The 144,179-nt window shown below is 39.6% G+C and overlaps 1 protein-coding gene and 2 pseudogenes across 6 annotated transcripts; 1 reads left to right on the forward strand and 2 right to left on the reverse strand.

The window, feature by feature from the left end:
- Window positions 1-2,167: 2,167 nt before the first annotated feature.
- Window positions 2,168-4,085, reverse strand: LOC113934304 (annotated as a pseudogene).
- A 19,361-nt stretch (window positions 4,086-23,446) lies between these two features.
- ZNF169 (zinc finger protein 169) lies at window positions 23,447-92,028 on the reverse strand. 6 transcript variants are annotated; one of them, XM_027615014.2, is made up of 6 exons: window positions 91,912-91,960; window positions 79,830-79,916; window positions 66,744-69,438; window positions 63,294-63,420; window positions 62,741-62,836; window positions 23,447-27,309 (listed from the first exon to the last, which is right to left on the reverse strand). In XM_027615014.2, the coding sequence occupies exons 3-6, from the start codon at window positions 66,768-66,770 to the stop codon at window positions 25,814-25,816; spliced, it is 1,746 nt and encodes a 581-aa protein (XP_027470815.1). In that variant the 5' UTR covers window positions 66,771-69,438; window positions 79,830-79,916; window positions 91,912-91,960; the 3' UTR covers window positions 23,447-25,813. The 6 variants fall into 6 exon arrangements, with proteins under 6 accessions (XP_027470815.1, XP_027470813.1, XP_027470812.1 ...); XM_027615012.2 differs by lacking the exon at window positions 66,744-69,438 and having other exon boundaries at window positions 23,447-27,306; window positions 91,912-92,028; XM_027615011.2 differs by lacking the exon at window positions 66,744-69,438 and having other exon boundaries at window positions 91,912-92,028.
- Window positions 92,029-98,821: 6,793 nt separating this feature from the next.
- On the forward strand, window positions 98,822-99,916 carry LOC118356185 (annotated as a pseudogene).
- The last annotated feature ends 44,263 nt before the right edge of the window (window positions 99,917-144,179 follow it).

Genomic DNA, 144,179 nt, shown 5'->3' on the forward strand with positions numbered 1-144,179 from the left:
TCAAATTTGTTCCTTTGGTGGTATCATATTTCCTTGATTTTTTTTTTTTTTTATGTTTCCTTGTGTTGATGTCTACACATTTGAAGGACCAGTCACTCTTCCAGGCTTCGTGGACTGGCTTTGGTTGGGAAAGACTTTCACATGTGGGTGGGTATGAGCGCTCTGGCTGAGTTGGGTGTGGCAGCTTCAGCTTTAGGGTGGCACAGCAATGACCCTGGCTCTAAGGGGACACAGTGGTATTGAATATGGGCAGCTTTGTTAGCTCAGTCAGCATCATCAAAGACTGACGATTTCCATGGGAGTAGCGAGGGCTGCTGGGGTTCTGCTCTCCCTTTCCTCTACATAAGGATGTCGCAGTTTAAGGGATCTCTCTTGGCACCAGGATCCAAGGCATGGACAACATTAGATAGTAACACCGGGGTCTGGGGCATGAGAATGCATGGTAGTTGTACAGCCATGGGGGAGGGGGTTCACAGCATTGGCTTCTGCTCCAGAGGAGCACAGTGGCATGGACCCTGGGCAGCTCTGTCGGTTAGGGTCAGCATCAGTGAAGTCTGCACTAGACCCTGGTGGTGAATGGCAAGGGCTGCTGATGTCCTCAGTGATGAAGGCTGTTGGGGTCCTCCTGCTGTCCTTTGGCCTGTAGAGGGGGGTTGCAGATCACACTGGGCACCAAACCGCTGGGCTAGGGGATGGAGTGACACAGGTAGAATGCTTCCTTCACTTTCCTTTGTGTACATCCATGGATTTTGTGCTCCACTAGGTTGCTGCAGCTGCTTAATTTTATTCTGGCACTTTCCCAGATCTGTTTTTATTTGTGGGTAGTTATTGTTTTGTGTAAGAATGGGGTACTGCCTGCCTAGTCTGCCATCTGCTGTCCCTCCTTGTTTAGTTCCTGTTATGGTTGAAAGACATATGATTGGATAAATACTCAACATTTTGCTTATCCATTCAGCTACTGGTGGTTTATAGTTTACAGTGTACAAGTCTGGCATCTCCTTGGTTAAATTTATTCCTAAGTATTTTATTCTTTTGTTTTTTTATTATGTTCAGTTAGCCAACATATAGTACATTAGTTTTTGATACAGTGTTCAGTGATTCATTAGTTGTGTATAACACCCAGTGCTCATCACATGCCCTTCTTAATACCCGTCACGCGGGTTACCCCATCCCTTCACCCCTCTCCCTTCTGTAACCCTCAGTTTATTTACCCGAGTCCAGAGTCTCTCATGGTTTGTCTCCCTCTCTGATTTCTTCCCATTCACTTTTCCCTCCCTTCCCCTGTGGTCCTCTGCACTATTCCTTTTGTTCCACATCTGAGTAAAACCATATGATAATTGTCTTTCTCTGCTTGACTTATTTCACTTAAGCATAATCCCCTCCAGTTCCATCCATGTTGATGCAAATGGTAGGTATTCATCTTTTCTGATGGTTCAGTAATATTCCATTATATTCTTTTAGATGCTGTTGTAAGTAGATGATTTTTCTAAATTTTATTTTCTGATTGGTCACTGCTAGGTTATAGGAAACAACTGATTTTTGCGCTGATCTAATATCTTGCAACTTTGCTGAATTTGTTAATTAGCTCAGATAGTGTTTTGTGAGTTCTTTAGGCTTTTCTATATATAGGATCATGTCACCTGCAAACAGAGAACTGTACTTCTTCATTTCCAATTTGGATGTGTTTTATGTCTTTTTCTTGCCTACTCTGGCTAGAACTCCCAGTACAATGCTGAATAGGAGAGGCAAAAGCAAGCATCCATCCATCCTTTCACCACTGAATATAATGTTAGCTGTGGGTTTTTTGTACTCTTTTTATTTTTTTAAAGATTTTATTTATTTATTTGACAGAAAGAGACACAGTGAGAGAGAGCACAAGCAGGGGGAGTGGGAGAGAGAGAAGCAGGCTTCCCGCTGAGCAGGGAGCCCGATGCAGGGCTCAATCCCAGGACCCTGGGATCATGACCTGAGCTGAAGGCAGACGCTTAACGACTGAGCCACCGAGGCACCTCTTTTGTACTCTTTATCTTATTTAGGACATGACCTTCAGTTCCTACTTAGATTATCTTTTTCCTATATGTGTGTCTGTGTTTTACATATATGTATGTGTATATTTTATATATATAAAAGAATGATAGATTTCATAAATTTTTTTGTATCAACTGAGACAATCATGTCTTTATTTTTCATTTTTAACAGTTTTTATTTAAAGTCATATATATGATTACTTTATTTCTGCATCCTCTCAATTATTTCTTCCTTATATTTGCCCTTTTCCTTTTCTACATGGCAAGATTTGGCTTTACCTTCAAGGATCTTTTTGTGGTCTTTGTCTAGTTTTAATCTAGTGGTAACCACCTTGTGAGGGTGAATGCCCACATGGATGGTTGTGCCATTGGCCTTCTCTCACTGTACTTGTTCAACGTAGCTGATGTATTTCTTCCTGTAAACTTGGACTACTTTGCCAATTTGCTGACCTTTGTAGTGTCCTCGCGCAATCTGTACTTTATCATCCTTTCAGATGGGCATGGATCAAATGTCGTACTTTGTCTCAGCTCTTTGGAAGAGGGGAAGACATAGTCTTGCATTGAGATGCCTGTTACGGTGCTTGCTCTGGTCAGAAGTCAGAAAAGGATTGGAATTCATTTTGGCTGTGCCAGCTGGCACTTCAGCAATTAGCCACAAAAGACATGGAAAAGCCATGTTTATTTTTTCCTTCATTCTATTAATGTCATATGTTATACTGATTAATTTTCATATCTTGAAACATCTTTCCATTCCTGTGATAAATCTCAATTCATCATGATGGATAATCCTCTTAATATGCTGCTAGATTTGGTTAGCAAGTATCTTTTTGAGGATATTTGCATCTGTGTGTGAGAAATAGGGAAATAATATCTATGTTTCCTGTGATATCTTTATGTGGCTTTGATGCCAGTGTAATATTGACATCATGGAATGTTCCCTCTTCTTTGATTTTTTGGAAGAGTTTGAGGATTGGTGATAATTCCATAAATGTTTGGTAGAATTCATTAGTAAAGCCCTTTAGTTCTGAGCCTTTCTTTGTTGGGGGTTTTTGATTACAGATTGCATCCCTTCACTTGATATAGGTCTGTTTAGATTTTCTATTTCTTTGGGTCAGTTTTGGTATTCTTTTTCTAGGAAGTTGTTGATGTCATCTAAGTTATACAATTTGTTGGCATAAAATGGTTCATAGGATTCTCCTAAAATCCTTTTTCTTTCTGGAAGGTAAGTGACAATGTCTCCATATTCATTTCTGAACTTATTAATTTGAGCCTTGTCTCTTTTTCTTGGTCCATCTAGCTAAAGGATTGCCACTTCTCTTTATCTTCTATAACATTTCTTGTTGAGCAGACCTACTAGTGATGAACTTCTTTAGTTTTTCTTTATGTGAATATGTCTCAGTTTCCCTTAAAAAATTCTGGTAAAATACACATTAAATATATAATTTTAACCATTTTTAAAAGCACAAGTCAGTGGCATTAAGTATATTTACATTGCTGTGCTACTGTTACCACTATCATCCACATAACTTTTTTCTTGCAAAACTGAAAATCTGTAATTATTGAACAATAATTCCACATTTCCCCCACCCCCAAAGCCCCAGCACACACCATTCTATTTTTTGTATCTATGAATTTAATTACTCAATGTACTTTATATTGAGTGGAATCATATTTGTATATGTCCTTTTGCAACTGACTTACTTTACTTAGCATAATGCCTTGAGGTTAATCCATGTTGTAGCATGTGCCAGAATTCCCTTTTTTAAAAAGAAGAATATTAACTCGCATGTATATACCATATTTTATTTATCAATTCATCCATCAGTGGACACTTGGGTTTCTTTCACCTTTTGGCTATAGCAAATAATTCTGCTATGAACATGAGTGAAAAAATGATTCTTCATGTCTCTAATTTCAATTATTTTGGGTATATAATGGGAAGTAGAATTAAGGGATAATATGGAAATTCTATTTTTAATTTTTTGAGGAACCACCACACTATTTTTCATAGTGTGTGCCCCATTTTACATTCCCACCAACAGTGCACAGGTTTTTCAGTTTCTCTGTCTTTGCCAATACTTGGTATTTGCTTGTTATTTTTTTCTTTTTTATGGTAGCCATCTAGTGGGTATGAGGTGGTATTTTGTAGCTTTGATTTGCATTCCTCCAGTAATTACTGATGTTGAGCATCTTCTCAGGTGCTTATTGATCATATATATATCTTTTTTGGAGAAAGTTTGTTGAAATCGTTAGCTCAAATTTTAAAGGTTTTTTTCATGTTGTTGAGACGGAGCCGTTCTTTATATATACTGTTATTAAGTCTTTATCAGATATTTGACTTGCAAACATTTTCTCCCATTCAGCAGGTTTCCTTTTCACTGTGCTTATTGTATTCTTTGATGAAGTTTTTAATTCTGATTGATCCAGTTTATCTATTTCTTTTATTGTTTCCACTTTCGTGTTATATCCAAGAAGTGATTGATAAGTCCCACATCATGAAGTTTTTTCCCCAACATTTTCTTCTAAGAGTTTTATAGTTACAGTTCTCACATTTAAGTTCTTTGATCCATTTTGAGTTAATTTTTATGTGGTATAAGGTAACCGTCCAACTTCATTCTTTTGACTCTGATATTCATACAATTCCTGATTGTATGGTCTTGGCACTCTTGTTAAAAGTCATTTGGTTAGTATAATACTCTCTAGCTCCATCCATGTCACAGCAAATGGCAAGATTTCCTTATTTTTTATGTCTAATATTCCTGTGTGTGTGTGTGTGTGTGTGTGTGTATAAATATATACCAACATCTTCTATATCCATTCATCAGTCGAGGGACATTTGGGCTTTTTCCATAATTTGGCTGTTGTTCAGAATGCTGCGGTAAACATCAGGGGGCATGATCCCTTTGAATTTGTATTTTTGTAGTCTTTGGTTAAGTAGTAGTAGTTGCATGTAAGTGTCCAACTGCTAAATTCTACACCTGAAACTAATATTACACTGAAGTAACTGGAATTTAAATTAAAACTTTAAAAAAATTTGGTGGTATATGTAAGGATTTATTTCTGGGTTTCTATTCTATTTCATTGTCTATATGCCTGTGTTTATGCCAGTACTATGATATTTTAACCACTACAGTTTTGTAGTAAGTTTGAAATAAAAAAGTTTGAAACCTCAAACTTTGTTTCTTTTCAAGGTCATTTGGTTTTGACAGTTTAAGTCTATTAAATTCCATATGAATTTTTGGGTGGATTTTTCTCTTTCTGAAAAAATTGGAATGTTGAAAGAGATTGCATTTAATCTGTACAGTGTTGAAAGAGATTGCATTTAGTAGGCAATACTGACATATTACGAATATTACATCAATCTGTGAACACAGGATGCCTTTATGTTTATCGTTTTTTCAAACCCAGCTAGTATATTCATAATTGTTATTCTGAACTGTAGTTCCAACATCTTATATCCATACTGGTTATGTCCCTGGCAGTCAGTACTGCCTCTTTATTCTCTTTTTTGAGGTGAGTTTTTCTGTCTTGTCATTCTGTCCAAAGACTCAGTGAAGGAGAGAACAAAATACTAAAATGGCAACAATGACCCCAGAGAAATATACAAGAAACAAATCAGAAGAGACCCGAAACCCCTCCCCCCCCCAAAATATATATATATATAAAATCAGACAGGTGAACAGAATAGAGCAATACACTGGATCCTCTGTGTATTTTGGTCCATTTGTTAGAAAACTAGATCCCAAAATTGTAAAGGAAAACATATATGTACAAAAATTTAAATACAATAAAAGAATAGAATGTAACTGCAAAAATGAAAATTAAAAGAGAAAAAAGAAGGAATATAAACAGGTGAACAGACCAGGGCAATACATTATGTCCTGAGTGTATTTTGGTCAGTTTATTAGAAGATACTGTATCTCAAAATTGTAAAGAAAGAAAAACTTACATATATGTATATATATATGTGTATATATATATATATATATATATACACATATATACATATATACATATATACAAAAATAAATACATTGAAAGGATAGATTGTAACTGTAAAGATGAAAATTAACAAAGACTTTAACAAAACAAAAAGGAAAAGATAAAAGAATATGATCAGACAGGTGAAGAGAACAGAGCCATACACTAGAAACACATATATATACACATACAATATAAATCACATACAATGAAAGAATAGAATGTAACTGTAACAATGAAAATTAAAGATTTTTTAAAAAGTTGATAAAATAAGTTGGTTGAAAAAGGAAAGAAAAAATTAAAATTGAAAGATTAAAGAACTATTGGGGCGTCTTGGTGATAAGTTGATTATGTGTCTGTCTTTGGCTCAGGTCATGATCCCTGGAGTCCTGGGATCGAGCCCTGCATCTTGCTCCCTGTTCAGTGGGGAGCCTGCTTCTCCCTCTCTCTCTGCCTGACACTCCTCTTATTTGTGCTCTGTGTCTCTGTCAAATGAATAAAATCTTGGGGAAAAAAAAAGAATCATGGGGAAAAACCATGAGTTCTATATGCTATATTCCTCTAGTGCTGAAGTTTTGCAGTTCTCAGTGATCGGTAAACTTGGTTTTAGCTGGATGTTCTTGCTGATCTGGGGGAGGGGCCTGTTGCGTTGATTTTCTTGTGTTTTTCCTGGGCAGAATTGCACTGCCCTTGCCAGGGGGCCAGGCTAAGTAATCTGTTCCAGATTGCTCTATATGGCTTTTGTTCTCTGAAGGCTTTCCACTCCGCTTTAGAGGATGAGAATGAAAATGGCGACCTCCCAATCTCCAGCCCTGGAACCAAAAACTCGGGGCCCCACTCCTCAGTGCACCCTCAGGAAAAAGATCACTCCTGTCTCCCTGGTCTCTGTCTGCACTCTGTGCTAACTCAGCCTGTGACTGAGTATATCTCAGGTACGCGACCCCATTTCAAGTCTCCAAACCCTGCAGACTCCTGCGGTGCATACCTGCACCACTCCTCCCAGGGAAGGAAGGGGGTTCTCGCTGGTTCTGCTGCTTGTTGGGCCCCTGCTCAGAGAGCAGTTGCCTGACCGTGCCTTGGTTCGCAGTTTATGGCAACCCCAAGCTGAGAGCCCACTTCTGGGCTCGCTGATTGCAGCCGGCTTTCCCCACTCTGATGCCTGAGAACTCTGCCACATCCAGGCTCCCCCGGTCTTCCTATGACCCTGAGGATCCTGACACCACACTCTCCCACTTAGGATTCCGCCCTGCTTCACCACCTGAGTGCCTTTCAGGCAGGGATGTCCCTCACCGGAACTGACTTCTAAAAGTTCTGATTTTGTTTTCTGCTGCTATATCATTTTCTGATAGCTGGCTGACAGGGGCTCCCTCCCCCCATGGTTTATCTTCCGACATCTCACCTCGGATTCACTTCTCCGCACCTCTTACCTTGCAGAAAGCGGTCACTTTTCTATTTGTAGAGTTGCAGCTATTCTCTTCTTGGATATCTGCTTGAGTTTGCAGGTGTTCAGAATGATTTGATAGCTATTTAGCTGAATTCCTGGGACCAGACGAAACTAAGGTCTCCTACTCCTCTGCCATCTTGGACTCTCTCTCCCGTAGGTTGACTTTTAGTTTTGTTGACTGTTTCCTTTGCTGTGCAAAAGTTTCTTATCCTGATGAAGTCCCAATAGTTCATTTTTGCCTTTGTTTCCCTTGCCTTTGGAGACATGTCTAGCAAGAAGTTGCTGTGGCCGAGGTCACAGAGATTGCTGCCTGTGTTCTCGTCTAGGATTTTGATGGATTTCTGTCTTAGAGTTAGGTCTTTCATCCATTTTGAGTTTTATTTTTGTGTATGGTAAGAAAATGGTAGTTTCATTCTTTGGCATGGTGTAAGAAAATGGTATAGTTGCATTCTTCTGGATGTCCAATTTTCCAAACATCATTTGTTGAAGAGACTTTTTTTCCGTTGGATATTCTTTCCTGCTTTGTTGAAGATTAGTTGACTATAGAGTTGAGGGTCCAATTCTGAGTTCTTTGTTCTGTTCCATTGATTTATGTGTTGTTTTTGTGCCAGTACCATACTGTCTTGATGATTACAGCCTTGTAGTACAGCTCAAAGTCTGGAATTGTGATGCCTCCAGCTTTGGTTTTCCTTTTCAACATTACTTAGGCTATTTAGGGTGTTTCTGGTTCCATACAAATTTTAGAATTGTTCATTCCAGATTTGTGAAAAATGCTGGGACTTTTTGATACGGATTGCATTGAATGTGTAGATTGTGTTGGGTAGCACAGACATTTTAACAATACTTGTTCTTCCAATCCATGAGCGTGGATTTCTGTGTGTCTTCCTCAATTTCTTTCATAAGTGTTCTGTAGTGTTCAGAGTACACATTCTTTCCCTCTTTGGTTAGGTTTATTCCTAGGTCTCTTATGGTTTTTGGTGCAGTTGTTAATGGGATCGATTCCTTGATTTCCTTTTCTGTGGCTTTGTCGTTGGTGTATAGAAATGAAGCTCACTTTTGTCCATTGATTTTTATATCCTGCCACTTTGCTGAATTCCTGTATTAGTTCTAGCAATTTTTTTGTGGAGTCATTCGGGTTTTCTACGTAGAGTATCTTGTCATCTGTGAAGAGTGAAAGTTTGACTTCTTTGCTGATTTGGATGCCTTTTATTTCTTTTTTGTTGTCTGACTGCTGAGGCTGGTATATCCAGTACTATGTTGAACAACAGTGGTGGGAGTGGACATCCCTGTCATGTTCCTGACCTTAGGGGAAAAGCTCTTCAGTTTTTCCTGTTGAAGATGATAGGCACTATGGGTCTTCATATATAGCTTTTTTGATATTGAGGTATGTTCCTTCTATCCCTACACTGTGGAGAATTTTTATCAAGAAAGGATGCTATATTTTGTCAAATGATTTTTTTCTGCATCTATTGAGAGGATCATATGGTTCTTGTCCTTTCTTTTATTAATGTGGTGTATCAGATTGATTTGTGAATGTTGAACCACCCTTGCAGCCCAGGGATAAATCCCACTTGGTTGTGGTGAATAATCCTTTTAGTGTACTGTTGGATCCTATTGAGTAGTATCTTGGTGGGTATTTTGACATCCATGTTCAGCAGGGATATTGGTTTGTAATTCTTTTTGTTGGAGTCTTTTGTCTGGTTTTGGGACCAAGGTAATGAGTTTGAAAGTTTTCCTTCCACTTCTGTTTTTTGGGAACAATTTCAGAAGAATAGGTACTAACTCTTCTTTAGATGTTTAGTAGAATTCCTCTAGGAAGCCATCTGGCCCTAGACTCTATTTGGGAGGTTTTTGATTACTGCTTCAATAGCCTTGCTGGTTATGGGTCTGTTCAGATTTTCTATTTCTTCCTGTCTCAGTTTTGGTAGTTTATATGTCTCTAGGAATGCATCCATTTCTTCCAGATTGCCTAGTTTGTTGGCATATAGTTGCTCATAATATGTTCTTACAATTGCTTATATATCTTTGGGTTGTGATCTCTTTCAAGTGATTTTATTTATTTGGGTCCTCTTTTCTTTTTGGTAAGTCTGGCTAGGGTTTATCGATCTTAATTCTTTCAGAAAACCAGCTCCTAGTTTATTGATCTGTTTTTTTTTTTTTATTTCTATCATTGATTTCTGCTCTAATCTTTGTTGTTTCTCTTTTCTCTTGCTTGATTTAGGTTAATTTGCTGTGTTTTCTCCAGCTTTTTTAGGTATAAGGTTAACTTGTATATTTGAGATGTTTCTTGTTTCTCGAGGAAGGCCTGTATTGCCATATACTTCCCTCTTAGGACCGCCTTTGCTACATCCCAAAGGTTTTGAACTGTCATGTTTTCATTTTCATTTGCTTCCATGTATTTTTTTTAAATTATTCTTTAATTTCCTGATTGACACATTCATTTAGTAAGATGCTCTTTAACCTCCATGTGGTTGTGGTCCTTCCAAATTTTTTCTTGTGGTTGACTTCAAAATTTAACAAACCGTGGTTTAAAGATATGCATATTATAATCTCAGTCTTTTTGTGCTGGCTGAGACCTGATTTGTGACGCAGTATGTGATCTGTTCTGGACAAGATTCCATGTGTACTCGAGAAGAATGCGTATTCTGGTGCTTTAGGATGAAATGCTCTGTATATATCTGTGAAGTCCATCTGGTCCAGTGGGTCATTCAAAGCCCTCATTTCCTTGTTGATTTTCTGCTTAGATGATCTGTCCATTGCTGTGAGTGGGGTGTTAAAGTCCCCTACTGTTATTGTATTATTATCACTGAGTTTCTTTAATTTTGTTACTAGTGGTTTATATATTTGGCTGCTCCCAAGTTAGGGGCATAAATATTTACAATTGTTAGGTCTTTTTTTTTTTTTTTTTTAAACACTGAAAAATGTTTATTGCTTTGACTGAGTTGGCTGAAACAAAGTGGGAGAGATATAAAATGTGAAAATGTTCTTAGTAACACAAACATACACATACTGTCTTAGTGTGTAATATTAAGTGTCAAATATGTTACATACATTTTGAAGCAAAATTAAAACTATCAGTATAATTATAAAAATAAATCCACCTTTGGAAATGGAAGGAATTAAACTATTTCCTGTGCTCCTTCTAAGTACAGGCAGCACTTTTTTCATTTTAAAATATTTCTTTACCTGGTATGGTTATATTATTCCAGTTTTATTAATGGGCTAAGTGTACTGCTTTTCAAAATTCTTTGAATGTTTTCCTTATTATATATAGTTTATACAGAACCTAAATGTATTCTGATAGAACTCTATGAGCATCTGCAGGTGAACAATTCTCTAAAGCCTGCAGCTCTAACAGTCAGAAGTAGCTAGAGAAACAGTTCAGTTAGAGTGAACCAGTCCAGTCCTGAAATTGTCAATCATTTAGTTATGGATTATATTGCCTGTATATTTTCCTTTTCCTAAGTAAAGAGGCTAGTTTTCTTGCTGTGGGCCTCCTGGATTTCCTTAAACAACTATCTTTTGGCATGAAGATAATTTCGTAAATTTTTTCAGCAGACCTGCTCCCCCGACCAGTTTTTCGAGCACCAGAGGCCATGTTGTGAACGTTGGGAGAAGGTCAGGATAGGACCACAAGGCGTATACTGTTGGATATAGATTTTTCTCCAGTTCAAATAGGATGGGGTTACCACCACATACGTACACAGTCACTGCATCCCCTCTGTGAGCATACAACTTCACAATGTTGAGCTCTTCCTTTCCAGGTACTAAGGCAGAGACCTGATCTGTTCCAAGAGTGGGGAAAGCAGTGGTCACATCAGCCCGCAGCTTTCTCCTGTCCGACCCCTTGATGGCCGTGTTGGACTTGACCCGAAAGGCCTTGGCGAACATGTCTGCTCGGGTGGCCTGGGGAGGGGAAGGGAGAGCACAGAAGCCAGGGCTGTCAGGGAAACGAGAACGTGGAGGCTTCCCGACCTGCAGCCCTGGGGGCAGCCATGCTGGGGCTCAGCTGGAAAAAGGCTACAATTGTTAGGTCTTCTTACTGGATAGATCCTTTTATTATGATATAGTGTCCTTTTTCACCTCTTATTACAGTTTTTGGTTTAAAATCTAGTTTGTCTGATATAAGGATGGGTACTCCAGCTTTCTTTTGATATCCATTGGCATGATTAATTGTTCTCTACCCCCTCACTTTCAATCCGGAGGTGTCTTAGGGTCTAAATGAGTCTCTCATAGGCAAATTATCTATGGGTCTTTTTTTTTTTTTAATTCATTCTGGTACCCTGTGTCTTTTGATTGGATCAGTTAGTCCATTTACATTCAGAGTGAATACTGAAAGATATGAATTGAATGCCATTGTATTACATGTAGTACCTGTAAAGTCGCTGTTCCTGTATATTGTCTCTGTTCCTTTCTAGTCTTTGTTACTTTTCGTCTCTCTCTCTGCTCAAAGGGTCCCCTTTAATATTCTTGCCGGGCTGGTTTAGTGTTCACAAATTCCTTTAGTTTTTGTTTGTCCTGGAAATTCTTTTTCTATTCTGAATGACAGCTTTATAGATAAAGTATCGTTGGCTGTATATTTTTCCCATTTAGCACAGTGAACATATCATGCCAGTCCTTTCTGGCTTGCCAGGTCTCTGTGGACAGGTCTCCTGCCAGCCTTTTGTGCCTACTCTTGTAGGTTAAGGATTTTTTCTCCTGAGCTGCTTTCAGGATTCTTTCTTTATCTTTGCATTTTGTAAGTTTCATTACAGTATGTCTTGGTGTTGACCTGTTTTTGTTGATTTTGAGGGGAGTTCTCTATGCCTCTTCGACTTGAATGCCTATTTCCTTCCCTAGATTAGGGAAATTCTCAGCTATAATTTGTTCAAACAAACCTTCTGCCCCCTTTTCCCACTCCTCTTCTTCTGGGACTCCTGTGATACAGATATCATTTTGGTTTATGGAACTGCTGAGTTCCCTAAGTCTGCCTTCATGATCTAATCGTTTTCTTTCTCTCTTCTTTTCAGCTTCATTATTTTCCATAATTTTTTTCTTCTGTCATCATCTGCTCTGCTTCTCCAATCCTTGCAGTGATTATATCCAGTCTGTTTTGCATCTGAGTTATAGCATTTTTTACATCAGCCTGACTAGTTTTTACATCATTTATCCCTGCAGCAAGTGTTTCTCTGCTGTCTTCTGTGTTTTTTTCAAGTCCAGCTAGTACTCTTGTAACTATTGATCTGCGTTTTGTTCAGATATATTGCTTATATCTGCTTTGAGCAAGTCCGTGGCTGTGATATCTTCCTGACTTTTGTTTTGGGGAGAATTCCTCCTTCCTGTCATTTTGGCTAAGTTTCTATATTTTGAGTGTTATGAAAGCTTGTTATGTTTCCTGCACCTCAAAGTAATGCTATATTAAAAAGAGGTCATACACTGTCCAGGGCTTGGCACTTCAGAAAGTGTTTCTGGTGTATGCTGTGTGCACTCTGCTGTTGAGTTTTGGCTGCTCTTTCCCAGTGGTCCATCCTCTACAGAGTTCCTCCTTGCCTGGGGAGTGTTTGGACCATTAACTAGGTTTGCTTTAATTTATTTGTTAAGATAAGCTTGGAAAAGAAAAAAAAAAAAAAAAACCTGATCCAAGACCAGAGAAAAGGAAAAGGAACAAAAAAGTGAAGAAACAAAAAACTATAGGCCTGATTCTAAAGAATAAGAAAGAAGGTGAAAGAGTAAGGAGAGAAGAAAAATCAAAAGCCTGATCCAAATAATAAGAGAAGGAAACAAACCAAGAAGTGAATAGGAAATTATAAGCCTGATACCAAAAAAGTAAAAAAGAAAAATGTACATATATATAATAAAAGGTTAAAAAGTAAATTTAAAAAAAGTGAGGGGCGCCTGGGTGGCTCAGTCGTTAAGCGTCTGCCTTCAGCTCAGGTCATGATCCCAGGGTCCTGGGATCGAGCCCCACATCGGGCTCCCCGCTCAGCGGAAGCCTGCTTCTCCCTCTCCCAATCCCCCTGCTTGTGTTCCCTCTCTCGCTGTGTCTCTCTCTGTCAAATAAATAAATAAAATATTAAAATAAAATAAAATAAAATAAAAAAAGTGAAAAACTTTAAAAAATGAAAAAGAAAACGAAAGCAAGCCTGGTCCTATTTCCACCAAAACTGAAGCTCACACACTTTGTAGCACTCTTTAATCAGTAGACTTGGTACATGGCAGGGGCCTGTGTTGGTCTTATGAGGGACACTTCTTCTGGGCTGGCTCATAAATAGTGTTGCCCTTGTAAAGATGACCCTGCCAGGTGCAGGGGGGCAGGGTTTGGTGTAAGCGAGTCCAGCCTCCACTGGAGGTGCTATGCTTCCCTTTGAAGTCTAATTGTGCTGGTGGGCAGGCAGAGGGAGAGGTGATGAAGGAGGAAGATGGCGTCACCCCACCCTCTTGTCCCCAGGGAGGGCAATTTGTGGCTGCCATTCTTCAGGAGGTCCTCATGGAAAAGTGAATAGTCTCCTGTGTCCCGGGCTTTTGTCAGATCTCTGCCCTTAACCTGTCTGTGCCTGGGTTGTCAGCATGTCCGGCACCACAGATCTGCTGTATATTATCTCTGGCCAATGGCTAGGATTCAAAACTCTAAATTTTATAGTGCCTGACAATGTATGGATCCATTTCCCTCCTCTGAAGGAGAGCCTTGTAGCACACCTGGCACCATCCTGTCCCAGAAAAGCAGTTGCAGAGTGCGCACATGGTGGCTAGAGTCTATTGTGATGAACAGCAAAAAGCTGTGACCGAGTTATCTGCTGTCTGCGCATGCCTCAGTCCCCTACTCTGTTCTGTTCTGGAAGAGCAGTCGCACAGCAGCTTGAGTCTATTGTGGCACACAGTGAAACTCTGTAACCAGGTTATCTGCAGTCTGCATGTGTCACTGCTCTCTGTCAGTTCTGTCCCAGAAAAGCAGCCACTCGGTGTGCACATGGTGGCTTAAATCTATTGTGGCTCCTAGTGAAAAGCTGCTACTAGGTTATCTGATCTCTCTGCACACCTCTTTTCCTGCTTTTAAACTCCACTCAATGGCTCCCGGCTGGCTTTTTGTCTTTGGAGAGGCAAATTACACTCTTCCAAATGTGCTCCAGGAAGGGGAGCTTCTCTCCTAGTGTGACCCAGGGGATCCCCTCACTGTGGCTTATTGTGCAAACCCTATGTGCTGCACTCTCTTCTGCTCTCTCCTTGACTTTGCTCCACAAAAAGGGTTCCCTCCCCTTTGCTGCCTTGTGACTTTTCTCTTCCCCAATTCACCACTCTGAACCTCACATCTGCCATGTTCTTTCCCTCCAGTTGTGTAGATTGTTTTCTTAATCCTCAGATTGTATTCCTAGTTCAAAATAGTTTCCTGTTGATCTAGCTGTGTTTGAGGGATAAGGCAAGCTCAGAGTCTCCCTACTCTGCCATCTTAACTCCTCCCTCTAGGTTTAGTTTTGATAGAAAGTTGTATACAAAAGCTTTATACGTTTACTTCTTTTCCTATACACGGTAAGTTATTGATGTCAAAATTTGCATCTTTTTATATTGTGAATCTCAACATATTTATATATTTTTATTTTTGTCTATTCTATATTAGATTGATTTTTCTCACCACTACTACAGTATTTCAGTTGTCTCTATTTTTCTGCATATTTACCTTGACCAGTGAGTATAATACCTTTATTTGCTCTACTGTTGCTGTTTAGCATGCTTTCCTTTCAACTTGAAGAATTCCCTTTAGCGTTTCTTGTAAGAAAGGTCTAGGGGTGAATGAACAACTTCAGCTTTTGTTTATCTGGAAAATCCTTGTCTCTCCCTTGCTTTTGAAGGATAGTTTTGCCACATACAGTGTTCTTGGTTGGCAGTTTTTTTCTTTGAGTGCTTTGAGTGTATTGTCCCACTACCTTCTGGCCTGCAAGGTTTCCACTGAAAAACCTGCTCAGAATCTTATGGGGGACCCTATTCATGAAGTCGCTTTTTTCTTGTTTTTAAAATCCTTTGTCTTTTGACAATTTGATTATAATGCTTCTTGGTGTGCAGGTCTTTGGATTCCTCTAACTTGATTCTGTTAAGCTTCCTCGATTTGGATGTCCATTTCCTTCACTAGATTTGGGAAGATTTTGGCTATAATTTCTTTGAATAAAATTCAGCATTATGTGCCTTGATATTTGAAGCCATCAGGACTTCAGATGACATACTGGCAAGTTCTCTCCACTCTTCTTTGTCTAACAACCCTCCTTATCAGAGACTAGGTACAGTGCCTTATTCATGAGAAGTAGGTTTCAGTTCCTTGATAGCCCGTAGAGTTACTCAAACAAAACAGTAACATAATCCTTTGGAAACCAGAGGACTGCAAAGCCTGTCTCCCATCATGGAAGGATTGGTGCTTTGTTTCTACGAGAATAGACACTTAGTCTATTAGATACGGTTTTGTCTTCGGTGCGTGCATTGCTTTTGCCAAAACTACCATATGTGGATTCACAGAATGTCTTATCCACCCTCATGGTATTCCATACGGCATTGCTTCTGGTCAAAGAACTCACTTCACAGCAGATAAAGAGTGTGAATGGGCTAACGCATGGAATTCACTGGTCCTACCATTTCCCCACAATCCTGAAGTAGTTGCCTGAAGTGAACTGGCCTTTTGAAAATTCATTTACAGTGCCAGCCTAGGTGGCGGTACTTTGCAGGGTGGGTGCAGTGTACTCTTAGCAGGTGTATATGCTCTAAATCTGCCTTCAGTATATAGTGTTGTTTTTCCCACAGTCAGGATTCACTGGTCCAGGAATCAAGGGGTGGGAATGGGAGTAGCTCTACTCACTGTTTGCCATAGAGATCCTCTAGCAAAAATTTTGCTTCTACCAGGAGACAACAATAATTCTATTGACCTGAAAATGGAGATTCCGTCTCCCCCAGCCACTTTCAGATCCTCATGCCTCTCAATAGACAAAAAAGAGATCACTGTAGTGGTGGGGGTGATTGGTCCTGAATATTAAGGAGAAATTGGGCTGCTACTACACAGTGGAGTTAAGGAAGGAGAGTGTCCAGAACATAGGAGATACCCTAGAACATCTCTCATGTCCTGTGATTAAAGTCAATGGAAAATTATAAATCAGGCAGAACTAATGGCCCACTGAGAAATGAAAGTTTGGGACACCTCATCTGGCAAAGAACCATGAGCTGAGGGGCTTACTGAGGGCAAAGAGAATACAGAATGGGTAGTAGAATAAGCTAGATATAAATACCAGCTACAACTACATGACCAATGAACTCTGTACAACCAAAAATGAACTAGCATTTCCCTACAAAGTTGTATCACATTAGGCAGAAGTATGACTTTGTCATCTTTATTTTGAGAATAAGTATGGTTTAAAGAGATGTATGTAGGTGTCAAGTTGACAAAGGGTGGGCTGTGATGGATAATTCTATGTGTTAACTTGGCTAGACTATAGTACCTACTTATATAATCAAACACACATCTAGGTATTTCTGTGAAGGCATTTTGTAGTTGTAGTTAAAACATCTACCATCAGTTGACTTTAAGTAGAAATTACTCTTAGAAGTGTGGGTAAGCCTCATCCAGTGAGTTCAAGGCCATAACACCAAAATCTGAGGTTTCCTAGATAAGAAACTATGCCCTAAGTATGCTTACTTGCCTTTTTTTTTTTTTTTTTTTTGCCTATTTTCCCCTCTGGGAATCATGAGTTTGTTCTTTATATCTGAATTTATCTCTGTATTTTGTTTATTTGTGCTTCCAAGCATACTTTTCACTGGGGGTTTTCAGCCTGCTGGCTTGTCCTGCAGATTCAGATCTGTCAGCCCCTTAATCATATGAGCCAATTCCTTAATAAACACACACACACCCCTATTGGTTCTGTTTTTCTGGAGAACTCTAATACACAAGTTCCTTTGCTTTCTGTTTCATTTAGTTTGTGCCATTAAATACTTTTGTTTTTTATGTTCTTTTTCCTTGAGCATTTACTTGTTATTTTTCCAACTTTTTGAGTGAAATGCTCATTTACTTCCAATATTAGTGTCAAATAGTGGTATCTTGGCTATTGATTTTAACATTTTAGTTCTCTATTTATGATATATATTGGGTACATTGTTATAAAGTTATAAATGTTATTAGGCTTCCACTATGATTTCATTCCTTGATACATGAATTAATAGAATTTTGTTTAGTTTTCTAAGTGTAAGAGGCTTTTTCTTATTTGTAACTTTATTGTATTTTGGTCTAGGAAATGTTAACATCAGCCCCCAGATGTTCATTTTGTACTTTTGTTCATCTTTTGATTATTTTCATTTTTCAAGATAAGCCATATACATTAAAATTTTATGATTTTCTAGAATTCCTGTGCTGGGGAGTGGGCATATATGTTAGTACAATGTGTCCTGTTTCAGGGATCCTGATTACTTTAGAAGTTGTGATAGAAGAGCTGAAGTTGGAAATGGGAGTTTCTAATATTTTCCTCTGTACCCTGAACATTCTACATGTTGTGTCACTTATTTCTTTAAAAACAAACCAACCAACCCCCACAAAACCCTAAATGGTAGAAATTATTACCAATTTCAAGGATGACAAATATCTGTCCCACGGATAGAATAAATATGAGTCATGTGCTTGGCTTGCAGGCATGTACACAGAAAACATGGCCTCCGATATCCTGAGTCATGTGTCCATTTGTGCTGCCTCTTCTCTTCCTGGACCAATTCTTCTGAGAGTTATTAGCACATTTCAGTCTGGTTCCTTCTGGAATGGAGCCAGGAGACCAGAGAGGGGATGGTGCTGATTGCAAAACCCTATCCCTTCCAGGAGACCCAAGAGTGAGTAAGTAGTGGTTTGCTGAGGAAACCAGAATCTTCTTACACAGACTGAAAAGATAGACCCTTCATTCTATGCTCCGCTGGGCCAACCATAGGCCAGGCCTTCAGAGCCTCCAAAAGATTGTGTGGATTTAATAGAAAAAAAAATCGTGTCCCATCTTTCTACCATTTTTAAAAAAGAAGGTGATTGGAGTTTTTTGTTCCCACATGGAACAGAAGCAGCACCATAGTTGCTTGGAATAAGAAAGGCCCATTTTCTGTTCTGATCCCCCAAAACACACCACCACACAAACTTCCCTTGTGGCTTTCAGCTCTAGCCCTAGGAGATATAGCTAAGGCCACTGCACTTTATTGGAAATGTGGTGCTTATGAGGCCTAAGCATTTTTTTTCCCCTTTTTTTGGTAAAGTTTTGAGTTTATGTACAATTATTGAAGTACTACTTACTGATCTGAAAAGTTATTCAGCACAAGAGCAGTAGTAGATCTTAAAAGTTCCTGAAAAAGAAATCTCCAGGCCCAGATGGTTTCACTGGAATATTTTACTGAACATTTGAAGAAGGATTATTAATAACAGTGTTAATATAGTCTCTTCCAGAAGAGAGGAGGGAACATTTCCTAACTTATTTTATGAGGCCAGTACTACCCTAATAGCAAAAGCAGACAAAGAAAATGTAAGAGTATAAAACTACAGACCGGTATCTCTCATGAAGATGCATGCAAAAATCCTCAAAATTAGCAAATAGAACCCAACCATGTGTAAAAAGAATTATGAATTCAGTTTTCTTAGTGGTTATGTAAGGGCTCTAGTTGATCTAGAGTTTTGGGGTGTGGTTTTTGAGGAATTGGTCGACTTCTTCAAAGATAGAGAATTCTGAAGTAAAACTGTTCACAGCACTCCCTTACCACCCTTTTGATGGCTCCCAGATCTGTAGTGATAGCCCATTTCATTCCTGATTTTGATAATTTGTGTTTTTGCTATAATTTTTGTCATTCTTACAAGAAGTTAGTCAAGTTTATTTTACTTTTTAGAGAACCAGCATTTTATTCCCTTGATTTATCTATTTTTCTGTATGAACTACATTGATCTTTGCTCTTTATTATCTCTATCCATTTGCTTCCTTTGGGTTCTACTTCTCAAGTTTCTTCAGGTATAAATTTCAGTTACTGGTTTGAAACATTTTGGTATGTATGATGTATTTAGTGCTGTTTCCTTCTCATGGTGTTAGCTGCATCCCACAGACTGAGATGTTGTATTTCATTTTCATTCAATGGAATACATTTTTTAATTATTTCCTTTGCGACAACTTCCTGTTTGACCCATGGTTTAGTACTATGTTGTTAAATTTCAGAGTCTTTGTAAATTTTTCTGTTGTCTGTTATTTACGTCTAGTTTGATTCAATTGTAGTTAAAGAATATACTCTTTTAATTCTTTGAAATTTGTTGAGGTGTGTTTTTTGGTCCAGAATATGGACTGTCTTGGTGAATATTCCACTGGTGTTTGAAAAGCAAACATATTCTGTCGTTTTTGGGTGGAGTGATACATATGTCAGATCCTGGTGCTTGATTATAGTATTCAGGTCTACTACATCCTTGCTGATTTTTGTTCTGTAGTTCTCAGTTGCTGAGAACTCAACAATAATGATGAACTTTCTCAAAACCTGTTTCAGCTCTATCAGTTTTTGCTTCATGCATATTTGTTATTTGGTTCATTCACAGTTAGGATTGTTATACCATCCTGGTGCATTGATTCCTATATTATTATATAACACCCTCTTTGTCTCTGGTCAGTTTCTTTGCTGTGAAGTCTATTGTATTTGATATTAATATGGGAACTTACGCTTTTTAAAATTAATGATTGCATGGTGTATATTTTCCCACCCTTTTTACTTTCAATCTACCTATGTCACTGAATTTAATAAAGTGTACAGTTGGGGAGTTGTTTTTTTTTTAAATCCACCCTCACAATCTTTGTCTTCTGATCGGTGTAATTAGAACCAGGCTTAAGGTAATTAATTACTGATGTGTTAGGGCTTAAGTTGGCCATTTTATTACTGAATTTAAATTTGTTTCCTCTAGGTCTCATTTTTCTGTTTCTCTTTTCTGTGGGTTATTTGATAAGATTCCATTTGGATTCATTCTTCATGTATTTTAGTGTATCTCTTTGTATAGTTTTCTTAGTGGTTGCTCTGGGTATTACAATACACATAAGTCTTTATCACAGTCTATCAGTATATTACCATTTGGAGTGAAGTGTGAAAATGTTATTTTTGTTTAGGGCCCTTTTCCCACTTTTAAACATCGTTGTCTTGAGTATGAGGTGATATTATAACTTTTGCTTCAATCATCACGTGTAATTTTAAAAATGTGGTAGAAGGAGGGCCTGTTTTATGTAGTCATATTTGTGCTATTTTCATGGTGTTTTTTTCTTGCTGATGCTCCAGTATTTATTATTTTTTCTGTTTGAAGAACTTCCTTTTAGCCATTTTTTAAGGTCAGGTCTGCTAACAACAAATTCTTACAGTCTTCTTTCATCTGGGAATGTGTTAAATTGCCTTCATTTTTGAAGGATGGTTTTGGCAGATATTCAGTCTGCAGTTAACAGTCTTCTTTCAGCACTTGGAAGAAAAATGCTGTGCTATGTCCTTGTGACCGCCATAATTTCATGAGAAATCTGTCATTTGAATTGGTGTCCCCCTATGGGTAATGAGACATTTCTCTGGGGTTGCTTTCAAGGTTTTTTTGTTTTGTTTTTAGATTTCAGAATTTTAATTATGTCTTAGTATGGATGTTTTCGGATTTATGTGTTCACCTGGCTTCTTGAATCTGCATATTTATGTTTCTTGCCAAATAATGGGCTGTTTCTGGTCATTTCTTCAAAATATTTCTTCAAGTATTTTCTCAGTCCTACTTCCTTTCTCATTTTCTGGGACTCGACACAAATGTTAGCTTTTTTCGTCTTGTCGCAAAGATTTTTTTTTTTCAGTCTTCTCCATTGTTCAGATTTGCTAAATTCTTTTAATCTGTCTTCAAATTCTACAATTACATTTTCTGTCATATCAACTCACCATTAAGCCCATCCAATGAGCTTTTAAATTTCTCTATTTTTTAGTTCTGTAATTTCCATTTGAACTTTGGTGTAACTTGTTTTTTGTTGTTATTGTTTTTGTTTTCTTGAGATCTTGTACTTTTTTCATTTGTTTCAAGAGAACTTGTGATTGCTCGAAGCATTTTTATGATGGCTGCTTTAATATCCCTGTCAAATAGTTCTAGCATCAAACTTATCTCAGTGTTGGTGTGAGTTGATTGTCTTTTCTCATTTAAGTTGTGATTTCCTGGTTTTTGGTGTGATGAGTAACTTTCTATTGCATTCTGCACATTGAGCTGTTAAGAGACTCTGGGTCATATTTAAACCTTTGATTTTAGCATGCAGTCACCCTGTTTTTAGGTTAGCTCCCAGATCGCAGCCTATTTTTGTGGGTTCTGTTTGATCCAGTGACAGTATAGCTTTCAGAGCTCTTGCAATGCTTTTTAGGTCTACTTGGCTTATTTGATACCACTTTCCTTTCACTTTTTCCTGCTGGTGTTGGGAGTGTAGGAGTTCTCCAAAAACAGGCTGCTTGGTGTCTGTAGATAGGGGAAGGGATGCTCTGGCCCAAAAGGGAAGCAAAAGCTTCACATGTTGAGCTGTTAATGTGTCAGGATCCCCATTTCCAGTGCCTCCTGACAACCTTTTGTCTGCCAGTAAGGGAGATGGCTCTCTTCTTGGGCTGGGCAGTTTAGCAGGGATGTCCTTGCTGGTGCCACCCAGCTATGTGTCTTGCATCTAGATGGGGAATCTCAGGTCTCTAGAGATAAAGAGTACTTCCTGGAACAGGTGTTTCTGTGGCAGGACCGACCCTCCCTGGGTATGTTGGGTCTAGGTTGGGGAGGGGAATCTCAACCCTGTGAGAAAAGAAAGCATTTCCCTTAATCATTCCCTGCTGCTGGGCTCACCTGGTGTTGTCAGCAGGACTTCTGTTCCATCCAGGGAGGAATGGACCTACCTGGGCTGTCTTTTGCTAGTTTGGGAGCCATAAAACACTGCCACTCTGTTCTGTGGGGTGGGGGATGTAAGCAGCACTATTACAAGGTGCGTTCTCCAGGAGAGAGAGCATAATTCCCTTCTCTTGGAGTATGAACTGGACTTAGATTACTTCCAACGAATGGGGTATGGAAAGAGAAATGGTAAGTTTACAGTGGAGAGTCCTGGCGGCCACCACTTTTACAAAGTGACCAAGGTTACATCACCATGAATAAGTCTTGTTGGTATCATGTAGCCTTTGATATGATATAGTAAGGATATTTCACTTCTGTGGTATTCTAGGAAATCTATAATGCAAATCCAGTCATGAGAAAATATCAGATAATCCCAAACTCTGAGGTTCTATAAAATATTTGACCAGCTCTCTTTTAAGTGTCCAGGTCATGGATGACAGAGGAACCGTCAGATTGGAGGAGACTAAAGAGACATGAGAATAAATGCAATATGGGATCCTAGACTGGATCCTAGATCACAAAAAGGACAATAATGGAAAAATCTGAATAGTTCCTAATAGTGCTGTCCTAAAGTTAATTTCATAGCTTTGATAAAAACACTATGATAATAAGATATTAGGAGAAAAAAAAATGTAGTTACCAGTTGGCCCTTGGCATTCTCCAGTAAGCAGCAGACTGCACTTATTTGTATACTTACTCCTGATCATGTCTCTTGCCCACTTTCTGTGGCATTTCTGGTCTTTTGATTTTTGAAAATTCTTATAAAATGGGGATATTAACCCTTTATTTGTGAAATATGTTGTTAGATTTTCCTTCCAGAAGGAATGAAATTTGTCTTTTGGTATTACTTTTGATATTTTTTGACATGTAAAATTTTGGGTTTTTTAAATTCTTTGTGTATTAATCTTTTATTGCCTCTGGATTTTAAGCCAGGAAAAACCTCTGGGCCTGGGGAAAAGGACTTGGTGGGGACCATTATTGTGCCCAAGGCAAAAGGACAAGGCCTATCCTGGGCTGGACACTTGTCAGGCTCTGGGGATCTGAGAGCGAGAGACAGTACTTTGGACTGCATATAAAGACAGGTGCTGTAGCTCCTCTGACTGGAGGACTAGGGAGGGTCATGGAAGAAAAGCCCCAAGTCCTCCGGCTGGATTACTGGTACGTGGGTGTGGCTAACAGGATGCAGGGCTGGGGGTGCAGGAAGATGCCCCCACTGGCATTGTTGGAGGACCTAAGAAAGGGTGATGATGAAAGCCCTCCCCCCACACAGGGCCACAGTTCAGAACAAATAGACAGTGACCCTCCATGTCTCCTGAGGTTCAGGACCATGGGGTTCTTGACAGCTGAAGGAATGAGGTACATGATCAGGTTCAGCTTTGTAAGGAAGCAGTTTATTAAACAGACCTGGGTGTGGAGGAGGGCTTACAAAGCAGGTGTGTCCAACAACCCCCCCAACACACACACCCCTGGCCACTAAGAGGGGACCAGCATGCTTCCTGCATTCCACTTCAGGAAAGCGCAGCACTGCCCAGTGCTTCCTGCTGGCTTTGCACTCCTGAGAAAGAAGAGATCAGGACCCTTTATGGCAGGAGTTGAGAGCCAGGTAGGAATCTGGGGGGTCCAGAGGGCAGTGTTATGAACTAAATCTTCCCCCAAAAAAGTCCATGGTGAAGCCCTTTCTAATGTGACAGTATTTGGTCCAGGACCTAAGGAAGTATTGAAAGTTACATTATGTTGTAAGGGTGGAGCCCTGATCCTACAAGAGTAAGGGACACCAGCGCTTACTTGCTGTCTGGCATGTGTGTAGGGGAATGGCCATGTGAGAAGGTGCCACCTGCCAGCCAGCAGGCAGAGTTCAGTAGGTCAGGGTGATCTTGGACTTCCAGTCTCTGCTTTTGTTATGGCAGCCCTGGTAAAAGAATACAGTTTTGGTACTGAGTGGTGTGTTACTATAAATATGAAAAACTATGGAGGTGGTTTTGGAACTGGGTGGTGGGTAGAGGGTGGACGAGTTTAGAGGTGCTTGCTGGAGAAAGCCAGGGTTGCCTCAAGGAGACTATGGTAGGAAGAGGAATTAGAAGTGATTCTGCTGTGGCCTCAGAAATGTGGAACGTTATTGGAAACTAAAGGAAAGTCAATCCTGATTATAAAGCAGCAAAGAATGTGGCTGGGTTGTGTTCCATTGTTTAGTGGAGGATCAAAATCTTAGTCGACAGAATCAAAATCTTAGTCGACAGAAGTGACGAATTCTTAGCTGAGGAGGTTTCTAAGCAAGGTGTTGAAAGGTATACCTGTTTCTTGTTGCTCCTCCTAGAAATATGTGATGAGGGAGATAAATTGAAGGAACTGTTTAGCAAAAAGGAGCCAGAACTTGAAGATTTAGAGAATTCTTAGCCTATCCATATTGTGAAAATGAGAAAGCCTGTTCTGGAGAGAATACCAGTGGTGGTGTTGGACAGTCATTTGATAAAGAGATTAGTTTGGAACCAGTTGATGCTCAGTGGTAACTACAAGGCTGTACTAAGGATGGTACAGACGGGACACAGCAAAGGCCGGCTGTCAGACTTCTGTGATGCTACTCACCAAGAGGAGGAAACAGTGACCCTGACAGTGAAACAGATCAGTTGGTCTGACATTCCCGTGGTGGGCCTGGAGGGTAATGCCTCCATGGTCTCAAGGGGTTGCATACTGCTGTCAGCCTGCTGCTGCCACCCCAGCAGGACCAGAGGGCAAAGCATCCTACCAGACATTCTCAAGCCTTTAAAACCTAATAGAATTTGCTTGCTAGGTCACAGATATGTTTGGGACCCATCAATCTTTTCTTGTTTCCCCTTGTGGAAAGGGAACGCAAATTCTACATCTGTGGTAACTTGTCTGGTTCACAGATGGAGAGGAACTTTGCCTCAGGGTGAAACATACCCCTAGCCTCACCCATATTTTGATTTACTTGAGATTTTGGACAGTCAATGCTGGAATGGGTCAACACTTTGGGAGCTGTTAAGAACATGCTGTGGATGTGAGAACATGAATTTTGGGGGTCCAGGAGGCTGTTATGGTCACAGCCATATGTGTTCCAAATTCCTATGTTGTTCCAAATTCCTATGTTGAAGCCAGAACCCACAGTGTGACCTTGTTCGGTGACAAGAGTGGGGCCCTGACCCAGTAAGGCTGTTGTCCTTAGAAGATGTGCACAAAGGCCATGTGAGGACACAGTAAGGATGTAGGCATCTGCCAATGGAGGAGAAAGGCTTCAGTAGAAACCAAAGTGCACACACTGATCTTGGATTTCTGGTCCCAAGAACTGTGAGAAAATTGTTCTTTGGCCATCAAGTTTGTGGTGTTTTGTTATGGCAGCCCTAGCAAATTAAAACACATTGCTAGCACATAAAATAAACCATAAATCAACTATCTTCCAATCACTGAAAGAACACATTTTTTCCTCCACTGCGTTTGAGGAAAGTAGAACATCTCCTAGTGCTTTCTGCCTCAAGAGGAAAGGAAAGGTCAGGAGAGCAGCTCTTGAGGTGGGAGGCGATGGCCAGACTTGGTCCTCCTGTGTCTGTGAAGGTGAGACTTCTGGCTAAAGGCTCGGCCGCATTCCCTGCACACATACGGCTTCTCTCCTGAGTGGGTGCGCTGGTGTCTGATAAGGGCTGACCTGAAGCCGAAGCCTCGCCCACATTCACTGCACACACATGGCTTCCCCACCAAGTGTGACCTCTGGTCAGAGGTGAAGTGAGACTTCTGGCCAAGTCCTTGCTCACATACTCCATACACATCAGCCGCCTCCTCTAAGTGTGTCCTCTGGTGTCTGGTGAGGAGTGACTTGAAGCCAAAGGTGCGTCCACACTCCGGGCACAGATAAGGCTTCTCCCCTGTGTGCGTCCTCTGGTGTCTGATGAGGGTGACCTTTTGACCAAAGCCACGCCCACACTCCGGGCACAGGTAAGGCTTCTCCCCTGTGTGTGTCCTCTGGTGTCCCATGAGGGAGACCTTCTGGCTAAAGCCACGCCCACACTCTGGGCACAGGTAAGGCTTCTCTCCTGTGTGCGTCCTCTGGTGTCTGACAAGGGTGACCTTCTGGCGAAAGCCATGCCCACACTCAGCACAGACATAAGGCTTTTCCCCTGAGTGCGTGACTTGATGACTGAGGAGTAGTGCCTGCTGCCTGAAGCCACGCCCACACTCGAGGCACAAGAAGGGCCTTTCACCCGAATGTGAGCTGCGATGTTGGAGGAGCGATGCCTTCTGGCAGAAGCCTCTCCCACATTCAGGACACACAAAGGGCTTCTCCTCCAAGTGTGTCCTCTGATGCAGGATGAGGGCAATCTTTTGGCGAAAACCTCGCCCACATTCCTGACATTCAAAGGGCCTCTCCCCAGAGTGTATCCTCTTGTGGTTGGTAAGTGAGGACGTGTACCTAAAGTGGCGCCCACACTCCCGGCACACATAAGGCTTCTCCCCCGAGTGTTTCCTCTGGTGGATGGTGAGGGAGGACTTGCGGCCAAAGCCTCGCCCACACTCCCTACAGCTGTAAGGCTTCTCCCCTGAGTGTGTCCTCTGGTGCTTGGTGAGGTCTGACTTCTGACAGAAGCTTCTGCCACATTCAGGGCATACATGATGCTTCTGGAGGCTCAAGAAGCTAGATTTGGTACCAAGTCCCAGTCTGTATTTTCCATACATGGCTGCCTCAGATGCTGTGAGGCCTGCCTCCTCAGGATGCCCAGCTCTGTTGCCTTCCACCCAGTCTACTGGCCGGCCCTGAGAGGGTCTGAAGAGCACCCTGGAAACCCCACTCAGCTGGAGTCTCCCCTCTGTGTCTCCGTCTGCTTGTTCACTTGAGCAGTTTGGAGCTTCCACTGGGATGGGGCTTCCTGCGTATGAGCTTGGGAAGATCTGAGGAAGGTGACCACACAGCACATACTGTCCGAAGAACTGGGTACTGGAAAAGGTCACTGGGCAGGAATGGCCACATGGCCGGAATTCTGTCCCTGGCTCTGCTGGAGAGAAAATGGTGGTCAGAATCACCACAGGTACCTTGTGAAGGGTTGGTTCCACCTGCCCAACAGTCATTCCTCAGCTGTTCCCGCAACCAAGATATCCTTTACGTACCTACCTTCCATCCCTCGCTGACACATTAATGCATATCTTATTGCAACACAGAAGACACGCCTGATGAGCCAGCTCCAACTACCAGCCCACCGGCCCAGCAAGAAAGCATCATAGGCAGCCTGACCCTATAAACTGCTGCCATTAGAGTTACACATTTTCCCCCCAATACAGTTTTCTGCAAGCCAGTCAAAGCTAATGCAAACATTATCCACAAATATATGCTTCCACTGAGAAACTAGGTGACTCATGGGGAGGCAGTGCAAGACGGTAGAATGAGAGGACCCTAAGCTCACCCAGTCCCATGTTTACAACTAGATTATCACTCATATCCAAGTCCGTAAACTGGAGAGTGATCTGAAGACTTGGCAAAACAAACTCCACGACTCACATTTGAGAGGTTATGAAGGGCAGAAACAGTGGTTGGAAGCATGGAACCGTGGTCATGGAAAGGAGAAAGCACCATAGAGCCCCCACAGAGCAAGCAAATCCCCATAATGTCTGGCCTTGAAAACCAGAGGGGCTGAATCCCGTGAGTTTGTATAACCAGTGGGATTTGGAGCTTTGAAAGTCAGCCACCTCAGTGCTAGGCACGCGATGGCCAGAGCCTGCCCCTAAAGTGACAGCAGCCCAAGGAGAGGCAACACAGAAGCGACAACTTGCACAACGGGAGGGATATCTGTTTATACAGATTTCGGAGCATGTTGGGGGACTTCTCTGGGAACAAAGGAGCTGGCAGGTGCCATTTTCCTCCCCCACCTCCCAGCACAGGGGGCCACCTGTGGGACGCGGGGCTACACAGACACTGGCTACCTAACCTGCTAGCAGTGTACCACACCCCTGTATTCTCCTGAGGACTTGCCCATGCCAAGCTGGCTGGCCTCAGGCCTGGGCTTAGCAAAAATTCCGTGAATGCGCTGTGCCTCTGTGGCCGCTGCATTTCTTTGGGGGACTGGATGAGGACTAGCAGCTCCTGCGTGCCCTGCTCCGTCGCTGCACACCTGAAGCCGCTGCTGTTCCTGTACACTTTATCCCTGGCTGCCACCTTGCTTTGGGGGGTTGGCCGAGGACTAGTGGCCCAGTGCAAATTTTGCTGACATTGTCCATGCCATGCCCAGCCACCATAGGCTCCCAGCTGCCATGTGTCCCTCGATGGCCACCTCAGCTGCTTGAGTTACCCCAGGCCACTGCTGCTAACGTACACCATGCCCCTGGCGATTACCACACTGAGTCACTAGTCCTAGGCCAGATTCCCCAGTGCAAATTTTGTTACCACCACCATCCTACCCCTGAGCCCTCCTATGGTCACTCCCCTTCAGAGCCAGCCTATCTGGGTCTCACCACAGATAGCAGTAGGCAGAGTCAGTGCAGAGTCTGCACTGAAAGGAAAAGCTACTCCAACACAATAGCAAGATGCAGGCAACACACACAGGAGACACCTCTAAAGCACCAGGTCCTGGTGAACAGGGAACACTGCAGGGTCACTACAGGACTTCTTCATAGGACCACTACTTTCAAGAGGAGATGTAGCTGAGTTTCCTAACACACACACACACACACAAAATGAGGTGGCAGGGGGAGTATGTCCCAAAGGAAAGACCATGACAAAAACACAGCAGGAGACCTAAACAAAACAGAAGTAGTTAGCCTGATGTAGAGAATTTAAAGTAATCATCATAAAGATACTCACTGGACTTAAGAATGAAGGACATCAGCGAGACCCTTGAGAACTCAATAAATGAAACTAAAAATACAAGGGATAGAATAAATAGTAGGCTACAGGAAGGAGAGGAATGTATTAGTGACCTGGAGGATAGAGTAATGTAAAGCAGTCAAGCTAAGCAGATGACAAATACTGCATGGAGAACAGACTTAGGGACCTCAGTGACTCTGTCAAGCATAGTAACATTTGCATCTACTGGGATCCCAGAAGAAGATAAAGGGGGGAAAAGAAATTATAGCTGAAAATTTCCTAAATCTGGGGAGGGAAAAAGAAATTGTTTCAGGAGGCACAGAGATCCCTCAACAAAATCAACCCAAGGATGTCCACACCAAGACATACAGTAATTAAAATGTCAAGAAATACTGGTCAAGATTTTTAAGGTTGCAAAAGAAAAGAAGACCTGTATACACAGGGAAAGCCCATAAGGCTATTAGAGTTTTGCAGGCCAGAAGGAAGTGGCATGATATATTCAAAGTGCTGAAAGGGAAACTTCTGCAGCCAAAAATACTTTCTCTCTCCTATTCTGAATGATGGCTTTGCTGGATATAAAGTTTTATCTTTTATCTCTCCTATCTAAATAGGAGAGAGAGTTTTTCCAGAGGACAACTACAGTAGTCTGTGACCACTAAGCCAGCTGTAGAAGAAATATTAAAGGGAACACTTCAGTGGAAAGGAAAGATGATAAGTTAGGGTGTGAAAAAACACAAAAGCAGTAAAAGTATTTCTGTAAATGTCAGTCAAGGGATCAGTAAAATAAAAGGACATAAACTAGGAGGGGCATATACCTAAAACATGGAGGGGAGGGGAGTAAAGAACGAATGCAATATTGAATGACCATCAGCATAAAATACTGCTGTATGCAGAAGATGTTATATATAAATCAAATGGTAAACACAAGTCAACAGTAATAGATAAGCAAAACATGAAGAATCCTGCTTATCACTAAAGAAAACCAACAAACCATGAAAGAAAGAGGAATCAGGGAAAAACTACAAATACAACCACAAAACAGGTAACAAAATGGCAATACAGATCAATTACTTTCAGTGTAAATGTACTAAATGCTCCACTCAAAAGACATAGTGTGACAGAGTAATTAAAAAAAATCTGTAAGCTGCCTACCAGAGACTCATTTCAGACCTAAAGACACATGAAGATTGAAAGTCTTGAGGGGAAGGAGATCATGCAAATGGATGTCAAAAGAAAGGTGGGTACCAGTACTTACATCAGACAAAATAGACTAAGAGACAAAGAAGGATACTATGTAATAGTAAAGGAGACAATCCAACAAGAAGATATAACAATTGTAAATGCTTATGTACCCAACATGGCAGCACCCAAATATGTAAAAGAGTTAAGAATAAACATAAAGGAACTACTTGATAGTAATACAATAATAGTAGGGGCCTTTAACACCCCACTTACATCAATGGACAGATCATCCAAACAAAAGCAACAAGGAAACAGTGGCTTTGATTGGCAAATGGGAACAGATGGATTTAACATATATTCAGAACATTCCATTCTAAAACAGAATACACATTCTTTTCAAGTGCACATGGAACATCCTCCAGAACAGATCATATATTAGGCCACAAAACAAGCCTCAACAAATTCAAAGACTGAAGTAATCCCGTGCATCTTTTCTGACCATAACACTATGAAACTAGAAATCAACCATAAGAAAAAATCTGGAAAGACCACAGATACATGAGGTTAAATAACATGCTACTAAACAATGAATAGGTCCACTGAGAAATCAAAGAATAAATCAAAAAGTATATGAAAACAATGGTCCAAAACCTTTGGGCATGCAGCAAAAGCTGTTCTAAGAGGAAAGTATATGCAATACAGGCCTACCTGAAGAAGCAAGAAAAATCTCAAACAACCTAACCTTACCAGAGCTAGAAAAAGAACAAAACACCACCCAAAACCAGCAAAGGGAAGGAAATAATAAAGGTTAGAGCAGAAATAAATGAGCTGGTTCTTCGAAAACATCAAGAAAATTGACAAACCCCTAGTCAGACTCATCAAAAAGCAAAACAAACTCAAAATTAGAAATGAAAGAGGAGAAATAACAACCATCACAGAAATAGTTATTAAAGAGTATTATGAAAAACTATATGCCAACAAATTAGACAACCTAGAAGAAATGGATAAATTCCTAGGAACATAAAACCTACCAAAACTGAAGCAGGAAGAAATAGAAAATTTGAAGAAACCAGTTAGCAGTAAGGAGATTGAATTAGTAACCAAAAAACTTCAACAAACAAAAGTCCATGACCAGATAGCTTTGCTGTTGAATTCTACCAAAGATTTTTTTTTAGAGATTATTTGAGAGAGAGCACGGAGGGCGAAGGAAAAGCAGACTCCCCACTGAGCAGAGAGCCCAAGACAGGGTTTGATCCCAGGACCCCGAGATCAAGATTTAACCAACTCAGCCACCAAGGTTCCCCTCTACCAAAGATCTGAAGAATAGTTAACCTTGGGGCAGCTGGGTGGCTCAGTTGGTTAAGCATCTGCCTTCGGCTTGGGTCATGATCCCAGGGTCCTGGAATGGAGACCCACGTTGGGCTCCATACTCAGCGGGGAGCCTGCTTCTCCCTCTCCCTCTGCCTGCTGCTCTGTCAAATAAATAAAATCTATTAAAAACAATACTTTAACCTATTCTTCTCAAATTCATTCATGAGGCCAGCCTGATACCAAAACCAGATAAAGAAACCATCACAAAAGGGAACTATAGGTCAGTATCTCTGATTAACATAGATATAAAAATCCTTCACAAAATACTAGCAAAGAGAATCCAACAGTACATTTAAAAAGTCATTCACGACGGGGAAGAAAAGATGGCGGAGGAGTAGGGGGACCCTATTTAAACTGGTCCCCATATTTGAGCTGAGACCACTCTGAGAACTCACGAAATCAGCCTGAGATGTAAGAAGATCTGGATCTCTACAAACAATATCGCAAGTGGTTGGTTTCGAGGTACCAAGCGGGGAGCCGTGATTCCACGGGCAGATATCGGAGGATAAATGGCAGCGGGAGGGAGCCTGGCCGTGGGGATCCTACACTGCTGGTAAGTGACAGCCTCCATCACTGGGGACGGGGCACAGACTCGCAGACTGGTAGCAGCACGGAAAGGACTTTAGGGCAGCCCCCGGAACGGAAACCCAGAGCGGCGGGGTCGCGTGTGCGAACTGGGAGCGGCTGGCGGTTTTAGAAGCACAAAGCACAGAGATGTGCCCCGAACTGGAGGCAGGACTGGGAGCGCTGAGGGGCGCACAACCCAGGACTGCAGTTTATAGCAGCAGGGACAGAAACGGAGACAGTGTGGCCTGGAGAGCTCACTGAAGAACAGACTGCAATCTCTCTGCTCTGGGGCAGAGGGTTAGAAATGGTCTCTTCTGCTCTGACTCACGGAGGAGACGCGGAGAGCCACTAGGGAAAGCCACCCAGAGAACAAAAGCCCCAAAAAACTGATTCCCACTGAGTCCATACCACACCACAGGGGGGCAGGGCAACTCCGCCCAAACAGGGGTGGCTGAGTAACAGGGCGGCAGGTACCTCCCCCAGAAGACAGGCTGGGAAAACAAGAAGCTAGCAACCCTTAGGTCCCTATAAAACAGGTGCATCTTGCTTGGGTTCTGGTCAATAATTTGGACTCTATACCTTCCCTCAACCACCAATCGACAGAATGACTAGGAGGAGAAACCTCCGAAACAGAAAAGACTCAGAGATCATGACTTATGCTGCAGATTTACAAATGGATGCAGATATAACCAAGATGTCAGAGATGGAATTCAGGGTAGCAATTGTGAAGACAATAGCAAGAATGGAGAAATCAATTAATGGCAACATAGAGTCTCTAAGGGCAGAAATGAAAGCTGAACTGACAGAACTTAAAAATACTATCATTGAGATCCAATCCAATCTAGATAATCTAACAGCTAGGGTAAGTGAGGCAGAAGAACGAATAAGCGACCATATGGTTCAACATTCACAAGACAATATAATAGATAAAAAGGGAAGAGAGCAGGCCAGGGAAAAACAACTCAGAATCCATGAAAATAGAATCAGAGAAATAAGTGACACCATGAAGCGTTCCAATATCAGAATAATTGGAATCCCGGAGGGAGTGGAGAGAGAGAGAGGACTAGAAGATGTATTTGAGCCAATCAAGCTGAGAACTTCCCTAATCTGGGAATGAAACAAACATTTGCATCCTAGAGGCAGAGAGGACCACTCCCAAGATCAAGGAAAACAGGCCTACACACCGGCATGAGGGAGGAACATCAGAATAACGTCAGACCTATCCACAGAGACCAGGCAGGCCAAAAGGGCCTGGCAAGACATATTTAGGGTACTAAACAAGAAGAACATGCAGCCAAGAATACTTTATCTGGCAAGGCTGTCATTTAGAATGGATGGAGAGATGCAGAGCTTCCAAGACCGGCAGAAACTGAAAGAATATGTGACCACTAAGCCGGCCCTGCAAGAAATATTAAGGGGGGGGCTTCTATAAAAGGAGAAAGACCCCAAGAGTGATAGAGAACAGAAGTTTACAGAGACAATCTATAGAAACAAGGACTTCACAGGCAACATGATGACAATAAATTCATGTCTTTCAATGATCACTTTCAACGTGAATGGTTTAAATGCTCCCATAAAGCGGCACAGGGTTGCAGACTGGATAAAAAGACAGGACCCATCCATATTGTCTTCAAGAGACTCATTTTGAACCTAAAGATACATCCAGACTGAAAGTGAAGGGATGGAGGTCCATTTTCCATGCCAATGGACCCCAAAAGAAAGCTGGGGTAGCAATTCTTATATCAGACAAATTAGATTTTAAACTAAAGTCTGTAGTTAGAGACACAGAAGAACACTATATCGTTCTTAAAGGGTCTATCCAACAAGAAGATCTAACAATAATTGTAAATATCTATGCCCCCAACATGGGTGCAGCCATCTACATAAGCCAACTGTTAACCAAAATAAAGAGTCATATTGATAACAACATGTTAATTATAGGAGACCTCAATACTCTCAGCAATAGATCATCTAAGCAGAATATCAAAGAAACAAGAGTTTTGAATGACACACTGGACCCGATGGACCTCATAGATATTTACAGAACATTCCACCCTAAAACAACAGAATACTCATTCTTCTTGAGCGCACATGGAACTTTCTCCAGAATAGACCCCATACTGGGTCACAAATCAGGCAGGTCTCAACCGATACAATGTGATTATTTCCTGCATATTCTCAGACAACAATGCTTTAAAACTGGAACTCAATCACAAGAAAAAATTTGGCAGAAATTCAAACACTTGTCTGCTCAAGAATGTTTGGGTCAACCAGGAAATCAAAGAAGAACTTAAACAATTCACAGAAATCAATGAGAATGAAAACACATAGGTCCAAAACCTATGGCATACTGCAAAGGCAGTCCTAAGGGGGAATACATAGCCATCCAAGCCTCACTCAAAAAAATAGAAAAATCCCAAATTCACCAACTAACTCTACACCTTAAAGAACTAGAGAAAAAGCAACAAACGATGCCTAAGCCATGCATTAGAAGAGAAATAATTAAGATTAGAGCAGAGATCAATGAATTAGAAACCAGAAACACAGTCGATCAGATCAACGTAACTAGATGTTGGTCCTTTGAAAGAATAAGATCGAAAAGCCACTTGTCAGACTTATCCAAAAGAAAAGAGAAAGGACCCAAATTAATACAATTACGAATGAAAGGGGAGAGATCACGATTAACATCAAGGAAATAGAAAAAATTATTAGAAATTCTTAACAACTCTATGCCCAAACTGAGCAATCTGGATGAAATGGAGGCCTTCCTGGAAACCTATAAGCTGCCAAGACTGAAACAGGAAGAAACTGACAACCTGAATAGGCCAATAACCAGTAACGAGATTGAAGCAGTGATCAAAAACCTCCCAAAAAACAAGAGTCCAGGGCCGGAGGGATTCCCTGGAAAAAAATTTTTTTTATTTTAATTTATTTGGCAGAGAGAACAAGTAGGCAGAGAGGCAGGCAGAGGGAGAGGGAGAAGCAGGCTCCCCACCGAGCAGGGAGCCCGATGCGGAGCTTGATCCCAGGACCCTGGGATTATGACCTGAGCCAGAGGCAGCCACTTAACCGAGCGAGCCACCCAGCCACCCCTTCCCTGGAAAATTCTACCAAACATTCAAAGGAGAAATAATACCTATTCTCCTGAAGCTGTTTCAAAAAATAGAAACAGAAGGAAACCTTCCAGAATCATTCTGTGAGGCCAGCATTACCTTCATCCCCAAACCAGGCAAAGACCCCATCAAAAAGGAGAATTTCAGACGGATACCCCTGATGAATATGGATTCAAATATCCTCAACAAAATCCTAGTTAATAGGATTCAACAATACATTAAAAGGATCATCCACCAGAACCAAGTGGGATTTATCCCCAAGGTGCAAGGGTGGTTCAACATTTGCAAATCAATCAATGTGATAGAACACATTAATAAGAGGAGGGAGAAGAACCATATGGTCCTCTCAATTGATGCAGAAAAAGCATTTGACAAAATACAACATCCTTTCCTGATTAAAACGCTTCAGAGTATAGGGATAGAGGGAACATTTCTCAAGTTCATAAAATCCATCTATGAAGAACCCACAACGATTATCATCCTCAATGGGGAAAAGATGAGAGCCTTTCCCTTAAGATCAGGAACACGTCAAGAATGCCCACTCTCTCCACTATTGTTCAACATAGTACTAGAAGTCCTAGCAACAGCAATCAGACAAGAAAAAGAAATAAAAGGTATTCAGATTGGCAAAGAAGTCAAACTCTCTCTCTTCGCAGATAACATGATACTTGATGTTGAAAACCCAAAAGACTCCACCCCCAAATTACTAGAACTCATACAGCAATTCAGTACTGTGGCAGGATACAAAATCAATGCATAGAAATCAGTTGCTTTTTTTTTTTAAAGATTTTATTTATTTGAGAGAGAATAAGAGATAGAAAGCATGAGAGGGAAGAGGGTCAGAGGGAGAAGCAGACTCCCCGCTAAGCAAGGAGCCCAATGCGGGACTCGATCCCGGGACTCCAGGATCATGACCTTAGCCAAAGGCAGTCACTTAACCAACTGAGCCACCCAGGTGCCCCCAGTTGCTTTCTTATCCACTAACAACACAACTGTAGAAAGAGAAATTAGAGAAACAATTCCATTTACAATAGTACCAAAAACTGTAAGATATCTCAGAATAAACCTAACCAAAGAGGTAAAGGATCTATACTCTAGGAACTACAGAACACTCATGAAAGAAACTGAAGAAGACACAAAAAGATGGAAAAACATTCCATGCTCATGGATCGGAAGAATAAACATTGTTAAAATGTCTATGCTACTCAGAGCCATCTATACCTTCAGTGCCATCCCGATCAAAATTCCAATGACATTTTTCAAAGTGCTGGAACAAACAATCCTAAAATTTTATGGAATCAGAAAAGACCCCGAATCGCCAAGGAAATGTTGAAAAAGAAAAACAAAGCTGGGGGCATCACGTTGCCCGATTTCAAGCTATATTACAAAGCTGTCATCACCAAGACAGCATGGTACTGGCACAAAAACAGACATATAGACCAATGGAACAGAATAGAGAACCCAGATATGGCTCCTCAACTCAATGGTCAAATAATTTTTGACAAAGCAGGAAAAAAACATGCAATGGAAAAAAGACAGTCTCTTCAATAAATGGTGCTGGGAAAATTGGACAGCCACATGCAGAAGAATGAAACTCGACCATTCTCTAACACCATACACAAAGATAAACTCAAAATGGATGAAAGACCTCAATGTGAGACAGGAATCCAACAAAATCCTAGAGGAGAACATAGGCAGTAACCTCTTTGACATCGCCCACAGCAACTTCTTTTAAGATTCATCTCCAAAGATTAGTGAAACAAAAGCAAAAATGAACTTCTGGGACTTCATCAAGATAAAAAGCTTCTGCACAGCAAAGGAAACCATCAACGAAACAAAGAGGCAACCCACAGAATGGGAGAAGATATTTGCAAATGACACTATAGACAAAGGGCTGGTATCCAAGATCTATAAAGCATTTCTCAAACTCAACACCCAAAAAACAAATAATCAAGTCAAAAAATGGGCAGAAGACATGAACAGTCACTTCTCTGAAGAAGACATACAAATGGCTAACAGACATGAAAAAATGTTCATTATTAGCCATCAGGGAAATTCAAATCCAAACCACATTGAGATACCACCTTACACCAGTTAGAATGGCAAAAATGGACAGCGAAAGAAACAAATGTTGGAGAGGTTGTGGAGAAAGGGGAACCCTCTTACACTGTTGGTGGGAATGCAAGTTGGTACAGCCACTTTGGAAAACAGTGTGGAGATGCCTCAAAAATATAAAACTAGAGCTACCCTATGACCCAGGAATTGCACTCCTGGTTATTTACCCCAAAGACACAGGTGTAGTGAAAAGAAGGGCCATATGCACCCCAATGTTCATAGCAGCAGTGTCCACAATAGCCAAACTGTGGAAAGAGCCGAGATGCCCTTCAACAGGTGAATGGATAAAGAAGATGTGGTCCATATATACAATGGAATATTACTCAGCCATCAGAAAGGATGAATACCCAACTTTTACATCAACATGGATGGGACTGGAGGAGATTATGCTAAATGAAATAAGTCAAGCAGAGAAAGTCAGTTATCATACGGTTTCACTTATTTGTGGAACATAAGGAACAGCATGGAGGACATTAGGAGAAGGAAGGGAAAAATGAAGGGGGGGAATCGGAGGGAGAGATGAACCATGAGAGACTATGGACTCTGAGAAACAAACAGGGTTTTACAGGGGAGGGGGGAGGGGGATTGGCTAGCCTGGTGATGGGTTTTAAGGAGGACACGTACTGCATGGAGCACTGCGTGTTATACGAAAACAATGTATTGTGGATCACCACATCAAAAACTAATGAGGTATTGAGGCGCCTGGGTGGCTCAGTGGTTAAGCGTCTGCCTTCAGCTCAGGTCCTGTGATCGAGCCCCGCATCGGGCTCCCTGCTCAGCGGGAAGCCTGCTTCTCCCTCTCCCGCTCCCCCTGCTTGTCCTCCCTCTCTCACTGTGTCTCTCTCTGTCAAATAAATGAATAAAGTCTAAAAAAAAAAAGCTAATGATGTATGGTGACTAACATAAAATAAAATTAAAAAAAAAATCATTCACCACGATCAAGTGGGATTTATTCCTGAGATGCAAGGGTGATTCAATATTTGCAAATCAATCAATGTGTGATACATCACATCAATGAGAAAGTATAAAAACTGTATGATCATTTCTGTAGACTCAGAAAAAGCATTTGTATAGCATTCATAAGAAAAACCCTCAACAAAGGGTTAGAGGGAACATACTTCAACATAATGAAGGCCATATAAGAAAAACATATATGAGCTAACATCATGCTCAATGGGGAAAAAACTTGACTGCTTTCCCCCTAAGGTCAGGAACAAGACAAGGATGTCCACTCTCCCCACTTTTATACATACTGGATGTACTAGCTACAGCAAGTGACAGTATAGAGATAAAAAGAATCTAAATTGGTAAGGAAGAAGTAAAAATTTCACTACTTGCAGATGACATGAGACTGTACATAGAAAACCCTAAGGACTCCACCAAAATTCAGTAAAGTTGCAGGATACGATATCAATGTGGAGAAATCTGTTGCATTTCTATACACCGATAATAAAGCAACAGAAAGAGAAATTAAAAAATCCCATTTACAATTGCTCCCCAAATAGTAAGATACCTAGGAACATACCTAACGAAATAGGTGAAACCCATAAACACCAATGAAAGATAAGACAACGCAAGGAAATGGAAAGATTCTATACTCCTAGATTGGAAGAACATTATTAAAAATGTCTATACATTTAATGCAATCCCTATCAAATACCAATAGCATTTTTCACAAACAATCCTGAAATTTATATGGCACCACAAAAGACCCCAAATTGACAAAGCAGTTTGGAAAAGAAAAACAAAGTTGGAGGTATCATACTTCCAGATTTGAAGTTATATTACAAAAGTTGCAGTAATCAAAATAGTATGGTACTGGCAGAGAAACAGACATATAGATCAATGAAAGAGAATACAGAACCCAGAAACAAACCCACAATTATGGTCAGTTAATCTGTGATAATGCAGGAAAGAATATACAATGGAATATTCTCTTCAACAAATGGTGTTGGGAAAACTGGTCAGCTACATGCAAAAGAATGAAACTAGACCACTTTCTTATACCATACACGAAAATAAACTCAAAATGGATTAAAGACCTAAAGGTGAGACCTGAAACCATAAAAAATCCTAGAAGACAGCACAGGCAGTAATGTCTCTGACATTAGCTGTAGCAGCATTTTCCTAGAAATGTCTCCTGAGGCAAGGGAAATAAAAGCAAAACTAAATTATTGGGACACCATCAAAATAAAAAGCTGCACAGCAAAGGAAACAATAATAATAAAAAAAAAAAACCTAAAAGGCAACCTACTGAATGGGGATATATATTGGCAAGTGACCTATGCAGTAAAGGGTTAGTATCCAAAATATATAAGGAGCTTACAAAACTCAACACCCAAAAAACAATCCAATTAAAAATGGGCAGAAGACATGAACAGACATTTCTCCAAAGAAGACATCCAGATGACCAAAAGATGAAAAGATGCTCACCATCACTGATCATCAGGGAAATGCGAATCAAAACCATGATGAGATATCACTCATACCTGTCAGAATGGCTAAAATCAAAACCCAAGAAACAACAGGTGTTGGCAAGGATGTGGAGAAAAAGGAACCAACCTTCTAGCACTGTTTGGTGGGAATACAAATTGGTGCAGCCACTGTGGAAAACAGTATGGAAGTTCCTCAAAATTGAAAAACAGAATTACCATATGATCCAGCAATTGCACCACTAGGTATTTACCCAAAGAATACAAAAATACTGATTCAGAGGGATACATGTACCTCAATGTTTACAGCAGCAGCATTTACAACAGCCAAATTATGGAAACAGCCAAGGTGCTCACTGATAGATGAATGAATAAAGAAGATGTTAAATGTATGTGTATGTGTATATATGTGTTTATGTATATATACGTTGTTATATGATGTTATATGTATATAGACATACACACAATGGGATATTATTCGTCCACCAAGAATGATATCTTGTCATTTGCAATGACATGGATGGAGCTAGAGAGTATAATGCTAAGTGAAATAAGTCATAGTCAGAAAAAAACAAATACCAATGTGATTTCACTCATATGTGGACTTTAATAAAACAAATGAGCAAAGGAAAAAAAGAGACAAACCAAGAAACAGACTCTTAACTATAGAGAACAAACTGATGGTCCCAGAGGGGAGGTGAGTGGGGGGATGGGGTTAAATGGGTGTTGGAGATTAAGGAGGGCACTTGTGATAAGCACAGGATGATATATGGAATTACTGAATCACTTGATTGTACACCTGAAACTAATATAACACTGTGATAACTAAATGGAATTTAAATAAATTTAAATAAAAATAACTATGTAACTTATTACAGATTTCTTTAGTGATTTTTTTTACTACAAGAAGGGGATGGCATAACTTACCAGAGTGTTCCATCTGCCTTCTCCTTGGCTTGCTTATATCCCCACTGGGTGATAAAGCTTTCAGTATGGAGGAAGCACTTCTGTGTGTCTTCCCTATTAAATATGGTGGCTGATTTAAATACAGTTAGCATCACTTATTCATTCATCATAATTTTTTTCTTTTATCATAATTTTCATGCCTATCTAGTAATGTGGCAAATTTTAACTAAAAGCTATTTAGAATTACAATGTCCACTTTGGGAATCTGAAATTTAACATGATTTCAAACACGCAGAAGTTCTAGAATAAAAGAAATAAAAATAAAATTTTACAGGGGTGCCTGGGTGGCTCAGTTGGTTAAGCGTCCAACTCAGGTCATGATCTCAGAGTTTTGAGATCAAGCGCCTCATCAGGCTCCGTGCTGGGCGTGGAGCCTCCTTGAGGTTCTCACTCTCCCTCTGCTCCTCCCCCATCCTCTCTTTTTGTCTCTTCCTCTTTAAAAAATAAAAAAAATTTTATCAACAGAATGGTTAATCATAACATTTTTTAGGATGTAAAAGAAAATTAAGCAGTTCATAAACTCTGTTAAAATCTCCAACTGCTCTTGTGCTGACTTTTTAGACCACTAAATACTTCAGTAATTGTACATGAACTCAAAACTTTACAAAAGAAAGAGAAAAAACAATCAATGCCTAATGGTTCCTTAAAGAAAATTTTCCTTCTGAAGCTGCTGTTGAGGAATGAAAAGTATAGCTGTGGGTTAAGTGAATGGTCTTAGACACTGGCCCTTGAGAGAAGGCATGCTGGGCATTTCACTGCTTTCAAACAAGTTTCAGAATTCTGAGACATTGGTGCACAAGTAAAAGGGAGATGTTTTCAACATTAATTACAATCCCTGGAGATGGGACAACTTTCACAATATGCCATCTACGTGACTTCTTAAGGTAAAAAGCTTAAGTCACTGGTCATAGACCTTTCTTCTAATATAAGCACTTCAGGCTATAAATGTCCCTATTAGCACACACATTTTATTTTGCTGAAAAGAATTTTAAAAGATCTAGAGAGTGGGTTATAAGACTTGATAAGATATAAATTATCTATAGGTACAGTAAAATTTCAATAGTAAACACTACCCAGGTGTTCTTTCTCCCTCCGTTTTTCCTTCATCCCTCCCTTGCTGCCTCCTTTCCCTTCTTTTTCCTTTCCCTTTCTTTCCCTTCTTTTTTTAAGAGAAGCTGATCCTAAAATTTAAGTGGAAATACAAGAGGACCTACATTACCCAAAGCAATCTTTAAAAAGCAAAACTTACAGTACCTGACTTAAAGACTTCTGATGGTCCTACAGTAATAGTGTGGTTAAGGATAGGCCTATTAATGGAAGAAATAAAACTGAAAGTGTAAAACAGATCCACCCTTAGCCAGTCACTGGATTGTCAACAAAGCAATTTAAGGAGGGGAAGGCAAGTCTTTTCAGCAAATGATGCTAGAGCCACTGGGTATCTATATGAATGAGAAAAACCTTGATCCCTGCCTCGCACTGTACACAAAAGTTACTTCAAGATGGATCACAGACTTAAATGTAAAAGCTAAAACTATACAGCATTTAGAAAATATAGATTATCTTCATGACAATAAAAATTTAAAAGAAAAATTAGACTTCCTCAAAATTAAACATCTGCTCATCAAAATTAACTTAAAAAAATGAACAGAAGAGCTTCAGACTAAGAAAATTTTTGCAAAATGTACATATGACAAAGGACTGGTGTCCAGAATTAATAAAGAACTCCCAGAGCTCAACAATTTTAAAAATGTGACAAATTGGAAACTGGAAGATTTGAATGGCTATTTCACAAAGTAAGGTATATGATATATATATGAATGATCAAAAAGCAAAAGTGCTCAACACTTAACCATCAGGGAAATTGAAATTAAAGCCCCCATGAGATAGCACTACATATCCATCACAGATCTGATGAAAACTGTCAGGATGTGAGACAACAGGAACTCTCTTCTCATATGTTCATGTAAGTAAAAAACGGTACAACCACTTTGGGAAATGGTCACTTCTCATAAAACTACATATACTGTAGCCTTGTGACCCAATGTATCAGGTTGAATGGTATCCCAACAAAATTCAGGTCTACGTGGAACATGTGAATATGCACTTATTTTGAAATCAGGTGTTTGCAGATTGATCAAGTTAGGATGAGGTCATACTAACTTAGGGTGAGTCTTACTTCAACAACTGGCATCCTTACAAGGAGAGAGAGAGACTTGGATACAGAGATACGTAGAAGGAAGAATGACACAGACTAGAGTGACACAGCAACAAGCCAAGGAATGCTGAGGATTGCCAGCAAACACCAGAAGCCAGGAAAGAGGTGAGGGACAGATCTCCCTCAGAACCTCTGGAAGGAACCAACCCTGCCAACAGGTTGATTTTGAACTCCCGTCTTCTGAACTGTGAGACAATAGATTTCTTTTGTTTAAGCCTCTCAGTTTGTGGTAATTTGTTACAGCAACACTAGGAAGCTATACACCCAAACTTACTCTAGGTATTCATCTAAAGGAAATGAAAACATAGGTTTATCAAAACAAAAAACCTAGCATAAGAATACCAATAACAACTTTTTCACAATAACTAAGGACTAGAAGCCATTGAGGTGTCTACCAAAGAGAATGGATAAACAGTTGTATATTTACGTGATGGGATGCCACTCAGCATTAAAAAGGAAAAAACTGGGGCACCTGGGTGGCTCAGTTGTTCAGCATCTGCCTTCAGCTCTGGTCATGATCCCAGGGTCCTGGGATTGAGCCCTGCATCGGGCTCCCTGCTCAGCGGGAAGCCTGCTTCTCCCTCTCCCACTCCCCCTGCTTGTGTTCCTGCTCTCGCTAGCTCTGTCAAATAAATAAATAACATCTTTAAAAAATAAATGAAAAGGAAAAGACAACTGATGTATGCAACAGCATGGATGAAGCTCAGAAACTTTATACTGAAAGAAGCCTACACAAAAGAGTATGTATAATTCCATTCATGCAAAATTGTACAATGGGAAAAGTTAATCTATGATAAAATAAAACCAGTGACACCTCTGAGGGATAGGGTGGGGGGTTTACTGGGATGGGTCAGAAGGGAGCTATCTGGGATTGTAGTAATCTGTTGTTTGATAAAGTTTGGGTTGTAGAGATGTACACATTGTACTCATGCACTAGCAAACTTAAGATTTCGCATTTCCCATAAATAAATTCCACCTAAACAGAAGAAATACAGTACTCTTGGTAATGATGATACACATCTACCCACCGCTCCCGGGGTCAACCACTTTTCATGGCTCTGATTAGCTGAGATGAAATGCTAGGGATTGCCCTCTTAAAATGTGGTATCTGAAGATGCTTAGGTGGACACCCTAGACCTGAGTCCATGGGTCCCTGCCTGCCAGCCACCGACATGAGCCAATCCAGAAGGAGACTTGTCTCGTCCCTTCCCTCTCACTTGTTAGACTGTCTTTGCCAGGTCCATTCAGTGGTCAGACCAGATCTTAAGACACACTAACACCTATCAACCACTCTTGAGGGATAGAGGGTGTCTAAAGAGAATGAACAGAGATGCAAGGACATGTCATGAAGACCTAACAAAATGACAGCAATAGCCACCCATGACCAGGGCCTTATAAGGTCTTTACCTACCCATATGGAGAATACCAGTCTCTTTTCCAAGAAGAGCAAAGCCTTGATACAGAGCTCTTACTCAGATATGCTCAGCTATCCAGCTCTCCCTGAGAGGAACTGCTTACACTAAACTCATCACTCTTACTAACCAAGGAGATATTGCTAGAGATCTGCTGGAATGGCCAAAATAAAAAGTAGTGCTGATACCAGATGCGGGCAAGAAGGTGGAGAAACGATCACTCAGACATTGCTAGTGGGAACTTAAATGGTATGCCCATGGGTATTGCACTTTTTTACAAAACTAAACATTTATTTACCATGTGACTCAGCAACTGCACTCTTGAGCATTTATCCCAGAAAGAAGACATTATATTCACACAAAAACCTGTATGGAAATGTTCAAAGCACCTTCATCTATAATAGCCAAAAACTAAACAATCCAAATGTCCTTCAGTGGGTGAATGGTTTAACAAACTGAGGTACTTTCATACTATGGAATACTACTCATCAATAAAAGGAATGAAGTATTGGTGCATACTAAGTTTGGGTGGATCTCAAGAGAACTACACTGAAAAGGCAATCCCCAAATTTAACATCCTATATGACTTCTTTTATGTAACATTGTTGAAGTAACAAAAATCGCAGAGACACAGAACAGATTAGTGGTTGGCAGAGGAAGACGGGGGAGGAGGCCGGGGGGGAGCTGGGATGACTGTACAAGAGCAGCACAGGGCATGCCTGTGAGGTAACAGTTCTGTGTCTTTGAATATAGTGGCAGTTACAGGAATGTATATGGCATAACGTTTCACAGAACTAAATATATGCTCCACACACACAAAAGAGTGAAGGTAAAACTGGTGAAATCTGAATAAGGTCAGTGCATTGTGTTAACAAAAATAAAAGGCTGTTTTAACAACAACAAAAAAATGTCATTTACCTCATATATGGAATTTAAGAATCAAAACAGATGGACACAGGGGAGGAAGGAAAAAAGGGGAAGCAAACCATAAGAGACTCTTCACAGTAGAGAACAAACAGGGCTGCTGGAGGGGAGGTGGGTAGGAAATGGGCGAAATGGGTGATAGGTGTTAAGGAAGGCACTTGTGATAAACACTGGGTGTTATATGTAGGTGATGAAACCAGTCTTACACTATATGTTAACCAGCTAGAATTTAAATAAAACTTGAAACATTAAAAAAAAAAGTTGCACTTGCTGAGATGAGTACAGGGTGAAGTATGGAATTGCTGAATCACTACATTGTACACCTGAAACTAATATAACACTGTATGTTAACTAAAATTAAAATAAAAAACTTTAAAGAAATGAAAGACTAAAAAGACCCCACATATGATCACCTCAAAAGATGCCCAAAAAACATTTGACAAAATCCTACATTCATTCCCAATAAAAATTCTCAACAAACAAGGAATAAAAATTTGTTGTGCTCATAAAGGGCAGCTATAAAACTTACACTTAGGAGAAAGCACTCCCCAAAACATCAGGAACAGGGAAAGGATGTCCACTCTCACCATTTAAATTCATCATTGCACTGGATGGTCTCGCCTGTGCAATGAGGCAAGAAAAAGAAATTAAAGATATACTGAATGTAAAGAAGTAAAACTTATTCACAAATAACATGATCATCTATATAGAAAATGCTATAGGATTTTCCAAAAAAGCTACTAGGGCTAAAAAGTAAGTTTTGCAAGTTTACCAGATATGAGATCATTATCCACAAGTTAATTTTATTTCTCTGTACTTTCAACAGTTAAAAACTGACTTTTAAAATAGATTAAATAAAGGCGGAGCAAGATGGCGAAGGAGTAGGAGACCTGGATTTCGTCTGGTCTCAGGCATTCAGCTGGATAGGGACCAAACCATTCTGAACACCTACGAACTCAACAGGAGATCGAAGAGGAGAGTAGCGACAACTCTCTGAACAGAGAAGCGACCACTTTCTGGAAGGTAGGACGTGCGGAGAAGTGAATCTGAGGCGATATTTGGGAGGATAGATGGCGGGGGAGGGGGCCTCCGTGAGCCGCTTTTGGCAAGTGATGGAGCAGGGAGCACAAAATCGGAACTTTTAGAAGTCGGCTCCGCTGAGGGACATCACTCCAGTGGCTAAGCGGGGGGGTGGAACCCTCGCGGAGTGGCACAGGAGTGCACCGCAGGGATCTGCTGGGTTTGGAGACTCCACATGGAGTGCGGTGTCAGAGACAGAAATGCTCGGTTACAGGCTGGGGGAGCACGGAGTGCAGCCAGAGATCAGGGAGACGGGAGTGATTGACTGCTTTTCTTTGGGGGCATACTGAGGAGCGGGGCCCAAGTTCTTGGCTCCTCCGGGACAAAGACTGGGAGGCCGCCATTTTCACTCTTGTCCTCCCAAAACTCTGTAGGGAAAAGTTTGCAGGGAACAAAAGCTCCTGAGAGCAAACTGGAGCAGATTACTTAGCCTGGACCGGCAAGGGCGGGGCAATTCCGCCTCCAGCAAAGACCTTTGGGAACCACGGCAACAGGGCCCTCCCCCAGAAGATCAGCAAGAACCACCAGCCAAGACCAAGTTTACTGATCAATGAGAACGGTAGAACTCCAGCGCTAGGGGAATACTGCACATTTTTTACCGTGATTCTTTAGTCTTTCAAAGTTAGTTTTTTTTAACTGTTTTTTTTTTTTTTTGGAATTTTTCTTTTTCCCTTTTTCAACCATCTTATCAATCCCTTTTTAAAAAAACTTTTATTTTTCATTTTTACAGTCATATTTTATCCCTTCATAGTAGTTACCCTTATTTTTGGCATATATATATAAGTTGTTCTCTCTTTCAAATTTTGAGATACAGTTTCTTCTAACAGATCAAAATATACCCTAAATCTCTAGTGTGTATGGCTTTGTTCTAGTCTCCTGCCTGATCACATTCTCTCCCTTTTTAAATCCTCTTCTTTTTTTTCAAACTTCTTACCAATTCTTATAAAATTTGTTATAATTTTCATCTTTACAGTCACATTCCATCCCTTCATCGTATCAACCCTTATTTTTGTACATATATAAGTTTTTCTTTCTTTAAAATTTTGGGAAGCACTTTCTTCTAACAGACCAAAATACACCCAAAATCTAGTGTGTGGCACTGATCTATGTACCAGCCTGATCATATTTGATCATATTCTGTTTGTTTTGTTCTGTTTTTGTTTCTTTTTCTTTTTTCTTTCTTTCCCTTTACCCCTGGTTTCAGGTCTTTTCTGATTTCTTTAGAGTATATTTTCTGGGGACATTGTTACTCTGTTAGCATTTTGTTCTCTCATTCATCTATTCTTCTCTGGACAAAATGACAAGACGGAAAAAATCACCTCAACAAAAAAAACAAGAGGTAGTACCGTCTGCCAGGGACCTACTCAATACGGACATTAGGCCGATGTCCGACCTAGAGTTCAGAATCATTTTAAAATACTAGCTGGGCTTGAAAAAAGCATGGAAGTTATTAGAGAAACCCTTTCTGGAGAAACAAAAGAACTAAAATCTAACCAAGTCGAAATCAAAAAGGCTATTAATGAGGTGCAATAAAAAATGGGGGCACTAGCTGCTAGGATAAATGAGGCAGAAGAGAGAATCAGCAATATAGAAGGCCAAATGATGGAAAATAAAGAAGCTGAGAAAAAGAGAGATAAACAACTACTGGATCACGAGGGCAGAATTCGAGAGATAAGCAATACCATAAGATGAAACAACATTAGAATAATTGGGATCCCAGGAGAAGAAGAAAGAGAGAGAGGGGCAGAAGGTATATTGGAGAAAATTATAGCAGAGGGAATAGATGCCTGTTTCCTTCCCCTAATTAAGGGAAGGAAACAGGCATCTAAATCCAGGAGGCACAGAGAACCCCTCTCGAAATCAATAAAAATAGGTCAACACCACTACATCTAATAGTAAAACTTACGAGTCTCAGAGACAAAGAAAATCCTGAAAGCAGCTCAGGAGAAGAGATATGAACCCTACAATGGTAGAAACATTAGACTGGCAACAGACCTATCCACAGAGACCTGGCAGGCCAGAAAGGGCAAGCATGATATATTCAGAGCACTAAACGAGAAAAATATGCAGCCAAGAATACTATATCCAGCTAGGCTGTCATTGAAAATAGAAGGAGAGATAAAAAGCTTCCAGGACAAACAAAAACTAAAGGAATTTGCAAACACGAAACCAGCCCTCCAAGAAATATTGAGAGGGGTCCTCTAAGCAAAGAGAGAGCCTAAAAGCAGCAAAGATCAGAAAGGAACACAGACAACATACAGTAACAGTCACCTTACAGGCAATACAATGGCACTAAATTCATACTTTTCAATAGTTACCCTGAATGTAAATGGGCTCAATGCCCCAGTCAAAAGACACAGGCTATCAGATTGGATTAAAAAACAAGACCCATCGATACGCTGTCTGCAAGAGACTCATTTTAGACCCAAAGACAACCCCACATTGAAAGTGAGGGGGTGGAAAACCATTTACCATGCTAATGGACACCAAAAGAAAGCCAGGGTGGCAATCCTTATATCAGACAAATTAGATTTTAAAACAAAGACTGTAATACGAGATGAGGAAGGACACTATATCCTACTTAAAGGGTCTATCCAACAAGAAGATCTAACAATTGTAAATATCTATGCCCCTAACGTGGGAGCAGCCAATTATACAAGGCAATTAATAACAAAAGCAAAGAAACACATTGACAACAATACAATAATAGTGGGGGACTTTAACACCCCCCTGACTGAAATGGACAGATCATCTAAGCAAAAGATCAACAAGGAAATAAAGACTTTAAGTGACACACTGGACCAAATGGACTTCACAGACATATTCAGAACATTCCATCCCAAAGCAACGGAATACACATTCTTCTCTAGTACCCATGGAACATTCTCTAGAATAGATCACATCCTAGGTTGCAAATCAGGTCTCAAACCAGTACGAAAAGATTGGGATCATTCCCTGCATATTTTCAGACCACAATGCTTTGAAACTAGAACTCAATCACAAGAGGAAAGTCGGAAAGAACTCAAACACATGGAGGCTAAAGAGCATCCTACGGGTGCCTGGGTGGCTCACTTGGTTGAGCGACTGCCTTCGGCTCAGGCCATGATCCTGGAGTCCTGGGATTGAGTCCCATGTTGGGCTCCCCACTCAGCGGGGACTCTGCTTCTCCCTCTGACCCTCTCCCCTCTCATGCTCTCTCTCACTCTCTCTCTCTCAAATAAATAAATAGAATCTTTAAAAATTTTTAAAAAATAAACAGCATCCTACTAAAGAAGGAATGGGTCAACCAGGAAATTAAAGAAGAATTTAAAAAATTCATGGAAACCAATGAAAATGAAACCAAAACTGTTCAAAATCTTTGAGATGCAGCAAAGGCAGTCCTAAGAGGAAAGTATATAGCAATACAAGCCATTCTCAAGAAATAAGAAAGGTCTCAAATACACAACCTAACCCTACACCTAAAGGAGCTAGAGAAATAACAGCAAATAAAGCCTAAACCCAGCAGAAGAGAAATAATAAAGATCAGAGCAGAAATCAATGAAATAGAAACCAAAAGAACAGTAGAACAGATCAACGAAACTAGGAGCTGGTTCTTTGAAAGAATTAACAAGATTGATAAACCCCTGGCCAGACTGATCAAAAAGAAAAGAGAAATAACCCAAATCAACAAAATCATGAATGAAAGAGGAGAGATCACAACCAACACCAAAGAAATAGAAACAATTAGAAGAATATATTATGAGCAACTCTATGCCAGCAAATTAGATAACCTGGAAGAAATGGATGCATTCCTAGAGATTTATCAACTACCAAAACTGAACCAGGAAGAAATAGAAATCCTGAACAGACCTATAACCACTAAGGAAATTGAAGCAGTCATCAAAAATCTCCCAACAAACAAAAGCCCAGGGCCAGATGGCTTCCCAGGGGAATTCTACCAAACATTTAAAGAAGAATTAATTCCTATTATTCTGAAACTATTCCAAAAAATAGAAATGGAAGGAAAACTTCCAAACTCGTTTTATGAGGCCACCATTACCTTGATCCCAAAACCAGCAGACCAATATCCTTGATGAACATGGATGCAAAAATTCTCACCAAAATACTAGCCAGTAGGATCCAACAGTACATTAAAAGGATTATCCACCATGATCAAGTGGGATTTATCCCTGGGCTGCAAGACTGGTTCAACATCCGCAAATCAATCAACGTGATACAATACATTAACGAAAGAACAAGAATCATATGATCCTCCCAATAGATGCAGAAAAAGCATTTGACAAAGTACAGCATCCTTTCTTGATCAAAACTCTTCAAAGTATAGGGACAGACGGTACATACCTCAATATCATAAAAGCCATCTATGAACAACCTACAGCGAATATCATTCTCAATGGGGAAAAACTGAGAGCTTTCCCCCTAAGGTCAGGAATGTGGCAGGATGTCCACTTTCACCACTGCTATTCAACATATTATTAGAAGTCCTAGCCACAGCAATCAGACAACAAAAAGAAATCCAAGGCATCCAAATCAGCAAAGAGGAAGTCAAACTCTCATTCTTTGCAGATGATATGATACTGTATGTGGAAAACCCAAAAGACTCCACCCCAAAACTGCTAGAACTCATACAGCAATTCAGTAAAGTGGCAGGATATAAAATCAATGCACAGAAATCAGTGGCATTCCTATACACCACCACCAAGACAGAAGAGAGAGAAATTAAGGAGTCGATCCCATTTACAGTTGTACCCAAAACCGTAAGATACCAAGGAATCAATCTAACCAAAGAGGCAAAGGATCTGTACTCAGAAAACTATAAAATACTCATGAAAGAAATTGAGGAAGACACAAAAAAATGGAAAAACATTCCATGCTCATGGATTGGAAGAACAAACATTGTGAAGATGTCAATGCTACCTAGAGCAATCTACACATTCAATGCAATCCCCATCAAAATACCATCCACTTTTTTCAAAGAAATGGAACAAATAATCCTAAAATTTGTATGGAACCAGAAAAGACCCCGAATAACTAGAGGAATGTTGAAAAAGAAAAGCAAAGCTGGCAGCATCACAATTCTGGATTTCCAGCTCTATTACAAAGCTGTCATCATCAAGACAGTATGGTGCACAAAAACAGACACATAGATCAATGGAAGAGAATAGAGAGCCCAGAAATGGACCCTCAACTCTATGGTCAACTAATCTTTAACAAAACAGGAAAGAATGTCCAATGGAAAAAAGACAGTCTCTTCAACAAATGGTGTTAGGAAAATTGGACAGCCACATGCAGAAGAATGAAACTGGACCATTTCCTTACACCACACACAAAAATAGACTCCAAATGGTTGAAAGACCTAAATGTTAGACAGGAGTCCATCAAAATCCTAAAGGAGAACACAGGCAGCAACCTCTTCGACCTCAGCCGCAGCAACTTCTTCCTAGAAACATTGCCAAAGGCAGGGGAAGCAAGGGCAAAAATGAACTATTGGGATTTCATCAAAATAAAAAGCTTTTGCACAGCAAAAGAAACAGTCCACAAAACCAAGACAACCGACAGAATGGGAGAAAATATTTTCAAATGACATCAGATAAAGGGCTAGTATCCAAAATCTATAAAGAACTTATCAAACTCAACACCCAAAGAACAAATGATCCAATCAAGAAATGGGCAGAAGACATGAACAGACTTTTTTCCAAAGAAGAAATCCAAAATGCCAACAGAAACATGGAAAAGTGCTCAACATTGCTCAGCATCAGGGAAATCCAAATCAAAACCTCAATGAGATACCTCACACCAGTCAGAACGGCTAAAATTAACAAGTCAGGAAACGACAGATGTTGGTGGGGATGTGGAGAAATGGGAACCCTCCTACACTGTTGGTGGGAATGCAAGCTGGTGCAGCCACTCTGGAAAACAGTATGGAGGTTCTTCAAAAAGTTGAAAATAGAGGTACCATACGACCCAGCAATTGCACTACTGGGTATTTATCCCAAAGATACAAAGGTAGGGATCCGAAGGGGTATGTGCACCCTGATGTTTATAGCAGCAATGTCCACAATAGCCAAACTGTGGAAAGAGCCAAGATGTCCATTGACAGATGAATGGATAAAGGAGAGGTGGTATATATACACAATGGAATATTATGCAGCCATCAAAAGGAATGAGATCTTGCCATTTGCAGCGATGTGGATGGAACTGGAGGGTGTTATGCTGAGTGAAATAAGTCAGAGAAAGACATGGATCATATGACCTCACTGATATGAGGAATTCTTAATCTCAGGAAACAAACTGAGGGTTGCTGGAGTGGGGGTGGGGGGTGGGAGGGATGGGGTGGCTGGGTGATTGACATTGGGGAGGGTATGTGCTATGGTGAGTGCTGTGAATTGTGCAAGACTGCTGAATCACAGATCTGTACCTCTGAAACAAATAATGCAATATATGTTAAGAAAAAAAAAAAAGATAGCAGGAGGGGAAGAATGAAGGTGGGGAAACTGGAGGGGGAGACAAACCATGAGAGACGATGGACTCTGAAAAACAAACTGGGGGTTCTAGAGGGGAGGGGGTGGGGGGATGGGTTAGCCTGGTGATGGGTATTAAAGAGGGCATGTTCTGCGTGGAGTACTGGGTGTTATGCACAAACAATGAATCATGGAACACTACATCAAGAACTAATGATGTAATGTATGGTGATTAACATAACAATAAAAAATTTAAAGAGAGTAAAATAGATTAAATAGTATCAAAAATATGAAACAGAGAGGGATAAATCTGACAAGACATGTGTAAGACCTGTGTACTAAAAATTATAAAACAAGGCTGACAAAAAGAAGTCCCATAAAAATGGAGACATATACTGTATTCACATATTGAGTAATAAGTATTAATTACATGTAAATTATCACAAGATGAGGTAGATTTAACTCAATGCAAATCAAAATCCCAGTAGGCTTTCTTTTTTGTGAAAATTGCTGACTCTAAAATCCATATGGAAATGCAAAGAATCTAGAATAATAAAAACAAATTGAAAAGGGAAAAAATGTTGATTTATACTGAGCTCCGGACTTATAAGGCTACATTAATTCAAGACTATGTAGTAGTGGCATCAAGACAGACAGAGAAAGGAGTGGGGGGAAAAAGTCCAGGGATGCCTGGGTAGCTTAGTCATTTAAGTGTCCCATTCTTTTTTTGTTTTTGTTTTTTTAAGACTTTATTTATTTATTTGACAGAGAGACACAGTGAGAGAGGGAATACAAACAGTGGCAGTGGGAGAGGGAGAAGCAGGCTCCCTGCTGAACAGGGAGCCTGATGCGGGGCTTGATCCCAGGACCCTGGGATCATGACCTGAGCCGAAGGCAGATGCTTAAGACTGAGCCACCGAGGCACCCCTAAGTGTCCAATTCTTGATCTCAGCTCAGGTCTTGATTTCAGGGTTGTGAATTCAAGCCCCATATTGCGTTCCACAATGGGCATGGAGCCAATTTAAAAAAGAGAGAGTCCAAATATAGACCCCATATACATCTGGTCAACTAATTTACCACAGGGTAAACAGGCAATTCAGTAAAGAATAGGCTGCCTTTTCAATAAACGGTGCTGGAAAATTTGAGCATCTGTATGCAAAAACAAACAAATATACTTAAATCCAGAGCCGGTACTAAGTATAAAAATTTACTCAAAATAGATTATAGAGGTAAATATAAAACAAAAATTATAACACTTCTAAAAGAAAAAAATATATGAAAGTCTGTTTCAACTTAGGTCAAAGATTTCTTAAATACACTACCAAAAGTACAATTCATTAGATAAAAAACTGAATATTAGCTTTCATCAAAATTAAGAATTCCTCTTTGAAAGACACTATTAAAAGAATGGGGGGGAGGAAACAATGGCGGAGGAGTAGGGGACCCTATTCCAACTGGTCTCCAAAATTGAGCTGGATATCTACCAGACCACTCTGAACACCTACGAAATCAGCCTGAGATGTAAGAAGATATATCTGGATCTCTATAAACAGAATATCGCAGGGGGGTGTTTTTGAGGCATGAAGTGGGAAGTCATGATTCTGCGGGCACATATCAGATGATAAACGGCAGGAGGAGGGAGCTGTGGGGACCCCACACCACCGGGAGGTGATAGCCTCCCGTGCTGGGGACAGGGCAGACTCGCAGATTGGCAGTGGCAGGGAAAGGACTTTGGGCAGACCCCCGGATTGAAACCCAGAGCAGCGGGGCCACACAGGCAAACTGGGGGCAGCTGGCGGTTTTAAAAGCACAAAGGGCAGAGACGTGCCCCAACCTGGAGGCGAGGACTGGGAGCGCTGCTGAGGGGCGCACAATCCAGGACGCTACAGTTTAGAGCAGCACAAACAGAAAAGGAGATAGTGTGGCCTGGAGAGCTCACTGAGGAACAGACTGTCATCTCTCTGCTCTGAGGCAGAGGGTTGGAAACGATCTCTTCTGCTCTCTCAGAAGAGATGTGGAAAGCCACCACGGAAAGCCTCCAAAGAACAAAAGTCCCAAAAAACTGGTTTTCACTGAGCCCATCACCTGCCACAGCAGGCAGGGCAACTCTGCCCAAAAAGGGTTGCCTGAGTAACAGCATGGCAGGCCCCTCCCCCAGAAGACAGGCTGAGAGAACAAGAGGCTGACAACCCTAAGGTCCCTATAAAACAGGTGCATCTTGCTTGGGTTGTGGTCAATAATTTGGACTCTGTACATTCCCTCAACCACCCCTCAAAAGAATGACTAGGAGGAGGAATCCCCAAAATAGAAAGGACTCAGAGACTCAGACCTCTGCCACAGATTTACAAAAGGATACAGATAGAATCAAGATGTCAGAGATGGAATTCAGGATAGCAATTCTGCAGACAATAGCAAGAATGCAGAAATCGATTAATGGCAACATAGAGTCTCTAAGGGCAGAAATGAAAGCTGAATTGGCAGAACCTAAACATGCTATCAATGAGATCCAATCTAAACTAGATAATCTAACAGCTAGGGTAAGCGAGGTAGAAGAAAGAATTAGTGATCTAGAAGACCAATTAAAAGAGAAGAAAGGAAGAGAGGCCAGGAGAAACAACTCAAAATCCATGAAAATAGAATCAGAGAAGTAAGTGACACCATGGAACATTCCAATGTCAGAATTATTGGAATCCCTGACGGGGTGGAGAGAGAGAGAGAGAGGACTAGAAGATATATCTGAGCAAATCGTAGCTGAGAACTTCCCTAATCTGGGGAATGAAACATTCATGTCCTAGAGGCAGAGAGGACCCTTCCAAAGATCAAGGAAAACACGCCTACACCCTGGCATGTAATAGTAAAACCTGCAAATCTTAGAACCAAGGAAACCATCTTAAGGGCAGTTAGAAGGAAGAGATTCCTTACGTAGAGAGGGAGGAACATCAGAATAACGTCAGACCTATTCACAGAGACCTGGCAAGCCAGAAAGGCCTGGCAAGACATATTCAGGGTACTAAACGAGAAGAACATGCAGCCAAGAATACTTTATCTGGCAAGGCTGTCATTTAAAATGGATGGAGAGAGGCAGAGCTTCCAAGACCTGCAGAAACTGAAAGAATATGTGACCACGAAGCCGGCCCTGCAAGAAATATTAAGGGGGGGTTCTATAAAAGGAGAAAGATCCGAAAAGTGATATACAACAAAAATATACAGGGACAATCTATAAAAACAAGGTCTTCACAGGCAACATGATGACAAATTCATATCTTTCAATAATCACTCTCAACGTGAACTGCCTAAATGCTCCCATAAAAGGGCACAGGGTTGCAGACTGGATAAAAAGACAGGACCCATCCATATGCTGTCTACAAGAGACTCATTTTGAACCTAAAGATACATCCAGACTGAAAGTGAAGGGATGGAGATCCATCTTCCATGCCAACGGACCTCAAGAGAAAGCTGGGGTAACAATTCTTATATCAGACAAATTAGATTTTAAGCTAAAGAGTGTAGTTAGAGACACAGAAGGACACTATATTGTTCTTAAAGGGTCTATCCATCAAGAAGATCTAACAACTGTAAATATCTATGCCCCCAACATGGGAGCAGCCATCTACATAAGCCAACTGTTAACCAAAATAAAGAGTCATATTGATAACAATACGTTAATTGTAGGAGACCTCAATACTCCACTCTCAGCAACAGACAGATCATCTAAGCAGAAAATCAACAAAGAAACGAGTTTTGAATGACACACTGGACCCAATGGACCTCATAGATATATACAGAACATTCCACTCTAAAACAACAGAATACTCATTCTTCTCGAGTGCGTATGGAACTTTCTCCAGAACAGACCACATACTGGGTCACAAATCTCAACCAATACCAAAAGACTGAGATTATTCCCTGCATTTTCTCAGGCCACAATGCTTTAAAACTGGAACTCAACCACAAGAAAAAATCTGGAAGAAATTCAAACACTTGGAAGCTAAAGACCACCCTGCTCAAGAATGTCTGGGTCAACCAGGAAATCAAAGAAGAACTTAAATAATTCATGCAAACCAACGAGAACGAAAATACATCGGTCCAAAACCTATGGGATACTGCAAAGGCGGTCCTAAGGGGGAAATACATAGCCATCCAAGCCTCACTCAAAAAAATAGAAAAATCCCGAATTCACCAACTAACTCTCCACCTTAAAGAACTAGAGAAAAAGCAACGATGCCTAAGCCATGCATTAGAAGAGAAATAATTAAAATTAGAGCAGAGATCAATGAATTAGAAACAAAGATCAGATCAATGAAACTAGAAGTTGGTTCTTTGAAAGAATTAGTAAGATCGATAAACCACTGGCCAGACTCATCCAAGAGAAAAAAGGACCCAAATTAATAAAATTACGAATGAAAGGGGAGAGATCACGACTAACACCAAGGAAATAGAAACAATTATTAGAAATTCTTATCAACAACTATATGCCAATAAACTGAGCAATCTGGATGAAATGGAGGCCTTCCTGGAAACCTATAAGCTGCCAAGACTGAAACAGGAAGAAACTGACAACCTGAATAGGCCAATAACCAGTAACAAGATTGAAGCAGTGATCAAAAACCTCCCAAAAAACAAGAGTCCAGGGCCTGAGAGATTCCCTGGGGAACTCTACCAAACATTCAAAGAAGAAATAATACCTATTCTCCTGAAGCTGTTTTAAAAAACAGTAACAGAAGGAAACCTTCCAGACTCATTCGGTGAGGCCAGCATTACTTAATCCCCAAACCAGGCAAAGACCCCATCAAAAAGGAGAATTTCAGACCGATATCCCTGATGAATATGGATTCCAAAATCCTCAACAAAATCCTAGCTAATAGGGTCCAACAATACATTAAAAGGATCATCCACCATGACCAAGTGGGATTTATCCCCGGGATGCAAGGGTGGTTCAACATTCGCAAATCAGTCAATGTGATAGAACACATTAATGAGGACAGAGAAGAACCATATGGTCCTCTCAATAGATGCAGAAAATCATTTGACAAAATACAGCATCCTTTCCTGACTAAAACTCTTCAGAGTATAGGGATAGAGGGAACATTTCTCAAGTTCATAAAACCCAGCTATGAAGAACCCACAGCGAATATCATCCTCAATGGGGAAAAGATGAGAGCCTTTCCCTTAAGATCAGGAACACATCAAGGATGCCCACTCTCACCACTGTTGTTCAACATAGTACTAGAAGTCCTAGCAACAGCAATCAGACAACAAAAAGAAATAAAAGGTATTCAGATTGGCCTTTGCCAAACTCTCTCTCTTCACAGACGACATGATACTTGAGGTGGAAAACCCAAAAGACTCCACCCCCAAATTACTAGAACTCATACAGCAATTCAGTAATGTGGCAGGATACAAAATCAATGCACAGAAGTCAGTCGCTTTTTTATACAGTAACAATGCAACTGTAGAAAGAGAAATTAGAGAAACGATTCCATTTACAATAGCACCAAAAACCATGAGATAACCTGGGAATAAACCTTACCAAAGAGGTTAGGATCTATACTCTAGGAAATACAGAGCACTCATGAAAGAAACTGAAGAAGACACAAAAAGATGGAAAAATATTCCATGCTCATGGATCAGAAGAATAAACATTGTTAAAATGTCTATGCTACCCAGAGCAATCTATACCTTTAATACCATCCCGATCAAAATTACAGTGACATTTTTCAAAGTGCTGAAACAAACAATCCTAAAATTTGTATGGAATCAGAAAAGACCCCGAATTGCCAAGGAAATCCTGAAAAAGTAAAAGCTGGAGGCATGACCTTGCCCGATTTCAAGCTATATTACAAAACAGTGATCACCAAGACAGCATGGTACTGGCACAAAAACAGACATATACACAATGGAACATAATAGAGAGCCTAGATATGGACCCTCAATTCCATGGTCAGATAATCTTCGACAAAGCAGGAAAAAATATGCAATGGAAAAAAGTCTCTTCAATAAACAGTGCTGGGAAAATTGGACAGCTATATATAGAAGAATAAAGCTCGACCATTCTCTAACACCATACACAAAGATAAGCTCAAAATGGACGAAAGACCTCAATGTGAGACAGGAATCCATCAAAATCCTAGAGGAGAACATAGGCAGTAACCTCTTTGACATCGCCCACAGCAACTTCTTTCAAAATTCATCTCCAAGGATTAGTGAAACAAAAGCAAAAATGAACTTTTGGAACTTCATCAAGATAAAAAGCTTCTGCACAGCAAAGGAAACCATCAACAAAACAAATTGGCAATGCACAGAATGGAAGAAGATATTTGCAAATGACACCTCAGATAAAGGGCTGGTATCCAAGATCTATAAAAAATTTCTCAAACTCAACACCCAAAAAACAAAAAGTCAAGTCAAAAAATGGGCAGAAGACATGAACAGACACTTCTCCGAAGAAGACATACAAATGGCTAACAGACACATGAAAAAAATGTTCATCATCATTAGTCATCAGGGAAATTCAAATCCAAACCACACTGAGATACCACCTTACACCAGTTAGAGTGGCAAAAACTGACAAGGCAAGAAACAACAGAAGTTGGTGAGGTTGTGGAGAAAGGGGAACCCTCTTACACTGCTGGTGGGAATGCAAGTTGGTACAGCCACTTTGGAAAACAGGGTGGAGGTGCCTCAAAAAATTAAATATAGAGCTACCCTATGACCCAGAAATTGCAGTACTAGGTATTTACCCCATAGACACAGATGTAGTGAAAAGAAGGGCCATATGCACCCCAATGTTCATAGCAGGAATGTCCACAGTGGCCAAACTGTGGAAAGAGTCAAGATGCCTTTCTACAGATGAACGGATAAAGAAGATGTGGTCCATGTATACAATGGAATATTACTCAGTCATCAGAAAGGATGAATACCCAACTTTTGCATCAACATGGATGGGACTGGAGGAGATGATGCTACGTGAAATAAGTCAAGCAGAGAAAGTCAATTATCATATGGTTTCACTTATCTGTGAAACATAAGGAACAGCATGGAGGACATTAGGAGAAGGAAGGGAAAAATGAAGGGGGGGAAATCGGAGGGAGAGATGAACCATGAGAGACTATGGACTCTGAGAAACAAACAGGGTTTTAGAGGCGACAGGGGTGGAGGAATGGGTTAGCCTGGTGATGGGTATTAAGGAGGGTACGTACTGCATGGAGCACTGGGTGTTATACGAAAACAATGAATCGTGGATCAGTACATCAAAAACTAATGATGTATTGTATGGTGACTAACATAACGTCATAAAAAAAAAAAAAAAACCAAATTGTTACATAGGCAAATGATTCAAGAATACATTTCTCCAAAGATATATACAGATGCTAAAAAGCCCATGAAAAGATTCTCAACATCATCAATCACTAGGTAAATGTCAAGGAAAACACAGATGCCACTACACAGCTATGTGAATGCCCAAAATTAAAGTAACAATACCAAGTTTTGAAAAAGATGTGGAGCATCTGGAACCCTCATACCCTGCTGGTGGGAATGTGAATGGTATAGCCAGTTTGGAAAACAGTTTTTGAGTTCTGTAAAAAGCTAAATGTACACTATCCTACAACCCAGCCTTTCCAGTCCTAAGTATTTATCCAAAAGTAATGAAAGACTTGTCATGAGTGTTCACACTTATTTTACTTGTATTTGTCAAAACTGGAGACTACTCAAATGTCTTTCAATAGGTGAATTGTTAAATTGCGGTATCTATATAATGGAATACTATTCAGCAATAAAAAGAAATGAACTATGATATACACCACATTATGGATGAAATTCAAAATAACTACGTTGAGTGAAAGAATCTGGTATATATTCTGTATTGTTCAATTTATATTAATTCTAGAAAATGTGAACAAATCTATAATGATAGAAAGCAGATCAGTGGTTACCTGGGTATAGGGAGGAGGAGGAGAGGCGCGTAAGACAGGGACGGACAGGAGACAGGGATTATAATAAGGCACAAGGAAACTTTGGGGTTACAGGTATGCTTGGTATTTGGATTGTGGCAATGGTTTCATAGTGGTGTACATATATCAAAACTTTATACATTTTATGCTTTAAATATGTGTAGTCTAGGGGTGCCTGGGTGGCTTAGTTAAGCGTCTGCCTTTGGCTCAGGTCATGATCCCAAGGTCCTGGGACAAGCCCCACATCAGGCTCCCTGCTCAGCGGGGAGTCTGCTGCTCTCTCTGCCCCCCTTCACCCCTGTTCATGTTCACTCTCTCTCGTTCTCTCTTTCTCTCAAATAAATAAATATGTGTAGTCTATTATGTTTTGATAATATATCTCATAATTATCCCTTAACTATTACACTGTAATACCTTATACCATATTTTTATGTTACACCATAATTATAGCTCATATAATAGTTCCCCTTAAAGACAAAAGCACTGAGTTAGGTATAAAGCACAAGTCCAGATACATGGTTGTATTTAGAAACAAAATAAAATGCCAGGAATGTTAAAAATAAAAGAATAAAAAAGATAAAGCAGGAAAAAAAATTTTGTATTCTTACCTCTAGACATTCACATAAAATTAATTCCCATTGCATTAAAGATGTGAATGTTCCCTGAATTTATATGGAATTTCTACAATCAGTAACAGAAACAACCCAAATGAAAAGCAGGGCAACTCTTTGAACAGGCAAATCACCAAAGAGTTAATACCAATGGCCAAACAACATAGGAAAAGATACTCCTGCTCCCTGAAAAGCAAAGCCCCTCTGAGGTTTCACTGCAAAGGGAAGAGATGAGTGGAAAACGAGGTACGACAATACCTAGTATTGGTGAGGATGTGGAACAAGAACCTCTAGGCTACCCGTGCCTAACGACCAGCTACTGTGCTCCTAGGTATGCATCCTGGAGAAACTTGCCCTTGTTTCCACGGAAGTAACAAGAATATATAGTGGCATCATTTAATAACCAAAAATTGGAAATAAATGTCCAAAAGAAGGGAACTGATAATTCAACTGCATTGAAATAGAAATATTCATATAATGGAATCAGTATAAGTTTTTAAAAGTATAAACTAAATCTACACATTTTAACATGATTCTCACATAAAGTCGGTAAAAAAGCATTTTCCAGAAGGATGTGTACATTACAATACTATATACAAGGAAATTTATAAACATGCAAAACAACACTATATGGTTGAAGGAACCATCGGATGGGAAAAAAGGATCGAGGCACAATGAGAATAAGCTAATGCAGAAGCTGGATTCTCGGGTACGGTGGGGAAGCAGGACACACCAGGGAAGGGGCAGGGACTGTTTTCTGGTCTTAGGTCTGTTTCTTAGACCACAGGGAAGGTACACAACAGGCACTCATCATACAGTTCTACACATCCTGTTGTAATCTTAAATAATTCATCATAAAAGAAACAAGGTTATGGGGATTTATGGGGTAGAACCGCTGCACTAAGAAGTTACCAGGTTAAGAACAGAAACTGGACAGTGTCTCTCAAGGGCAGCAGACTTAGTCTCCGAGGGCAAATGCTATGCAGAATATGAGGCCAACCAACAAAAGCCCAAGAACAGGGAGATCAGAGAACTAGAAAAGGTGCTGGAAAAGAGATACCAGTGGAGAGTGGAATGAGGCTGCCAGGGAAGCCCTCTCTGGGTGAGCGGGATGGCATGGAAGGAAGGCCTGGAGAAAAGCCCTCCCAGAAGTTCATGGGCTCTCCTTCCTCATCTGCTGAGCGCCTCACTGCCCAGTCTCCTCGTCTGCCCACTGCTTCCCACTCACCTGGACAAAGGTCCGGAAGACATTCACTCTCCTCTCTCCAGGGCTCATCCCCTTGCTCCAGCTGTGTGATGAGTTTGGGTTTGGAAAAGGCAATTCCTACTCACAGGGAAAGAAACCAAGGGGACCCTGGGTTAGTGGTTTAAGAGGCTGTGGCAGAACTCAGTCAACAGGCGAATGCAATAACCCACAAGGGGGCAGGGAAGCAGGGGGATGCGCAAAGGCTGAGTGCTGAGAAATGATGACTAAAGCAAGGGGGGATCCCGGATCTAAAGGCAGTACACTAATTCTCCTCTGTGGTTAAGTGCATACTAGTATTCCCACATTTGAGGTAAAACCACTTTGGAGGAGGGACCCAGCCTCAGAAAAGGCCTGGCAATTCAGTGTCAGACCCTCCCAAATACACCTTCACTCTTTCAGCTCTACAGAATCCACACATTCTCTGGGGATATAGAGAAAATACTATTTTTCTTTCTGAGCCAAAAGCATGGTGGCTGTTACATAAAATCTTAAGGTGCCCACAGGCAGTCTGACACCTGAGACAAGCCGTCCTTACCCAGTGACACCAAGTGGCTGTAGTTCTCCAGCATTACATCCCGATACAGGGTCCTCTGAGCAGGACTCAGTAACTTCCACTCCTTCTGAGTGAAGGCCACAGCCACATCCCTGAAGGCCATTAATGCCTGAAACACAAACACATTCCGGTTCACCCAGAAGCCAGCCACATGCACTAGTCAACCTAACCTAAGCCACTAACCAGGGCCAAATCAGGAAGAATGCTGGTGTGGGGCACTCTGGTGAGATTCACGGATCCTGCTTTTAACCCAAACTCTAGTGCCATGTGTTCAAGACTATTAATCCCCTTTTCACATTGCTCATGGGTCTAATTGGCGGACCTCTCCTTTCTTCTCTTGATCTTATGTCTATGATGCTGTCAAAAACACAGTTTTGATTACCTATAGAGTAAGTCTTGAAATCAGCTAGACCGATTCCTCCCACATTATTCTTCATTTTAAAGGTTATTTTAGCTATTCTAAGACATGTCCTTTCCATATAAATTTTAGAATCTTTATATCTAACAAAAAAACCTTGTTGGAATTTTGATAAGATTTGCATTAAACCTTTATATCAATTTGAGGAGACCTAACATCTTTACTATGTTGACTCTTCAAATCCACGAACATGGTATGTCTCTCCATTTACTGAGATGTTCTCTAATTTCTTTCATCAGCATTTTGTGGTTTTCAGCATACAAATCCATGTATGTTTGGGCACCTGGGTGGCTCAGTAGTTTAAGCGACTGCCTTCAGCTCAGGTCATGATCCTGAAGTCCTGGGATCGAGTCCCGCATCGGGCTCCCTGCTCAGCGGGGAATCTGCTTCTCCCTCTGACCCTCTCCCCTCTCGTGCTCTATCTCATTCTCTCAAATAAATAAAATCTTTAAAAAAAAAAATCCATATTTTTTTTTTAGATTGACACCTAAGAACTTCTTTAAGTACTTCTAATGGTATTATATTTTTAATTTCAGCGACACTGTGTTCATTGCTAGGACATAGAGATACAACTGTCTCTATGTTTACCTTAATCCTGCAGCCTGGCTGAACTCACTTAGTTCTATGATTTTTTTCCCTCCTAGATTCCTTGAGATTTTCTACATAGACAAGCATGGCATCTGCATATAGGAACAGATTTATTTCTTCCCTTATATAAATCTGTATGCTTTCTCTTTCCTCTTCTTGCTTTATTACATTACTTCTAGCATACTAAAGAATGAGTGGTGAAAGCAGACATCCTTGCTTTATTCTTCACATAGGAGGAAAGTGTTATGTCTCACAGCATTAAGAATACTATTCCACAATGAGATGCCGTGCCATACCCACTGGGATAGGTATTACCAAAGGAAAGGGAAAGAACAAGTTCTGGCAGGGTGTGGGGAGACACTGGAACCTTTGTGCATTTTTGGTGGGAAATGTAAAATGGTGTTGTTTCTGTGGAAGAGTCCAGCAGCTCCTCAAACATTAAACGTACAGCTGACCCTATGACCCAGCAATTCCACTCCCAGCTATATCTACCACTTTATACTTGTACACCAAAGTCCTTAATGGCATTATTCACAATAGCTCAAATGTCCCTCAACAGATAAAAGAAAATGTGCTATATGCATACAGTAGCATATATTCAGCCATAAAAAGCAAGGAAATTCTGATATATTCTACATCGAGAATTAGCCTTGAAAATATTATCTAATTGAAATATGCCAGTCACAGGACAAAGAGTGTTTGATTTCACTTATAGCTGGTACACAGACCTTAGAGACAAAGTAAAACAGAGGTTACCAAGAGTTGGGAGGAGTGGGGAATGAGTCAGTTTTTAATGGACAGAGTTCCAGTTTGCAAAGATGAAACAGTGCTGGAGATGGAAGATGGGGACGGTTTCACAACAGTGTGATTATTACCACTGAAGTGTACATTTAAAATTGGTTAAAACAGTAAATTTTATGTTATGTATACATCAACAGTAAAAAAAAAATGTTAGATAAGTGGCCAAGAAAGGCCTTACTGAGGAAAAAAAATGTTAGATATAGATTTTTTTTGGTAGATGTCCCTACTCAAATAGAGTTCCCCTGAATTCCTTTTGTTCTAAGACTTTTTTTTTTCCACCATGGTTATTGAATTCTCTGAAATAAATGCTTTTATTACATCAAATGATACAATCATGTGGTTTTTCTTTTTAATCTGTTAATATGGTGGATTACACTAAGTTTCAAATATGGAACTAGTCTTGCATTCCTAAAGTAAATTGTACTTGGTAATAGCACATAATTATTTTGATATCAACCTAATACCTTCTCCATAGAACGAATTGGGAAGTGTTTACTCTTCTATTTTCTGGAGGAAATCATGTAGCACTGGTGTTAAGTCTTCTTTAAAGATTTGGCAGAATTCCACAGTAAAAACACCTGGGCCCATAGAGTTCTTCTGTAGGAATTTTTAGATTGCAAAGTAGACTTCCTTGATAGTTACAGAGCTGTTCAAATTATTCCAAATTGGGTGGGTTTTGGTAGTTTGTGTTTTTCAAGGAAGCAGTTCATTTTGTCTAAGTTGTGAGATTTACAGGTGAATATTCTTTTGGTGGTTTCAGAGTATGTAGTGATAGCCTTTGTTTCATTCTTTTTTAAGATTTTATTTATTTGAGAGAAAGAGAGAGCATGAGATGGGGGAGAAGCAGACTCCCTGCTGAGCAGGGAGCCCAACACGGGACTCGATCCTAGGACTCCGGGATCATGACCTGAGCCAAAGGCAGACGCTTAATCAGCTGAGCCACCCAGGTGTCCCTTTGTTTCATTCTTGATATGGTGATTTGTGTCTACTTTTTTTTCTTAGTATTGTTAGGGGTTGTTTCAATGTTATTGTTTTCAGAAGAGTAGCTCTTTAACTGATTTTCTCTATTCTATTTATTTTCAGTTTCACTGATTTCTGCTTTTATCACTATTATTTCCTTCTATTTGCTTCCTCTGGGTTTATTTTGCTCTTATTTTTCTAGGTTCCTGAGGTGGAAGCTTACTGACTTGAGACTCTTCTTTTCTAACACACATGTTCAGTGCCACAGGTTTTCCTCTCAGGACTGCTTTTGCTGTATTCCACATACTTTGATATATTGTATTTTCCTCTCCATTCTCTTTCATGTATGTTTTTATTTCCCTTGAAACTTCATTTTTGATGCATGTATTATTTAAAAGCGTGTAGTTAATTTGTAAGTGTTACAGACTTTTCTGTCAACTTTCTCTTACTGATTTCAATTTTGATTTCACTGTGGTCAGAGAACACACCTGTATCAGTTCTTTACATTTGTTAAGGTAAATAAATTCTTATGTTTTATGGCTCAGGATATGTCTATCTTGGTGTATGTTTTTGTGAGCATCTGAAAAGAATATGTATTCTGCTATTGTTGGGTAAAGTGTTCTGTAAAGATTAGATTCTGTGGTTCATAGTAATGACAAACTTACTGATTTGGGGTCTAGTATTTCCATCATTGTGAGATGGGTGTTGAAGTCTCCCAGTTGATTTGTCTATTTCTTCTTTGAGTTTTCTCTTCACATTGGTGAAACTGTTATGTGATGCATATATATGAAGGATCACTGTCTTCCTGGAATTGACCCTTTTATCATTCTGTGTCTGGTAACTTTCCTTGCTCTCAAATCTACCTTACTTGATTTAATAAAGCCACTCCACCTTTCCTTTGATTAATGTTTGCATGTTTCTTTTTATCCTTTTAACTTGCCTATGTGATAATATCTTAAGTTTCATTTAGACAGAATATAGGGTTTTTTTTTTTTTCTTTTTTTTCTTAGTCTACTATGCCAGTCTGTCTCTTTTGGTTGGTGTCTTTAGATCATTTTCTTCTTGCTTCGTTTTCTTTTACTGACTTCTTTTGGGTTACTTGGACTTTTTTTTTAGAATTCTATTTTGATTTATCCAGTGCTTTCTGTGTATTTCTTTGTATAGCATTTGTGTGTGTGTGTGTGTGTGTGTGTGTGTGTGTGTGTGTGTGTGTGTAAAGCGATAGAAGTTTATTAAATGAAGATATAGAAAAAGCTCTCAAGAGTGAGAGGGGTCCTGACAGGGTTCCCAACAAGGGCCTTTAGGCTTAATCTTTTATGGAAAGCTAACCAGGGAACTTAAATCCTTTGAACATTTCTACTGATACCACCATTGAGCAAGGACTAGTGATAACACCTTCAATAGCTTACTTTTTTTTTAGGGTCTGGTTATTCTTTGTTGGTCATAGGTGATTATCATAAAAAAGACACCCACCCCCCACGCCTAGGGCAGCGAGGTCCTAGGGCAGGGTGGTCCAGTTTATTCCTTTATCTCTGGTTTTCCCACACCTCCACATTTTGGGTTTTTCTGGGTGTGTACAGCATTTTTAGTGGTTACTCTAGGAGCTACATTATAACTAATCAGTCTACTGGTATCTTCATTTTCCAGCTTAATGAAGTATAGAAACTTCACCTCCCATTACATCTTCTTGCCCTTCTGGTAATTTTAAGTAGTTCCTTTCTCCATATTTAGAATCACATCAGACTGTGTAATAATTTTTGTTTCAACCATCAAAATTAGTTTGGAAAATTCATGTGTAAGAGGAGTGCCTCCTATATTTACCCCTATTTTTCCTATGTTTTCTTTCTTCTTGATTGTGTCAGGGGTCCCCAAGACCACCCCCAGGTTTGATATTCACTAGGACTTGTAAGACTCATCATATAGTTGTACACATGGGTACAAAGGGATACAAAGCAAAAGAGAAATGGTACAAGAGACAAAGTCCAAAGGAAACCAGGTACAAGCTTCCAAGAATCCTCTCCCACGAGAGTAACACATGACCCACTTAACTCCTCCACCAAGAACTTGTGATAACGTGTGTTAAATGTTGTCTAACAAGGAAGCTCATTAGAGGCTCAGTGCCAAACTTTTTTAGTGGGGACTGGTCACACAGGCACTTTCAGCACAAACCCTACGGTTTGCATACTTTTAGGCACAGTGAACCATTCTTATCAGTTCTGAGAATGGTGCTAACCCTCCAGAAATGCAAGATCCCAATGTCAGCCCAAGCAGGATTTCCTAAGAATAGCAGTCTCAAGCCTGTTATGTTAACTCTTTACTGCACACAAATGCTCCAAGGTTCCCTCTTTTATTGTTTCCTTGCTTATAAAATTGCCTCTATCCACGCTCCTGGAGACAAATTGTTTTCCTCCATCTGAGAATGTCCAGATTTTCCCTTCATTCCTGAAAGATATTTTCATTTGGTACAGGACTTGGGATTGACAGTTCCTTTCTTCCAGCACCTAAAGAACATCACACCACTTCCATCTAACTTCTGTGGTTTTTGATGAGACATCTACTACCATTCCAATAGCTTTTTCCTTATAAGAAATGCATTTTCTTTGGCTGCTTTCAAGATGTTTCCTTCATTTTGGGTTTGTCATGTTTGGCCGATGTTCAAGCTTTTTGAATCTGTAGGTTTACATCTGTTGCCAAATTTGGGAAGTTTTCAGCCATTAATTCTTCTAATATTTTTTCAGCCTCTGCCTACCTTCACTTCTTTTTCCAGAACTACAGTGACACAAATGTTAGATATTTTGTTATATTCCCACAGTTTTTGAGGCTCTGTTCATTATTTTTTCCCAGTATATTTTCTCCCTGTTGTGCAGATTGGCTAATTTCTATTGTTCTATTTTCTAGTTCACTGATTTTTCTGTTACCTCTAATCTGCTAGCAAGCCCACCTACTGAGTTTTATCTTTCAGGTATGTATTTTTCAGTTCTGAAATTTCCATATACTTATTCACTGTATCTCTTATTTCTTCAGACTTCCTAATTTTTAATTTATTTCACACGTTCTTTTAGTGTGGGTGTCCAGTTGTCCAAGCACCATTGTATGGACTATCCTTTTCCAGTTGAATGGTCTTGGCACCCCTGTCAAAAATCAACTGACCATATATGTGAGGCTTTCTTCTCAGGCTCTCAGTTCTATTCCATTGATCTATATATTTATCCTTATGTCAGTGAGAACCTATTTTGCCACTGTTTGTAGCTTGGTACTAAGTATTGAAATCAAGCAGTGTGATTCCTCCAAACTTGTTGTTTTGTAAGACTCAAGATCCTGTGATATTCCGAATGAATTTTAGGATAGTCTCTTCTATTTCTGTAAAAAAAGAAAAAAAAAAGGTATGAAAGGTATTTTGATGGGGATTGATTTGAATCTATAGATCACTTTGGGTAGTACTGTCATCTTAGCAATACTGTCTTCCAGTCCATAAGCATGCAAAGTCTTTCCATATACTTAGGTCTTCTTTAATTTCCGGAGTATTTTATAGTTGTCAGTGAACAAGTCTTTTGCCTCCTTGGTTAATTCATTGCTGAGTGTTTTATTCTTTTAGATGCTATTATAAATTGGAATTTTTATTGGAATTTATCCTTTGGATTTTATTTTATTAGAACTTAAAAATATATATATTTCCTGTTTGGATAGTTTTTGAAAATATACTGAAATAAAACTGACTTTTTCTAGGTTGATTTTGTATCCTTCAACTTTGCTAAATTTATTTCTTAGCTCTGACTTTTTTTATGTGTGTGGATTTTAAGGTTTTATGGATATGAGAGAATGTCTTCAGTGAAGAGATCATTTTACTTCTTTTCCAATAGGATGTCTTTTCTTTTTCTGCCTAATTATCTTAGGTAGAACTACCAGTACTGTGTTGAACAGAAGTGGCAAAAGCTGACATCCTTATCTCAGATTTCATGTTCTTCAGAAAAAAAGCATCCATTCTTTCACCACTAACCCTCACGTTAGTCTGAATTTTTCATATATGACCTTAATCATGTTGGGAAGTTCCCTTCTATTCCTAGTTTGCTGAGTGTTTTTTCATGAAAGGGGGTTCAGTTTTGTCACATGCTTTTTCTGCATTGGTTGAGATAATCATATGGTTTCATCCTGCATTCTCCTAATGTGGTATGTTACAGAATTGATTTTAATATGTTGAAACATTCTTGCATTCTGGGAGTAAACCTCACTTGCTTAAGAAGTACAACCCTTTTAATACGCTGAATTAGCTTTGGACATATTTTGGTGAAGCTTTTTGCATCTGTGCTCATAAGGGATATTAGCCTATAGTTTTCTTTTCTTGCAGTGTTTTTGTCTGGGACCTCTGGTATCAAAGTAATGCTGTCCTCATAGAATGAGTTAGGAAGTGTCTTCTTTAATATTTCGGAATAGAGAAAGATTTTGTTAACTCTTCTTTATATGTTTGGTAGAATTAACAAGTAAATCCATCTGGTTGTGAGCTGTTCTATGTTGGGAGGGTTTTTTTTTTTTATTATTGATTTAATATCTACAGTATTTCTAGGTCTATTAAGAATTTGTTCTTTCCTGAGTCAGTTTAGATAGATTGTGCATTTCTAGAAATTTATCCATTTCACCTTGGGTAGCCAATTTGTTGGCATACAGCTATTCTCTTATGCAAGCATTCCCTTATAACCCTTCTTACTTTAAAAAAAAAAGGACAGTAATGTCTCCAAGTTCATTTCTGATTTTAGTAATTTGAGTTTTTTGTTAATCTAGATAAGGGTTTGTCAATTTTGTTGATCTTTTTAAGGAACCAGCTTTAAGTTTTGTTGACTTCTCTATCATTTTTCTGTTCTCTATTTTATCTCATCTTTGGTCTAACCTTTATTATTTCCTTCCTTCTTCTAGCTTGGTTGTTTGCTCTTCTTAAATTGTGTAATTAGGTTGCTGATTTTAGATCTATTTTTTACATGATGCATCTATAGCTATGAAATTCCCTCTAAGCATTGCTTTTACTGTATCCCATAATTTTAGTATGTCTAGTTTTCACTTCCATTTGTCTCAATGTATTTTATATTTTCTCTTGTGATTTTTCTTCTTTGATAGAATGGCTGTTTGAGTGTGCTACTTAATTTCCACATATGTGTGAATTTTCTGGAGTTCCTTTTGCTGTTCTAGTTCATTCCACTGTGATCAGAAGTTACTTTGTATCATTTCAATCATTTCAAATTCATTAAGACTTACTTGTGGCCTAATATATGGTCTATGCTAGAAAATGTTTTAGGCACACTTGGGTGAAATATATATTTTGCTGTTGTTGGGCAGTGGTGTGTGTGTGTGTGTGTGTGTGTGTGTGTGTGTGTGTGTGTGTGTGTGTGTGTATTAGTTGCAGCTGATATATAGTGTAGTTCAAGTTTGCTCTCCTGTCTGGCTGCTCTATCCATTATAGAAAGTTGGGTATTGAAGTCTATACCCATTATTGTAGAACAAGTTTTTCTCTTCGATTCTGCCCATTTTTACTCCATGTATGTTGGTACTATACTGTTAGGTATGTACATATTTATAATTGTTATATCTTCTCTCCATAGTAAACCTGTTTTCAACATATGATATCCTTCTTAATCTTTTATAACTTTTTTAAAATTGAAATATAATTGGCATGCAGTATCCTCTTAGTTTCAGGTGTACATCATAGTGATTCAATATTTTTATACATTACAAATATATCCCAATATCTAGTTACCATCTGTCACCAAAGTTATTACAGTATTGCTGATTATATTCCCTCTGCTATAGATTGCATCCCTGTGACTTATTTTATAATTGGAAATTTGTACCTCTTAATACCCCCTTCACCTCTTTGGCCCACTCCTCAGCTCCTCCCCACTTGGGTAACTAATAGTTTCCTGTATCCATGAGCCTGTTTCTGTTTTGTTGTGTTTGTTTTTCAGATTCCACATATAAGTAAAATTGTACAGTATTTGTCTTTAACTTATTTCACTTGGCATAATACCCTCTAGGTCACCTCATTCATGTTGCCACAAACAGCAAGATCTCACTCTTTTCTTTATGGCTAATATTCCAGTGTGTGTGTGTGTGTGTGTGTGTGTGTGTGTACACTTCTTTATCCATTCATCTATTGATGGGCACTTAAGGTGCCTTCATACCTTGGCTTTTGTAAATAATGGTGCAATGAACAGAAGGGTGCATATATCCCTTTGAATGGGTGTTTTTGTTTTATATGGATAAATACTAGAAGTGGAATTGATGGACTGTGTGGTAGTTCTGTTTTTACCTTTTTGAGGAGTCTCCGTACTGTTTTCCACAGTGGCTGTTTTCATTCCCACCAATAGTGCATGACACTTGTTAACTTTTATAAAAGCCAATCTGGTGCAAAGTAATACCTCATTATGATTTTTTATTTTTATTTACTATCTTTTTAAAGATTATTTATTTATTTATTTGAGAAAGAGAAAGAAAGAAGGGGTAGGGCTAGAGGGAGAAGCAGACTCCCTGCCGAGCAGGGAGCCCAATGCCGGACTTGATCCCAGGACTCCGGGATCATGACCTGAGCTGAAGGCAGTCGCTTAACCAACTGAGCCACCCAGGCACCCTCATTATGATTTTTTTAAAAGATTTATTTATTTTAGAGAAAGGGAGAGCATGCATGCAAGTGGAGGGAGGAGAAGAGGAAGAGAGAGAGAACCTCAAGCAGACTCCATGCTGAGTGCTCTAGTGTTCACTTTTCTTTCTTACAGTTTAGAGTTACTGTCTAGTGTCCTTTCATTTCAGACTGAAGCCTTTTTTGTAGAGCAGGTCTACTGTTAATGAGCTCTCTCTGTTTTTTTAGTGTGGAAACCTCTTAATTTCTCCTTCATTCTTGAAGGATAATTTGCTGGATACAGAAATCTTAGTTGACTTTTTCTTCCAAGACCTTATATATGTCATCCTGCTGACTTGTGGTCTCCATCAGCTCTTAATCTGATTGAGGATTCCTTCCTTGTAGATAACAAATATCTTCTTGCTGCTTTCAAAATTCTGTCTTGGTGTAGGGGTTTGATAATTTTGACTACATGTCTGGGTGTGGATCTTTTTGAGTTTATCCTGCTTGGAGTTTACTTAGCTCCTTTGACATATAGATTTATGGGGGGGGGTTAAAATCATATTTGAGGAGTTTCTGGATATTTCTTAAATTTTTCTCTCCCTCCTTTCCCTCTGCAATTCCCACTATGTATATGTAAGTACATCCGTCGGTGTCTCACAGGTCTCTTAAGTTCTGTGCATTTTTCAATGTTCTTTTTTTTCTGCTCTTCAGAGTGGATAATCTCAGTTGAAGTATTTTCAAATTCACTGACTCTGTTTTGCCTATACCTAAATATGCTGTGAAACCCCCATACCAAGTTTTTCACTTCAGTTGTACTTTACAGCTCCAGAAGTTCTGTATGACTCCTTTTTATAATCTCTTCACTGATATTCTCTCTCTTCAAACATTGTTGGCCTACTTCCTTTAGTTCCATGTTCATGGTTTCCTTTAGCTCTTTGTGTGTATTTAATATAGTTGATAGGCAGCTTAAAATGCTGCAGCACTCTTCTGCCATAAAGTAGGAGTTTCTTTCTTCACCAAATTTTCCACTTTTGACTAGGTTCCAAAGTTTGACAAAAGGTAATTCTGGCAGATTTTAGCAGCTCATTAGTTGTTTTGTGGCAGGCACAGAGCCATGTATTTCCCTTACTCCATCATTTTGATGTCACAGTGCAATTTCTTCTTTGATGTAAGGATCAGTGAAGAAGTGTGTTGTTTAGTTTCTGAATGTTTGAGACTTACTTAGATAACTTATTATTGGTTTCTAATTTGACTGGAATCACAGAATATAAGCTGTATCTTTAAACCCCTTCAAATTCACTAAGGCTATCTTGCTGAACATACTTGAAAAAAATGTATATTCTGCAGTTGCACAGTACAGTGTTCTATAACTCTTGATCAAGATGATACAGTTGCTAGTTTTCTTTAGATCATATATGTCTTTACTGACTTTTTACCTACTTGTTCTATCAGTTGTTCAGAGGGGATTAAATTACCTGTAATAGTATAATTGCCGTTTTCTCACTTTATTCTGTCACTTACTTTAAAGCTTTATTAATAGACACATACATACATTACTGCTATGTCTTCCTACTAAAGTGACTCTTCTATCATTCTGAAATGGTTTTCTTTCCCTTTGTCTTGAAGTTCATTTTATCTGATATTACAACATTTTCCTTTTCCACACTGAGCATAGTTAAAACAGAGACTTTAAAGTCCTTATCTGATCATTTCATCCACAGGGTGAATTATGGTATGTGAATTATATATCAAAGAAAAATAAAATTTGAAAGATGGCTAAGATTCAGAATAATCAAGAAAAGAGTAGAGGGCCAAGAATATAAATGAAGAATGTAGGGAGGCAGGGAACACAGATGCCATGAGCAGAGAAAGAGAAGGGAGAAGTCCATGATGTGGGTGAGAAGCACCTGGCAGGAGAGAAAGGTAGCTAGTGGTAGGACAGAAAGCAGAGGTGTTGTAGTATCCTGTGGATGGTTTTGAAAGCAGACAAAAAGAACAGAGATGCTCTACTACAGAGCTGTAGCTTATCCAATTTAAAATACTCATGTCTTCTCACTTGGTCATATTTTGTGGTGAGAAGAACTGTCAGACTAAAAATCATTTCATGAACAAGATTTCCCACAGAAATAGGTTCTCAAGGGGCACCAGGGTGGCTCAGTTGGTTGGTTATCCCACTCTTGATTTCAGCTCGGCCGTGATCTCAGAGTTGTGGGATTGAGCCCCACATCAGGCTCTGCACTCAGTGGGGAGCCTGCTTGAGAGTCTCTCCCTCTCCTGCTGCCCCTCCCCCTGCTTGGGTATTCTCTCTCATGCCCTCTCTCTCTCAAATAAATAAATCTAAACAAAACAAAACAAAAACAAAGAAATAGTTTCTCAAACATTGGGAACAAGTTAAATTCGTAACGAATGAGAAATAGTGGGATGGGATAGTGAAAATCCGTGAATGTTTTTAACCTGCAAAGAGTCACAGATTTGAATGTGAATGTAGGTGGTGTCTTCATCTTTTTTTTATTATTATGTTCAGTTAGCCAAGATAAAGTACATCATTAATTTTTGATGTAGTGTTCAATGATTCATTAACATTGCATATAACACCCAGTGCACATCACAACACGTGCCCTTCTTAATACCCATCACCCGGTTACCCCCTCCCTTCACCCCCCTCTCCCTTCTGAAACCCTCAGTTTGTTTCCCCGAATCCAGAGTCTCTCATGGTTTGTCTCCCTCTCTGATTTCTTCCCATTCAGTTTTCCCTCCCTTCCCCTGTGGTCCTCTGCACTATTCCTTATGTTCCACATCTGAGTGAAACCATATGATAATTGTCTTTCTCTGCTTGACTTATTTCACTTAAGCATAATCCCCTCCAGTTCCATCCATGTCAATGCAAATGATAGGTATTCATCTTTTCTGCTGGCTGAGTAATATTCCATTATATATATGAACCCCCTCTTCTTTATCCATTCATCTGTTGAAGGACATCTCGGCTCCTTCCACATTTGGGCTATTGTGGACCTTGCTGTGCAGATGCACCTTCTTTTCACTACATCTGTATCTTCGGTGTAAATACCTAGTAGTGCAATTGCTGGGTCATATGGTAGCTCTATTTTTAATTTTTTGAGGCACCTCCACACTGTTCCAGAGTGGCTGTACCAACTTGCATTCCCACCAACAGTGTAAGAGAGTTCCCCTTTCTCCACATCCTCGCCAACATTTGTTGTTTCCTCTTTTGTTAATTTTTGCCATTCTAACTGGTGTAAGGTGGTATCTCATTGTGGTTTTGATTTGTATTTCCCCGATGGCTAGTGATGTTGAATATTTTTTCATGTGTCTGTTAGCCATTTGTATGTCTTCTTTGGAGAAGTGTCTGTTCATTTCTTCTGCCCATTTCTTGACTGGATTACTTGTTTTTTAGGTGTTGAGTTTGATAAGCTCTTTATAGATTTTGGATACCAGCCCTTTATCTGAAATGTTATTTACAAATATATTCTCTCATTCTGTAGGTTGCCTCTTAGTTTTATTGACTGTTTCCTTTGCTGTGCAGAAGCTTTTTATCTTGATGAAGTCCCAAAAGTTCATTTTTGCTTTTGTTTCCCTTGTCTTTAGAGACATGTCTTGAAAGAAGTTTCTGTGGTCAATGTCGAAGAAGTTACTGCCTATGTTCTCCTCTAGGATTTTGATGGATTCCTGGGTTTCTTCATCTTTAAAGATCTGACACTGGGGTAGTCACTAGTTTTAATACAATTTTATCATTAAAATCTATCAAAAATGTGCATAGACCAAAGATATTAATTAAGTTCCAATAACAGGAATAAATGAAATGTCCATCAACTGATGAATGAAAAAACAAAATGTCATATATCCATACAATAGAATGCTATTCGACCATGGAGAGGAATGAAATGTTATTGATTTGGGCTACAACATGAATGAACCTTGAAAATATTATGCTAAGTGAAAGAAAACAAACACAAAAACCACATATTATATGATTCCATTTATATGAAATACCCAGAATAACCAAATTTATAGAGACAGAATATAGATGAGCACTCACCAGAGGTTAGGAGAGGGGAGAAAAGAGAGTGACTCCTAATGGGCGGGGGGTTTCTTTGGGGGTTACAAAAACATTATGGAATTAGACAGTGGCGAGGGTTGCAGTGAATACACTGAAATCTACAAACTGTACACTTTAAAATGGTGAATTTTATTGGATGTGAATTATATCTCAATAAAGGAACTTTTAAATGTTTAATTCCAATGATAGGTAAACACCTAAATAAGTTGGGAGTCTTGTAAGAATGGAGGCTGTGCTGTGGATATCATTGTTGACCTTCACACAGCAGACATTCAAAATGATTTTTTAAGATTAATAATGAAAAAGTGCTAATTTCTTACTAGTTAACAACCTCTAGGTCCAGTCCTGATTTATGTCACAACCCTAAAGCATATTCCAGTTTCTTTTATATCAGGCCAAACCCCTTCGACATGCCTAAATACCATGTGTATATATGGTCAACAACATATTCAATTAAAATATAGGTCAAAAGGTTTTATATAATTCAGATCAGATACATACCAAGGTAAAAAAAAAAAAAAGACATATATCAAAGTATATGGAAATGCAATTTAAAGATTCCTAAAACATGTAATTTCTATGCTTCAAATAACAAAGAGCAAAACAAAGAAACCCCTTTGTTCTTTCATTCTTTCAAAAAAAGTTAAGGGGCACCTGGGTGGCTCAGTCATTAAGCGTCTGCCTTGAGCTCAGGTCATGATCCCAGGGTCCTGGGATCAAGCCCCGCATCGGGCTCCCTGCTCAGGAAGCCTGCTTCTCCCTCTCCCACTCTCCCTGCTTGAGTTCCCTCTCTCACTGTCAAATAAATAAACAAGATCTTAAAAAAAAAAAAAAAGTTAAGATTGTATTTGTATGGGGCTCCTGTGTGGCTCAGTTGGTTAAGCATCCAACTCTTGATTTCAGCTCAGGTCATGATCTCAGGGTTGTGGGACTGAGCCCCACATCAGGCTCCATGCTGGGTGTAGAGCCTGCTTAAGATTCTCTCTCTCCCTCTCCCTCTGCCCCTCCTCTAAAAAGAAAAAACAAACAAAAAAAGTTCACACCATGGTCCCTTTATGAAACAAGTAGGTTTGGATGCCTGACACTCTTCCAGGTATGGAAACTTCATCTTAAAAAACTAAGCCCCTCAGATACTTAGGCCCTCACATCAATTTTTCACAAGGAAATGAATAAAAGAAAAAAATATATATTGAGAGATACTCGTCACAGACAGGATGAGATACAGGGTGTGCTAAGGATCGCACAGGAAGTGGCAGAGTAGGGACAGAAAAAGTGAGCCAGTGCTACATTACATTTTGGCCAAGAATGCTGCTCTATTAACATCATAAATGGTAAAGTGAAACATACAAAAGTTTTCTCTCTTACCTAAGGAACACTCTGAATTGCATGCACTACATAAACATTTTCCCTCAAAGGTATAAAATATTTGACAACTGAGGGACACACAGCTCTCAATGATTCTGATAACCAATCATTTTTAACTTGTACAGTAAGAGACAAATATCCACCATATGAGCCCAGTATTAAGATCAAGTTCAGATCTTCTTGTAAAAAAATTCTACACTTGATATGACAGGCAATCAAAAACTGAATATAACCGACACTATTTTGTGTAACTGATATAAGCAACACAAAAGTATCCCACCTGGGATGTATTTAGGTGGTTAGTAAATGTTAATTTTATCCAATTATGTAAAACTCACATCCTGCCTAATCTTAGGGATTAGAAAATCTTTCCTTTAGGACATATATTCACTCAGTTACAGCTGACCTTTGATCAACACAGGGGTTAGGGCTGCCAACCCACCATACAGTCAAAAATCTGTGTATAACTTTTCACTCCCCAAAAACTTAATAGCCCACAATTAACCAGAAACTTCACTGATAACATAAAGTCAGTGAACATATATTTTGTATGCTATGTATTACACACTATATTCTTAAAATAAAGCTAGAGAAAAAAGGTATTATTAAGAAATTCATGAGGAAAATACATTTATAGTACTGTCCCATATTTACTGAAAAAAAATCCACACATAAATGGACCCACACAGTTCAAATCCATGTTGTTCAAGGATCAGCTATACTGTTTATTTCCTAATCCTTGATTTCAACATGGCAAATCCTTCTCATAAATCCTTCAAAATCCAGTTTACTCCCAAGTTCAAGCCCACAGTCCTCAACCTAGCTTTCCAGATTCTGGCTGAACTGTCCATCCAGGCTCAGAGCAGGTGAAAGCAAAGCCTTCAGGGGCCAGGAAAATAGTAAGTGAGTGAATCAGACTCCTCAGCCTATTCTCAGAGAAGTTGGCAATCCAGACCTTCAGACATAATCTTCCAATTTCTAAGTGTGGAAAACTCATTTAAATATAAAGTACAGGGGGCGCCTGGGTGGCTCATTCAGTTAAGCATCTGCCTTCGAGCCCTGTGTTGGGCTCTCTGCTCAGCAGGGAGTCTGCTTCTCCCTTTCCTTCTGTGCTTTCTCTCGCTCGCTCTGTCTCTCAAGTAAAATATAATCTTAAATATATATATACAGCTCAGGACTGGCCAAACTAAATGTATCCACAAGTTACACACAAGCAGACAACAGGTCAGCATCCTCACCACTACACAGAGAAAACTGATGTGACCAAAGGCCACTGGCTGCTCCAAGCTTTCCATATGGTGAGGGACAGCCTGCCAGTCACCCAGTTTCTGAGATGCACTAGACTTCCTGTCACACTCCTACTGGAAGTTCTTCAACTTCCCAAGTCCATCAGGGGCAGCTCAGGCAGCTCTGTAAAGAGCTTTCTCCTAAAAGCCTTCCTTCACTTTTTTAGGCCTTGGGGAATTACTGGGCACATAAGCATGAATGTCCTGTATTTGTATTTTAACTGTGTTGACTACAGTTCACTACTTGGTGAATGCCTAAGTCATGAATGGAACAGAGGAGTCTAAGAAAAGACTCTAGGTAAAATGGGCCACACCTCCAAACTCAGGGCTAGATATGACCTAACACCACGAGGGCAGCTCTAGGACAAGGAAAGGCAATGAGTCCATCCTGCAAGAGCTAGGAAAAAACTTAAGGACTCACCTCATCCCTGGTTGTCAGGAGCCCTGGGGCCATATTCCTGGTCAGCTGCGTGCTCTTCCTAGAGAAGAGTCAAGTTGTAGGGCAGAGCTGGGGAAAGAGAACAGAAGTAAGGGGGGCGCTTGGGAGAAGTACCCTTCCATTAGCCTCCCAGTACAGCATGGGTGAGTGGAGATAAGGAAGGCAGGTTGCAGGGGGCATCAGAGCTGCCCATTCTTAACCAGTGTCCAAAAAAAAAAAAAAAGGCCCCCAGAGCCAGATCAGCAACAGGCTGTCTCAATCCCCAGTTAAGAATTGAAGCTTTCAGCCCCCTGAAGGTAGATGAGACTTTTCTCACTGTGGGGACTCTATTAAGAGGGAAAGGGCCTCAGAGTACCCAAAGGAGGGCACTCACACTGAGAGCCAAAGTCACCTCTCAGAGGGAAACAGAAACTCCCCATCCACATCTGCCCTGAAGCCAAAGGACAAGTCCCAGGAAATCCAAACAGAAAGAGTGCTACAGGTCTCCAAAAGAATGTAGATTTTGGGGGGGAGGGGTTGAAGCAGGGTGGGTGCCATCATTGTGGCTGCCCCATCACTTAAATGTCCAAGACTGAGTTCCCAAGATTTTAAATGTGACTTGAGATTTAAGGCGCAGTCAGCAAATGGCACAGGTCTTTGACAAGCCAATGTCATGAAGAAATTAAGAAGGGAGACTTTCAAGGGCACCTGGGTGGCTCAGTCGTTAAGCATCTGCCTTCGGCTCAGATCATGATCCCAGGGTCCTGGGATCGAGCCCCACATCAGGCTCCCTGCTCCACAGGAAGCCTGCTTTTCCCTCTCCCACTCCCCCCTGCTTGTGTTCCCTCTCTCGCTGTGTCTCTGTCAAATAAATAAATACAAAATAAAAAAGAGGGGAGACTTTCCTTAACACAAAGACTAGATAACCATTCTTCAGATGTGAGTATACACTTCGCACAAATGAACTAGAAAGTATTTTGGGGATTACAAAGGACAATTCAAGATGAACTGGGTGTTACAGAACTATTGTGAACACTGTTAGCTGTGATCATGATATTCTGCACATGGGGAAAACAAGTTATTATTAAGAAATGGTGAAGTACTGAGGGGTGAAATGACATATGTGTAATCATTTTAAAATGTGAAACTTTCAATAAGTTAACAGCATAAAAAAAGAGAGCGCACTTGTGGAATAAAAAGGGGCTTTAGAGACCCAGCAACCAAATGCAACGTGTGGACACTGTTTTAGCAGTTTTGAGCAATCCAGGAAATAAGAACACTGGCTGGATGTTAGAGAACAGTAAAGAAGTAACATTAATTTTGTCAGGCTCAGGTTAGGAACAAGCTGTGCTGACAGCCTCTGCAGATAACTGTGGGTGTGCTTAAACAAAGAGTGGAAAAGCTACCACTCATATACCCTGCTTAGTGCTGAGAAGGCAGATGCTGACCCTGAAGAACAAGAACAAAGCAAGGATGTCCCCTCTCACCTCTCCTTTGAACATCACACTGGAAGTACTAGTTAATATAAGAAGATAAGAAAAGAAATAAAAGGTACACAGATTGGGAAGGAAGAAACAATACCATCTTTGTCTGCAGATGACCCGATTGACTAATTTAGAAAATACCAAAGATTCAACAAGAAATTTCTGACACTAACAAATGGGTATACCAAAGCTGTAGGATACAAGGTTAATATACAAAAATCAATTGCTGGGGCACCTGGGTGGCTCAGTCAGTTAAGTGTCTGCCTTCAGCTCAGGTCATGATCCCAGGGTCTTGGGATGGAGCCCCACATCAGGCTCCCTGCTCAGCAGAAAGCCTGCCTCTCCCTCTCCCTCTGCTGCTCTGAGCCAGAGTAGCAATATATAATTTGGACAAAAGCAAGACCCATCTATATGTTGTCTACAAGAGCCTCATTTCAGAATGAAAGACACATGCAGACTGAAAGTTAAGGGATGGAAAGGCACTTATTATGCAAACAGAAATAAGAGAGCCAGAGTAGCAATATACAAATTGGACAAAATAGACTGGACACTATATAATCATAAAGGGAACAATCCAACAAAAAGATATAATTTTAAATATTTGTGACCCAACATGGGAGCACCTAAATACATAAAGCAGCTAATAATAACATGTGCTCTCTCTCTAATAAATAAAATCTTAAAAAAAAAAATAAGGCCATGACTTTCAAAAGCAGAAAACATAGCTGAGTTTCCTAACACAGAGAAACAGACAAGAGTTAGACAAAATGAAGAGACAAAGGAATATGTCCCACATGAAAGAACAGAAAAAAATCACAGCAAAAGAGCTAACCTAAATGGTAATAAGTAATATGCCTCCTAGAGAATTTAAAGTAATGGTCATAAAAATACTCACTGGCCTTGAGAAAAGATTGGAGGACCTCAATGAGACCCTTAACAGAGATAGAAAACATAAAAAAAACTAATCAGAGATGAAGAACTTAATAACTGAAATTAAAAATACACCAGAGGGAATAAATAGTAGACTAGAGGAAGCAGAAGAATAAATCAATGACCTAGAGGACAGAGGGATGGAAAGCAATCAAGCTGAACAGGAAAGAGAAAAAATAGTGATAAAAAAATGAAAACAGACTTAGAAAACTCAGCAGCACCATCAAGAGTAGTAACATTTGCATTATAGGGATCCCAGAAGAAGAGAGAGAAAAGGGAGCAGAAATTTATTTGAAGAAATAATGGCTGAAAACTTCCTGAATCTGGGGGAGGAAACAGAAATCCAGATCCAGGAGGCACAGAGAATTTCCCACAAAATAAACCCAAGGAGGTCCACACCAAAACACATAGTAATTAAAATGGCAAAAAGCAGTGATAGAGAATTTTAAAGCATCAAGAAAAAAGAAAACAGTTACATATAAGGAAACCCCATAAGGCTATCAGCTGATTTTTCAGCAGAAACTCTGAGGCCAGAGACAGTGGCATGTTATGTTCAAAGTGCTAAAAGGAAAAAATCGGCAACTAAGAATACTCTATCTAGCAAGGTTATCATTCAGAATAAGGAGCAATAAAGAGTTTACCGGACAGAGGCGCCTGGGTGGCTCAGTTGGTTAAGCGACTGTCTTCAGCTCAGGTCATGATCCTGGAGTCCCGGGATCAAGTCCTGCATTGGGCTCCCTGCTTAGCAGAGAGTCTGCTTCTTCCTCTGACCCTCACCCCTCTCATTTTCTCTCTCTCCGTCATTCTCTCTCTCTCAAAAATAAATCAAATTAAAAAAATATATATTTTAAAGAGTTTACCAAACAAAAGTTAAAGAAATTCATGACCACTAAACCAGCCCTACAAGAAATGTTAAAGGGGACTTTATGAGTGAAAACAAAAGACCATAAGCAGAAGTGAGAAAAGCAGGAAGCACAAAAGCAGTAAAAATTAAGTATATTTATAAAAATCAGCCAAGAGAGGGGCACCTGGGTGGCTCAGTTGGTTGAGCATCCAACTCTTGATTTCAGCTCAGGTCATGAGATTGGGTCCTGCATCGGATCTTGCACTCAGTGCAGAGTCTGCCTGTCCCTCTCCCTCTGCTCCTCCCCCCACTGGCACAATCTCTCTCACTCTCTCTCAAATAAATAAAAATAAAATATTTAAAAAACATCAGTCAATGGGCACCTGGGTGGCTCATTTGGTTAAGCAACTGCCTTTGGCTCAGGTCATGATCCTGGAGTCCCAGGATCGAGTCCTGCATCAGGCTCCCTGCTCGGCGAGGGGCCTGCTTCTCCCTCTAACCCTCCCCGCTCTCATGTACTCTCTCTCTCTCATTCTCACTCTCTCAAAATAAATAAATAAATATTTTAAAAAAATCAGTCAAGGGATTCACAAAATAAAAGGATGTAAGGTATGACACCATATACCTAAAACATGGCAGGAAGAGGAAAAAAGAATGGGCTCAAACTTAAGTGACCATCAACTTACATCAAAAACTAATGATGTATTATAAGTTGAATAATTGAACATAATAAAAATAAACAAAATAAACTGCCATATACATAAAATATTATCTATAAGCCTAATAGTAATCACAAATGAAAAGCAAATAACAGATAAACAAAAAACAAAGAGAAAGTAATCCAAGTATATCACTAAAGAAAGCCAACAAACTGGTAAGAGACAACAAGAAAAAAGGAACAGATAAGCACTACAAAAACACCGTAAAAGTAACAAAATGGCAATAAATACATACTTAATAATAATCACCTTGAATGTAAATGCGCTAAATATAACAATCAAAAGACACAGGGTGCCATTATGGATAAAAAAGCAAGACCCATCTATGTGTTGTCCACAGAGCCTCACTTCAGAACCAAAGACACATGGAGACTGAAAGTTAAGGGATGGAAAGGCACTTATTATGCAAATGGAAATAAGAGAGCCAGAGTAGCAATATATAAACTGGAGAAAATAGATTGGACACTATATAATCATAAAAGGAACAATCCAACAAAAAGATATAATAATTTTAAATATTTGTGACCCCCACATGGGAGCACCCAAATACATAAAGCAGCTAATAATAAACATAAAGAAAATAATCAATAGTAATAAAATAACAGTAGGGGACCTTAACACCCCACCTATATCAACAGATAGATCATCCAAACAGAAAATCAACAAGGAATCAGTGGCTTTGAATGACACATTTGGCCAGATGGCTCTAGCAGATATATTCAGAACACTCCAACCTAAAACAGAATACACATTCTTTTCAAGTGCACATGGAACAGTCTCCAAAAGAAATCACGTTAGGCCACAAAACAAGTCTCAACAAATTCAAGAAGATCAAAATCATACCATGCATCTTTTCAGACCACAACGCTATGAAACTAGAAATCAACCACAAGAAAAAATCTGGAACGAGCACAAATACATGGAGGTTAAATAACATGCTACTAAATAATGAATGGGTCCACCAGGAAATCAAAGAAGAAATAAAAAAATAAATGGAAATAAGTGAAAATAAAAACACAATGGTTCAAACTTTGGGAAACAGCAAAGGTGGTCCTAAGAGGGAATTACATAGCAATATAGGCCTACTTCAAGAAGCAAGAAAAATCTCAAGTAAACAAACCTTATCTTACACCTAAAGGAGCTAGAAAAAGAACAAACAAAACCCAAAGCCTGTAGAAGTAAAGAAATAATAAAGATTAGAGCAGAAATAAATGAAATAGAAGCTACAAAACCAAACCAAACAAGCAAAAACCCAATAGGACAGATCAATGAAACCAGCATCTGGTTCCTTGAAAAAAAAAGTCAATAAAGTTGATAAAAAGTAGACTGCTCAAAAAAAAAAAAAAAAAAAGCAGAGTAGACTCAAATAAAATCAGAAAGAGAGAAAGAACTGACACCACAGAAATTAGGATTAAAAGAGAATATTATGAAAAATCATTTGCCAAGAAATTGGACAACCCAGAAGAACTGGACAAATTCCTAGAAACATATAGCCTCCCAAAACTGAAGCATGAAGAAATAGAAAATTTGAACATTGTGATTACCAACAGTGAAACTGAATCACTAATTAAAAACCTTCCAACCAACAAAAGTCCAGGACCGAATTCTACCAAACATTTAAAGGACAGTAAATAACTATTCTTCTCAAACTATTCCAAAAAATAGAAGAGGAAGGAAGCTTCCAAAATCATTTTTGAGGCCAAATTTACCCTGATACCAAAACCAGATAAACACACCCCCCCCACCAAAAAAGAGAACTGGAGACCAGTATCTCTAATGAACATAGATGCAAAAACTCTCAAAAATATTAGCAAACCAAATCCAACAATACATTACAAAAATCATTCACAATAATTAAGTGGGATTTATTCCTGGGCTGCAGAGGTGGTTCAGTATTCACAAATCAATCGACATAATATATCACATCAAGAGAAAGCACAAAAACCATACGATCATCTCAACAGATGCAAAAAAAAAAAAAAAAAGCATCTGACAAAGAACGACATCCATTCATGATAAAAACCCTGATCAATACAGGTTCAGAGGGAACATACCTCAGCATAATAAAGGCCATATATGAAAAACCCACAGCTAACATCATACTTAATAGTGAAAAACTGAAAGCTTTTCCCCTAAGATAAAAAATAAGACAAGGATGTCTACCCTCACCACTTTTATTCAACATGATACTGAAAGTCCTAGCCACAGCAATTGGACAAGAAATAATAGGCATCCAAATTGGTAAGGAAGAAGTAAAACCTGCACTACTTGCAGATGACACGAGACTATATATAGAAAACCCTAAAGACTCCACAAAAAAATTTTAAAAAATAAATAAATAAATAAATAAATAAACAAACCACTAATAGTACTGATAAGTGAATTCAATATGGTTACAGGTTACAAAATCAATATACAGAAATCCGTTGCATTGCATTTCTATACACTAATAAAGTAACAGAAAGAGAAATTAAGAAAACAATCCCATTTACAATTGCCAGAAAAATAATAAAACCTAAAGAATAAACTAAACTAAGGAGGTAAAAAGCCTGTACTCTGACAACTATAAAACACTGATGAAATTGAAGATGACACAAATGGGAATATATTCCATGCTCACTGATCAGAAGAACAATCATTGTTAAAATGTCCACACTACCCAAAGCAATCTACAGATTTAATGCAATGCCTATGAAAATACCAAGAGCTTTTTTTCACAGAACTAGAATAATCCTAAAATTTGTACGGAACCACACAAAAAAACAAAAAAACAAAAAAAAAATTACCCAGAAATAGCCAAAGCAATCTTAAGAACAAAAATAGAGGTATCACAATCCCAGATTTCAAGATGTACTACAAAGCTGTAGTAATCAAAACAGCATTGTACTGGCACAAAGACAGACACATAGATCAACAGAACAGAAAAGAACAACCAGAAATAAACCCATGACTAATGGTCAATTATCTTCGACAAAGCAGGAAAGAATATCCAATGGAAAAAGTCTCTTCAACAAATGGTGTTGGGAAAATGCCAGCTACACATGAAAGAATCCTACAGGACCACTCTCTTACACCATACACAAAATAAACTCAAAATGGATTAAGAACCTAAATGTGAGACCTGAAACCGAAAAATCCTGTAAGAGAGCACCGGCAGTAATTTCTCTGGCATCAGCCAGAGCAACATTTTTCTGGATCTGTCTCCTGACACAAGGGAAACAAAAACAAAAATAAACTATTAGGACTACATCAAAATAAAAAGCTTCTGCACAGCAAAGGAAACAATGAATAAACTTAAAAGACAACCTACTGGATGGGAATATATTGGCAAGTGACATATGCAATAAAGGCTTAGAATGCAAAATATATAAAGAATTTATACAATACCACCAAAAAAACCCCAAATTATCCAATTAAAAATAGGCAGAAGAACAGACATTTCTCCAAAGACAACAGACACACGAAAAGATGCTCGACATCACTGATCATCAGGGAAATACAAATCAAAACCACAACGAAATACCACCCCACACCTGTCAGAATGGCTAAAATAAAAAATACAGAAAACAACAAGTATTGAAGAGGATGTGGGAAAAAAGGAACCCTCTTGTACTGTTAGTGGGAATGCAAACTGGTGCAGCCACTGTGGAAAACAATATGGAGGTCCCTCAAAAAAATAAAAACAGAACAGTAATTTCACTATTTGGTATTTACCCAAAGAATATGAAAACACTAACTTGAACAGATATATGTACCCCTATGTTTACTGCAGCATTATTTACAATAGCAAAGATATGGAAGCAACCTAATTATCCAATGATAGATGAATGGATAAAGAAGATTTGATACACACACGAAAATGGAATTACTTAGCCATAAAAAAGAATGAAATCTTGTCATTTACAACATGAATGGATCTAGAGAGTATAATGCTAAGTGAAATAAGTCAGTCAGAAAAAGACATATACCATATGATTTCACTTGTATGTGGAATTTAAGAAACAAATGAACAAAGGAAAAAAGAGACCATAAAGCAGACTCTTAACTATAGAGAACAAAGTGATGATTACCAGAGAAGAGGTGGGTGGGGAGCTGGGTGAAATACGTGAAGAGGGTTAACAATACACTTATCCTGATCAGCACTGAGTAATGTATAGAATTGCTGAATCACTACACTGTACACCTGAAACTAATATAACACTGATGTTAACTGTACTAGAATTTAAAAAAGAGAAAAGGCCTCAAAATGGATTAAACACCTAAATGTGAAACCTGAAACTATAAAATTCCTAAAAGAAAATAGTCAGTAATTTCTTTGACATCAACTGTCACAGCATTTTCCTAAATATGCCTCCTCAGGGAGGCCTGGGTGGCTCAGTTGGTTAAGTGTCTGCCTTTGGTTCAGGTCATGATCCCAGGGTCCTGGGATCAAGTCCCGCACTGGGCTCCTTGCTCAGCGGTGAGCCTGCTTCTCCCTCTGCCTGCCGCTTCCCCTCCTTGAGCTCTCCCTCTGACAAATAAATAAATAAAATCTTAAAAAAATATATGCCTCCTCAGGCAAAAGAAACAAAAGCAGTAATAAACTATTCAGACCACATCAAAATAAAAAGCTTCTGCTCAGTATAGGAAACCATCAACAAAACAAAAAGAAAACCTCTACTGAATGGGAGAAGATATTTGCAAATTATATCTCCAATAAGTGGTTAATATCCAAAATATATAAAGAATTTATACAACACCAAAAAACATTTTTTAAAATTGGCAGAAGACCTGAATAGACATTTTTCCAAAGAAGACATACAGATGGCAACAGACACATGAAAAGATGCTCAACATCACTCATCATCAGGGAAATGCAAATTAAAACTACAATGAAATATCACTTCACACCATTCAGAATGGCTAGTATTAAAAAGACAATAAATAACAAGTGTTGTCAAGGGTATGATGAAAAAAGAACCTTCACACACTTGGTGGGAATGTAAAATGACACATTGGTACAACCACTGTGTAAAATAGTATGGAGTTTCCTAGGAAACTTAAAAATAGAACTACCATATGATCCAGTTATTTCACTACTGGGTATTTACCCAAAGAAAATGAAAATGCCAATTCAAAAAGATACATGGATCCTTATGTTTATTACAGCTTTATCTACAATAGTGAACATATGAAAGCAACCTGAGTCTCCATCAATAGATGAATGAAGAACAAACAAAAAACAAAACTCCTAAATAGAGAGAACAAAATGGTGGCTGTCAGAGTGGAGGTGTTGGATATATGGGCAAAATAGAAAAAAGGGATTAAGAGGTACAAACTTGGGGCCTGGGTGGCTCAGTTGGTTAAGCAACTGCCTTTGGCTCAGGTTATGACCTTGGAGTCCCAGGATCGAGTCCCACATCGGGCTCCCTGCTCAGCAGGAAGTCTGCTTCTCCCTCTGACCCTCCCCCCTCTTGTGTTCTCTCTCTGGTTCTCTCTCTAATAAATAAATGAAATCTTAAAAAAAAAAAAGAGGTACAAACTTCCAGTTTTAAAATAAATAAGTCACAGAGACGAAAAGTACAGCATAGGGAATATAGTCAATGATATTGTAATAACATTGTATAGTGACATTTGGTGACTACACTTATCGTGGTAAGCAATGAGTAATGTATAGAATTGTTGAGTCAATATATTGTACATGAACTAATATTAACATTGCATGTTAATTATAATAAAAAATTCTAATAAAAATATTTTTAAAAATTCTTTATTCATAAGAGATGCATACTGAAGTATCCACAAGTAAAATGATATCTGGGATTTGCTGCAAAATACTTCAGCAGAGAAAACCAAAAAGGAAGACGAAGAGCAGAATGGTGACAATTGCTGAAGCCAAGTGAGGGGGTACAGAGATGTTCTTTCAATATTCTTGCTACATGTGGCTCTATTTGTAAAATTTCCACAATAAATTTTAAATTGAATAACCCCATCTCCCTCCACACCCCTCAAAATAAGGAAAGTAGAAAAAACTCTAAAGGGTGGGGATATGCCGACTGCAAACACTGGATGGTCTGATTCCTGTTAATGTCCTTAGGGGTTGAGACCAAGGATCAGGAGGAAATGAATGTTTTTTTAATCAGCATTAGATGTATGAGACAATCTTTAAAAATAGAGCACCTCTTTTTAAATTTTCATCAACTTTGAAAGTGAAAGAAGAACAGCTAGCTCCAAGGTAAAAGTCATTTAATCCCCTACTGCACCATTTACCGTTCTACAAAATGAAAATTCTACCACCTAATGTGCAAGATGGCTGAGGAAATAAAAATGTGGCCAATACAAGACTACTGTTCTCAAACCAGCATTTCTCCCCATCTTTGTTTTGCCAGCACTGCCGAGGCCCTGAGAATACAGAGTGAATGTATGGAGAGGTTGAAAAGCTGAATGAAGGCAGAGAAACGTGCCCCAGGAGGACACCTGTGCAGGAATGTGTCCTTTCAAGAACAGGCCAGGCTTCCTGGGAATCCATCCGCAGCTCTGAGCCCCACAGGGAATATTACACACACAGCGAGGTTGACACCACAAGAACACAAGGAGGTGGTGCCCACCTGAGATGGGCTGCCAGGCCCTTAAGAGTTCTCCCCTCCGTAACGGGCAGTTCTCCTTGGGTGTGGTGGGCGAGGGCAGATTGCTCCAGGGCCCACCTGGGCACACACCAGAAGCAGTTCCCACCTCGGCAGTCTCTCCCGCCCAGAAGACAGGCTGGAAACTTGCAAGGCTGCAGCTGGGTGCCACTGCACGAAGGCATCAGAACCAGGCAGGGAAGGGATGGACCTCCTCACGAACAGTCAGGGTGTGATTTTAGTGCAAACCTGCTCTGAATTCAGGCTGACACCCAGTGTATTAATCCTCTACATGCCCATGGGGCTCAGTAAACACACACAGGAACGTTATTCGTCACTTGGTACGGGTCAGACACAAGTTTCAACTCTTTCCATGCTCACACCAGCTCCAGGAGGGTCAGTACCTTGCTCAGGACGAGTCCGTGAGAAGGGGGCAGGGCGGGATTTGAACTCTCCCAATGGGACAATGCGGGGGGCCCCCTGGCCGAGGGGGAGGGGGTGTCTCCCACGGCAGGCCTGGCACCGGCCCCTTGGACAGAGGCATGTCCGCTCGGGGTAGCCGACTGGGGGAGAAAGGACAGGCAGGGTTCCCACTGATCACGGGTGAATGTGAGTGATGAACCCACGAACCTCGCGGCGACTTCTGGGTACGCGGGGGTTTCATTTTCGTAAGGAGAGTTAAAAGTAAGGCCTTAAGCGCGTAGGTCTTCCCCTCCATCGCCTCTCCCACCGCCGGTAATTCAGGGCTTCAGCCCGCAGCCCGTGCCCCGCCCGGCGGACTGCACTGCACTCGCGCCGCCGCAAGCTCCGGGAAGGGCCCGCCCGGTCGAGGCGGCAGACCGCAGCCGCAGGCGCGCGTGTGGACCCAACGACGCCGCACGCAACCCGGGGAGGTCTGACTTCGCCGCGCCCTTCGGCGCCCTCCGGGGTCCGCGGGCCTGAGGCCACTGACCCGAGTCTCTCGCCCCGGCTGCTCCCGCCACTGAGGCAAAGCTGGCTGTTCGCCCGAGGCCGGTCTTCCCCGCCAAGACCTGGGCGCGTGGGGCCAAGCGGCGCCCGCCTCGCCGCGTGCCGCTCCGGGACCGACGCCGAGAGCCCAGCCCCACCGCGCAGAGCGCGCCGAGCTCCCGCCACAGCCCCGCCGGAAAAACCAGACCTCCGGGAACCCGCGGCCACAGCGAACCAACCCCGCTCGCCTCCGCCGCGCCCCCCGCCCCGCTCGCCTCCGCGGCCACAGCGAACCAACCCCGCTCGCCTCCGCCGCGCCCCCCGCCCCGCTCGCCTCCGCGGCCACAGCGAACCAACCCCGCTCGCCTCCGCCGCGCCCCCCGCCCCGCTCGCCTCCGCGGCCACAGCGAACCAACCCCGCTCGCCTCCGCCGCGCCCCCCGCCCCGCTCGCCTCCGCGGCCACAGCGAACCAACCCCGCTCGCCTCCGCCGCGCCCCCCGCCCCGCTCGCCTCCGCCGCGCCCCCCGCCCCGCTCGCCTCCGCGGCGGACTGCTCACCAAAAGCGCAAGGACTGTCACCAGCGACCAGCCACTCCGGCGGGCGCGGGGCAACACTACCCACAGTGCCCCGGGGCGCCGGACTGCGCTACCCACAGTGCGCTGGGCGAGGGTCTTCAATACCCACAATGCCACAGAGCGCAGCGCGCTTGCGCTGACACCTCCCGCCTGCACTGGGCCTTGGGCGACCCCATGTGGTAGTTGCCCGCCGCACTCCATTGGCCCCTTCAACTACAGTCCCTTGGGCTTCTGCAGAAATTGTGAAGAATCAGGCAAGTAAAATCAAACTGACTTTCCCGTACAAGAGAAGGGTGACTCAGGTGAGCAGAAAATCGTTTTAATTTATAGGGCCCTTGTATTTTTTGTTTAATAAAAAAAATGGTTACCTGGATGTGTACTTGTCCTCCATCCTTCAGATTCAGCCCTGTGTCTACGTTTAAATAACAGTGTAAAATTAACGAACTTCTAAAAAAATGCCAAAGGTACTGGTATTGTTCTTTTTTTAAAGATACTGAAGTTAATTTAAAAAAATAATAATTAGAGGAAAGTGAGGAAAAACTTGTTAACCTTAAAAATAAAACTGCCAGGGGCGCCTGCGTGGCCCAGTTAAGTGTGGGACTCTTGATCTCAGCCTGTGAGTTCAAGCCCAGCGCTGGGCTCCCTGCTGTGGGTGGAGCCTACTAATAACATAACACTGCCAGTTATTTTAACAGCAAAAACAGCTTCATTGAGAAATAGAGAATTGCAATCCCAGACAAGCAGGTTTTGGCAAAACCATCAACAAGTTCAGGAGCGAAGAAGAGCAAGCTCTTTTAACAAAGAAAGGAGGCTTTGGGAGGGGCATTGCAGAGAACCGGGAGCTGGAAGTGTAGTGGCTTCTCATTGGCTGGGCTGCTGCAGGGCAGTGGGGAAGAGGAGGAAAACTACCTCCCTCCTCCTGGGGTCGTAAAGTAGTATCCCAAGGCCTATCTTTTCCTATTGGGTCTGCAACTGTCCAAGAGTGATAGGAATTGAGAGCTCCCCCTGCCGGCCTCGCGGCTCCATTCTTCTTTTTTTGGCTCCATTCTAAATGAGGTTTCCTTTTATTTTCACCTTTCCCCTTTTCAATCAAGATCTTTCTTCAAAAGCACTGCTGATCAAGAGTCAGGTTTTTTATGTTTAGTGGTTTTGTCCCTCGGTGCCAGGAAAAATGTTTCCCATAGGCTATGACAACCTACATCAGAGGGAAAATGCATAGCAGTTGGAAACCACTTAAGGCCACATTTGATTAACAAAGAAGGTTAGGAGAGAGAACTCACAGGTACTCTAACCTGAAGTCCATTATCTTCTCAAGATCATAAGTGTACGGGGCACCTGGGTGGCTCAGTTGTTAAAGCGTCGGCCTTTGGCTCGGGTCATGATCCCAGGGTTCTGGCATCAGGCTCCCTGCTCAGCAAGAAGCCTGCTTCTCCCTCTCTCACTCCACCTGCTCCTGTTCCCTCTCTCACTGTGTCTCTCTCTGTCAAATAAATAAATAAAATCTTTTTTAAAAAAATCACAAGTGTTGGAGATCATCTTGAAGCGTTGAGCCAGCATTGCTTTTTTGGGTACATGAAGGGTTTTTTTAAGTTTGACCAGGCAACAAAATATGAAACTTAATTATATACAACAGAAGTAACATAACAATTCCAAATTGTACAATGGTTCTAAACCAGGAATCTAGGTCTGAAAGTAGCCAACTAAAAAACCTATTGGCCTTTATTCCAACTTAGGGGAGAATGGTTCTCATGAAGGCAAACCTGGGATCATGTATACCTCCTGGAAGTTTCTGCTTAAAGCAACCACAATGGGGTGCCTGAGTGGCTCAGTCAATTAAGCGTCTGCCTTCAGCTCAGCTCATGATCCTGGGGTCCTGGGATAGAACCCTGAGTCGGGCTCCTTAGCAGAGAGCCTGCTTCTCCCTCTGCCTGCAGCTCCCCCTGAGAGGCGCTCCCCCTGAGAGAGCTTGTGCTCTCTCTCTCTCACTCTCTCTCTCTCTCTGTCAGATGAATAAATAAAAATCTTAAAAAAAAAAAGGCAACCACAAAAGCTGACTAGTGGATACTGCAAGAGCACACTGAAAGAATTAACCAAGTACATTTGGGAAGATACAGTGCAGATATAAATATGAAACAACAGCTGATTACTTTTTGCAAAAACAGCACAACTTCAAAGACATTCTAAAACAGTGTTGTTATCTCAAAAGAACAGTTTGGGACCAAATCTGCTATTGATAATACAGCTTATAAGCCTGTAAATTCAGAGATCATGAATTTGGAGAAGAATTCAAAGTCAGTTAATAGTTCAGAAGAAAGAAGACTTTTGTGAATTCTGAACCTTCTAACCCTTGGAAGAACACAAGTGAAAATTTACTTGTCCTGGGATCATAATGAGGTTTCTTTAAAAAAAAAAAAAAAACAACACAATAAGAAGAGATGTCCCCCTTTCACAAGGACTTGGATAAAGCAGAAAGGGGCATTTGTCTTCCTACAAAAGAGAGAAGAAACAACAGTGAGAAGAAGATATACTGGCCTGGTCCAGACATCATGGAAAAGCTGTCTGGTCAGATGTTGTCTGCTTCAATTCTGGGAAATCTGTACTTTCTAGACATGTCTCCCAAGGCAAGGAAAACAAAAGCCAAAATAAACTATTGGGGCTGTATCAAAATAAAAAGGTTTTCAAATCAAAACCACACTGAGATACCACCTTACACCAGTTAGAATCGCAAAAATTTACAAGGCAAGAAACAACAAATGTTGGAGAGGTTGTGGAGAAAGGGGAACCCTCTTACGCTGTTGGTGGGAATGCAATTGGTACAGCCACTTTGGAAAACAGTGTGGAGGTGCCTCAAAAAATTAAAAATAGAGCTACCCTATGACTCAGCAATTGCACTCCTGGGTATTTACCCCAAAGACACAGAGGTAGTAAAAGAAGGGACATGCACCCCAATGTTCACAGCAGCAATGTCCACAATAGCCAAACTGCGGAAAGAGCCGAGATGCCCTTCAGCAGATGAATGGATAAAGAAGATGTGGTCCATATATACAATGGAATATTACTCAGCCATCAGAAAGGACGAATACCCAACTTTTACATCAACATGGATGGGACTGGAGGAGATGATGCTAAGTGAAATAAGTCAAGCAGAGAAAGTCAATTATATGGTTTCACTTATTTGTGGAACATCAGGAATAGCAGGGAGGACATTAGGAGAAGGAAGGGAAAAATGAAGAGAGGGAAATCGGAGGGAGAGATGAACCATGAGAGACTATGGACTCTGAGAAACAAACTGAGGGTTCTAGAGGGGAGGGGGTAGGGGGATGGGTTAGCCTGGTGATGGGTATTAAGGAGGGCACGCACTTCATGGAGCACTGGGTGTTCTATGAAAACAATGAATATGGGATCACTACATCAAAAACTAATGATGTATGGTGACTAATATAACAATAAAATAAAATTTAAAAATAAAAAAATAAAAAGGTTTTGCATAGCAAAGGAAACCACTAACAAAAAGGTAACCTACTGAAAGAGAGAAGATATTTGCAAATGATATATCTGATAATGGGTTAATATCCAAAATATATAAAGAACTTATATAACTCAACACCAAAAAAAACAATCCATTTAATAAATAATAAATAAATGTCCTGAATAGGCATTTTTCCAAAGAAGACATATATATGGCCAAAAGGCACACAAAAAGATGCTCAACATCACTAATCATCATGGAAATGCCAATCAAAACCATAATGAGATATCACCTCACATCTGTCAGAATGGCTAAAATAAAAAAGACAAGAAATAACAAGTACTGGCAAGGATGTAGAGAAAAAGGAATCCTCATTCACTGTTGGTAAGAATATAAACTGGTACAGCCACTGTGGAAAACAGTACAGAGGTTCCACAAAAAGTTAAAAATAGAAATACTATATGATCCAATAATTCCACTATTGGGTGTTCACCCAACAAAAATTAAAACACTAACTTGAAAAGATACATTCATCTCTATGTTTGTTGCAGTGTTATCAACAACAGCCAAGTTACAGAAGCAACCTGAGTCCACCGATAGATAAATGGATGAGGAAGATATGGTATATATACATACACACATACATACACACACACAATGGAATGTTACACAGCCATAAAAAAGATGAGATTGTGCCATTGACAACAACATGGGTGGACCTTAAGAGTATTATACTAAATGAAATAAGTCAGACTGAGAAAGACAAACACCGTATGATTTCACTCATATATGGAATCTTAAAAAAATGAATAAACAAAAAGCAGAATTAGAACTATAAATACAGAGAAGAAACTGATGGTTTCCAGAGAGAAAGAGGGTGAAGTGATTGCCAAAATGGGTGAAGGGGAGTTGGACATAAAGGCTTCCAATTATGGAATGAATAAATCATGGGAATAAAAGATACAGCATAAGGAATATAGTAATATTGTGATAGTGATGTATGGTGACAGATGGTAGCTACACTTGTGAATATAGCATAATGTATAAACTTTTTAAATCAAATTGTTGTACACCTGAAATTAATGTAACAGAGTGTGTCAACTATGCTCAAATAAAAAAAATTAAAAAATTACTTTTGGTTAAGTCAGTGCACATGAGGAAGGACTATAGTCTTTTTAAACATAAAATCCTCTGGAGTCCCAATATATGTGTGTGGCGGGGGGACCATCAAAGTATTTTGATGACTGAGATGCCATTTCTTAGAGGTTTTTCTCTAGAACATAAAGAAAAATACCAAAACAACACAGTTTCAACAGGAACAGCCTGGCTCCAGGAGGAATCAAACCAAAGGCCAGCATGGTTCCAGTAAGAACAGTCCAATTCCAAAACTGAGCCAGACTAGAGGCTAAATGGGTACTCTTGGAAAAAAACAAAGCCTTAAAACAGATCCTGAATAAAGCCTGGAGAGCTGGAACACAAAGAGAGCAGAGCTCAAAACCCAGGAGAAAATTTACTCTCAAACTAAATGGTCAGCAGGACCCAGTGAGCCCAGTTGGCTCTGTGGGCACCAGCACCTGTTTGCTCACTAGCCTTGGTGTAATTGAGGGTCTTTGCTGGATCTCGTTTCTGATCACAAGTAATGTTAACCTTAGAAATAAAATTACCGGTTATTTTACCAGTAAAATATAGGTTTATTTGGGAACAGCAGATGATTGCAACCTGGGACAAGAAAGCTGTGGCAAACCATAGGCAAATGCAGAAATCAAAGGATTGAAAGGTTCTTTTATAGAGGAAAGGGGAATTTGGGAGGGGTTGTTGTAAACTAAAAGTCCACTGGAGTAAATGGGGAGCTGAAAGTGTATTGGCTTTTCATTGGCTGAGCGGTGAGAGTCTGTCATTGGCTGACCTGTTGCCCGGCAGAAGAAATCTTCCTTCTTCCTGCTGGGTTAGTAAAGTAGTAGCTAGTGGTGTTCATTTACAAGGTGCATCTTTTCCTGTTAGGTCTGCAACTGACCATGAGTGGTAATGTGGGAGAGTGTGAGAGTGCTCCCTGCTGTCCTCTTGACTCCACGCTAAACCAGGTTTCCTTTTATTAATTTTTACAAAGTAAATGTGAAAACACTTAAAGCTGTAAAAATTAAAACTAAAATTATTTTAGTACAAAAATCACAGTTTAGATGTAACAGAATAGAGAGCTCAGAAACATCAAGGCCTTTATAAAGAGACACACACTGTTTTTCTAGGAATTTGACAAGTGTTTTCAAATTCCTATTAGCCTTGGCTCAAAATGAAGTAACAGGAACCAGATTTAGCCTCCTGCCTATAATAAATATTAAAAGGAGATGGGTTTGAAGACATTGGATATAAGACAATGAAGAGCAGTGAACCTTGAGAGATGAGTAATAAACCAGGTAAGCCCTTGAACTTCCCCGGATGGAGAAAAAGTTCAGGTCATAAGCCAGAGAAGGGAAACCCAAGTGGAGGATCTTCCCCCTCAAGTATCAGCCGATTGCTGAGCAACAAAGGCCTGTGCAACCCAGAGGAAAGAACCACTGGACAGGATTAGAAGGAAATACTGTGAGCTCACACAGGCCAGGAATAGTGCCTGTTTCCACCAGACAGACTGAAAAATCTTCATAATTCACATGGCACGGAGGAAAACTACTCAAAAGGGTTTTGCCTCAATAGTGGGGCAAAATTAGGCCTGAATGCTTAATAGAGATAATTTTTATATTAAATTTGGGGGAGAAAACATACATCTCAGAAATCTTAAAAGTCGCTTTCATTTTTGCATGAATTACGTATGCAGAATTACACAGTCTTATATAAATAAAATTTTAAAGAAGCCTAAATTCATGGTCTCCATAAAGTGAGTTGTACACTTAATATGATCCAATTAAAATAGCATTTGCATACTTTTCAACACCAAAAGTAATTCTAATATTTATCTAGGTGACTATATTCATCAGTACAATGGTGATAAACAATAAAGCTTAATTTCCTGTATTATTAGCTTTTTAATCTAAAACTAAAATAATCAGTGTGATGATGGTGCAAGTCAACAGAACAGAACTAAAGGGAAAGTCAGTAAAGCAACCAGGATGGGAGAAGCAGAAACAGAAGAAAAGTGAGAGAGAATGGTTTCAAATCAGTTTGAAATGCTTGAGAAAATAGTTATTTGTGGGAAGGTAAGCTAGCTCACAAAACAAATGTAAAAAGAAATCAAAGACATAACATGATGAAGTATAAACGATTTTGAAAACTATCTTGTGGTATGGAAGGCTTTTGTATGAATTACACCAAAGCAGAGACAAGAAAAGAAGGCTTCCAGACAGCAGCACCAGGATAAGTGTGCCCATGCTCATAGGCAGAGGTCTCTCTCATCTCTCTGGCTGAAGTCCAGCTGAAGTTACTGAGTCTGCTATGGAGAAAGAGAAGGGACATTTCTGGAACTTCTTTAGTGGTGGCTTAAGTTTTGAAACCACAGAAGAAAGTCTGAGGAACTACTGCAAGCCATGGGGAAAATTTACAGACTGTGTGGTCATAAGAAATCCCTCATGAAAGAGCTCAAGAGTATTGGGTTTTGTAACTTTTTCATACATGACAGAGGTTGGTGCTATCATGGCTGCAAGATCTCATTCGATTGATGGGAGAGTGGTTGAGTCAAAATGTACTGTAGCAAGAGAAATCTGGAAGACCTGGTGCTCATGTAACTATGAAGAAGCTACCTGTGGTGGAATTAAAGAAGATACTAAGGAACATCACCTAAGAAACTATGCAAGGAATATGGAAAACTTGATACCATTTGAGATCATTACTGATAGGCAGTCTGGAAAGAAGAGAGGCATTGGTTTTATTACTTTTGATGATCATGATCCTGTGGATAAAATTGTACTGTGGAAATACCATACCATCTGTGGTCAGAAATAAGAAAGTCTTTGTGCAGGCAAGAAATGCCAGGAATCAAAAGTTCTAGGAGTGGCAGAGGAAGGTATTTTGCTGCGAAGGATTAATGCAGAGGCAGTGGATCAGGAGGCAAGATTAGAAGAGGTTCTCATGGGTATGGAAGAAGACATGGATTTGGAGATGGCTATAATGGGTATGGAAGAGGATTTGGAGGTGGCATTTTTGGAGGCAGCATGGTTATGAAGGAGAAGAATGAAGATACAGTGGTGGAGATACAGGCTGTGGAAACAGGGTGGGGGCTACAGAGGTGGTTTTGACAACAATGTAGGAAGAAATTATGCAAGTGGAAATTACAATGATTTTGAATATAACTAACAACCTTATAACTCTTGTCCAAGGAAGAGTGGACATTTTGGTGGCAGCAGTAACATAGTGGGACCATGTGGTGAAGAAAACTATAGTTCAGGAAGGAGTGGAGGAAGTGAGGACTGTGAGGGAGGAACCAATAATGAGTTTCTTCCTATATTCCGTGGGTTTCACTGTATAACTTGGAGAGGACAAGAGCCCAGAAGTAGCAAAACAGCTTTGGGTTATCAAAATAACAATATTTAGAAAATTTATATCTCAGACATGCATAAATATGAAATAATATGGTCATACTTCCCCCAGCATACAATTATCCTGAATACAAATGAAGACACTAACCCTTTTTCCAGAAAATGATGCAAAGACCTTAAATAATGTTCACTGTTCTCCTTGATATCCTATAACTTAAATACCATAATGTTTTTTTCTGCAGAAAAAGCATTTGACAAAATACAACATCCTTTCCTGATTAAAACTCTTCAGAGTATAGGGATAGAGGGAACATTCCTCAAGTTCATAAAATCCATCTATGAAAAACCCACAGCGAATATCAACCTCAATGGGGAAAAGCTGAAAGCCTTTCCCTTAAGATCAGGAACACGTCAAGGATGCCCACTCTTGCCACTATTGTTCAACATAGTACTAGAAGTCCTGGCAACAGCAATCAGACAACAAAAAGAAATAAAAGGTATTCAAATTGGCAAAGAAGAAGTCAAACTCTCTCTTTTTGCAGACGACATGATACTTGATGTGGAAAACAAAAAGACTCCACCCTCAAATTACTAGAACTCATACAGCAATTCAGTAATGTGGCAGGATACAAAATCAATGCACAGAAAACAGTTGCTTTCTTATACACTAACAACGCAACGGTAGAAAGAGAAATTACAGAAACGATTCCATTTACAATAGCACCAAAAACCATAAGATACCTCGGAATAAACCTAACCAAAGAGGTAAAGGATCTATAGTCTAGGAACTACAGAACACTCATGAAAGAAATTGAAGAAGACACAAAAAGATGGAAAAAACATTCCATGCTCATGGATTGGAAGAATAGACATTGTTAAAATGTCTATGCTACCCAGAGCCATCTATACCTTCAATGCCATCCCGATTAAAATTCCAATGACATTTTTCAAAGTGCTTGAACAAACAATCCTAAAATTTTATGGAGTCGGAAAAGACCCCGAATCGCCAAGGAAATGTTGAAAAAGAAAAACAAAGCTGGGGGCATCACGTTGCCTGATTTCAAGCTATATTACAAAGCTGTGATCACCAGGACAGCGTGGTACTGGCACAAAAACAGACATACAGACCAATGGAACAGAATAGAGAATGCAGATATGGCTTCTCAACTATATGGTCAAATAATTTTTGACAAAGCAGGAAAAAACATGCAATGGAAAAAAGACAGTCTCTTCAATAAATGGTGCTGGGAAAATTGGACAGCCACATGCAGAAGAATGAAACTCAACCATTCTCTAACACCATTCACAAAGATAAACTCAAAGTGGATGAAAGACCTCAAGGTGAGACAGGAATCCATCAAAATCCTAGAGGAGAACATAGGCAGTAACCTCTTTGACATCGCCCACAGGAACTTCTTTTAAGATACATCTCCAAAAGCTAGTGAAACAAAAGCGAAAATGAACTTTTGGGACTTCATCAAGATAAAAAGCTTCTGCACAGCAAAGGAAACAGTCAACAAAACAAAGAGGCAACCCACAGAATGGAAGAAGATATTTGCAAATGACACTACAGATAAAGGGCTGGTATCCAAGATCTATAAAGAACTTCTCAAACTCAACACCCCAAAAACAAATAAGTCAAAAAATGGGCAGAAGACACAGACACTTCTCTGAAGAAGACATACGAATGGATGGATAACAGACACATGAAAAAATGTTCATCATCATTAGCCATCAGGGAAATTCAAATCAAAACCACACTGAGATACCACCTTACACCAGTTAGAATGGCAAATGGACAGGGCAAGAAACAACAAATGTTGGGGAGGTTGTGGAGAAAGGGGAACCCTCTTACACTGCTGGTGGGAATGCAAGTTGGTATGGCCACTTTGGAAAACAAGGTGGAGGTGCCTCAAAAAATTAAATATAGAGCTACCCTATGACCCAGAAATTGCACTACTAGGTATTTACCCCAAAGACACAGATGTAGTGGAAAGAAGGGCCCCCAGTGCACCCCAGTGTTCATAGCAGCAAAATCCACAATAGCCAAACTGTGGAAAGAGCCAAGATGCCCTTCAACAGATGAATGGATAAAGAAGATGTGGTCCATATATACAATGGAATATATAAGCCAGGAATATAACTCAGCCATCAGAAAGGATGAATACCCAACTTTTACATCAACATGGATGGGACTGGAGGAGATGATGCTAAGTGAAATAAGTCAAGCAGAGAAAGGCAATTATCAGATGGTTTCACTTATTTGTGGAACATCAGGAATATCAGGGAGGACATTAGGAGAAGGAAGGGAAAAATGAAGGGAGGGAAATCAGAGGGAGAGATGAACCATGAGAGACTATGGACTCTGAGAAACAAACAGGGTTTTAGAGGGGAGGGGGTGGGGGGAGGGGGGGTGGGCCCGGTGGTGGGTATTAAGGAGGGCACGTATTGCATGGAGCACTGGGTATTATACGAAAACAATGGATCGTGGATCACCACATTAAAAACTAATGATGTATTGTATGGTGACTAACATAACATAATAAAAATTTTTAAGAAATGCCATAATGTAAAATTAACAGTATTTAAATACTATAATGTAAAGTCAATGCATCTTACATTACATGATAAGGGGATAAGAGAGTGACAAAAACAAAGTATACTGTATTATGTGCACACACACATGCTTACACACAGCACACAAACATGTTCATAACAAAATAAGGTAGAAACATTCATGGCAATTACAGTCTTCATTTCTGTAACTGCTCACATGGTTGTAGCTGGTATTAATAACTACCTTTGTGCACTACCTATTCCATAGTCTCTTTGCCCTCAGCAAACATCTCAGCTGGTCATGGTTCTTTGCCTGGTGGGGTGACCCTAACCTTCATTCCTGAAGGGCTTGAGCCAGTAGCGGTCCTGCCTAGATTGCACTGTTGCACTTTTCCATTGACTTTAACCACAGGGCATGGCAATACTAAGGCACCTTAAGGAATCTCCTCTGTTCCAGACCTACTCTTTCTTACCTCCATTGTGGAGTAGGGTTCAGCTTCTCTAGGTAGTCAAAATCAATCAGCCCAGCCAGCATAGCAACTCCTTTCTCTGCCTGTTGATTCAGAGGCAGAAGGAGTCCAAAATGGCCAGATGACAGTCTTAACTCCCGGTTCGATAAAATCATTATTGCGTCTCCTAGTGGAAGCATTCCTGCCTTTGGAACTAAGACTTCTAGGCTAGCAGAGTATAAGACTATGGGTACAGGAAGCAAAAATATTGTTAGCATCTTAGTAGGGATAGTTATGAGTGGCCACTCCCAATTCCACCCCTTGATTCCCAGACCTGTGAATCCTGGCTATGGGATAAGAGCACCATATACTGAGTGCCCATTCAGAGTATATTCAGCCTTCTGAAGCATCTTGTCTCATTCCTTCAAGGTATTGTCACCTGAGTGGAAATGTGGTGTGAATCACTACCCCTGCATCTTCCCAGTCCTTGATGTAGCACTAATCTCTTCAATCCCTCCAGGAATTCAGTGCTACTTTTACTTTACTATTTTTCTAAGTAGAGGCAGTTCTAGTGGCTTCCACTTGGCCTTTCCCACCATGGTAGCCCTTACTCCACAGGTCAGAGAATCAATGTGGGAATTCGTCAGTTACTAGTCTATTTATTCCAATTATGCATTCTGGAACTGGGGAAATAACCACAGAATGCATTTGGGGACCCACTAGCCCCACTGTGAGAGGGATATGAACTAGAACTCCATTTATCTATCATGTTAACCCCATAAGCCCCTATTTTGACTGGTGGACACCAGTGACATTGAGTCTCCTGGAATTGGTGTCATTTCAGATCCAGTGCCCAGCAGTCACCAAAGGGTCTATTATTATTATTCCCTTTTCCCCAGTGCACAGACACTCTGGTAAAGGCTATGGGTTCCTTTGGGAAAGGCTGGGAGAACAACTAACATACATTTTGGCAGTATACCAGTGTTCTTCCTCAAAGGAACCCACCCTTCCCTTCATTCAAGGAGCTCTAGATCTGGCCCAATTCAGGGACTGTGACTCCCTGTTTTTATGATACAGGTTCAAATTTTGTTCACTTGACCTAGAACTTTTCTCACTTATACAGACCAAGTAAGAATGCAGTAGGCTTCCAATCTACTTCACAATCTACTGACACCACAATCAACTAGCCAAAGCCATAGATCTGGAAGCAGAGAATGGTGGTGGGGGTGGATTCTGAAGGGAATCAGCATTGTCTTGCAAGGCAACTGCCTCAAGAGAGGCCATTACAGTTTCCTCAGATAATGCAGAGTTAAATTTCTCAGACTGGGTGGAGAAGCTGCTTCTACTGACAAACAAGACTCATCAGAATTTAGGGGCTCAATGTCCCCAGCTTCATCAAGGTCTTTCCACACATCCCCATGCCAACTTCCAGGATCCCATTTCTTCCCAGTTATGCCCTCATTTTAACAATAAACACCCTGCAAAACTGGGAGTTCAGTGTGCAATGTGCACTGTAAGTCAGCCATTTGCAAAATGCAATTCTGGGCTTGATTTTCAGCAATTTTAACCATGTGGCTACAGGAAATAAGAGCCTCTTTCAGGGAAGACATAGACGCTTTCCAGTCATTTATGTGGCACTTGAGCTAGAAATTTAAATCCTGATCTCATCCTTTTTTTCTCCACTTTGTTCAGTCACATGAGGAGCAACTAGCCAAATTCATTAGACTCATTAGCTTGACAAAAATGTTTGAAAATATATACATTGCCACTTAGATTCTTAGTTCTTATAAGTGTTTGATTAGAAGTATCCAATGATGTGATTTCATTCATATGTGGAATTTAAGAAACAAAACAAACAAAGAAAAAAAATAGACAAATGAAAAAACAGACTCCTAATTATAGAGAACAAACCAATGGTTACCAGACGGTGGGTAGGTGTGTGGCCGAAGGGGACTAAGAGAACAGGCGAAGGGAATTAAGAGTACATGTATCATGATGAGCACTGAATAATGTATAAAATTATTGAATCACAATATTGTATACCTGAAATTAATATAACACTGTATGTTAACTATGCTGGAATTTTTAAAAAAATAAGAAGTATCCAATGATAATATTTCATATATCTCTGTTGCCAAATCACACAATGGACTATCGGTGCCCTCTTTATCTCAACATCACTCATCATCAGGGAAATATAAATCAAAACGACAATGAGATACAACCTCACACCGGTCCCACAACCTCAATCCCACATCCCTGATATCATGACCTGAGCTGAAACCAAAAGTCGGACACATAACTGACTGTGCCACCCAGGCGCCCCAAAGACAAAGAATGAATCTTGACAACAGCGAAAGGGAAGTGAATCATTACATGCAAGGGATACTCAATAAGAATATTTGCAGATTTCTCATCAGAAGTTTTAGAGGCCAGAAGATAGTGGGTCAATACATTTGGAGTGCTAAAAGGAAAAAAAAAACTGTCATCCAAAAATCCTATATCCACCAAAACTGAGAGAGAAATCAAGACGTTCCCAGATAAACAAAAAATTTAGGGAGTTTATGACATTAGACCTGCCCTACAAGAAATACTCAAGGGAGTCCTAAAAGGTGAGCAAAAGGATACTAGATTCACTCAAAGGCATATGGAGAAATAAAGATCTCCATAAAGGTAAATACATGTATTATTATATAAGCTAATGTTATTGTAACAATGATTCGTAACTATCCTTTTTGTTTTCTTCATGATTTGAGATTAATACATTTAAATAAAAACAATTACTAATGTAAAGCTGGTATTACTATAACTTTGGTTTGTAAACTCTAGATCTTGTTTTTTACATAAATTGGGAGACTAATACACTTAAAGGAATTATTAGTTTAGGTTTTCAGAAACAAAGTGTATAAAGATGAAATTTTGTGACATCAGCACTGAAAGGGATGGAGACAGAGTTGTAAAAGAACAGAGTTTTTGTGTTATTGAAGTTAAGCTGCCATAAATTCAAACTAGCATGTTATAACTTAAGGATGTTAAATGTAATCCCCATGGTAACCACAAATAAAATAGCAACAGAATATACACAAAAGGAAATTAAGAAGGAATTTAAACAGTTCACAACAAAAAACATCAACTAAATACAAAAGAAGATAGGGATGTAGGAAATTAGAAACAAGAAAACTATATGGCATATAGAAAACAACACAATAACAGAAGAAACTCCCTGTTTATCAGTAATTATTTTAAATATGAATGAATTAAACTCTCAAATCAAAAGCCAGAGATTGGCAAAATGGATAAAAACACATATGCTGGTTTTTCAGGAAAAGATGGCAGAGGAGTAGGGAACCCTATTCCAACTGGTCCCTGGAATTGAGGAGGATATCTACCAGACCACTCTGAACACCCACGAAATCAGCCTTAGATGTAAGAAGACAGATCTGGATCTCTGCAAACAGAATATTGCAGGTGGTTGGTTTTGAGGTACAAAGTGGGGAGCCGTGATTCCGTGGGCAGATATCGGAGGATAAACAGCAGGGGGAGGGAGCCGAACCATCCGGATCCTACACCACAGGTGAGCGATAGCCTCCCACACTGGGGACGGGGCACCGACTCGCAGACCAGTAACAATGGGGAAAGGACTGTAGGGCAGCCCCCTGGACAGAAACCCGGAGCAGCGGGGCCACGCGTGCGAACTGGGGGCAACTGGCAGTTTTAGAAGCACAAAGGGCAGAGACATGCCCAAACCTGGAGGTGAGGACTGAGAGCACTGCTGAGGGGTGCACAACCCAGGACACTGCAGTTTATAGCAGCACAGACAGAAATGGAGATAGTGTGGTCTGGAGAGCTCACTGAAGAACAGACTGCAATCTCTCTGCTCTGAGGCAGAGGGTTGGAAACGGTCTCTTCTGCTCTGACTCTCAGAAGAGACTCAGAAAACCAAGGGAAAGCCGCCAGAGAACAAAAGCCCCAAAAAACCGGTTTTCACTGAGCCCATCCACTGCCACAGGGGGCAGGACAACTCTGCCCAAAGAGGGTTGCGTGAGTAACAGGCAGCAGACCCCTCCCCAGAAGACAGGCTGGAAAAACAAGAGGCCAGCAACCCTAAGGTCCCTATAAAACAGGTGCATCTTGCTTGGGTTCTGGTCAATAATTTGGACTCTACATTCCCTCAACCACCCCTCAACAGAATGACTGGGAGGAGGAACCCCCCAAATAGGAAAAACTCAGAGACTATGACTTCTGCCACAGATTTACAAATGGATACAGATATAACCAAGATGTCAGAGATGGAATTCAGGGTAGCAATTCTGAAGACGATAGGTAAAATGGAGAAATTGATTAATGGCAACACAGAGTCTCTAAGGGCAGAAATGAAAGCTGAATTGGCAGAACTTAAAAATGCTATCAATGAGATCCAATCTAATCTAGATAATCTAACAGCTAAGGTAAGCAAGGCAGAAGAACGAATTAGTGACATAGAAGACCAATTAATAGACAAAAAGGGAAAAGAGGAGGCCAGGGAAAAACAACTCAGAATCCATGAAAATAGAATCAGAGAAATAAGTGATATCATGAAACGTTCCAATGTCAGAATTATTGGAATCCCTGAGGGGGTGGAGAGAGAGAGAGGACTAGAAGATATATTTGAGCAAATCGTAGCTGAGAACGTCCCTAATCTGGGGAATGAAACAAACATTCGTGTACTAGAGGCAGAGAGGACCCCTCCCAAGATCAAGGAACAAGCTAATGCCCTGGCATGTAATAGTAAAACTCACAAATAGTAGAACCAAGGAAACCATCTTAAAGGCAGTGAGGGGGAAGAGATTCCTAACATACAGAGGGAGGAACATCAGAATAACATCAGACCTATCCACCAAGTCCTGGCAAGCCAGAAAGAGATGGCAAGACATATTCAGGGTACTAAACGAGAAGAACATACCACCAAGAATACTTTATCTGACAAGGCTGTCATTTAGAATGGATGGAGAGATGAAGAGCCTCCAAGACTGGCAGAAACTGAAAGAATATGTTAACATTAAGCTGGCCCTGCAAGAAATATTAAGGGGGGTTCTATAAAAGGAGAAAGACCCCAAGAGTGATACAGAAAAGAAATTTACAGAGACAATCTATAAAAACAAGGTCTTCACAGGCAACATGATGACAAATTCATATCTTTCAATAATCACTCTCAATGTGAACGGCCAAAATGCTCCCATAAAAGGGCACAGGGTTGCAGACTGGATAAAAAGACAGGACCCATCCATATGCTGTCTACAAGAGACTCATTTTGAACCTAAAGATACATCCAGACTGAAAATGAAGGGATGGAGATCCATCTTCCATGCCAACGGACCTCAAAAGAAAGCTGGGGGAGCAATTCTTATATCAGACAAATTAGATTTTAAGCTAAAGATTGTAGTTAGAGACACAGAAGGACACTATATTGTTCCTAAAGTGTCTATCCATCAAGAAGATCTAACAACTGTAAATATCTACGCCCCCAACATGGGAGCAGCCATCTACATAAGCCAACTGTTAACCAAAATAAAGAGTCATATTGATAACAATACATTAATTGTAGGAGACCTCAATACTCCACTCTCAGCAACAGACAGATCATCTAAACAGAAAATCAACAAAGAAACAAGAGTTCTGAATGACACACTGGACCCGATGGACCTCATAGATATACACAGAACATTCCACCCTAAAACAACAGAGTACTCATTCTTCTCGAGCGCACATGGAACTTTCTCCAGAATAGACCACGTTCTGGGTCACAAATCAGGTCTCAACCGATACCAAAAGATTGAGATTATTTCCTGCATATTCTCAGACCACAATGCTTTAAAACTGGAACTCAATCACAAGAAAAAAATTGGCAGAAATCCAAACACTTGGAAGCTAAATACCACTCTGCTCAAGAATGTTTGGGTCAACCAGGAAATCAAAGAAGAACTTAAACAATTCATGGAAAACAATGAAAATGAAAACATATTGGTCCAAAACCTATGGGATACTGCAAAGGCGGTCCTAAGGGGGAAATACATAGCCATCCAAGCCTCACTTAAAAAAATAGAAAAATCCCAAATTCACCAACTAACTCTACACCTTAAAGAACTAGAGAAAAAGCAACAAACGATACCTAAGCCATGCATTAGAAGAGAAATAATTAAGATTAAAGCAGAGATCAATGATTTAGAAACCAGAAACACAGTCAATCAGATCAACGAAACCAGAAGCTCGTTCTTTGAAAGAATTAATAAGATCAATAAACCACTGGCCAGACTTATCAAAAAGAAAAGAGAAATGACCCAAATTAATAAAATTAAAATGAAAGGGAGAGATCAGGACTAACACCAAGGAAATAGAAACAATTATTAGAAATTCTTATCAACAACTATACGCCAATAAACTGAGCAACCTGGATGAAATAGATGCCTTCCTGGAAACTTATAAACTACCAAGACTGAAACAGGAAGAAATTGACAACCTGAATAGGCCAATAACCAGTAACGAGATTGAAGCAGTGATCAAAAACCTCCCAAAAAACAAGAGTCCAGGGCCTGAGGGATTCTCTGGGGAATTCTACCAAACATTCAAAGAGGAAATAATACCTATTCTCCTGAAGCTGTTTCAAAAAAATAGAAACAGAAGGAAACCTTCCAGACTCATGCTATGAGGCCAGCATTACCGTAATCCCCAAACCAGGCAAAGACCCCATCAAAAAGGAGAATTTCAGACCGATATCCCTGATGAATATAGATTCCAAAATCCTCAACAAAATCCTAGCTAATAGGGTCCAGCAATACATTAAAAGGATCATCCACCACAACCAATGGGGATTTATCCAGGGGTGCAAGGGTGGTTCAACATTTACAAATCAATCAATGTGATAGAACACATTAATAAGAGGAGAGAGAAGAACCATATGGTCCTCTCAATTGATGCAGAAAAAGCATTTGACAAAATACAGCATTCTTTCCTGATTAAAACTGTTCAGGGGCGCCTGGGTGGCTCAGTCATTAAGCGTCTGCCTTTGGCTCAGGTCATGATCCCAGGGTCCTGGAATTGAGCCCCGCATTGGACTCCCTGCTCCATGGGAAGCCTGCTTCTCTGTCTCCCACTCCCCCTGCTTGTGTTCCCTCTTTCACTGTGTCTCTCTCTGTCAAATAAATAAATAAAATCTTAAAAAAAAAAAGACTCTTCAAATACAGGAATAGAGGGAACATTCCTCAAGTTCATAAAATCCATCTATGAAAAACCCACAGTCGATATCATCCTCAATGGGGAAGAGATGAGAGCCTTTCCCTTAAGATCAGGAACACGTCAAGATGCCCACTCTCACCACTATTGTTCAACATAGTACTAGAAGTCCTAATCAGACAACAAAAAGAAATAAAAGGTATTCAAATTGGCAAAGAAGAAGTCAAACTCTCTCTCTTCACAGATGACATGATACTTTATGTGGAAAACCCAAAAGACTCCACCCCCAAATTACTAGAACTCATACAGCAATTCAGTAATGTGGCAGGATACAAAATCAATGCACAGAAATCAGTTGCTTTCTTTCTTTCTTTTTTTTTTAAGATTTTATTTATTTACTTGGCAGAGAGAGACAGTGAGAGAGGTAACACAAGCAAGGGGAGTGGGAGAGGGAGAAGCAGGCTTCCCCCCAAGCAGAGAGCCTGATGCAGGGCTTGATCCCAGGACCCTGGGATCATGACCTGAGCTGAAGGCAGTCACTTAACCAACTGAGCCACCCAGGCACCCCAGAAATCAGTTGCTTTCTTATACACTAACAACGCAACTGTAGAAAGAAATTAGAGAAACAATTCCATTTACAATAGCACCAAAAACCGTAAGATACCTCGGAATAAACCTAACCAAAGAGGTAAAGGATCTATACTCTAGGAACTACAGAACACTCATGAAAGAAATTGAAGAAGACACAAAAAGATGGAAAAACATTCCATGCTCATGGATTGGAAGAATAAACATTGTTAAAATGTCTATGCTACCCAGAGCCATCTATACCTTCAACGCCATCCCGATCAAAATTCCAATGACATTTTTCAAAGTGCTAGAACAAACAATCCTAAAATTTGTATGGAATCAGAAAAGACCAAGGAATCACCAAGGAAATGTTGAAAAAGAAAAACAAAGCTGGGGGCATCACGTTGCCTGATTTCAAGCTATATTACAAAGCAGTGATCAGCAAGACAGCATGGTACTGGCACAAAAACAGACATATAGACCAATGGAATAGAATAGAAAGCCCAGATATGGACCCTCAACTCTATGGTCAAATAATCTTCGACAAAGCAGGAAAAAACATGCAATGGAAAAAAGACAGTCTCTTCAATAAATAGTGCTGGGAAAATTAGACAGCTATATACAGAAGAATGAAATTTGACCATTCTCTAACAGCATGCCCAAAGATAAACTCAAAATGGATGAAAGACCTCAATGTGAGACAAGGATCCATCAAAATCCTAGAGGAGAACATAGGCAGTAACCTCTTCGACATCGGACACAGAAACTTCTTTCAAGATACATCTCCAAATTCTGGTGATGCAAAAACGAAATAGATTTTAAAATAAAAAAAAAAAAGTTTACATTCCCACCAATAGTGGAAGAGGATTTCACTTTCTCTGCATTCATGCCAACATGTGTTTGTTTCCTGGGTTGTTAATTTTAGCCATTCTGACCGGTGTGAGGTGATATCTCATTGTGGTTTTGATTTGTATTTCCCTGATGACGAGTAATGTTGAGCATTTTTCATGTGTTTGTTGGCTATTTGTATGTTTTTTTAATAATTTAAATGCAATTAGCCAACATAGAGTAAGTACATTATTAGTTTCAGATGTAGTGTTCAATAATTCATCAGTTGCCTATAACACCCAGTACTCATCACATCATGAGCCCTCTTTAATGCCCATCACCCAATTACCTCATCCCCCCCACCTCCCCTCCAGCAACCCTGTTTGTTTCCTATAGTTAAGAATTTCTCATAGTTTATCTCGCTCTCTGATGATTTCCCATTGAGTTTTTCCCTCCCTTCCCCTATGATTCTCTGAGCTGTTTCTTATATTCCACATGAGTGAAACCATAGGATAATTGTCTTTCTCTGACTTTTTTTGCTCAGCATAATAACTTCCAGTTCCATCCACGTCGATGTAAATGGCAAGTGTTCATTCTTTCTGATGGTTGAATAATATTCCATTGCATATATATACCACATCTTCTTTATCCATTCATCTCTCCATGAACATTTGGGCTCTTTCCATAGTTTGGCTATTGTGGACACTGCTGCTATGAACATTGGGGTGCATGTGCCCCTTTGGATCACTACATTTGTATCTTTGGGGTAAATACCTAGTAGTGCAATTGCTGGGTCATAGGGTAGCTCTGCTTTTAACTTCCTGAGGAACCTCCATACTGTTTTCCAGAGTGGCTGTACCGGCTTGCATTCCCACCAACAGTGTAAGAGGGTTCCCCTTCCTCTGAATCCTCGCCAACATTTGTTGTTTCCTGTCTTGTTAATTTTAGCCATTCTAACTGGTGTGAGGTGGTATCTCATTGGGGTTTTGATTTGTATTTCCCTGATGCCAAGGGATGTGGAGCATTTTTTCATGTGTATGTTGGCCATTTGGATGTCTTCTTTGGAGAAATGTCTGTTCATGTCTTCTGCCCATTTCTTGGTTGGATTCTTTATTTTTGGGGGTGTTGAGTTTAAGTTCTTTATAGATCTTGGATACTAGCCCTTTATCTGATATGTAATTTGCAAATATCTCTTCCTATTCCATAGGTTGCCTTTTAGTTTTCTTGACTGTCTCCTTTGCTGTGCAGAAGCTTTTTATCTTGATTAAGTCCCAATACTTCATTTTTGCTTTTGTTTCCCTTGCCTTTGGAGATGTGTCTAGCAAGAAGTTGCAATACCATTTAGAATGATTATTGAAAGATATGAATTTATTGTCATCATGTTGCCTGTGAAGACCTTGTTTTTATAGATTGTCTCTGTAAATTTCTGTTCCATATCACTCTTGGGGTCTTTCTCCTTTTATAGAACCACCCTTAATATTTCTTGCAGGGCTGGCTTAGTGGTCACATATTCTTTCAGTTTCTGCCGGTCTTGGAAGCTCTGCATCTCTCCATCCATTCTAAATGACAGCCTTGCCAGATAAAGTATTCTTGGCAGCACGTTCTTCTCGTTTAGTACCCTGAATGTGTCTTGCCATTCCTTTCTGGCTTGCCAGGACTTGGTGGATAGGTCTGATGTTATTCTGATGTTCCTCCCTCTGTATGTTAGGAATCTCTTCCCCCTCACTGCCTTTAAGATGGTTTCCTTGGTTCTACTATTTGTGAGTTTTACTATTACATGCCAGGGCATTGATCTGTTTTCCTTGATCTTGGGAGGGGTCCTCTCTGCCTCTAGTACACGAATGTTTGTTTCATTTCCCAGATTAGGGATGTTCTCAGCTACGATTTGCTCAAATATATCTTCTAGTCCTCTCTCTCCACCCCCTCAGGGATTCCAATAATTCTGACATTGGAACGTTTCATGATATCACTTTTTTCTCTGATTCTATTTTCATGGATTCTGAGTTGTTTTTCCCTGGCCTCCTCTTTTCTCTTTTTGTCTATTAATTGGTCTTCTAGATCACTAATTCGTTCTTCTGCCTCACTTACCCTAGCTGTTAGATTATCTAGTTTAGACTGGATCTCATTGATAGCATTTTTAAGTTCTGCCAATTCAGCTTTCATTTCTGCCCTTAGAGACTCTGTGTTGCCATTAATCGATTTCTCCATTCTAGCTATTATCTTCACGATTGCTACCCTGAATTCCATCTCCAACATCTTGGTTATATCTGTATCCATTTGTAAATCTGTGGCAGAAGTCATAGTCTCTGAGTCTTTCCTATTTGGGGGGTTCCTCCTCCTAGTCATTCTGTTGAGGGGTGGTTGAGGGAATGTACAGAGTCCAAATTATTGACCAGAACCCAAACAAGACGCACCTGTTTTAAAGGGACCTTAGGGTTGTCAGCCTCTTGTTCTCCCAGCCTGTCTTCTGGGGGAGGGGCCTGCTGCACTGTTACTCAGGCAACCCTGTTTGAGCAGTTGCCCTGCCCCCTGTGGCAGTGGATGGGCTCAGTGAAAACCGGTTTTTGGGGGCTTTTGTTCTCTGGCGGCTTGCCCTGGTGGCTTTCCACTGGGAAAATTGGACAGCTATATACAGAAGAATGAAACTCGACCATTCTCTAACACCATACACAAAGATAAACTCAAATTGGATGAAAGACCTCAATGTGAGACAGGAATGCATCAAAATCCTAGAGGAGAACATAGGTGGTAACCTCTTTGACATTAGCCACAGCAACTTCTTGCAAGATACATCTCCAAAGGCTAGTGAAACAAAAGCAAAAATGAACTTTTGGGACTTCATCAAGATAAAATCTTCTGCAGAACAAAGGAAACAGTCAACAAAACAAAGAGGCAACCCACAGAATGGGAGAAGTTATTTACAAATGACACTACAGACAAAGTGCTGATTTCCAAGATCTATAAAGAACTTCACAAACTCAACACCCAAAAAACAAATAATCAGGTAAAAAGTCAGCAGAAGTCATGAACAGACACTTCTCCAAAGAAGACATATAAAGGCTAACAGACACATGAAAAAATGTTCATCATCATTAGCCATCAGGGAAATTCAAATCCAAACCACATTGAGATACCACCTTACACCCAGTTAGAGTGGCAAAAATTGACAAGGCAAGAAACAACATATGTTGGTGAGGTTGTGGGGAAAGGGGAACCCTCTTACACTGTTGGTGGGAATGCAAGTTGGTACAGCCACTTTGGAAAACAGTGTGGCGGTGCCTCAAAAATGAAAAATAGATACCGTATGACCCAGCAACTGCACTCCTGGGTATTTACCCCAAAAACACAGATGTAGTAAAAAGAAGGGCTATATGTACCCCAATGTTCATAGCAGCAATGTCCACAATAGCCAAACTGTGGAAAGAGCCAAGATGCCCTTCAATGGATGAATGGATAAAGAAGATGTGGTCCATATATACAATGGAATATTACTCAGCCATCAGAAAGGATGAATACCCAACTTTTACATCAACATGGATGGGAGTGGAGGAGATGATGCTAAGTGAAATAAGTCAAGCAGAGAAAGTCAATTGTCATATGGTTTCACTTATTTGTGGAACATAAGGAATAGCGTGGAGGACATTAGGAGAAGGAAGGGAAAATGAAGGGGGTGGAATTGGAGGGGGAGATGAACCATGAGAGACTATGCACTCTGAGAAACAAACAGGGTTTTAGAGGGGAGGGGGGTGGGAGGATGGGTTAGCCCAATGATGGGTATTAAGGAGGGCATGTACTGCATGGAGCACTGGGTGTTATACGAAAACCATGAATCGTGGATCACTACATCAAAAACTAATGATGTATTGTATGGTGACTAACATAACATAATAAAATTAAATTAAAAAAAAGAAGTTGCAATACCATAAAGCGAAACAGTACTAGAATTTTTGGGGTCCCAGAGCAAGAAGAAAGAGAGAGGGATGGAAGGAATATTTGAGCAAATCATAGCTGAGAACTTCCCTACTCTGGGGAAGAAAACAGGCATTGAAGTCCAAGAGGTAGAGAGAACCCTCTCAAAGTTAATAAAAATAGATCAGCACCCCGACATATAACAGTGAAGCTTGCAAATTTCAGAGATAAAGAGAAAATCCTGAAAGCAGCTTGAGACAAGAAGTTCTTAACCTACAGGGGTAGGAATGTTAGACTGGCAGCATACTTATCCACAGAGACATGGCAAGCCAGAAAGGGCTGGCAGGATATATTCAGGGTACTAAACGAGAAAAACATGCAGCCAAGAATACTTTATTCAGCAAGGCTATCATTCAGAATGGAAGGAGAGATAAAGAGCTTCCTGGACAAACAGAAACTAAAATAATTTGTGATCACTAAACCAGCCCTGAAAGAAATATTAAAGGGGATCCTGTAAGGGTCCCCTTTAGAGAAATGTCTGTTCATGTAAGGGAAGAGAGAGCCCAAAAGTAACATAATCAGAAAGAAACAGAGACAGTGTACAGAAACGAGGACTTTACAGGTAATACAATGTATGTCTTCTTTGGAGAAATATCTGCTCATGCTTTCTGCCCAATTCTTGACTGGATTATTTGTTTTTTGGGTGTTGAGTTTGATAAGTTCTTTACAGATTTTGGATACTAGCCCTTTATCTGATATGTCATTTGCAAATATCTTCTCCCATTTCATAGGTCATCTTTTAGTTTTGTTGATTATTTCCTGAGGTTCCTCAAAAAGTTAAAAATAGAACTATCCTATGACATCACAATTGCACTACTAGGTATTTATCCAAAGGACACAAAAATAGTGATTCAAAGGGGCACATGCACCCTAATGTTTATAGCAGCAATGTCCACAATAGCCAAAATATGGAAAGAGCCCAGATGTCCTTCGATGGATGAATGGATAAAGAAGATGTGAGTTGTATATATAACACACACACACACATATATACATACCCAATGAAATATTCATCAGCCATCAAAAAGAATGAAATCTTGCCATTTGCAACAATGTGGATGGAACTAGAGTGTATTATGCTAAACAAAATAAGTCAGTCAGAGAAAGATAAATACCATATGATTTCACTCATATGTGAAATTTAAGAAACAAAACAGATGAACTTAGGGGAAGGGAAGTTAAAAATAAAATTAGATAAAAACAGAGAGGGAGGCAAACCATAAGGGACACTTAAAAATAGGGAACAAACTGAGGGTTGCTGGAGGAGAAGTGAGTGGGGGGATGGGGTAATTGGGTAAAGGGTATTAACGAGGGCACTTAATGTAATGAGCACTGGGTATTATATGCAACTGATGAATCAATAAACTCTACCCTGAAACTAATAATTCACCATATGTTAACTAAGTTGAATTTTTTTAAAATTTTTTTACAAGAGACAAAGGACATTATAGATTATATTAATAAATATATATTAATAAAAGGCCAATACAGTAAGAAAATATAACAATTGTAAGGATTTACACACCTACTGACAATCAAAATATATGAAGTAAAAACTGACATAATTGAAGAGAGATATAGACAGTTTTTCAATAACAATTGGAGTCATCAATACCCCACTTATAATAATGGACACAAAACTAGACAGAAGATAAGAAAATGGAGGACTTAAACAACACAATATGCCAAATAGATCTAACAGACACATACAGAACACTCAACCCAGCAACAACAGCATACACATTCTTCTCAAGTGGTCATGGAACATTTTCCAGGATAGACCATACATTAGGCCACAATTTGGTCTCATTAGATTTTAAAAGATACATATTGTACAAAGTATCTTCTCTGACCACAAGAGGATAAATTAGAAACCAATAACATAAAGAAAACTGAAAAATTCAAAAAGTTGTAGAGACTAAACCACAAACTCTGAAACAACCAATGGATCAAAAAATATCACAGGGGAAATTAGAAATAGGAGATGAACAAAACCAAAAACACAGCATACCAAAACCTATGGGACACAGCAAGAGCAGGGTTAAAGGAAAAGGTATAGCTGTAAGTATTTCCATTAAAAAAAACAAAAAGAAGAAAGATCTTAAGTCAACAACTTAACTTTACAACTTAAGGAACTAGAAGAAGAACAACCAAAACCCAAGCTAGCAGAAGGGAGGAAATAATAATGATTAAAGCAGGGATACATGAAATAGAAATAATCAATGAAACCAATATATTATTCTTTGAAAGGATCAACAAAATTGACAATACCAGCAGCATTTTTCACAGAGCTAGAACAAACAACCCTAAAACTTATATGGAACCACAAAAGACCCCAAATAGCCAAAGCAATTTTGAAAAAGAAAAGCAAAGCTGGAGGCATCACAATTCTGGACTTCAAATTATATTAAAAAGCTGTAGTGATCAAAATAGTATGGTATTAGTACAAAAATAGACACACAGATCAATGGAACAGAATAGAGAGCCCAGAAATAAACCCACAATTATGTGGTCAATTAATATTCAACAAAAGAGGAAAGAATATCCAGTGGGAAAAAGACTGGTCCCTTCAACAAATGGTGCTGGGAAAACTTAAAAGTAACACGCAAAAGAATGAAACTAGACTAACTTTCTTATACCATGCACAAAAAGAAATTCAAAATGGATGAAAGACCTAAATGTGAGACCTGAAACCATGAAAATCTTAGATGACAGTGCAGGTGGTAAGGTCTCTGACATGAGCTGCAGCAACATTTTTCTAGATAGGTCTCCTGAGGCAAGGGGAATAAAAGCAAAAATAAACTACTGGGACTACATCAAAATAAAAAGCTTCTGCACAGCAAAGGAAACAATCAACAAAACTAAAAGACAATCTATACTTAATGGGAGAAGACATTTGCAAATGACATATCCAAAAAGGGTTAGTATCTAAAATATATAAAGAACATATAAAAGTCAACACCCAAAAGACAAATAATCCAGTTATAAAATGGGCAGAAGACATAAATAGACATTTTTTCAAAGAAGACCTACAGATGGGCAATAGATGAAAAGATGCTCAACATCACTGGTCATCTGGGAAATGCAAATCAAGACTACAATGAGATATCACCTCGCACCTGTCAGAATGGCTAAAATCAAAAACACAGGAAACAAGAAGTATTGGCGAGGATGTGGAGAAAAAGGAACCAACCCTCTTGCAGTGTTGGTGGGCATGCAAACTGGTACAGCCACTCTGGGAAACAGTATGGAGTTTCCTCAAAAAGTTAAAATGAGAACTACCCTATGACCCAATAATCACGCTACTGTGTATTTACCCAAAATATAAAAAAATTAAAAAACCCTAATTCAAAGGAATACATCCACTCCTATGTTTATAGCAGCATTATTTACAATAGCCAAATTACAGAAGCAGCCCAAGTGCCCAACAATAGATGAGTGAATAAAGATCAATCGATGAATAAATAAAGAAGATAAAAATCAAATGAATAAAAGAATATAATGGAATATTACTTGGCCATAAAAAGAATGAAATCTTGCCATTTGCAATGTCCTGGATTCAGCTAGAGAGTATAATGCTAAGTGAAATAAGTCAGTCAGAGAAAGACAAATACCATATGATTTCATTCACGTGGAATTTAATAAACAAAACAAGCAAGGAGAAAGAGAGAGAGAGACAAGCCAAGAAACAGACTCTTAACTATAGAGAACACACTGATGGTTATCAGAGGAGAGGTGGGCAGGGGTATGGGGGAAATTAGGGATGGGATTAAAGAATGTGCTTTCTGTGATGAGCACCAGGTATTGTATGGAAGTGTTGAATCACTACATTGTACACCTGAAGCTAATATAACACTGTATGTGTTAACTATACTGAAATAAAATAAAATAATAAAGTAAAATAAAATAAAAGCCTGAAATAAACACTTAACATATATTATCAAATGATTTTTGACATGGGTGCCAAGACCAATGAATGGGGAAAGGACAGTCTTTTTAACAAATGGTGCTGGAAAAACTGGATATCCATATGCAAAAGTATGAATCCTTACCTAACACCACATACAAGAGTAAATAAAAATAGATCAAGGAAATAACTCAAAAAGGACTTAAGAATCTAAAACAATAAAAGTCTTGGAAGAAAACTTAGGACAAAAACATTAGATTTAGCAATGATTTCTTGGCATAGGCAACAAAAGAAAAAATAGGCAAACTAAGCTTCATGAAAATTTTTAAATTGTGTGCCTCAAGAAACACTATCTGCACATTAAAAATGCTACCCATGAAAAGGGAGGAAATATTTGCAAGTCATATATCTGATTAGAGATTAATATTCACAATATATACCCCTAAAACTCACCAACAATGACAAATCTCAACTCAAAACTGGGGTGAAGGACTTGAATAAACTCTTCTCAAAGGAAGATATACAAATGGCCAATAAGCACATGAAAAGATGCTCAATATCACTAATCATTAGGGAAATGTTAATCAAAACTACAATGAAATACCATCTTGAATCCATTAGGATGCCTACTATCTAAGAAAAAAAGAATCTAACAGAAAACAAGTGTTGGCAAGGACATGGAAAAATTGGAACTCTTGTACACCATTGGTGGGAATGCAAACTGGTGCAGCCATTGTGAAAAACAGTATGGAAGTTCCTCAAAAAATTAAAAATAGAATTGCCACATTACCCAGAAATTCCACTTCTAGGTACATAACCGAAAGAAATGAAAGCAGGGTCTCAAAGAGATATTTGTACACCAATTTTTATAGCAACATTATTCACAACAGCCAAAACATGGAAGCAATCCAAGGTTCCATCAACTGATGAACCGATAAGCAAAATGTGGTCATTAAGGAGGACACATGATGTGATGAGCACTGGGTGTTATACACAACTAATGAATCATTGAACACTACATCAAAAACTAATGATGTACTAAATGTTGTTTAACTAAATTTAAATAAAAATGTGGTCCATATATACAATGGAATGTTACTCAGCCTTAAAAAGGAAGGAACTTCTACAATGTTCTGCAACATGGATGAAACTCAAGGACATTGTCTTAAGTGAAGTAAGCAATTCACAGAAGACAAATACTATGTGATTCTACCTACATGAGGTACTTAGAATAGTCAAAATCATAAAGTAGGCTAATCCATAGAGACAGAAAGTAGGCTAACATTAGAAGGTATAATGGTGGTTTTCAAAGGCTGAGGGGAGGGGAAAAGGGGGGTCATTGTTTAACAGGTACAGAGTCTCATTTACAAAAGTTATAGGTGTGGATGGTGGTGACAGCTGCAAAACAATGTGAGTGTATTTAATACACTGAACCGTACACTTAAAAACGTGAAGGCGGTACATTTTTATGCATACTTTACCTCAATAAAAAAAGAAGAAAACGATTCTATTCCTCCAGAATTATTCTCATTACCAAAATCTGTATTAGTCAGAACTCTCCATAGAAACAGAACAATAGGATATATTTATATCTATACATACATATTTTGTACAAAAGAAATTGACTCACATGATTGTGGAGGCTGGGAAGTCCAAAGTCTGCAATGGGGACTGGCAGGCTCGAGACCCAAGAGAGCCAGTGGTATAGTTCCAATCTGAAGTCCAGTAGGCAGAAACCCAGAATTTCTGATAGTGTAGACGAAATGTAAAGGCAGTTTGCTACAGAATTCCCTCTTACTTGGTGGAGGGTCAGGGTTTTGGTTCTATGTAAGCCTAACAATTGATTAGATGAGGTCCACCCACATTATGAAAGGCAATCTTCTTTACCTTTCCAATGAAAACATTAATCTCATTCAAAAACACCCTTGCAGAAACACTCAAAATAATATTTTACAAAATATTCAGTAACCTTGAGGTTCACTCAAATTCACAAATAAGATTTACTGCTGCTGGGTCTGTGTTAGCCTACTTTCTGTCTCTATGGATTAGCGTACTCCAGACATTCTATATAAAAGGAATCCTACAAAGAAATGGAAAAACATTCCATGCTCATGGATTGGAAGAACAAATATTGTTAAAATGTCTATGCTACCCAAAGCAATCTACACATTCAACGCAATCCCTATCAAAATACCATCAGCATTTTTCACAGAGCTGGAACAAATAATCCTAAAATTTGTGTGGAACCAGAAAAGACCCTGAATAGCCGAAGTAATATTGAAAAAGAAAACCAAAGCTGGAGGCACCATAATTCTGGACTTTAGGCTATATTACAAAGCTGTAATCATCAAGACAGTATGGTACTGGCACAAAAACAGACATATAGATCACTAGAACAGAATAGAGGACCCAGAAATGGACCCTCAACTCTATGGTCCACTAATCTTCAACAAAGCAGGAAAGAATATCCAATGGACAAAAGACAGTCTCTTCAACAAATGGTATTGGGAAAACTGGACAGCAACATGCAAAAGAATGAAACTGGACCATTTCCTTACACCACACACAAAAATAAACTCAGGTGAAATACTTAAATGTTGAGACAGGAATCCATTAAAATCCTAGAGGAGAATGCAGACAGCAACCTCTTTGACCTCTGCCACAGTTTTTTTTTTCTTTTGACATTTTGAATGTGTTAATTTGTTTTGGCCTCCAATGTCAGCACTTTGATGTCATCATTTTGAATATGTCAATATGTTCTGGCCTCCAGTGTTACTGATAAGTCACCTAGTTAAATCTTTTTGATGTTCCCTTACATGTAATGAGTTGGCGGGGGGGTGGTGCTGCTTTCTAATTCTTGTCTTTGTCATTTGAGATTTTGGCTATGATGTACTTGGGTATGGATCTCCTACTAGGAGTTCATTAAGCCTCTTGGATATGTGAATACATGTTTTTCACCAAACTTGGAAAGTTTTCAGCCACTATTTCTCCTAATTATTTTCTGCTCTTTTCTCTCTCACCTCTCCTCTGGTACTCGTATTATGCATATTTTGGTGCACTTAATGTTGTTCAATGTTTCTCTGAGACTTTGCTCATTTTTCTTCATCCTTTTCTCTCTCTGCTACTGAGATTGCATGACCTCTCTATATATTTCTAAGTTTGCTGATTCTTCTGCCAGTTAGAATCTACTGTTGAGTCCTTCTAATAAATTTTGCATTCTCCCTATTGTACTTTTCAACTACAGAATTTCTATATGGTTATTTTTAACATTTGTCTCTTTATAGATATTTTCTATTTTTTTAAAGATTATTTATTTATTTATTTGACAGAGAGAGACACAGCGAGAGAGGGAACACAAGCAAGGGTAGTGGGAGAGGGAGAAGCAGGCTTCCCACAGAGCAGGGAGCCTGATGTGGGGCTCGATCCCAAGACCCTGGGATCATGACCTGAGTGGAAGGCAGATGCTTAACAACTGAGCCACCCAGGCATCCCTAGATATTTTCTTTTTGGTGACATTGCCATCATAGTTTCCTTTAAGCATAGTTTTTCTTTAGTTCTTTGAACAGATTTATAATGACTGCTTTGAAGTCTTTGCTAAATCTGACATCTGGGTTCTTTCACAGGCAGGTTTTTTTGCTTGCTTTTTTTTTTTTTGGTGTATGAATCACAGTTACATTTTTTTGCAAGTTTTATAATTTTTTTTGAAAACTGAACATTTTAAGTAATATATTGTAATAACTGAATGTTGATTACCCTATCCCCTCTCTACAGCTTCTTTTGTTGTTGTTTGCTTGTTTATTTGTTTAGTGATTTGGCTAGACAAATTTAGTGAGTAGATTATTCTATTTCCTCTGAAGTTTGAAGACTCTGCTGTCACTCCTCAGAGGGTACAGTCCTGGGCATTCACACAATTACCCTGGGATAACAAAAGTTTTTTCAGGGTAACTGCTGAAAAGGAAAATCTTCCCTGATCTCTCTGTTATGCTGTTCTCCTTGACTGGCATTACACCCATCTGTTAAGCTTCACTAATTGCTGTTTATCACTCTACTGTTTTTAACAAATTCTGGGGGGTAAAAACTGCCCCACAGTCAGATGTAATTAAATTCAGGAAGAGTTATTTTTGGGGACCAGTATTTGAGGTTTGTTCTAACCCCTAGAAGGTTCTTCTTAGCTGTCTTTCCCCCTGGTCTTCTTTAGTAAACTAGCTGCAGTTAGCTGTTGCTTTCATGGGGCTACACCAGCCTCCTCTTGATTGCTTACCACCAAGGTTTTTTTGTTATTGTCCCACAAAACTGAGGCCTTGTTCATTCTTTTTCATTTCTATTTTTATTTCATTTATATTTCCTCTATGTCGTTCTGATTGTGTAATTTCTATTTATCTCTCATTGACTTCATTAATTCTTCCATCTAACATCCAATCTATTGTTTTGCTCATCAATGAATTGTTAATTTCAGTTATTGTATTTCAATTCAATGATTTCTTTTTGTTTGTTTTAAGATTATGTATTTTTCTGCTGAGATTTTCTATTTTTTCATTTGTCTTAAGAGCATTTATAATTACTTAATGGATCATTTTTATGGTTGCTACTTTGAAGTTTTTGTCAGTGGTGTCAGTGTGACCAAGTTAGGAGCTAATATTTCATCCTCTGCTTAGTGGAAGCAGGAGGTACTATAATCCAAATTACAGAAAATCAAAGATAAAGAAAAAACTCTGAAAGAGGGTATAGGAAAAAAATCACCTTATCTATATAGAAACAAAGACAAGAATTATATCTGACTTCTCTTCAGGAACCATGCAAGCAAGAAGAGAGTGAATTGAAATACTTTAAAGTGTTGGTAGAAATAAAATACCAAACCATAATTCTGTACCTTGTGAAATTATCCTTCAAAAATAAAGGAGAAATAAGGGAATAAGAGTGCCACCACTTGCTACATGGAGTGGAAGGTGGGTGTAAGATCGACTTCTTGCTCAGCCCACTAACTCCATGGTGGAGAGGGAGAGTCCTAATGGTGTTGGGCTGGGTAAGATACATATTATTAAAGTTTTTTGCTATCCTCTCAAGCCATATTTTTCTCAGTCCTTTGGCTAGGGGAACAGGGTTTTCTTGTAGCAAACCCTAGGGAAGAAAGAGAATCTGATTTCCAAAGCTACTACATTATAAGAGTCAAATGTCTGGTTTTCAACAAGAAAAAAATCACAAGGCACATGAAGAAAAAGAAAAACATGCCCATTTGAGAGAACAAAAGCAATCAGCAGAAAGTGTCCCTGAAGAAACACAGGCATCAAACTCACTAGAAAAATACTTTTTAAAAAATTCTCTTAAAGATATTCAAAGAGCTAAAGGAAAGCATGGACAAAGACAGGAAAACAAAGTATGCACAAAATGAGAATATCAGTAAAAAACAGAAAATATAAAGACAGAACTAAAAAGGAATTCTGGAACTAAAATTACAGTAACTAAAATGGAAATTTCACAAAAGGGGTTCAAAAGCAGATTTGAGCAAGAAGAGAAAAGAACCACCAATGAAGATAGGAACATTGAAATGATAAAGTCTGAGGAACAGAAAGATAAAAGACAGAACAAAAGTGAATAGAACCTATGGGAACCAATAGAACACCATCAAGCAGAACAATACATGCATTGCAGAATCCCAAAGGAAGAAAATGACAAAAAGAATAATTGAATAACTCCGGGAAACAAACTGAGGGTTTTAGAGGGGAGAGGGTGGGGGGATGGGTTAGCCTGGTGATGGGTAGGTATTAATGAGGGAACGTATTGCATGGAGCACCGGGTGTTATATGCAAACAATGAATCATGGAACACTACATCAAAAACTAATGATGTACTGTATGATGACTAACATAACATAATAAAAAAAATTTTAAAGTAAAAAAATAAAAACATGAAACATAAAACAAGGGGAAAAAAAGAAAGAAAGAATGGCTAAAAACTTCCCAATTTGTCAAAAGACCTGAATCTACAAATTCAAGAAGCTTAATTAACTCTAAGTAGGATAAACACAAAGAGACCCCCACATAAGACACATTATAATCAAACTGTCAAATGAAAAAGACAAAGAATCATGAAAAAACAAAGGAGAGGCAACTCATCACATACAAGAAATTTTCGGTAAAATTATCATCCAATTTCTCATCAGAAACCTTGGAAGGCAGAAGACAGTGAGTTGAAATATTCAAAGTGCTGAAAGAAAAAACTGTCAACCAATAATTCTATATCCATACAAACTGCCCTTCAAAAATGAAGGGGAAATTAAGACATTCCCAGATAAATAGGAACTGAGGACATTAATTACCTCTAGACCTGTCAAGCAGGAAGGAGTCCCTCAGTTTGAAACAAAAGAACCCTAAACAGTAATTTGAAGCTATATGAAAAAATATATGAAGATCTCAGGTAATAGTAAATACATGTGCAATTATAAAAGCTAGTATAATTCTAATTTTGGTTTGTAACTCCACCTTTTATTTTCTACATGATTTAAAAGGCAAATGCATATTAATCCATGGTATTTATAAAAATATAGGTTGTGACAATAATAACATAAAATAAGTAGAGCTATATAGAAACAAAGGTTTTTTGGTATGGTAAAAAAGTTAAATTAAGGTACCAATTCAAGTTAGATTTTTATAATTTTGATACAAGAATAAGAATTATGCACAAAAGGAAATAAGGGAATAAAAATATTCCACTGCAAAAATCAACTAAATGCAGATGAAAGCAATAATGGAGGAAATGAAGGACAAAAAATCTATAAGGAATATAGAAAACAAATAGCAAATGGCAAAAGTAAGTCACTCTTTAAATAAGTTACTCCCAAGTAATTATTTTAAATGTAAATGGATTAAACTCTTCAATCAAAAGACAGAGATTGGCAGAACAGATTTTATTTTATGTTTAAAAATACCCCCTAAGAGAGGCTTTTTAAAAAGATTTTATTTATTTATTTGACAGAGAGAGACACAGTGAGAGAGGGAACACAAGCAGGGGGAGCGGGAGATGGAGAAGCAGGCCCCCCCACTGAGCAGGGAGCCCGATGCAGGACTCAATCCCAGGACCCTGGGATCATGACCTGAGCCGAAGGCAGACACTCAATGACTGAGACACCCAGGCACCCCAGCAGAACAGATTTTAAAAAGCATAATCTAACTGTATGTTTTCTGCAAGAGTCTCAATTTAGATCCAAAGGCACAAATACTTTGAAAGGAAAATGACAGAAAAAGATCTTCTATGCAAATAGTAACTGAAATAGAGTTGGGCTTGCTATGCTAATATCAGACAAAGTAGACAAAATCAAAACAGGTTATAAGAGACCAAGAAAGACATTATACATTAATAATAAGTTTCAATAAAACAAAAAGATGTAAAATAATAAATATATATGTACCTAATCACAGATCCTCAAAATATACAAAGTAAAAATTTATAAAATTAAAGCAGAAATAGACAGTTCTATAATAATAGTTGAAAATTTCAATACTCCACTATCAATAATAGATAAACAACTAGCCATAGGTAAGGAAATAGAGGAGTTGAACAGCACAATAAACCAACTAAAATTAACACATATACAGAATACTCCATCTAACAACAGCAGAATAAAACTTCTTCTAATGCACACCTGGAACATCAGGATAAATGATATGTGTGGCTGCAATATAAGTCCCAATAGGTTTTAAAAGTAACTATCATATGAAGTATCTTCTCTAATCACAACAGGATGAAATTAGTAGTCAATTACACAAGGAAAACTGGAACATTCACAAATATGTGGAAATTAAATAGCACATACTTAAATAATCAATGGGAAAAAGAATAAATCACAAGGGAAATTAGAAAATCCAGAGATGAATATGAACAAAAGCACAACATACCAAAATTAATGGGAAATTCATAGTTGTAAATGCCTATTTTACAAAGAAGAAAGATTTCAAGTCAATAACCTAACTTTACACCTTCAAGAACTAGAAAAAGAACAAATTAAACACAAAGCTAGCAGAAGGAAGGAAATGATTAAAATTAGGGTAGAGATTTAAAGAACAGAAAAACAACAGAGAAAATCAGTGAAACTAAAATTTGGTTCTTTGAAAAAATAACAAAATGGACAAATCCTTACTAAGATGACAAAGAAAAAGAGAAGATGCAAATAACTAAAATCAAAAATAAAAGTGGGCATATTATTATGAATCTTGCAGTAAAATCTTGCAGAGGATTAGAAGTGGATACTATGAACAACTGTACACCAACAAATTAACCTAGAAGTAATAGACAAATCTCCTGAAACACAAATTACATAAACTGACTCAGAAAGAAAGAAATTTTTTTTAAAGATTTTATTTATTTATTCATGAGAGAGAGAGAGAGAGAGAGAAGCAGAGGGAGAAGCAGGCTCCCAAAGAGCAGGGAGCCCGATGCGGAACTCGATCCCAGGACTCTGGGATCATGACCTGAGCCGAAGGCAGACGCTTAACCATCTGAGCCACCCAGGCGCCCAAGAAAGAAATTTTGAACAGACATAGAATAGTAAGAAGATTGAAACAGTAACCACATTTCTCCCAACATAGAAAAGTTCTGGAGAAGCTGGCTGCACTGGTGAATTCTATGAAACATTTAAAGAAGAGTTAATACCAATCCTTTTCAAACTCTTCCCAAAAGCTGAAGAGGAGGGAACACTTCCTATCTCATTCCACAAGGCCAGCATTGCTTTAGTGCCAAAGCCAGATAAAGAAAGAAAGAAAGAAAACTACAGGCCAATATTCTTCATGAATGCAGGTGCAAAAATACTCAACAAAATAGCAGATTAAATCCAATAGCTTCTTTAAAAGATTATTCACCATGACCAAGTGGAATTTTATCCCAGGAATGTAAGGATGGTTCACAAAAGAAATTTAGTGTACATCTGTATCTTTGGGGTAAATGCCCAGTCGTGCAACTGCTGGGTCATAAGGTAGCTCTATTTTTAATGTCCTGAGGAATTTCCATACTGTTTTCCAGAATGGCTGTACCAGCCTGCATTCCTACCAACAGTGTAAGAGGGTTCCCTTTTCTCCACATCCTTGCCAACATTTGTTGTTTCCTGTCTTGTTAATTTTAGCCATTCTGGTGTCAGGTGGTATCTCATTGTAGTTTTGATTTGTAATTCTCTGATGGCAAGTAATGTGGAGCATTTTTTCAAGTAGTGAAAAGAAGGGGCACCTGCACCCCAATGTTCACAGCAGCAATGTCCACAATAGCCAAACTGTGGAAGGAGCTGAGATGTCCTTCAACAGATGAATGGATAAAGAAGATGTGGTTCACATATACAATAGAATATTGTTCAGCCATCAGAAAGGATGAATAACTACCATTTACATTGACATGGATGGAACTGGGGGGTTTTATGTTAAGTGAAATAAATCAATCAGAGAAACACAATTATCTTATGGTTTCACTTATATGTGGAACATAAGGAATAGTGCAGAGAACAATAGGGGTGGGGGGGCGAACTGAATGGGAAGAAATCATTGAGGGAGACAAACCATATGAGACTCTTGACTCTGGGAAACAAACAGTGTATGGAAAGGGAGGTGGGTGGAAGGATGGGGTAACTGGATGATGGGAATTAAAGAGGGCATGTGATATGATGAGCACTAGGTGTTATATTCAACTAATGAATCATTGAACATTATATCAAAAATTAATGATGTAGTAGTATACCTTGGCTAATTTAAATTTAAAAAAGAAAATCAGTGTAATATATCACACTGATAGAATGGAGGAAAAAAGATGATCATCTTATTTGACGTAGAAAAGGCATTTGGCAAAATCCAACACCTTTTCATGATAAAAACTCAGAAAACTAGGAATAAAGAGAAAATTCTTCAACATGGTAAAGGTTATTTATGAAAAGCCCATAGCTGATATTAAATTCAATGGTAAAGGCTAAAAGTTTTCATCCTGAAATCAGGAACAAGATAGGAACACCCATTTCACTATTGGAAGTTCTAGTCAGAGCTACTAGACAAGAAAAAGAAATGAAAGACATTCAAATTGGAAAAGAAGAGGTAAAACTATCTCTCTTAGAAGGTGACATGTTCCTATTACACAAAATCCCAAATAATTCACAAAAAAGCTAGTACACCTAATAAACAAATTCAGCAAATTTGTAGTATACAAAATAAAACCACAAAAATCAGTTGTGTTTTTATATACCAGCAATGAACAATCAAAAAAGAATTAAGAAAGCAATTCAATTTTCAGTAACATCTAAAAGCATTAAATATTTAGGAATAAATCTAACCAAGAAGGTAAAAGACTTATACTCTGAAAACTACACAACATTGCTGGGAGAAATTAAAGAAGACCTAAATACATGAAAAAATATCCCACATTCATGGACTGGAAGACATAACATCATTAAGATGGCAGTACTACCCAAAACAATCTAGAGATTCAGTGCAATTACCACAAAAATTTCAACTGCCTTTTTTTTGCAGGAATGAGAAGTTGTTCTTCAAATTCATATGGAATTACAAGGTGCCCCAAATAACCAAAACAATCTTAAAAGGAATAACAATAAAGCTGAAGGATGCATACTTCCCAATTTCAAAATTGCTACAAAGCTACAGTAACTAAATCATTTGGTACTGGCAGGACAGACATATAAATTACTGAAATGGAACAGAGTAGAGTCCAGATAGACCTTCACATATATAATCAATTGATTTTTGACAGGTGTGCCAAGACCATTCAATAGGGAAAGGACAATACTTTCTCCAAATCGTGCTGGGAAAACTAAATATCCACATACAAAAGAATGAAATTGGATCCTTACCTCATACCATATACAAATGTTAACTCAAAATAGATCAAAGATCTAAACATAACAACTAAAAAGATATAATTTTTAGAAGAAAATGCTGGGGAAAGTCTTCGTGACATTGGATTTAGCAACAATTTCATGGGTATGATTCCAACAGCACCAGCAACAACAAATAATATATATATTATATATATGTTTATATATTACTATTTCTATACTTTTGTTGTATAAGTGTGTCCTAGGTTTTGTGTCTTTATTAGATATACCTTCCTTGCATTGACATTATAAAAATATTCTCCCATATTTTCTTCTAATTCATTTAGACGCTTTATCTACTTATAATCCATTGTATATGGTATGAATCATGAATACAGGTAGTACAGGTGTGAATGTATTTTTTTCCAAATAGCCATCCACTTGCCCCAGTAGCTTCTGCCAAGCTCTGGGTCTTTACCACTTATTTTGTAAATTGTCTTAATCTTATATTCCTGAGCCCTGCACTTCAGTAATCAAAACTCCACAGGAGTGCCATAATAGATAAAAATGAAGAAAGCACACCTTGCAAAACATACACTGACTCACAAAACAAACTACCAAACAAAAACTATGATGTCCATCACTAACTCTGTACAACTCTTGTAACACCAGTTTGTTCTGACGGACCTAAATGTGTTCTAAGATAGAACCACAGATGAACCAGCCCAAGAGCAACCTAAAGAGACTTGTACATTCTAAAAAATAGACCACTATTTGTTATAGTTAAGTCCCTATTTTATAAATTCTGAATAATCCCTGCCAATACCATCCTATGCCCACCTCCAGCCCCAGACACCCCCTAGCAGCCCCCGCCCTACCCCATTCTGAGATGCCCCACAGTTCCATATTCTTTGTGCTCCCCTTTTGCAGAGTAACAAATATGACTTTGACTATACGTGTGTTCCTGATGGTTTTTGGGCAATGACTTTATCAATTTTTAAAATTATAACACTAAACCTGAAAACAAAGATAATACTATCTCTTGACCAAAAAAGGTAACAACTCTCTGGAAACAGAGGACTAAGACAAGAAGCAGTTAATGGAAGACGTGGCCTCAGACAACAGCCGCAGCCCAGAACCCATGCAGGTGAATTCCACCTTAGACAGTAAGAACCAGAACAAAGGTTTTCTTGCCCCATAGTGATGAAGCCAAGAACAGGAGCAGCCCAAGGACAGCAGAGAGGAAGACCAGCACTTCATCAAAATGAAAAACACTTCTTCATCAAAAGACACTGATAAGATTAGATAAGACTATGAAAAGACCACAGACAGAAAATGCTGGCAAAGCTTATATCTGACAAAGGACATGTATCCAAGAACATATAAAGATATCTTATAACTCAAGAAGACAAGCAGCTCCATTAAAAAATGGACAGAAGGGGATGCCTGGGTGGCTCCGTCCGTTAAGTGGCTGCCTTTGGCTTGGGTTGTGTCCCTCGGGTCCTGGAAGCGAGTCCTGTATCCAGCTCCCTGCTCAGCGGGGAGTCTGCTTCTCCCTCTGCTGCTCCCCCTGCTAGTGCTCTCTCGCTCTCTCTCTGACAAATAAATAAAATCTTTAAAAAAATGGACAGAACATGGAACACTGCACCAAAAACTAATGATGTAATATATGGTGATTAACATAACAATAAAAAATAAAAAAAAATTTAAAAATGGACAGAAGATTTGAAAATGTGCTTCCCCAAGAATGTATACAACCAGCAAAGTACATGGACAGTGTGTAGCATGTCAAATGTCAATCTAAGCGACAGTGAGATAACACTATGCATCTACTAGAATAGCCGAAATTAAAAAGGCCATCTGCACCAAGCGTTGGTAAGGATGTAGTGTAACTGGAGCTCTCATTGCTGGTGGCAATGCAAAATGGTACACTTTAGAAAACAGTATGTCAGGGGCACCTGGGTGGCTCAGTCGGTGAAGCATCTGCCTTCAGCTCAGGTCATGATCCCGGGGTCCTGGGATCGAGTCCCACATTGGGCTCCCTGCCCAGCGGGAGTCTGCTTCTCCCTCTCCTGCTCAACCTGCTTGTGCTTTCTCTCTCTCACTCTGTCAAAAAAAAAAAAAAAAAAACAACTCTTAAAGAAAACAGTATGCCAGTTTCTTACATAAAATTAAATATTTACTTACTGTATTACCCAGCAATTCTACTCCTATGTATTTATCCAGGAGCACTGAAGATTTTATACTTGAATGTTCATAATAGCCCCAAGTTGGAAACAACCCAAATGTGCATCCACTGGTGAGTGGAGAAACTGTGATATGCCCATAGAATAGAATACAAATTAGCAATAAAAAAGAGTACAAATTTGATACATGATGCCTAAGAACCTGGATGAATCACACAATCCATATGCTAAGTGAAAGAATCAGGACAAAAAAGATTACATTCTATATCATTCCATTTATAGATATTCTGAAAAAGGCCACGTTATAGGGCAGAAAACCGATCAGTAGTTGTCAGAAGCTGGGGGTGGTGATGTGGGGATTTACTGCAAAGGGCCATAAGGTGACTTTATGGGGAGATAGAAATGTTCTATATTCTGATTATGGTTGTGGTTACACAACTATATACCTTTTTCAAAGCTCATCAAATTATACAATAAAAATAATGAATTTATTGTATGTAAATTATGTCTAAATAAAACTTTTTTAAAACTATTCCTTAGCTATCAAAATTACAGATGCACATATCAGATGCACATATCCTTGGGCCCAGTAATTCCATTTCAAGAAACATTCTACAGATATACTTGCACATGTGGAATAATTTGTGCACAGGGTAATCATGGCATTGTTTGTGAGGCCTCACTAAAGGGGAATGGGTAGTTAGTGGTGGGGATGGGAGGGAGACTCTTTGCTTTTGTACATTTTGGATTTTGAATCACTGAATGTATTCTTATTTATTTTTTAAAAATGAAAACTATTGGGGCACCTGGGTGGCTCAGTCCATTAAGCATCTGACTCTTGGTTTCAGCTCAGGTCATGACCTCAGGGTCGTGGGACTGAGACCCGCATCAGCTCTGCACTCGGTGCGGAGTCTGCTTGCCCCTCTCCCTCTGCTCCTCCTCCATCCCACCCCCCTCTCAAATAAATAAAATCTTTAAAAAAAAGAACAGAATTTTTTTTTAGCAATCTCCGTGGTCCAGGTGAGAGGTGCTGGTGTCCTGGTCAAGGATTTCCTCCCCTCAGGGCAGTTGCTTATTTATCACATGACCCCAAGCAGGTCATTCCCCTTAATCTCCACATCTGTGAAATGACTCCTTGTTCCTAGGGCCTTCGCTCCTCTCTGGCTGAGTATCATCCTCAGTTTTTCAAAATCCCAGGGGAGCCTCTGAAGTTTGGTTCTTTGTGCCACCTTTTCTGTCACACTAGGTTGACGGCACCCCAGGGTGGGAAGCCGTAACTTCTCCTTGGTGCCCTGCGGGACCTGGCCCAGGGTGGGTGCTCGGGCAGCTACTTGATAGTGTCACCACCAGATGGCAGCATGGCCCTGTTCCCGGAGGCCAGGTCTTAGATGCTGGATCTGTCCAATATGGTAGCCTTAAGCTGCATAATGGTTATTGAACACTTGAAATGTGGCTAGTCCTAAATAAGATTGTTTTACATGTAAAATATTCATGGGATTTTGAAGACTGAATATGAAAAAGGAACATAAAGTCCCTCATTAATAATATTTTTACATTGATTACATATTGAAACAATATTTTAGATATACTGGTTTACATAAAATACATTGAAATTTCCACTTTTCTTTTTACTCTTTTTAATGTGACTCTTAGAAAACTTGAACTTACACATGTGATTCACATTATATTTCTACTGGACAGTGCTAGGCTTAGACTCTCTGTAGAACCTCCCTCACACAGAGCCAAGGAGCTGGTGCCCCCGCCTCTGCCCCAACATGGACAGCCACATGGCACATGGATGTCACAGAACTCCTTCCCCATCACAGAGGTCCAGATCACAGCAAGGCTCCGATCAAGTAGGAGCCTCTGACCATCCTGACTGTTCCTCTCCTCAGTCAGGTCTCAGGGGGGAAGAGGCCATCCCCACTGGGCACTGGCAGGCCAGCCAATATGCAGCACTTTTCCTGTATTCTCTCACTGACCCCTCCCATCAGCCCAACTTCAGTGAAGAAACAGGATCAGAGAAGTGGAGAAATCTGCCCAAGTTCCCCAGCGGCGACTCACAGAGCTGTCACAAGATGTCACTAGATGCAGACTGTGTCTTCCTCTGCGTCACACTGCTATCCTAGCAAACCCACCGGGGCCACAGAGGAAGGAAGGAACTATCCTTCTACATGCTCCTGACTGAGCTAGAAACCTGGACTGCCAGTCATCTCAGTTCTGTTCTGCTCATGGGTCGCCTGTCATTTCCTGAAGGCAGCAATGGAGCGGCTTACCTCTCAGGCGATGCCCCCATACTGAACAAGGGGAGAACAGTTGGTTTGTGTCCTCAGACCACACTGTCTGTGAGTGGGACATACTAGAGGGAAGACTGGCCAAAGGAAGCCCAGAGCAGAAGACTTTCCTGGAGGCTGGCTTCATGCCAGACCCTGTGCTATGCACTTTCTTACATTATCTCATTTAATCCACATAGGACCCCACCAAAGTAGGTGCTGTTAACCCAAATTCACAGTTGAGGAAACTAAGGCATAGAGAGATCTACGTGGGCAAGCAGGAGAAGCTGAGACCTTGTGGTCATAGTCTGCGCCTTTCTTGGGTCTTCAGTCTCAGCAGCGTGAGTGTGCAGACATTACCTTTCTGATGGTAGGTGAAGCTGGGTCTTGCAGAGCCCACGAGGTGCATGAAGAGGGAGGGGAACATCTAGAATTTACTCCGACTGAATGACCTCTGAGATGGTTGGAGCAAAACCAGGAGAAAGATGCCCAGCAGGGAATGCAGATGCCCATGTCTTTTCCTTTCAAACCACTTTGGTAGATTCTTCTTCACCTACTGAATAAGAACCAGGTACCCTAGACCTGCACTTATGGTCCCAACAGTCCAGCTGTGGATGATACTCTAGCCTCACCTTCCACAATACACATCTTTCATGCAGCCCAGTAGCCTGCTCCTGCTTCACACACATGCAACCTTGCTTACCTGTCCCCTGGCCTCTGCTCCCTTTATGTTCCCCCTGGAAATGTTCTCTCCCACACAACCTGCAACAGCCCTCTCTGTCTTTGCCTGTCCTTAGCTTGCCCACTGGTCAAGGCACAGCCAGAGCATGCATGGGCTAAACATAACAATTAGGTGTGCTTGACAGACAGGTAAGTTTTGTGCAGGACTGTCAGGAGACTTGAATGCTAAGATAATTAATCTAGAGAGAGCTCCTAGCATTGAAGAGTAAGCAAAGGTTTGGGGGCAGGAGAGAGACCTTAAAAGCATGGTCTTTTGGAATATGAGGGAAAGGTGAAGCAGAGGTCCCAGGGAAGCTATTCAGAGACCACAGAACTTGGTGATTTCAAACAATGCTGTAGGCATCCCAGATGTGGGTTCCAGTCTAGTCCTGATGCAAACCAACAACATGGCCTTGGCAGGTCACTTCTGGTGTGACAAATACACATCACAAACATAGTATTTAATTCTTACAATCACTCTGGGATTATATGCTATTTTTATCTCCAGCTTACAAATAAAGAAACTGAGGCTTTTGGATGTTGTACTATTTCTCTAACACCACATAGCTGGTAAGGGTTGGTAGCAGGAATCCATAGGCCACATCTGTAATAAGAAGAGCACAGATACCTCAAGCGCTCACCCAGGACATCTATAGATATACTAAACTTCAAGTGACGGCCCTGAACCAAAACATGGAAGTACCAATGGAGAGAAGACAAAGGCTCCACAGTTACTGAAGCTTTATCATTAGCAGTAATATATGTCTGTGGACTGTACATGTTATAGAGCTCATTCACATCCATTATTCCAGAAGCATCTCCTGAGAGAGTTGTGAGCAGAATTTAAATTCCCTGCTTTGCAAGAAGAGAAGCAGAGGCATTTCTGGTAGAGGGTAGTGCCACTCCTGCACAACATTCCACAGTGCCTTTCCCACTGCTATCAGTCAGGGCTCGTGGGGAGGAGGTCAACCAGACCCTCCTCAGCTTAAGCAAAAGGGAAGGATGGCAGGATGATGGAGTGGCAATGTCCCTGGACCTCAGCATCAATTAAGACTGGGACTCAGGAGACACCCAAGATCTTGCATTCCTGCTTAGGACATAAAGTCATGGGGAACTATCTCTCTCACCCTTAAGATCAGTAACAACAACAAAAGCCAGATACCCTACAAAATCATAGGTTTAAAAAAAAAAATGATGGGAAAGGAAAAAAAGAGAGAGGGGGAAGCAAACCATAAGAGACTCTTAACTATGGAAAGCAAACTTAGGGTTGATGGAGGGAGGTGGCGGGGGTGGGGATGGCTAAATGGCTGATGGGTATTAAGGAGGGCACTTGTTATGATGAGCACTGGGTGTTATATGTAAGTGATGAATCACTAAATTCTACTCCCGAAACCAATATTATGCTATATGTTAACTAACTAAAATTTAAACAAAAAATTGAAACAACAACAACAACAACAACAAAATGATGGTTTAGCCCATCAGAAAGCTGAGGCCACCAAGAAACCTACTACATTAAAATACAGAAAGTTACAGAGTCCTCCTGAAAGAAAAGGCACCCCAGTTATTTTATCATTGCAAGAGCGGCGTGAAGAGGAGGAGGGTGCCACAGATACGGGTAGGAAGACTTTCTGAAAGCCAAACGGGGGCTGGTTTGACGATTTAGAATCTTCAGTAGCAGCAGATGTAAAGGGAGCCTACAGCTACTGCACAGCGGTTTTCTTTTTCTTTTTTAAGATTTTATTTATTTGACAGAGAGAGACACAGCGAGAGAGGGAACACAGCAGGGGGAGCGGGAGAGGGAGAAGCAGGCTTCCCGCCGAGCAGGGAGCCCGATGCGGGGCTCGATCCCAGGACCCTGGGACCATGACCCCAGTCAAAGGCAGACGCTGAACGACTGAGCCACCCGGGCGCCCCAGCTGTTTTCAACAGGCTTTCACTGAGTGCTCTTGAGAAAGACTTGGGGCAGAGGATGGGGTCCGTGTATACAATGGAATGTTACTCAGCCATCAGAAAGGATGAATACCCAACTTTTGCATCAACATGGATGGGACTGGAGGAGATGATGCTCAGTGAAATAAGTCCAGCAGAGAAAGTCAATTATCATACGGTTTCACTTATTTGTGGAACATAAGGAACAGCAGGGAGGACATTAGGAGAAGGAAGGGGAAAATGAAGGGGGGGGAATCGGAGGGAGAGATGAACCATGAGAGACTATGGACTCTGAGAAACAAACAGGGTTCTAGAGGGGAGGGGGCTGGGGGGGATGGGTTAGCCCGGTGATGGGTATTAAGGAGGGCACGTACTGCATGGAGCACTGGGTGTTATATGCAAACAATGAATCATGGGTCACTACATCAGAAACTAATGATACATTGTATGGTGACTAACATAATATAATAAAATTAAATTAAATTAAAAAAAATGGGGGGGGCAGAGCAACAGAGCTGAAAGAGGCTTCCTCTGAGGCACAGACACTCATAGACAGCTGAAAAAAATGGAACAAAAAAGGAAAACAGAAGAACTCCACAGGAACTCTGGCCATTACACTGGGTATGGGGCAGTGGTGGTCCACAGAATGGGGACAGGTCAGGGAGACAAGAGAATTGGCCATGGGGGCAGGCAGCATTTGCTGAAGTCTGGGGGCAGGGGGAGGCCTGAAGGGACTCTAAGACACTCAGGATCTTACAAGAAATAGGAGGCGGTGGCCTCTACAGCTGTCAGCTTCAACACAAGAAAGACTCTTGACCCAGAATTGGCCCCGATAGTGGAACAAACAAACAGAAACTAAAATAACAAAAACAGCTGACTATTTTAAGGAATCTAGTGGAAAGAGAGAACAACATGAACAGTGGGGAATTTTGGCATACAGTTGAAAACTTTTTTCTTCAAAAAGAAATGCTAGAAATAAAAGATACATCAGAGAAGAAACAAATCTTTCAATGGACTTAGCAGCATGATACAGCAAAGAATAGATAAACTCAAGATAAGTCAAAAGAAAGTACTCAAATTGAAACACAAAAAGTAAAGAGTGGAAAAATAATGTTAAGAAGATTTTTTAATGAATAATAATACATCAAAAACAAGTGGGTTTATCCCAGAAATGCCATTCACTTAACGTTTGAAAGTCAACGTAAAACCCCATATTAATAAGCTGAAAGAGGAAAAAAAAGATCATTTAAACAGACACAGAAAAAGTAATTGACAAAGTCTAATCCATTCATAATTTGTAAAAGCTGTCAGCAAACTATGAACAGAAGGAAACTTTCTCAACCTGTGAAACCTATAGTTGATATCATACTGAATGAAAGCTTTCTCTCCTAACAGCAGAAACAAGACAAGGATGCCCAGGATGTCCACTCTCACCACTTCTATTCAATGATGAATTGGGGGACAGTGAAATAAGTGCAAAACAATAAATAAAAGGCACCCAAAATGGAAAGGAAAAAGTAGAAATGTCTTTGTTTTTTGGCATGACCATCTATGTAGACAATCCAATGATTAATTCCAAGGAAACTAGTAAGTTTAGCAACTTGCAAAAAAGATTCTTTTAATTCTTTTAAATGTGTTTTTATAATGAACATTTTTATAAAGAATGATCAGAAATTAAGTTTATTACAATAATATTTATAATATCATCAAAAACAAAATTCTGACAGATAAATATGAAAAAATATTTCTAAGATCTAGAACTACAAAACGTTGCTTTTAAAAGATGTTTTAAGGGGCACCTGGGTGGCTCAGTCAGTTAAGCATCCAACTCTTTTTTTTTTTTAAGATTTTATTTTTATTTATTTGACACACAGAGAGAGAGACAGCAAGAGAGGGAACATAAGCAGGGGGAGTGGGAGAGGGAGAAGCAGGCTTCTCACTGAGCAGGGAGCCTGACACAGGGCTCGATCCCAGGACCCTGGGACCATGACCTGAGCTGAAGGCAGATGCTTAACAACTGAGCCACCCAGGCACCCCAAGCATCCAACTGTTGATTTCGGCTCTAAGTCATGATCTCAGTTGTGAGATCAAGCCCTGTGTTGGGCTCCATGCTGGGTGCAAAGCCTGTTTAAGATTCTCTCTCCCTCTCCCTCTGCCTCTCCTCCCGCCTCCCTGTCTTAAAAAAAAAAAAAACAAACACATTTTAAAAATACTTTGTTCATGTATAGGAAGATGCAATGTTATTAAGATGTTAATTCTCCCTAAATTGATCTACTGATTCACTAAAACTCCAACCAATATACCAGAAGATATTTTTTTTAGGAATTGACAAGCTGATTCTAAAATTCATTTGGGAATGCAAAAATCTAGAAGAAACTAAACTACTTTAAAAAAACAGAACAAAGTTGTAATTTCAAGACTAAGAAAATCTAATTTCAAGACTTACTGGAAAGCCACAGCGATCAAGACAGTGTGGTGTTGACATCAAGATAGACAAATAGTAAATGGGACAGAATTGAGAGTCTAGAAATAGATCCACACGTATACAGAAAACTGGGTTTTGACAAAAATACAAAGGCAACTCAGTGGATAAAGGATAATCTTTTCAACAAATAGGGCTGGAATAATTATATACCCATATGCAAAACAAAAAAAAGGAACTTCAGTCCATACCTCCCACCATATTAAAAATTAATTCAGAATAGATTATAGACCTAATCAGAAAACCCAAAACTATAAAACGTACAGCAGAAATTCAGCACAGTTATAGGATACAAAATAAAATACAAAAATGAATTGCATTTCTATATACTAACAACACACATTTGGAAACCAAAATTAAAACCACAATACCATTTAAAATTTTTCCAAAGAAACTGAAATAATTAGGTATAAGTCTAATTAAACATGTATAGGATCTGTATGATGAAAATATAATATGCTGGTAAAAAAGAATCACAGAACTCCTATAAATGAAGAGACACACCGTGACCATGAACTGGAAAACAACACAGTAAAAATGTCAATTTTACCTAAATTCATTGTTAGGTTCAATGCAATTCCTAGCAAAACCCCAGCAAGGTTTTGTGAATTTATTCTAAAGTTAAATGGAAAGGCCACAGGATCTAAATAGCTAAAATAATTAAAAAGAAGAATAAGAAAGTGGGAACTTACTATATAGTTCCAGTAATCAAGACAATGTGATGCTGGCAGCAGGTTAGATGCATAGATCAACAGAAGGGCCTAGATATCCCAAAATAGATCTATTTGAAATACCCAACTGATTTTTTACAAAGGTGCAAAAGTATTGTGATGGAAGATTTGCTTTTTTGGCAAACAGTGCTGGAGCAATTGGACATTCCTGGGGAGGGAGGGAATGAATTTCAAACTAACCCTCACACCTTATATAAAAACTAACTCAAAATGGATCACAGACTTAAATGTAATGCATAAAACTTTTACCAAAAGAGGGGGAGAGAGAGAGAGAGGGAGAGGTGGAGGGGGAGGCAAACCATAGGAAACTCTTGACTGTGGAGAACAAACCGGGGGTTGTGGAGGAAGGTGGGTGGGCGATGGGCTAAGTGAGTGATGGGTATTGAGGAGGGCACTTGTGATGAGCCCTGGGTGTTGTATGTAGGTGATGAATCACTAAATTCTATGCCTGAAACCAAAAAAAGGAGAAAAGGCTTTGAGAACTAAGACAAACAGGATTAGGCCTAGAATTCTTAGCCTTGACACAAAAAGCATGATTCATAAAAAGGAACTTTCATAAACTGAACACAATCAAAATTTTAAACTTTCACTTTGTAAAAGAGAATAAAAAGGCAAGCTACCAGCTGGGAGAAAATAATTTCAAACTACAAATTCAACAAAAGACTTGTATCTAGAATATCTAAAAACTCAAAAGCAAAAAAATCAAACAACCCAATTTTTAAAAAGGTCAAAAAAAACACACAAAAAAACATTTCACTGAAGAAGATATACAAATGACAAATAAGCACATGAAAAGATGGTCAATATCATTAGCCATTAGGGAAATACAAATTAAAACTACAGTGAGGTTCAAAACAGGCAAAATAAAAGTAGTATTAACACCAAATGCTGGGGAGGGTGTGAAAAAACTGGATTGCTCATACATTGCTATTGGGAATGTAAAATGATACAATTACTCTGGAAAAGAGTATGGCAGTTTCTTATAAAACTAAGTATGTCCCTACCATATGGCCCATAAATTATGCTCTGTAGTATTTATCACAGAGAAACAAAAAATTATACTCACACAAAAACATGCGCATAAATGTTCACAGCAGCTTTATTCTTAATGGCCAAAAACTAGGAACAATGAGTGAATGCTACTCAGCCATCAGTAGTAACACAGCAGCTTGGATGGATACAAGGGAATTATGCTAAGTGAAAAAAGCCAACCTCAAATGGTAACATACAAATAATTTCACTTAGGGGCACCAGGATGGCTCAGTTCGTTGAGCATCCAACTCTTGGTTTCAGCTCAGGTCATGATCTCAGGGTTCCGAGATTGAGCCCTGTGATGGGCTCCACACAAAATGGGGAGTCTGCTTCCCCTCTCTCTCTCTCCCTCTGCTCCTCCCCCTGCTCATGCACTCTCTCTCTCACTGAAATAATTAAATATTTTATTTATTTTTAAATATATTTTAAAAAATATTTTATTTATTTATTTGACAGAGAGAGACACAGCGAGAGAGGGAACACAAGCAGGGGGAGTGGGAGAGGGAGAAGCAGGCTTCCCACAGAGCAGGGAGCCTGATGCGGGGCTCGATCCCAGGACCCCAGGATCATGACCTGAGCTGAAGGCAGATGCTTAACGACTGAGCCATCCAGGTACCCCTATTTTTAAATATCTTTAAAAAATAATTTCACTTCCATAACATTCTGGAAATGCTAAAATTATGGAAATGGAGATCACATTAATGATTATCAGGGATGAGGAAGAGGGAGGAAGAAAGGTAGCTGTGGCTATAAAAGGACAGTGATCCTTATGATGAAACTCTTTTGTATTTTGACTGTGATGCTAGTCACATGAATCTACACGTGATGAAATCACATAAAACTACACACACACATTCACACACACACACACACACACACACACAAATGAGGGCCTGAAATCTAAACAAGGCTGATGGGTTGTACTGATGTTAATTTCTTGGATGTGACATTGTAGTGCAATTATGTAAGATGTTACCACTGTGGAAAATGGGTGAAGAGTATTTGTGATCCCTCTGTATTATTTGTTAAGTTGCATGTGAATCTACAATTATCTTAAAACAAAAAGGTTAAGGAACAACAACAACAAAACCTTATAAATAAAACACAAGAGAACATCGTTATGACCTTAGGTTAGGCAAAGATTCTTTAGATACAACATCAAAAGCATGATCCATAAGAAAACCAATTAATAAATTGGTCTTCATCAAAATAAAAAACTTCTGATCTTCAAAAGACCTTGTTAAGAAAAATGGGAAAGAAACCACTGGCTGGAAAAAAAAATGTATTTGCAAATCAAATATCTGAAAAAGAACTCATATCCAAATGTAGAAACACTCAAAACTCAATTAACAAGGACTCATATGACTCATTTCTTAAAATGGGCAAAAGTTTGAACAGAAATTCTACCAAAGAAGATGTACAGATAACAAATAAGCACATGAATTAGAAACTCAACATCATTAGTCATTAGGGAAATACAAATGAAAACCACACTAAATACCACCACACCACCTATTGGAATGGCTAAAATTGAGGGGGCACGAGGAAACTTTTGGAGATGATGGAGTGATGGTTTTATGTATGGCATACATATGTCAAAACTTACTAAATTTTCAAATTTATATCAAATTTTAATGTATACTCTATCAAAATTTAAATTATGTTTTATTTTATTTTTATTTTATTATTTTTATTGTTATGTTAATCACCATACATTACATCATTAGTTTTTGATGTAGTGTTCCATGATTCATTGTTTGTGCATAACACTTAAGTGTATATTTTAAATATGTGTTATTTATGCTAAGTGAAATAAGTCAGTCAGAGAAAGACAAATACCATATGATTTCACTCATATGTGGAATTTAAGAAGCAAAACAGATGAACATAGGGGAAGGAAAGGAAAAATAAAATAAGACAAAAACAGAGAGGGAGTCAAACCATAAGAGATTCTTAACTCTAGGAAACAAACTGAGGGTTGGAGGAGTGGTGGGTGGGGGAAGAGGGCAACTGGGTGATGGGCAATAAGGAAGACACTTGATGTAATGAGCACTGGGTGTTATATGCAACTGATGAATCACTAAATTCTACCTTTGAAACTAATAATACAGTATATGTTAATTAAATTGAACTTAAGCAAAAAAAAATTTTAAATATGTGTCATTTGTTACATGTCAATTATTATTCAATAAAGCTGTTTTTTAAAAATGGAATACAGCCTCTGAAGCATGTGACACATGCTTATTAGACAATACCAGTCTAACCTATGTATTGTTGAAGTACAAGAAAATTTAAAATATGTGTCATTTGTTTCATGTCAATTATTATTCAATAAAGCTGTTTTTTAAAAATGGAATACAGCCTCTGAAGCATGTGACACATGCTTATTAGACAATACCAGTTTAACCTATGTATTGTTGAAGTACAAGAAAAAGAATGGGACAGATGAAATATTTGAAGATATGATGGCCAAGATTTAACAAAATTAGTGAAATATAGCCACCCATGAATCCAACATGATCTATGAAACACAAGCAGACAAATGCAAAGAAGTCCACATATAGTCACAGTCTAGTCAAACTACTAAAAACAAAAGATAACAAAATTGTGAAAACAGCCAGGAAAAAAAAAAAAGACATAATACATGTACAGGAACAGTGAGGAGAAGAGAAATGACTG

This window comes from Zalophus californianus, chromosome 13 (genome assembly GCF_009762305.2).
Source record: "Zalophus californianus isolate mZalCal1 chromosome 13, mZalCal1.pri.v2, whole genome shotgun sequence".
NCBI classification, from domain to species: Eukaryota; Metazoa; Chordata; class Mammalia; order Carnivora; family Otariidae; genus Zalophus; species Zalophus californianus.

Excerpts from the sequence above, each read along its gene's own strand:
- ZNF169 (XM_027615011.2), bottom strand. The coding sequence starts at position 79,862 with ATGGCCCCAGGGCTCCTGACAACCAGGGATGAG. Across the intron at positions 63,421-79,829 it reads TCCTGACAACCAGGGATGAG|GCATTAATGGCCTTCAGGGA; the intron begins GTGAGTCCTTAA and ends TTTGTGTTTCAG. Across the intron at positions 27,310-62,740 it reads TCTTCCGGACCTTTGTCCAG|CAGAGCCAGGGACAGAATTC; the intron begins GTGAGTGGGAAG and ends TTTTCTCTCCAG.